Source organism: Pectinophora gossypiella, chromosome 25 (genome assembly GCF_024362695.1).
Source record: "Pectinophora gossypiella chromosome 25, ilPecGoss1.1, whole genome shotgun sequence".
NCBI classification, from domain to species: Eukaryota; Metazoa; Arthropoda; class Insecta; order Lepidoptera; family Gelechiidae; genus Pectinophora; species Pectinophora gossypiella.
This window is the reverse complement of record NC_065428.1, coordinates 901,183-1,015,864: the sequence shown is the minus strand read 5'-3', so window position 1 is coordinate 1,015,864 and position 114,682 is coordinate 901,183. Positions and strand designations below refer to the sequence as shown.

Genomic DNA, 114,682 nt, shown 5'->3' with positions numbered 1-114,682 from the left:
TAATGGCAATAAAATTAATATCAAATGGATCGCTAGATGAATTCTTAAATGTAACTATTGGCGATTTACTGTTTTATCTGTTACATTCAATAACAAGTAGATATAATAAAAAGGGTACAAAGTTAATAGTAATTTGGTCACGATCGTTCAAATATTGAAAGTTCAACATTGTACTAAATATGGTGTAAATAAAGAAACGTGCAAAGTACTTTAAGGTGTGACCATTTTTCTACTTAATTAAAATTGTATCCAAACTATTGAATGAAAGTAGGGTGAGTTCAAAAATTGTAAAATTCTTGTAAAATAAAACAAAATTTTCTGCTGGCCAGAATTTTTACCGCGATTCGAAACGTGGTTTTCTAACATTTAACTTCCATACGAAGTTTTCCGACCAATTTAAGGTCTTTTTAATATTAAGGTAGTTTTTATCGACACATTGTATTGACCCCACAAAGTTTGGCCGAAAAAGTAAAAAACATTTTATTGTTTTCGGTCAACCTGAAAAAGCCCCAAGTGCTTCAAATATCTACTTAATAATACGTAAGTAAATTAATAATTTTAAGAACACAAGATAGAAATAAATCTGATTTTCATAAAATCTTGACATTTCGAACGTTACATATTAAAATGAAATTGAGGCTTTAGCAAATAAAATATCGTAATAATAAAAAAAACTTTGCTTGTGAGTACTAACCAATTCGGTCAAAACACGAAAACATAATTAAAAGATGTTTTTTGTTGGTGCGAAAGTTCCTCAATTTCATTTCTCGTTTTCTATCTTGTAGTTAAGTATCCAGATAATTAATGACTTTTGTATATGACCAATATCATTTTGACAACTAAGTTGTAGCCTTCACTTATAATATTAACGACATTTTTACGTAGAACTGTAATAAAATAACTCGTAAACAAGGTAGATTTTGTCATTTTTCAAATATCCATCAATTACCTACCTTTATAATTATTATTTACTTACCATGACATTTAATTTGTTAATTTAGCACTCATATTATTCTTTAAATAATTAATAATCACAATTATAATAATTATTCGGTTGTGAAGTTACATTACATTACTCGAGTATATTGGAAAAATATTAAAAAAATATATTTTATCGATCATCCGAAAGCTAAACTTAAAGTTTAAAGTAATAAAGATTGGAAAAAAGAAATTATGGGTTATTAATTAAATAGTAACTATTAATTTATTTAACTGTCCAGTTCTTCCAGTACAATTTATGATTATTATTGTTAATTAATTGATGATCCAATAATGTTATATTAAGTTTGAATTTATTGTAATTCTATAATTAATAATTATTATTATAGTTGCTTGTACAACGAGAATAATCAATAAAGAATTTACTTTCAATTCTACTTTTTAATTTATATTTTAATTTAAACAAAACTAATCATTCTTAAAAATAAACATGTGTTCGATACTTAATGTTCCCCGCGCATTTACAATTCCCGCCCCTTCACTTTGACATTTGACAATCAAACGACCGCCATATTTAAAAAGAAAACACTTCTTCAGATTCCCGCGCGGACAGACGACGCAAGTACCTCCCATCGTATACTACAGAAAATACCCAAAAAACTGTGAAATCCTATGTAAAAAGTAAATGAAATGCATTCCCGACGATTGTAAATGTTTGTGAAGTGAAAACAATATTGGATTGTTCATTGGCGAAATAATCTGTAAGTTTTCCCTAATTTCTTCCACTGTTAACCTTTCTGTATATTTCATACTATATGTCTTATTTGTTTTGTTATAAAACTGAATAATAATCGAATATGAGTATAACAGTCATTAAAGTTTTAGTAGGTATCACAAACATCATCATCATAAACAGCCTATATACGTCCCACTGCTGGGCACAGGCCTCCCCTCAATCAACCGAAGGGTGTATGGAGCATACTCCACCACGCTGCTCCACTGCGGGTTGGTGGAGGTGTTTTTACCCCTTCTTCCCCACCGCACTACCAAGCCGCACTACCAGTTGTGCCGTGGGGAATATTTATTCCCTTCTGCACTACCAGCCAGTAGTGTCGTAGGGAATTTAGAATTTCAAAACACCCTTATTACGGCTAATAGCCGGGACCAACGGCTTAACGTGCCCTCCGAAACACGGAATCATCTTACTTTTTCGGACAATCAGGTGATTCAAGCCTGAAAAGTCCTTACCAAACAAAGGACAGTCTCACAAAGTGATTTCGACAATGTCCCCATCGGGAATCGAACCCGGACCTCCAGATCATGAGCCTAACGCTCTAACCACTAGACCACGGAGGCTGTTATATCACAAACAATACTATTTAATAGAAGGAAGCATAATAAAAGGGTAATATAATTTATCTTTGACTGACTCCAAAATGAAATATAAAGTACGACTATATTCTCAATTGAGCTAATCAGAGTATTATTGAATTAGAAATAGAAGCCAATCAAAGATGATGAATAATCAATCTTTTTTTAATTTACACTTATTTTCGAATTTTAATTATGAGTAAGTACGATGTTTGACCGCTTTTATTGACGATGTCACACGGACAGTATTTCCATACGTTTTCGTTTTGCCTTTTCGTGAAATTTATTTTATTTGACTAAATTGTCAAATTGTGATAGACTATCTTAGATCAATGAAAGACAAATATATTTTACAATATCACTTTATTACGGGTCCATAATTATTATAGATAGCAGTACTGTATTTAGATACAGACATGTATGTCGTAGTTAAATTAAAATGCTTCCTACTACCACTACAAATTATAGATAAATCGCAGAATATTACAGTTGTAAATAATATTCTATTTAATAAATTGATATATACGTATATTGTGAATGCTATAATTGTGACAACTATGAGTAATTTAGTTTGAGATCTAAAATTCTAAGTTATTGGTGATTTGACTTATAATTAGTTTAATTTTTAATAATTTTGATTAATATTAAATTAATTTATTAAGTTTAATTATGCCTGTTTTCAAATTTAGAATGTTTCTTTAATTATAAAAATAATGGGTATATTTATATTAATATAATTTATTAGTAATGATTATCATTAAATAAAATCTAGTGACAATAAAAAATATAAAAAGACAGACGTTGTGTGACTAGTTTTTCGATGTTTTAAAAGATATATTCTCGAAATTATTATTAATTTTTTTTATTATTTTTCACAATATATGTGTTTAAATGAATAAAGAAACAACGTCAAACCACCAATAACGTAACAACATTGTAATAGCGACATGAATCTACTTGTTCTAAACCGTTGGACACAAAAGTTATTGCAATTAACAGATTTACACTATAAGAATTATAACTGATTGTCTTCAAACTACCGGTTTTGGTACAAGGATATGATAGACAATAATTTAACACCGTGTCATTGCGATTGCTACAATAAAGTAATATCACTTGATTATTTTTAACGGATATATTTGAAGTGTTATGTATATTTACGAACGACGGCTATACTTCAACAGTTTGCTTTCGATAAAAACCGGTAAAATATCCATGTAAAAAATATTACTACATCGGTGCCTTCTCTAACGCTAAGTGCAAGAGAGAGAGACAGAACTTTTATTGGAACTGTGAAATACTGAAATTTAAGTTGGTGTCTGCCAGAATCGGCTCTATTAATCAAATCAATTTATAAGCGAGAACACATTAAATACAAATGGGTGGTAAAATAATTTTCATTACAGTGTTGTGACGTGTTCGGCCTGCACGCAGGCGTACAAATATTAAAATTGTACTTCACCAGTAACTGAGCGGATTAGTCCTTAAAAAAAAGAAAATAGAAAACAAAAATAGAATATAAAATGTATTTGATTTGATTAAAAGACCAGATGGCGGTCCATTCTGTAGGAAAAACCAGACCTGGCTAACTCAAGACTGATGGATTGTTTTACACAGTTTCAAAATAAATGTTTTTTACTCTTGTTCCAAATTATGTAAGCGGACCCCCGTATATACAGCCAAGGATTTTCTTGCAGCTTCTTTTCCCCGGCTATACAGGTTGTGAGAAGCTGCATAAGTTTTAGGCGGATGAGACGTTCGTTATGTAAAAAATGACGATTCAAAGTGTAACTTTGTTACCTACGGTATAAAGATATTTTTGAATTTGATATTCCGTTAATAATAACCAAGTAAGTCACTGTTTAAGCCTAAATATGTACAGTTATGTGAAGCGGTCGTCTACGTCTATGTATCTATATGTATGTATGAATAAGATTACATTGCACACCGATCAAGCTACACTTGATAGCACCTCGCCAATAGAGCCAATTATAATAAAAAAAAAAATAAATCATCGACCGATTAAAAATGTAGAGCTCCGTTTTTAAGTTGTCGACATTTTGATTAATAATTATCCAAACTAGATCACTTACTCTCCACTCCGTTAGGCATGCCGAGCGTGAGTTTATGTATGTATTTATATATCAAGAAAGCGAACCGATTCTGGTTACAATGACATTACTAATTGAAAATATGACCCATTAATCTATTTCTTTATTTTTCTTTCCCAAATAAAATACATTTTTTTTTACTCAAAATGTCCACAACTAGAATAAATAAAGACAAACCTATGCACCAATTTCACGGTATAAAAATAAAAACTAATTAAAAAAATATACAATTTTGCGAAGCACATTTATTATAATATTTTCATTATGATTCAAAACTTATTTGCACAAAAATAGTCCAATATTATTATATCCATAATATCATACATATACCAAGTTACATCTAAGGGGACGATTTTGATTTTAATTATTCATTTTTTACTATTATGTAAATATTATAAGAACGTTGATTTGAAAGGGTACGGAATCTGCTGAATTAATAAATATAATTTCATATCTTAATAAATGTCTATAATTTTGGTAGTGAAGGTCAGTATGGTACTTAAATAATAATAAAAATAAGTATGACCTATATTTTTTATAATAAAATAAAATAAATTCTAGCCAATGCTAGCTCACAAGGTAAGAAATAATTTTACATTTCATTAGAATTCAGCATTTTCCCCCTAAAGAGTAAGTTTAAATGTCTCGTACAGAGTAATTAGTAAAACGAGACATATAGAATAGTATCACGTCACTTAGCAATAGGATATTAAACCCGTAGACAATAAAACATTAATAGTATTAGTGGCGTCACAAACACATACAAATTACGCCTAGCGGGCAAAACTAGCAAGTTTTTACAGTTGCATGATGTGCGAACTCTTCTAAGTTATAGCTTGTTCACAATCACTATACAGTTCAATTTTATTTTAGTTTAAAAGTTTTATAAAACTATCCCTATCTTGCATTTAACATTTTGCTGTCGGGTGGAATACCAACCTGATCAACCCTGGTATCAGGGTTATTATTAAGCCACCAAAGGCCTCTGACATGGCTCATGTACCGACTACATCCTTACATCAGTAAATAGTAACTGGGACCAGCAGTTTAACGTGCCTTCCGAAGCACAGATTATCTTGCTTTCGGACAATCGGGTGATCAGCGTGTCCTAACCAAACTATAGAACACAAAATCATCTTTGTGATATGTCCCCACTGGGATTCAAACCCAGGCCTTCCGGGTCGTAAGTTCACTGGACCACAGAGTCTTACTCCTCACATATCAAATTCCCTAGTAATTACTCGTTTCGACGTTTCGTAATAAGTACCTTATTTGACTGGGTTGTCATCTAGCCTAATAGTGCCACTAATATTGTTTTATTATTTAAAAGATTTAAATCCATTTATAAAAGTCGATAAAAAGGTTTAATGCATACTTGAAGCTCTGAAAACTTAAGTGACGTAAACCGAGCGTATGTAGACTTATATTATTTTAGCGTAGTTTATATATTTATACAATTTATTAAGAGTGCACCGACAGATAGCGCCACTGCAAGTGATAAAACCTCTTTCTTGAGTGTTATGAATATCATTTTTTAAAGTTTAGGTTAGGAATAATATTGGTGATTCTAGCACATACAAAATTATTTTGATTTTTATTTAAGTTTGATACGTCTAAACTGACTCCATCTCTTTCTTTGACTCATCGTAAATTCGTAAGTAAACGACGGCCCTAACTTTAGAGTTGTAAAACAAAAATAAATAAATTGTAAATTACTTTTTTATCGCTAGAATCGGCCGCCATTGAATGAAAGTTACGTTTACATTTCGTTTACGTTTTTTTTTTTTTAAATACAAAAGCAATTATATTTTTTATTACTCTCTTTGTGAACTATTCTTATTTATTATAACGTAAAATATTTTGTGTTTTATCAAAGAGTTCTTATGATCAATACTGGGACACATAAAGTGTTCGATTATTAAAAATCATTTACGTATATATTATTTCAGTAACTAAGGAACCGTGAGAGTGCGTGATTCAAATCGCAGTGTTACGGGTTAGTATCCCGGGTTGGACTCTAAACCACTGAATTTGACTTTAGTTTGCTTTCATGTTTGGATAATAGATAATTGATATTAGGGCAGAAAACGTGATGATCTGAAAGCCCGACCACCTGCGGCAATCACCTATAATTACGTAGGGGGTGTGCAAAATGTGGGCGCACGTTTTCACATAAAATTGGCTATACGAGCCACCACAGAGCACACCAGAGAGCAGACTTTCCAAGCTCTTGAATGACAACCGTCAATGAATCCACCAGCTGCTGTCGCTGTAGTCGAAATCGACTGTGAAGCATCATCACCCCTTCGAGAATGCAGGCGTGACGCTATTTTATATTAAGAACAATTTCTCAAAAAAGTATTCCTTGCAGTGGCTTATCAAGTAACTTTTTACATTTTCTCCTCGTAAAGGCAAGATTTGAACAAGCCGCAATAAATATCGATTTAAAACTAAATATTTACATTAAAAAAAAATCCGTTGATCGCATTAAAAAAGTGTCTACTTACAAAAATAAATCACTACTCAATGCAGCGTTATATAACATCCACTATGGCAAATTGTACTTATGTATCACCATTTATAATAAACATTGAATCGCGGACGATACACAGAATACGCTTCCAAACAACAGGCAGCCACATTTTTTAATCAACTCGCAAAAAATATATATCTGTCTCATCTTGCAAATGACAAATTCTGATGCTACGTGAAATGGGTATATATTTTTTTCGACCGTTAGTTGAAAGCGAGCGATTCAAAAATAAAGACCAAGGTATTCACTGGGCCAAAGATAAATTATAAAAATGCTAATAAAGCTTCTATGTCTAAAGCCAGTAAGGTGATCAAAAATCAATCGCATTTTTCTTTTAGAATTTTAGTTTAGAATTAATCAATAATGAGGTCGGCGCCGGATACGAATGGGAGACTTTGTTTGTTAGAATTAAAAAAATAGTTCTCAAGAACAAGTGAGGTTTTTCTTGCAGCTTCTTTTCTCCGGCTATACAGGTTGTGAGAAGCTGCAGTAGTTTTAGGCGGATGAGGCGTTCGTTATGTAAAAATTGACGATTTAAAGTGTAACTATGTTACCTTCTTAATAAAGATATTTTTGAATTTGAATTTGAAGTCGTTAGATGGCGCTTAACCAACTACGTTACTGGGCCACTGTCTTAATTTAAGAAATAAATAAACAAGACAAATAATTCTTTTCTTATTTTCATTCTCTCGGGACATTCTGATAAGATTCCGTTTTCTTTCTTCATTATTTTTTTTTCATTGCGCATAATACGTTTCGTTGTATGATTTCAAAAAGAAAATCACAAATAATATAACGTTCCGTTCCATAGTAACCTACAAAGTTCAACGCCATCTATTCAGCAGCTAGGATAAAAAATTAAAAAATAAAAAGAACGTCCCTCATTGGGGCGAAGAGGTACCGTTCTATACGTTGTATTATTATTAATAATATCATCATCGCAGAGAATACATAAACAAATAATTACATGTGTTGCATGTAATGTTATCTACCGTTGTTAAAGAATATTGGTTGATACAAAATGTAAAAAAAAAAAAACAATTTTGAACTTTTTTAACTGATGTTTGGAAACGTTTCTGAACGCACCGGACGCAGTTATGTAGTTTTAAAAATAAATATATAAGTTTTAAAAAACCTTACATAGATTATATTTAAGGTATCTTTGGTAAACCTATACCAAAACTAAAATTTAAGACACAGATTAAATAAAATACCAGAGTGTACATTATTGTGCATAAATATAACTTATGAATTTAAATGTGTTAAGAACAAAAAGATTGGCAGTAGCTTTTGCATTGTCTGATAGATTTTTCTTTTAGTAACATTACTGTACTTTTCTAAAAGGTCATACAAAAAATAAAAAATATAATCGAAGCTGATAATGCACCACTAGTATTTTAGGAAATCGAAACTACTAAGCCGAAATTTAAATAATACAAACTAATGGACCCGATTCCTGCAGACACCTCCTAATTTTATTTTAAGTTATATCCGTCATTTTCTTATCCGCCGAAAAGAACTGTTAATTTTACAATGTATGGGTGAATTAATGAAAAACCCGGGCGTATAAAATAGGCATCTCGCTGATATGCAACCCGTTTGACGTATGCTGTCAACTTATTTCTGTCGGATTATTGGCCAATAAAAGAAATTGGGAGGGCTTTCAAGTTTCTGTCTAAAAATGACGTGTGTTCCATATATTTTACGCCTGTCGATTACCCGTCCCTTTCCTTTTCGGCGGATAAGAATATGACAGGTATAGCTTAAAATAAAATTAGATGGTGTTTACTGGAGTCAGCACCAATATACGAAGCTAGATACGCGAAGTAACATAGGACACAACTGAGTATTATCCGTCACACAACAGGCGGCCTACCATCAACAATTTTTCTATCGTGGGTTGAGGTCAACGACCGACCACACCAACCAATGATGTCAAGGTTACCCTTGACATAAAGCTACTCAAAGTTACTCAAGCGTTTCAACAAAGCGATTTAGTTAGAGAAGGCTATGGCGGTTCAATATTTCTAATATCATATCACATGTGTAAAATACTTTTTTTACCATTCAACAGTTTTAAGACAGCGATTAAACAGAAACTTTGTAAAAAAACCGAAATGCACGAGAATAACCGCGAACCTTATCGAATATTAGGCAGCCAGATTACTGAAATTGTATTAAATAATTCTTTTTTTTTTTTTCTAATATTTTCGGTCCTGGGTGATTTCTTGCAGCTACTTTGCCCAGGTTGTGAGAAGCTGCAGTAGTTTTAGGCGGATGAGACTTTCAACAAAATTTAATATACATTCATGTAAAAATTGACGTTTCAAAGTGTACCTAACGAATAAATATATTTTTTGAGTTTGAGTTTACTATTGAGCCGCCAAAGGCCACTTGTATCATATAAAGCCACTCTGGCTTTTAAATCGCTCTGTTGAAAACAGAGAAATACAAACTTCACATAAGTTGTTCTTGCTTACTCACGTCGACGTTTTATCGTCCTAAAATGAATCACAATAAGACGTCACGGTAGACCTCCAGTTCATTTAATATTTTCCAAAAACAATTTAAAATATTACAAAACACTCTCCATTTTAATTGTAAAGTCAAATTTTAGACCGCCTCTTTGTAAAACACACTGTTACATGAAATACATTTCTAATTGTAAATTACGTTTCGTCCATTTGTAAAATACAGTGACAATTTAATTCCATCGTCACTTTTCCGTTAATTTATTTAAAACCTAATGGACTGTGAAGCATTACAAAATGTTCACACGACGTTAAAATTATGACTTTTGTTAAATCGTTACAATAAGTGTGACTGACCGCGAGAGTTGAACCTTATTTACTGCAGTATACAGTTGTTTTTTCTTTGAATTTCTACTTGCGATAGGTTATGCTCGATTTCAGCGTCATCCGCGATTCTGTAAAAGATAAAGATTATCCTTTCTTACTTCTGAAATTAAAAAAACGCATAACGTGACAGTTAATATAGTATTTTTTTCTTTCTTTGTTTTGTACACACAGAGCAAAACGTTCTTTTTTCCGTCGAGTTATATAAAATATAAACATCTTACGTATATATACGTCCCACTGTTGGGTACAGGCCTCCTATCTTTTTTTTTGACGTGACTTATTGTAGATTTGCCGCAGATGGCATTAACTACTTGGCCGGACAAACGGCCTCATGTCAATCAACTGGAGGGGGTACAGAAAATACTCCACCACGCTGCTCCACTGCGGGTTGGTGGAGATGTTAATAACCAGGACCAACGTCTTTGCTTTTTTATCTATGCTTTGTCATCTAATTATCTCACTTTTTCGGACAATCAGGTGCCCCTACCAAACAAAGGACAGTCTCCCAAAGTGATTTGACAATTGAACCTGGACCTTATTATTAAGTTATTAAAGTTGAAATGGCAGAAATAAACTTACGCTCTCTCTTGTTCATCCATTTCCTGCACCAATCTATCTCTTTCGTTGACCGCAGACAAGAGTTCCTGTCGACAAACACATTATCTAAATGGTCTTCTATCGTGTGGATTGTGAGACCTCATCAACCAGGTTATCAGGGCTATTATTAAGTCGCCAAAGGCCCCTGTGCATACTTTGGACGGACCAACGGCTTAACGTGCCTAAAGCATGGATCATATTACTTTCGGACAATCGTCTGATCAGTCCTGTAAATTCTAACCAAACTAAGGATAAAAAACCTTATTTAGGTTATATTTAAGGTATCTTTGGTAAACCAAAACTAAAATTTAAGACACAGATTAAACAAAATAATAGAGCCATGAGTACAATCATGAGCAATATCATGTACCCACTTTAGAACCCTGTCGCACTATCATATTTGACATTTAATGAGTCTTGCGGTTTAATTTGTTAAACAAGTTAATGTGACATGGTTTCAAAGTTTATACATATTAGTACTCGTTATTGTGCATAAAAATATAACTTATAAATTTAAAATTTAAGAACAAAAAGATTGATATTGGTGCTAATTCCTGTAAATACCATCTAATTTAATTTTAAGTTATATCTGTCATTTTCTTATCCGCCGAAAAGGAAAGGGACGGGTAATCGAACACACGTCAATTTTAAGCACAAATCTTAACCAACCGTCTAAAAATTTTACATCAGTCAATAACCCGACACAGTTAAATAGACAGCACGTCAAACGGATTCCATACCAGCGACGTACCTTTTTGATTCGCCCGGGTTATTCATTCATTTACTCATTCTTCCTAAAATTAAAGAGCTGTGAATCATCCGTCCCTTTCCTTTTCGACGGATATGAAAATGACGGATATAACTTAAAATAAAATTAGGCGGTGTCTGCAGGAATCGGGGCCATTGTACGATAGTTTTTTTTTATTAGTAACAATACTGTAATATTTTTTAAAGTTCATTAAAGGTACTTACAAAAAGTAAAAAGTTGGAAGTCGAAGTTGTGATAACGGGAATTTTTATGATATACCCCACCGGGACGCGAACCGGTGCCTCAACCACTGGGCCACGGAGGCCGTCAACATACCTGCAGTAGGAGTCTCTCCCTTCGCTTCTGTCCGGGCGTCTTCCGCCACTCCTCGACTCCGAGAGATAGGCGTAACTCCCGCGCAAGAAGCTCGCAACGACGACTCAGATCTTCTTCTTGCTCCCTAATGCAACAAACGAACGCACCAAATCTTTAAATACCGGGCATACCACCACCATCACCAGCCATTAACGTCCCCACTGCTGGGGCACGGGCCTTCCCTATGGATGGATAGGGAGATCGGGCCTTAAACCACCACGCGGACCCAGTGCGGATTGATGGTTATTAACGACTGCTAATGCAGCCGGGACCAACGGCTTAACGTGCCTTCCGAAGCACGGAGAAGGCAAAGTTATACAGAGACATCTACATTTTTTACGAGGAACGTGGTCCGAAAAGTTTCTCATTGAACATTTGCGCATAAAAAAGGAAGTGACGCCAAACTCACAATATGTTAAGCTGCATCTGCCTGCGTAGTAACGCGTTCTTCTTGTTAACCAGGTTGAACCACTGCGACATCAGTCTGTCCTCCTCCTGTACATACATATACATTACAATGACTGTTGTGCGAAAGAGATAGGTTATGGTTTTTAGGCAAGCGGTCAACACCACTATTCAAAAGTATGTTAAACATTTGAAATTACTTTCTATTCTTTAACTAAGTCTATAACTTGTTTACATCTAATAAGGAAACAGGGTGCAATAAATTATAGAATAAGGAATATGAACAGTAAACAAGGGAAAGAAAATAGATAGGAAGTAAGGAATAGGAACGGGACAGGAAATAAGGTATAAGAACAGGATAGGAAATAAGGTACCGGATCATAGGGAGGAGTCACACAAGCTAGGAGGAGGGAGAATCGACGCCAATGCTTCTGAAATAAAAAAAATCAAGAACATAAAATAAATCGGTGAACGTAATAGCATTTATGCGGGTGTAGTTATGTACGAATTGGACTTTTGCGTACACGTTCGAACACGCAGGAACAATGACAAACTCCCAAGAGTGGAGGGGGCGCGCACACTGGGTGCGAGTTGGTCGTCAGAGACGTGTTCATACGTGTACCCACGAGACAAATTGGTACGGACCCGCGACCAAAGTGCGACCAGTCTTATTATGCTATATGGGCGTTTATTTCCAAAAATATTTTTAACATCTGTGATGAAGTTTCGTACACACGGTGTTATCTGCGGTACCGCACTTGCACCAACAGTTGGCTCGACCATTATAGACGGCGATACGGCTCACCATCTACCACGTTGGTCTAACAGAAAGCTCGGTGAAGTGTGGGTACTTAGTTCATCTTGCGATGGATGTACCTCTGACTGCCCCATTGGGATATAGTCGTGAGCTTATGTTATGTCATAGAATAAGGAAAAATACTACGTACAGAACGGCAACTCTTCGCTCCCCACCAGCGGCTGAGCTAGGTTTACCTCACCCCCTCGGTCTTACTTCAGTCTTCAATCGTATGGCGTCAGACGTTACACACACAGATACGCGTGTACGATAACGTCAATGTGTAGTAACCTTGTAAAACGAGGTTTTTTGTATGAAGTATTCGGAGTGTGTTATTAGTTGAGAGTTGCCGTTCTATACGTAGTATTATTCCTTATTCTATGGTTATATTACTATGTAGCACTGACCTCTGTGTTATCAGCAGACTCCATGACTCTACGCAGTTGTTTCTCTAGTGCGGCCGCCCGCTCGTCGATCGCCTTCTGTTCGCGTTCTAACGCCTCTAACTCGCTTTGGATGTACGAGCCCTTCTCTTGACCCTGGGGGGAAAGATTTTCTTTTTATTTCTGTTCTATCCAAATTCATATTAACTCAGAATCATGAGTTGAATCATCTCCCTTTGTATTCGATGCAGTGTCACTAACACCCTATATTAAGTACGAATTAGGAATGAAAATACCTTTCATAATCATAACGAATTTATTTATACTTACTCGTGTTTTGTTCATCAAAAATTCGTAATTAAAATATAGAACACATAATAACGGGTTCTTACCGCGTTTAAATGAACTCGTAAGAACCCGTTATTATGTGCTTTAATTATAATAATAACCGCGTAAACTTAAAACAATGTATTAAAATATAGAACCTAAAATAATGAAAAAAAAGAACATTAAAACTGTAATGAATTTTGCGACGTTAACTTCCACTTGATATCAACTCAGAATCATGGTCCGAATCTTCAAATCTTGAAAGGGATATGAGACTCCCGATATTTCAACACTGTTGCAAGTGATCACGGGATGACTGATGAAATTGGAGTGGAGTTGGTAGATTGATTTTCTGACGGCATACATACTCGTTATGATGTCACTAACACGCCAAAAGGCTAGTTTCCAACTAGTCAAATCAGTTACTTTTTACTAAACGTCAAAACACGAAATTACTATGGAATTTGTATGAAAAAGCACTCTGTGACGTCATAGAAAAACGTGACAAAATGTCGGACTTATTATTACGTTTTTCTTGATTAAAATTCATAAATAAGTTTAATAGAAAAAAGAAAATGTTTTTCGTTAGTTTTAGATGTGTCTTTATTTAGTAATCAGAATTTCATAATTTATCTTGAACCCTAGTACACGACCCTAATATAGATACCCATACAGACCTCGTCAATATTCTCCTTGTCGGGCGTGAGTCGCTCCAACATGGCCGAGAAGGATTGTAGCGGCGAGCGCCGCGGGTCGGACCCTATCGAGCCGCTTCGGCCACTCTTCGTGTCGTCGCTGTTGCGCTCCTCTGGAAAACGCATAAAGCTCACAACCACATTCCCTATGAGGAACCTTCCAGGCTACGTTCATCAAAAACAATATAGATAGCGCTGTACAGCTTTGACGTGATAATTACCTATTTACTCATTACGCGGGTAGATATAGAAATCAGAAATCAGAATCATTTATTCGACGTAATTATCATGGATAAACTTGTTGAAGGTCAATGTAACATTTTTGAATTTACGTCATTTCGCAAGGTGTTATGGCTGAGGAGAAGAAATGACAAGAAACTGCAACAGCAACACATCTTTTAAAAACCAATGAGGATATACATTACAAGTTATTTAATAACTAGAGGAACACATTCAATACCAGACGTTTTTATCATTTAGGAAATCATTAATCTTATAATAACCTTTTTTACGTAAAGTAAACTGCACATGAGCTTTAAATTTATTTTCTGACAAATTTAAAATATTATATAATTTATTGTAAAAACTTATACATAACCCCAAAAAAGATGAATTTAATTTACTTAATCTAGAGTTTTGAATAGCAATTTTATGTTTATTTCTTGTATTGTAAGTATGCCTTTCACAGTTTCTCGGAAGGAGAGATACATTTTTACGTACATAATGTTTTCATATATATATTGACTTGCGACTTGCGAAGATATAAAAATAATTGTTGCTTGATATTTGGATCATATTATGCATAAAATTATGTTGCTACATTGCTTCTCTTTGTTTTGATCAGAATAATAATGGATGGAAGAAGTTATTGTGCCTGGGTGTAATAAAAAGGGTCCCAAAAACAAAGATAAAAGATGCATATGTCTGTTATCCATGAAATTAGAAGGTTAAACGAAGGAAAATCTGCACAGCGCCATCTGTATTGTTTTTGAGGAAAGTCCCTCATTAAGGTAAATAAAAAAGTGGTGTTTTTGTTTTTTTTTTTCGGTCTCTGCAATAATGTCAAAGGCGGAATAACCAGTGCTTCGTTTCAATAACTTCGTGTTTAATTGTAATCGCCGGCCCCACAGTAGCACTACTCTATACACAAAGGAAACAGGCGTACGTTGCTACAAAAGACGGAGTGGAGCGGAGTAGAGCGGAGGGGCGGAACGGAAAGGACATGAGATAATGCTCTATCGCACCCTCCCTCGCGGTGACTCATCCATTCCGCATACACAAGGAAAACAGGCACTTTTCGCTACATAAGACGGAATGGAGCGGAGCGGAGCGGATGGGTGCGAAGCGGAGGGGCGAAACGGAAAGGACAGGAGATAGTGCTCTATCACACTCTCCCTCGCGATGACTGTTCCATTCCGCACAGCTTCGTTTCTCTCCACTCCTCACCGCTTTAGTGGAAATCTTTATTTAAAACCATGTCTCTTGTCCTTTAATAAAACCAAAATATTTACCTGATCTATCTGGACTGACGGAACTCTTCCTTGACCCAGGGCTCGAGTTGACGGAGTCGGCGCGCCCGAGGATCGCGTCCAGGCCCTCCATGCCCCCCGCTACACAAGTGAGTAGAACAACATAACAGTTTATTGCAAATAAGAAGAACATATATGAAGAAATAGGCAAAAAAATATATTTTCCTCCACAAACAAAACAGTGAAGATTATAAGTAGACCCTGTTCTCTAGTCGCATTAAAGTTATCCATGTTTGTACGGTGTGTCCTGGACACATCGTACAAAAATGTCATAGTCAGAGGTACATCTATCGCAAGATGAACTGAGTACCCACACCTCACCGAGCTTTCTGTTAGACCAACGTGATAAGTGCTGAGCCGTATCGCCGTCTATAATGGTTGAGACAACTGTTAGTGGAAACTGCATCATCAGGCCATTAACGTTCCCACTGCTGGGGCACGGGCCTTCCCTATGGATGGATAGGGAGATCGGGCCTTAAACCATCACGCGGGCCGAAGCTCGGAGGAGCTCGAGATGAAAACTTTTTTTTTTTGTGGTCACCCATCCTATGACCGGCCTTTGCGAAAGTTGCTTAACTTCAAAAATCGCAGACCGAGCGCGTTTACCGCTGCGCCACCGATCTCCTGAGTGGAAACTGCACTTGAGATAAATTAATAACTCATTGGTGTAAGTCCGGTAGCGAGGTTTGAACCGGCGCTCCCTGTTTGAAAAGCAAGCCGGTGAAGCACCGGGTCACAGTGACTATACTTTATTGTATTGTAGTGTATATTATATTGTAGGGAATCGTGGTGCGTCACGGGTTAACACGTAGATAGTACTCATACAAAATGTTTTGACTTCCTTGTAAGTTCTGCATATTACTTCAATTATTTTACGTCCTGTTAGAAACATAAATAATACGAGGCATGCCTTTTAAGTTCTGTCGTTTGCATATTTGGCGCCAATTTTGAATTTAGAACTGTTCAAAAATCAAATTTTGTTGGAATTTCGGATTTTAAAACAATTGAAAGCATTAGATAAATGAGTAATTTTCTTTAAATAGTCGGCGGGAGCGCGAACCGCGGCCAGCGATAGTTTATTCTAAGCTGAAGGTGGCGAAGCGTTGCGGCGGATTTGAGAACCGCGCGGCTCCCGCGTCATGTGCGCGCGAAATTTAAGTGGTAGTTTCACGCGTTGAAAGGGTGGAGGAACTTGTAGTTACATTATTAGCCTAACACCTAACACCATATCTCTTACAATGATGAAAAAAATAGAATTTTCAAGGGCCGTACTCAGAGCTCAAATGGGTGATGGACGTATGGAGCTAGTCCGTCACGACCCATATATGGATCACTGAACTGTCAACGTGTTAAATAGAATAATGATATGATACGAACCGGCAGCAATTTCCTCCATAACTGACTGTTTGCTGATGATCTCGACTGTCCCGCCGCGGTTCACGCGGTTTGGAGACAGCGGCGACGTCGGACTGTTGAAAAAGGAGACATGTTTAGAAAATAAAACGTATATTGTCTCATTACAAAACGAAAACTAAAGACAATGGTGCTAATTCCTGTAAATACCATCAAATTTTAAGTTATACCCGTACGGATGATTGACAGTTGTCAACTTTAAAATGAATGAGTGAATGAATGAATAATATGCAACCCGTTTGACGGGTTATTGGTTATGTTAAAATTGCCTGCCTAAAATTGGCGTGTGTTCCATAAATTTTACGCCTGTCGATTATCCGTCCCTTTACTTTTCGGCGGATAAGAAAATGACAAATAACAATTATGACTTAGAATAAAACTAGATGGTGTCTGCAAGAATTAGCGCCAATACCAGGTGTAGCGATTAAAAAAGAAGTCTCTAACAAAAAAATAAATTTAATGGGAAAATACTAAAAAAGGGAAATAGTTATAATTTAACATATAGTAATATAATAAAATAACACAACAGTTACAATATAATTTAACATCATCAAATAAAGAATATTGATTATGGAAGGTAAAAAAACGGTATCAAGCCTCACCTACCTCCGTTGATCAACGAAAGTTTTAAAGGTTATGCCAAAAGGAATACTTGATAAGCAAAGAGATTGCGCTGCAGCAAAATTACGCTGCACAGGGTAAAAACACATACGTACTTGTAATTTTATAGTATGACCTGTGAATAGTTCCGTTTCAAACCGGACGTTTTAAAAAAGAAATTGACTAAATATATTGTCAAGTAACAACATAACATGACATCATGCCTATATTACCCCCGAAGAGGTAGGCAGAGATGTATAGTACATCCACACTTTCGTTTTTTTTTTTTAAAGAACATCTAGGGCCCTGTGCCGAGGTTTTTCTTGCAGCTTCTTTTCCCCGGCTATACAGGTTGTGAGAAGCTGCAGTAGTTTTAGGCGGATGAGACGTTCGTTATGTAAAAATTGACGATTCAAAGTGTAACTATGTTACCTACTGAATAAAGATATTTTTGAATTAGAAAACTCCAGTTAAAAAAAACAAGTTTAAAAAATTGGGGGTGAAAAACGCCACATCAAAGCAATTCATCTGAAAAGCAATATTGCAATTTACGCATATAAAAGTAAGTGCGCAATGTCAACAAATGTCAAATAGCAATATTGCTTTTTAGATGAATAACTTCGATATGGCATTTTTATTCCCCTCTGTGGGTATTATAATAATTACCTGACTATCCCCGCCCGAGCGTCTGCGATCAGTTTTCTCGCTCGCTCTCGTAGGATCGCCTGTCTCTCTTCTTCTGTCTGTGGCTGTATGTATAAAAACATTTGTTATATATGATGGATGCAAAATTCCGACACAAACAGTGATATAGTAAATCATCATCATCATCTCCCTAGCGTTATTCCGTTTCTCACGGGGTCCGTTTATCTGACCTGAAGATTTAACAGGTCCGATTTACACAAGCGACTGTCTGACCTTCCAACCCGCGATGAAAACAACCAGACCAATACAGGTTAGGTTACATTTTCAATCCATACATTGTGCTTTTACGTCCATTTGTAACTAACTGTTCTATTTATTCGTTATGTAAATTAATGTTAATTTGTTAACAATAATAAATACCCGCAGTGGAGTATTGTGGTGGAGTATGCACCATACTCCCTCCGGTTGTTTGAGGGGAGGCCTGTGCCCAGCAGTGGGACGTATATAGACTATTTATGTATGTATAATATATAATGTCAAGAAATTAAAAAATATATTTAGATTTCTTTCCGGGCAGGAATTGTCCCCAGTTGTAAGCCTAACTCACATAAACGCCCCGGTAATATCAAAGCAAACATTGCACTTTAAACTTACCTTTTTAGACGGACTCAACTCTCCATTTTTCAACCCATTCATGGCCTCACTCTTAATAAGATCTTCCTTCTCTTTCTGTCGTCTCGCCTTCTCTTTCGCTTCCTTCTTCGTTTGTTCTAGCAGTAGTCTAGCTCTCTCTTTAAGCTCGTCATGACGTGATAACAATTGCTGGCATATCGACCAATGACAAGCGTCGGCGAATCACAGCGAAGCCGATCGACCAATCGCAAGCGTTGGCGGATAGTATCGTCCAATCAGAAGCGAGGGTTTCGCCACACGCACACACACGTTTTCAAAGCGATGTCGATGAACAGATGGAACAAATGATAAAATTACTTGAATGAACTATTAGCGGAAAACAAAAATAAATATGTATAGTAGCAAATATTTGAGTTACTTTTAAAAGTATCAAAAATACATGATGCGTTTAAAATATGTTATAATAATACGCGGCGTATAAGTGGAACAAAAATGGCGGTCGTTTGCGCTGGTAGCGTCGCTGGTTGTCATGGTTACGCGCTGCCCCCCCCCCCCCCTCATACTGCACTTCGATTGAGACCCAACAATCTGTCATTCAAGGTCCTTGTTTTTATACGCCGCGGATTATATTAGTTTTGAATATAGACTTAGGATGAAATCGAAATTCAAATGTTTATAACACTACAACTTGTGCACTTGAAACTATTATAGTTTAGGCAAGTTTGTCTTGTTTATTGCTCATTTATAAACCCAGTCATGATTTGGATATATTGACCTTAAATTCTACAGACACCTAATTTTATTTTAAGTTACACCTGTAATTTTCACTCTGTTTAAAATTAACAGCCATCAATCATCCCGTCCCCTTCCTTTTCGCCGGATAAGAAAATGACAGGTATATTTTTTTTTAAATTGATGGTGTCTGCAGGAATCGGGGCCATTGCCAACCCAAAAACAGAAATTAAAAATATTGTAAAAATTCGCTCGCCACACAACAAATATTAAGTATTTTTTACACCTTAGAAATTGGTCTGTATAATGGTATATTCCCAAAAGTTGTCAATTTATCCCAATTGGGAATTAGCTTATGTTTATGTTGTTATATGTGTTTCAATTTCATCCCAAATACGACTTGAAATCTGGCTTCATAGCTAGCACATTATCCCTGAAAAATGCTTAAGCAACACTCTAAATAAAAATTTCAAACATACCGGCGTAGGTTTAGGCAATTCTGGTGTAGGCAACTTTGGTTTCTCCGCTGGTTGCTGTGGTTGCTTGGTTTCTGGTTGCGGTTCCGGTTGCGGCTGGTTGACGCCCAGCGGGTCTGCTATTGTCGGTGACGTGACTGGGGTGGTTTCTGGTTGCGGGGGTTTGGCTGTGAAAGTAATGCTGTATGGTTTTATTCATATAAATGTAATTTAGGATAAGCTAGTTGACAATACCATAATACCTCACGAAATGGCGTGGAATCTATAATAATTGTAACAAAGATCTTAAACGAGGCCGTTGATAATAATTCTGCGCTCCCTAACTCTTTAAGGCTTACGACCATTTAGATTAAAGTGAACTCCAGAAGAGGTGAGGTAGATCTAGATCTGCACCGATAATAGTTGGTTTATCACATATCATTATTTATTTATTTATTTATTTATTATTATTAAGGCCCTAAATAACATTGGTATAAATGTAATGTCCCGCAAAATTGCATAAGCAATTTGACTGCAGGATCAGAGTCTCACTAAGACATGGTTAAATTACAAAAACTAAGAAATAGGTACCTGCTAAATTAAATCGAATAAATATCTTTTTAACTTATTTATGATAATCTCTCATCTGTTTCTTACTAAACTGTATACTGTTAGTGCGAAAGAGACGAAGTGACATATCGCTCGTCTCTTTCGCGCTAGGCGACGAACTATATCTCTGTCCTGCTGTCATTTTAATTATTTGGGGACGAGAGTTTGCTGCTGCTAAGGGATGTTCTTCAGGATACTGAACTGAGCATAGTACCCCATAACCCTGACGCCAGGGTTGAGGTTGGTAATTCACCTCACAACCCACACGATAGAAGAAGATAGTACCCCATTAGCCATAAGTTGGCAGTATAACTAGGGATCGACGATCCAACGGTGTCATGTTAGAAAATTTATAAGTATAGGCGTCGCGCTACGCAAACTTCGTTATCGCGTTTCAAGCCTGCATTGTTGAATGGTGGCGCCATCTGTTGCATGTGGGTGGAACTAGCTGGTCAACTAGTTGAGTCCGCCACAATCGTGTTATTTCTTATTTTTCAGACGTGACTTGTAGGTATGCCGTATAAGGTATAACTAAAACACATAATAACGGGTTCTTACCGAGTTTAAATCAAACAATCCAATCTCATCAGTCATCCCGGGATCATGGCACTTGCAACAGTGTCGAAATACCAGGAGTCTCATATCCCTGATTTAAACGCGGTAAGAACCCGTTATTATGTGTTTTAATTATGATAATAACCTCGTCAACTTGAGGTATAACTACTTGGCCGGAGGCAATCATGTTAAGTTTTACAGGGTATAGACACTCACATCCCGCAAACAAATAGACTTACATTCGCTAAAGAGTATTCTTTTTCTAAATTGAAGATTGGTTGTCTATTTGTTATACAAGGTCTATGGGTATAGACTATAAATTACTTACCGCTATCACCATTGTGAGCGCCGTTACTGTTGGTTACGGCCGCCGGCTGCGTGACAGGCTCATCCTCGTCATCGGAGCCGAACGGGTCCGTCAGCTCTTTACGGGTCATCAACTTCTCCGGCCTCGCCGGCAGGGTCTGTCATCACAAACATTAAAGACCCGGTTACATCTCATCAATCATGTCATGACTCATGCTTCAACGAAAAATCGACCTTATTATTACTGTTCTGTGATTATTATTTGTATGGGTCGTACATAACCATAAAAAAACATAAACATAAAACTCCAAATTCGGAAATTGGTTGACTCATAAAAGACATCGTCCTTTTTATCTCTCTCCCCTCGACGTGAAGACAACTAGATATCTCTCTCTCACTTTTGTTCACAACAGTAACCTCCTAACGCACAGTGATACGGTATACTGTATATTGTGATACTGTATACTGAGATACTGTATACTGTGATATCAGTATCAGTATACAGATACTGAGATACTGTATACAGTGATACTGTATACAGTGATACTGTATACAGTGATACTGTATACAGTGATACTGTATACTGTGATACTGTATACTGTGATACTGTATACTGTGATACTGGCTGGGAGGAGTGCTGACGTGCATTGAATGCGGTCGTACATTTAATGCTAAGATCGGATATGTCAGTCACTTGAGAGCACACGAACGACGCTCTCATTAATTGTCGAGTCGCTGTGGCCGAATACGGTCAGGAAAGGATTGATTGATTGATACTGTATACTGTGATACTGTATGTGCCCGATTACATCAATCAATTTAAAATTCAGTAGGTAACATAGCTACGAAACGAACGTCTCATCCGCCTAAAACTACTGCAGCTTCTCACAGCCTGTATAGCCGGGGAAAAGAAATATCTTTAAAGAAAACCATAAAACATTTAGTAATTTGGCTGCCTAATACCTGTTCCCAGACAGTTATTAGGCAGCCATATCTTCTAAATAATCACTAACCTTATAATAACCTTAACATTAACACTTTCAAGGACAGAACGTCTAATGACGTTCCGATTCCAAGGTGTCATACTACCTATTATGAACCATAAATGACCCATGGTATCTGCTCGTGAGATAAGATAAGATAAGATTCTTTATTTGCCATAAATGCAGGAAAGGGTTAATAAGGAGGACCACATGTGTAATGTATACATACCTCGTTAAGCTTAGTGTCAGCGAACCACTTGGCCGTAGGCTTCTCCCTGGTGTTGGGCGGCGACAGCATCTTGTTGAGTATCGTCTTTGACTGCTGGAGGAACATGTCGCGGACGTCTTTCATGGCTGTGGGGGACTGAGGCTTGTCTGGGGTCTGGCGGTCTGAGTGGCGGGACTCCTGCGAGTCTTGGGATCTGTGAAGGCAGAAAAAAACTTCATCATCATCAATTTAAGAGCCACGCTCTTGTCGGTGTAGCATTTTCCATTCCAGTCTATCAAAGGCCAATTCCTTGACTTCCCTATAAGACACGACGTTAACCTTTTCTTTAATCTGTTCCATGTAAGCTCTTCTTGGTCTTCCCCTTCCTCTCTTAAAAAAAACTTAAAGAACTTAAAATTTGAAATCAGAATCATTTATTTAATGTAATTGGGTAGTTTCCTAGGCCACAGATAAATTATATAATTCTGAATACTAAATGAAGACAGATAGAGGACAACTTATAGCTTCTATGTTGGACTGGGAGCGAATAAAAAACATAGAACATGGGGCATGTCGTAGAATCCGACAGAGGGATTGTGTCCATTCGAACATGGAAGACAAAAAAGAGGAAATTGGGTAGTTTCCTAGGACAAATATAAATTATGAAATTCTGATTACTAAATAACGACACTTTTAAAGTTGACATAAAACTCTTCTTTCTTCTATTTAACTTATTTATGAATTTTAATAAAAAAAATCTAATAATAAGTGCGACATTTTGTCACTTTCCTATGACGTCACAGGTTGCTTTTTCATACAAATCCCTTAGTAATTTCGTGTTTTGACGTTTAGTAAAAAGTAACCGATTTGACTAGTTGGAAACTAGAGTATTCGCGTTTGGATCGTAGATAATTGACATCAGGAGTTTCCAGGACTTGTACTCGATTAACGACAATAGGTGTGGGTGTATATACCATATTCCTCTGCCTACCCTTTTGGGGTTACAGGCGTGATGCTATGTTATGTCATATACTACTCAATATTAATGATAAGTAGTCTATGCACGTATTTAGTAATATTAGTAATAAGTATACAATTTAGTTTACTTATAACTCATAGTTATCAACTCATTTATTGCGTGTTAACACCGGCCCACTGAGTTTCCTTCAGGCTGTCCAAGGTTATCTGGAAGAAATCCCAATAAGGGATAAGCTCGCCTATGCTTTATCTAACGATAAATTATATGTAAATTTCGTTTGTATTTTAAAGCAATAAAGAGCATACAAACAAACTAACACAGGACGTGGTCTGTTCTCCAAATTCCTGGACCTTCTTGTGCTGACTTCTCTGCTAAACAGCTCCGGGGGCAACGACCCGTCCGTGTCGTGGCGCCCCACCAGGTACGAGGACTCTGTCTCGTCGTTGCCTGCAACCATTGAATAAAAAATAATACCATGGTATAAAAAAAACCAGTAGGCTCTGCACGGTAACCGCGAATTATATCGAGGCCTTCGACCAATAGCCGTTTGATGTCCATATAAGTAGATAGCATTCGTGTCGTTTATTGGTCGAAGCGCTCAATATAATTAGCGTCGCGCGCGGCGCGGTTGTCTTACAGACCCGGCAGGTATGCAATCTTATGACAAGCCGCCATTGCTAGCCCTTTGATGACGTAAGTGTTACTACTGTGTTACCATTAAATTGGTATCTCCAACATTCCAAGGACGTAAATCTTATTATTGAATATTAAGTGAATTACTGACTAATATATTTAATTGCTATATTATGTACTACCATCAAGTTTAGGTAAATATAGCACCGTTTAGACGTACAGACATAACGCAGAAGGTATGTAAAACTGTCTATAAACAATTTAATTTTGATAATTACATCGAGGAAGACTTGACTCACCTAATTGTTCCACTTGCAACTCGTTACCAGTGAAATGAGCGCGCAGTTGAAACAAATACGTCATAATCTGAAACATAATAGGTAACAGTTGAATGCTATAGTAACATAAGGCAACTGGGGCCAGTCACTACAACAATCGACAGTGCCATGACAGCGATAGTGCTGTAGCTGCAGTAGTTTTAGGCGGATGAGGCGTTCGTTATGTAAAAATTGACGATTCAAAGTGTAACTATGTTACCTACTGAATAAAGATATTTTTGAATTTGAATTTGATAAAAATGTTTGGGATTGACACAAGGAGACATAAGATGTCAATCTATCTATCTACTCAGCCTGTATCCACCCACAGCTGGGTAAAGGCCTCCTCCCTTTCACGCCATCTTTCCGGTCCTGTGCGAGTCTCATCCATTGCTTTCCGACGTACCTCACAATGTCATCCGACCATCGGGCTCGTGGTCTGCCTCGATATTGCATAAGATGTGAAACCCATACATTTTATCACGGTCATAGCACTGCCGATTGTGCATACCGGATGAGAGCCCTCAGCGCTCCCCATTTTTCCGGCCAAGTAGTCAGAATCGTTTGCAACTTGGTTATCCCTACTGTCCTTTGTTTGGCTAGGACATTGCAAGCTGAATCACCTGATTGCCCGTAAAATTGATATTATTCCGTGCTTTGGAACGGCACGTTACTCCGTTGGTCCCGGCATACTAGCCCAAACACATCCACCAACCCGCAGTGGTGCAGTATTCTCCATACCTTTGTTGGTTGAAGCGAGGTCTGTCTCCAACAGTAGGACGTGAAATTCCCCCTCAGTATTCGATACGGTGTCACTAACACCCTTTTTATATTATGTGGAACTCACCGCCAATCGATCAGGCGTGGGCCTGGAGCAGACGTCGGCCGCAGTCAGCACTTGTGATATCCCGAGCCTGGCGCTGGCGTCCAGCGCTACCCGCACGTTGCGCTCCGCGTCGTCCGGCTGCAGGCCTGAGAAGTCACTGAGGAGACGAAATTTCTGATCAGTATCAGAACCTAGTTATTTCCAGATCTCAATTTGAAACTTTAGGAACAAGAGACTGTAAGATACTTATCAGTCTTTCCTTCTATCGTGGGGGTTATGAAGTGAATTACCAGCCTCATCACCCCTGGTCCTTTGGCAGCTCAATAATAACCCGGATCTCCAGATCGTGAGCCCGATTTCGTAAGACGATTCGAACCAGCGGCCTCACAGCGAGAGTCAAGTGTTCTTCCAAGTAGATGACCATGGCTCCCCGGCTCGGGAATACCCAGTCATTAAACAAAACTAGAACACAACTTACATGAGGTCCGGGCGGTACCGGTGTATGATGGCGCAGAAGGCGAGTCCAGAGCGGAAGCTGGTGGTGAGGTTGGTGACGCGCACGCTGCGGTACTCGCGGGTCACTTGCTGGCACCACTCCAGCAGGTCTTGCACCTGGAGGAGACATACATACATCAACACACGCCCGTAATCCCCAATGCGCAGAGCAACAAGAAATCGACAACTTGCAGCCACTGTTGATTTCAAGTCCTAAGATAGATATGTGGCGGACCCAACTAGTTGACCAGCTAGTTCCGCCCATATGCAACAGATGGCGCCAGCATTCAATAATACAGGCCTGAAACGCGCTATCGAAGTTTACACAGCGCAACGTATATATACAACTGTCAATATGACACTAGCGGATCGTTGATCCTTAGTCACGCTACCAACTTGTGGGGTACTTTGCTTTGTTCGGTACCCCGAAAACATCCTCTAGCGGCAACACACCCTCGCCGCCAAAAATATGATGGTTATGGTGACAAAACCTTATGATGGCTGAAGGATATAACTTAACACAGCACACCTGTGCCTCCTAAGAGGTAAGCAGTGGTGTATAGTACATCCACTCCTCGCCAGCAATGTTTAAATCCCACGTACTATGTTTGAATACAGGGGGAGGCTATCCACGTGATATAAATTATTTAAGATCAAAACATGACTTCAAATTCTTAAAGTGGAATTCAGTGGTTTAGAACTCGAACCGAAAGTCAACGCGTGGTACTATTATACGAAAGACTCCTACGAAAATAGGAAGTTTTCAAAATAATCATCATAAAAGTGCTATTACTGTACCTTAATTCAAAGCAAAAAAAACTTTTAGTAATATATCTTCTTTTTCATTTTTAATCCAATCCTTTAGCGGCACAATATCGTTACACAAAAATATCGTCACTTCACATTATAACGAAAGAGGATTTAACAACGAAACATCCCTCACACTTTATGAATTCCAAAGTGAATGAGTTTAATATGCGAGAGGCTAAATACTTTTAAGTGTGGTGATCCAATTGAGGTCAACGAGTTCTCAATAATTCGCTGCCCAATGATGCAAATTACATTAACATGAGTGTTAATAGTTCATAACGGAATCAAATTTGGAACTTGCTAATGTAGAATGTATTATGTTCATTCACCTTTATGACGAGTTTATAGGATAGTTGTACAGAGCCATAGAACAAAGTATAAATCGGTAACTCTCCGCCCCCCACCAATTAACTTTTGCTCTTTGATTGTACGTCCCACTGCTGGGTACATGCCTCCCCTCAACAAACTGGAGGGGATATGGAGCATGCTCCACCACGCTGCCCCACTACATGTTGGTACATACATAGCATTATTTTTTGTTCTATGGTCTTGCTTCCGATTTTTTTGACTTGCGCACAGGGTTCAGGGTTTTTATCGAACCGCTAAAGGCCCCATGGAACCTCTGAGAAATTTTGTCTTGTTGGAGTTTGTTTGTATTATCATTACTGCTACTATCTAAATATTCTGGTGTATAACCAACCGGAGTCTTATCCTTGTCCAACCGTGCCGACAGTATCTTCTCCCCTCCATCAGCTGTCGGGGTCTTGTCATCGTCCTCCTCACGCTCGTTGTCGTTCTTGTCCAAGCTGATGCTGTTCAGATTCGTCTTCAGCTCCAGGGGTTTTAGGTTTCTGGGGGAAGGTAATATGGCTATGACAATTAGTGGAAAGGAATCTCTAAAACGAATGCAGGCTTCGGCCTTTTTGAATTTGTAGTATTTTGATGACACTGCTGGGCACAGGCCTCTGCTCGCCGATTTACGGTTGTTGGATGTGCTCGAAACAATGAAGAATAGCTTGTTTCTTAAAATTAAGCTCTCCAGCCGGGCATCGAGCCCAGATCTAAAGTGATAGAACTACTATACTCGTACCAAAGAAATCGTCCGTGGTCGTTGTCTAACTATGCAAAATCTCAAAAAAATATTACAAATGACTTAATACATTGTTATAAATATTTTCCTAAAACGTACCTCTTAACAACAGTACTGGTCTTAAACGCGATGCCTTTGATCCCGCACTCGTTGTTCGTCGCAACAGCAGACATCTTCGGCGTCGACGCAAACTTCGGCGTCTCTTTCATCGCCAGCTTGGTCAAATTCGACAGAAACTCTGGCCTTGATTTCTTTTCTTCCGTGATCTTTAGTTCAATTTTTGGGAGTGTTTCCTCGGGGGGGTTGACAGGAGTTGTGGGGGAGTTTAGGGAGTAGTCTGCGGGATAGTCCGGGGGAGCGGCGGTGGGGGTGCGGCCGTCAAAGTTCAGGCTTTGGACGCTGTTGGGGGTCGCTGCGATGTCGCTGTTTGTGAGGGATTGCGTCATCTCTTCCATCTGCTGGCGAAGATCGCTCATCTAGGGGAGTAGATAATGGATTAACATTATTGTTGTAAATAAATTGTCTAATCTACACGCCTCTACCAACCCATTGTGGAGCAGTGTGGTGGAATATGCTCCGGTTGGTTAAGGGGTTACATTATGTTATACGTGAAATAGAAACCCATATTACCTGTCTAGTAGAGTTATCAGAGAGCGTATAATCATCCTCATCGAGATCTTCTAACACGGCGATATCGGAGTTGTTGTTCACTGACAGCAGTGACGCTAGAGACTGCATGTCTTCATCCCTGGAAGAGATAATTTTCAACGTGATTGGTGGTTTTCAATTACAATCGATATAGACCGAAATCCAGGGAAATAATATTACCTGTGAACCCGCTATTGGGTCTACTCTCCGGGTTCACGGGTAAATGGGGGATAACTATCACATAACATAACATAATACAGCATCACGCTTGTATCCCCAAAGGGGTGAACATAAGTATACAGTATATGCACCCACACCTCGCCAGCTATGTTTAAATCCCATATAATAGGAAGCGAACCTATTGCCATTAATGTGGCACAAAATATCCTGGAAACCACATCATACACAAACACTACACCGGTGCAAAAACCGACGCGCTACTGTATGCGAGCGAGATAGTCTGCACGCACTCCCTTACTCCTTACGTTTTTTGGACTGAAGTGGGCACGCAAGTCGGGGGGTGGAGTAATCAAGATCATATCGGTGTGGGACGGAGTGTCTTCCTGTATGCAAAATAGCTGTAGCCCCCACTCTTCAAGCTTTCGTTCGTAAATAGCTGTACTTTATTGTGTTCATCATGTTTCGTATTAATTTATAACCATTGTAGGAGCTAAGTGCTGGACTTGATTATGTCAAAACGTGCCGCAAATTTCTACAACTGTCAACTTTCAACTCTGCAAAGGAGAATGGGCGAATCTGGTCCAAGAACCTCCACTGATGAGACTTATATGTAATGAAAGCTTATGCTTTCTCTATGAATCTGGCAAAGTTCTATCAGATTCTGTCCCGGGGTTCTTTTTTTACGGCCATGTTTGTCCTGGCTAAAAATGTGATAAAATACAGTGGGAGCTAAAATCGACTCAAGATTTGTTGCTGGACAACTAAGTCTACATAAATAATTATGTATCATATTGTATATCATTTTAAAGAGGATCTTTTCCAGAATCCGAAACATAAAAAAAAACAAAAAAAAATCTTTTTGTAAGCGAATTTTAGTCAATTTATATCTGCAGCGCCATTGTTTCTCGGTAGCTAAGTTCAAGTTTCATGCCTTTTACCCCTTCCAAAAGTATCTTACCGATTTTTTTTATATTGCTTCCGGAATTTGATCTGAGTGATAATAACAAGAAAAATAAATAAACACCTCTCCGATAGAGACCGGCTAAGCTATTGCCTATTGCAAGAAATCGTCATCATTAGCAAGTCATTACGGTATTGCATATTATAAGCTTATCAGCAACTTGGAACTTGGTCCAAGAACCTCCACTGGTGAGACTTGCATGTAATGATAGCTTATACTTGTCCTATGATTCTGGCAAAGTTCTATCAAACTCTGTCCTAGGGATTTTTTACGGCCATGTTTGTCCTGAGTGTACAGTAGTGGACTGCAAAATCACCTCAGGATTTGTTGTCGAAAAACTATTTAACAAATCTATATACATAATTATATATCATAATGTATATCAATTTTAAAGGGGAAGGTTATCAGAATCAGAAACACAAATAAAAAAAATGCATTATGTAAACGACTTTTAGCCAACTCACGTTCGTAGCACCATTTTTCTCAGCAGCTACGTACGAGTTTCGCGCCTTCCAACCTTTCCAAAGGAGCCTAATCATTTTTTTCCTTCTTCTGATATTGCATTCTTAACCTGACAAGTGACAACAAAGAAAAAAAAAATTAAAAAAAAAATAGATACCATTCCGATAGAGGCCGCGTAAGCTATGGACCTATTGCAAGATAACGTACTCAAAGGCTAGTCATTATAATCCAACAGACGTAACATGATTAGAATGCGGCGGGACGGAAATGTAGTACATCGCCTTATGCGAAAGAGACGAAATATGTGTCTCTTTAACACTAACATTTTTTTTTTTTTTTTTTTTTTTTTTTTTTTTTTTTTTTTTTTTTTTTTTTTTTGACGTGACTTATTGTAGATTTGCCGCAGATGGCATTAACTACTTGGCCGGACAAATGGGGAGCGCTGAAGGCTCTCACCCGGTACAACGTTTAAGACAACAGGCCTGAGGGTGCCCAGTTGGGCGCGAACCTCGGCTCAGGGCGTCGTCTGAGAGGAAAAATATTTGAAAGAATTAATCGACCCTAGTGGGTCGATAGCGATAAGCGCTGAATGAGGGAAATCGTCGACCACGCCGGCGGGGTCGGTATCGGGGTCCTGAAGTGTTTGGTGTCGCGAGCTGATTGGCTGCCTCTATGGCTAGGGTAATCGGGTCGTCGGGATCGTATATTACGTCCTTCGGACGCCGATACTTTTCAGTCCTTCGGACGCCGATACTTTTCTTTTAACACTAACAGCAATACAACTATACAGCTTAGTACGAGAGAAACAAGAAATAAGTCATTCTAATCAAGATGCAATACAATGACTCTATTCATTGTTTTAAGTTTACGCGGTTATTATCATAATTAAAGCACATAATAACGGGTTCTTACCGCGTTTAAATGGGGATATGAGACTCCCGATATTTCGACACTGTTGCAAGTGCCATGATCACGGGATGACTGATGAGATTGGAGTGGAGTAGGTAGATCCATAATTTTCTACGGGCAGACATATCTGTCTACCCTCTTTCTCTGCCGCTTGTTTATGTTTTTGATACCGGAATGTTCGGAACCATCTGAACTCGCACGAAACTCACTACGACAAACCGCACTCACTGTGTCCTCACGTTTCGGGAGTCTCATATCCCCATTTAAACGCGGTAAGAACCCGTTATTATGTGCTTTAATAATGACTCTATTGTATACAAAAGAAACACATTTATTAAACAAGTTCAGGCAATAACTGGTGCAAAAGGCGGCTTTATTGCCAAGGTAGCAATTACTACCAGGCAACCTTACGTTTACGATACGTTTGTTGTACCATTCGGCATTGTTTATAAGACAAGATATAAGCCTGGATTAATAAAACAAGATTGTGGTGAAAGAAAACATACTACATTTGCGTCCTCCCGCATTCTAATCATGTTACGTCTGTTGGATTATAATGACTAGCCTTTGAGTACGTTATCTTGCAATAGGTCCATAGCTTACGCGGCCTCTATCGGAATGGTATCTATTTTATTTCTTGTTGTTGTCACTTAGTCTTGTCAGGTTAAGAATGCAATATCAGAAGAAGGAAAAAATGATTGGGCTTCTTTGGAAAGGTTGGAAGGCGCGAAACTCGTACGTAGCTGCTGAGAAAAATGGTGCTACGGACGTGAGTTGGCTAAAAGTCGTTTACATAATGCATTTTTTTTATTTGTGTTTCTGATTCTGATAACCTTCCCCTTTAAAATTGATATACATTATGATATATAATTATGTATATAGATTTGTTAAATAGTTTTTCGACAACAAATCCTGAGGTGATTTTGCAGTCCACTACTGTACACTCAGGACAAACATGGCCGTAAAAAATCCCTAGGACAGAGTTTGATAGAACTTTGCCAGAATCATAGGACAAGTATAAGCTATCATTACATGCAAGTCTCACCAGTGGAGGTTCTTGGACCAAGTTCCAAGTTGCTGATAAGCTTATAATATGCAATACCGTAATGACTTGCTAATGATGACGATTTCTTGCAATAGGCAATAGCTTAGCCGGTCTCTATCGGAGAGGTGTTTATTTATTTTTCTTGTTATTATCACTCAGATCAAATTCCGGAAGCAATATAAAAAAAATCGGTAAGATACTTTTGGAAGGGGTAAAAGGCATGAAACTTGAACTTAGCTACCGAGAAACAATGGCGCTGCAGATATAAATTGACTAAAATTCGCTTACAAAAAGATTTTTTTTTGTTTTTTTTTTATGTTTCGGATTCTGGAAAAGATCCTCTTTAAAATGATATACAATATGATACATAATTATTTATGTAGACTTAGTTGTCCAGCAACAAATCTTGAGTCGATTTTAGCTCCCACTGTATTTTATCACATTTTTAGCCAGGACAAACATGGCCGTAAAAAAAGAACCCCGGGACAGAATCTGATAGGACTTTGCCAGAATCATAGGGAAAGCATAAGCTTTCATTACATATAAGTCTCATCAGTGGAGGTTCTTGGACCAAGTTTCATACAAAAGTGCCCATTGTCATTTGCTTCCAGAACGGTGAATATTCTATACTCACGTGGCCTGCCCCTCGCGTAGCAGCACAGCATGCAGCGTGAGATGCAGCGACGCAGCCACAATTTTGTGAGTTGTAGGCTCCAAGGTGAGTAGTAGCGAGCGCTGTGACGGCTCCAAGCTGGCGTACTTACGCATGTTGATGGAACATACTGCGAGGCGGCGGCGCTTGCCGGTTGATGACACCTGCAGGTAAGTAATGGTGTGTTTGAGGCTGAGTGGGCTTCAGGCTAGGCACAGCGCTCCTGATATGCCAAGAATTCCTGGCTAACTATCCGCGGGGAGGCAAAGCAGCAAACTTTGCCTTTCCATTTTGGCTTAGGAGCCTATTTAATAACTGGACCTTCAGGTCTTTGGACGTATCGTAACCTGACCTGACCTGTAATGATACTTCCTAAATTATTTGAGACGTGAAATATCGCAAAGCCCTAGATATGATAGATAATTGGGGAAGGTACCAAATTTAAGACGGGCAAAGACAAACTCACATCTTCTAGAACGAACGTCCAGTCCTTATCTTCAAGCTCGTTGGTGCGAGAATCCTTGAACAGCGTCACCGCTACTGTGTGGTTCTCCGGTACTGTGAACTGGACTGAACCCCTGCAAATTATGAACGATATTGTGAATTAATCACCGTTATTTAGTTGCGTTTATCGATGGTCAAAAAATGTTGACCTTTATATTAATTTAGACATAGAAAACAGTGTACTGGTAAGCTTATCTCCAAGAAAGAAATGTCGTTCAGCTAACCTTTCTTGGAAACACACATATAGGTGGTATTAATAAAGTAATCTCAGCTTTGAGACTGCCCCCAAAATCATGTCAATGTGACAGTTCTTATATAAAAACATAGACTTGAGCATGGTCTTGAGGGCAGTATCAGCTGAGATTTTTTTATTTATGTAATCGTTAACAATTTTTACATTGTGTTCGACATTATATATAATAATAATAATCCATTTAACATATTTAAACATTTCATGACAAGAGCATAACAATTTTACTTATACAAAAATAATTAATAACATAAAATTTATAGCAATTAATAATAATTTAAATAGCAAAAACAAAGTAACAATGTCAATGAATTGAATTGAATTAAGCAATAATGTCAAAATTTCAAAGGTATTTAGATTTAAAGATGTCAAGTTCAATAAAAAAGAAATATATATATAAAAAATAAATAAATAAATTAATACAATAGTGTCATGTTAATTTCATAATCAATTTTCATTGTCATTATAAAATTCATCAACTGTGTAGTAACACTTCTTCAAAAGATATGACTTAAGTTCTACTTTAAATTTTCTAAGATCAGTTATGCTTTTTAGATATATAGGAAGTTTATTGTATAGCTTTACTGCTTGATACTGAGGACAATGCTTAACTATAGTTAAACGTGGATTAAATATGTATGGAAGGTCTTTCCTCCGGGTTTTCAAGCGTGCTTCCATCTCTGTTTCTGTCTCAAAATGCCTCCTATTTTTTACTAAAGCCGTTAATGTTACAAGAATATAAAGGCATGGGAGAGTAAGAATTCCTAGTGTCATAAAATGTTGCTTACAAGATTCCCATGGAGGAATACGTACAATAGTGCGTATTGCTCTTTTTTGTAATTTAAAAGCCTTTTCAAAATTGTAATTGTAGCTTTGTCCCCAGAAGGCGATACTGTACCGAAACTTTGACTCGATCAGGGCGTAATAGACCATTTTTAGATGATTTGTGGTTAAAACATCTCTTATACAGCATAGTGCATAGCACGCGGAACTAAGTACATTTTCGATAGCATTTAATTCTGGTTTCCAATTTAAGAATGAATCAATTTTAATACCCAGAAATTTTACATCGTTTACCATAGCATAGATTAGTTTATTAATACCACCCATAGTATCACACCTGTATCCTCAAAGGGGTAGGGGAGGATGGGTGGTTGTATACTGCATATTCTTCTTGTTCCTTTCCAAAACTACTTCTCAAGTTCCGGACGTTTCACTATATATCCCCGTTAATTGGTTCTTCAGATAAATTGCTTCGATTCGGGCTTTTTAACCCCACTGGATCTTCTAACAGTTCTTACTTGAGAGGGTCCTTGAGCGACGGCTCCCACTCCTGAGGTTCCGTGATGACGCGACGAGACCGCCGCGTCCACACGATGCTTAACTTGTTGGGCTTCCTGCAAGAATTACATAATAACTTCAAAACTATATCCCAATGGGGGAGGCAGAAGTAGATAACTCAGTACCCACACCTCACCGAGGTTCCTGTTAGACCAACATGATTGGTGGTGAGCCGTATCGCCGTCTATAATGGTCAATTACATAGATATAATGATACAGTACCAGGAATAGAAGGTATAGAAGGGAGAAAGAAGAGCGCATTGAGACAAGTCAGGGTCGGTTTGCCTATACTGCTATCTACCATGAAGCGAATGACAGTAGGACATGAAGTTAGAGTACAGCTTAGAAGGAACATATGAAGAAAATTGTTTACTTTAACAGCTGTGCTAAGGTATATGCTATAACGAAATTACATCCCCTATTCCTAGTAGTCTTACCAATTGAACTACTGGGAATTTCCTTCCCAATAGACTTACTGGTAGGACCACTGGGAATATCAGCTTCTACAGCTGCCGTCGCTTACAAACACGTAGCTGGCAAAGAGTAAAAAACATAAAAGATGTTCAGCTGCTTAACAGCCTAGGTATTTCTTTTGTCAAATGTCTGCAAGTTGTCTTCTGGTGAGGTGTGGATTCTGATATTAGGATTCTGGTCTTAGGGTTTGACGGAGTCAAAGATAAATTATAAAATGCTAATCTAGAAGTCAAGTCCTAGTACGGCTTTGAAGTATACTACTCTGGGCGCCATCCTACTCGCGTCAGACAGAGTACTGCGGGGCGGAAGGCAAGAGGGAAACCACTGCCTTATTTTTCCCTAAAAAGTAGCATGGAGAATGCTACACCGACAAGAGCGTGGCTCTTAAATTAGTGATGATCAATCTAGAAATAGAAGCCAGTCTAAAATTAATCTCATTTTTGACTTATTTCTAGTCACGAATTAAGTAATAATGAATACGACGGTTGTCTGTTTTTTTAAAGACGCGACTAGGGCAGTATTTCCCTAGAAAATTTTCGTTCCGTAAAAGTGAGAAGTTAATAGCATGAAAAGTCAAAAATATTTCATTTAATCCCACATACATAAACTCACGCCTATTTCCCACCGGGGTAAGCAGAGACTATAGAATTCCATTTGCTTCGATCCTGACATACTTCTCTTGCTTCCTCCACATATAAACATACTTTTATTGATCATACTTTGCTTCCGTTCTTATCAACTTTGATGATTAATCGAACTTCTAACCCAACGGGACAGAACTTGGATATCAATCTGACCTTTTTGTCTTATCTGCCTTATTGCAACCTAGCATCAGCGCTCTGAATAACGTGTTAAGGTTTAGAGTTGTAAACACCTTATAAGCGCGCACTTCATATTAATAATGAATGAGAACCGTGTGAAATAATTTTCTTCTACAAACCAATCAATATTTCTATAAATGGCACCAGAGTTTTTATGTGATCAGCTCATTGTTCCATAAAATGGTCCATCAAGTTACAAAGCACGCAATCTTTCTGTCGGATTTTAAGACATGCCCGAGCAGTCAAGCAGCAACGTGTATTATGTTTTTATTTACTTTGACTTAATGTAAATTTTCCAAGGATTTACAAATGGGGACCGTTGACAGAATAAAGTGACATCATTAAAACAAAATAACGGGTTCTTACCGCATTTAAAGTAGGGATATGAGACTCCCGATATTTCGACACTGTTGCAAGTGCCATGATCACGGGATGACTGATGAGATTGGAGTGGTGGTGGTGTTTTAATTATGATAATAACCGCGTAAACTTAAAACAATGTATAAAGTGACACGTTTTAAAATGTATTAACAAAATAAGGAATGAGCAGTAGTACGGATTCTTAGCTAATAATAACAATACAAATTCCAAGTACAACAAAGACCATCAGAGGTCAAGGTGACGGCCTTCACCTGGCACTGACGAGCAAACTGTCTATCTACTAGTATATCGTCACCTTGTATCAAGTCAACAACTAACGGTAACCCTCCGCCCCAAACCAATTCGTATCGGGCGCTGACTTCATCCTAGTTTAGTCTTTGAGGGATCATCACCAGCCCATTAACGTCCCCACTGCTGGGGCACGGGCCTTCCCTATGGATGGATAGGGAGACCGGGCCTTAAACCATCACGCGGGCCCAGTGCGGATTGATGGTTATTAACGAGTGCTAATGCAGCCGGGACCAACGGCTTAACGTGCCTTCCGAAGCACGGAGGAGCTCGAGATGAAAACTTTTTTTTTGTGGTCACCCATCCTATGACCGGCCTTTGCGAAAGTTGCTTAACTTCAACAATCGCAGACCGAGCGCGTTAACCGCTGCGCCACCGAGCTCCTTGAGGGATATTACATCTATATTCAATATTATTTATTTGCATACTGTGATGGTGTACAAGTTTGTAAGTTACATATGAGTTTCACATCATAGACCCTTTCGGGCACAACAAAATAGAAGTTTAAAAGAGAGAAGGAAGCTTTTCAAATTGTAACATCAGTATCATTAGGGTATTCACTAGTGCTGTAGCTATCCAACATTCGTCAATCATGATTTAGGATTAAAACACAAATCGATTCAAAAAAATTCAAAAAAAATTATTAATTTTTCAAAATTAGCTTACAAAGTTAGCGCTTTTTGAACGTCAAACAAAATTAAATTACATATTATGTATACGTATATATTTTACATATATGCTGTAAAACTACTACCACATCGGAATCTGTAACGCTGAGGGAAAGACGTGGCCAGAAAACCTCCCAGCACAGGGCCCTAGTCCTACTGTTTCATGTTTTCTTATTATAGATCTTATTATAACCAAACTATGATCGTTATTTGTAGAGTCGTATGATGATTGACGGAATACTGATATTACTGTAGTAATAATAAGGTCGATTTTGTTTGAATAAAATTATAACCCTGACACCATGGTTGATGAGGTTGGTAATTCACCTCAAAACCCACACGATAAAAGAAGTATTGATCAACATAATGCTGTCACTAAGTGCAGCAACGGTATGCAAGCGTTGCATTTAAATGAGGTTGTGTTCCGAGTCACTTACTTCAGTGCGTAACATACACAAACAGACGCCAGCTATCCGTACTGCTATAGACAGACAGAATAAAAAAATAAAAACTTAAAAAACCCCCGACCAAAAAAATTTACTCAATTATTATGACAAAAGGTTAAAAATGCTAAACCCTATAAAAAGCCAAAAATTAACTCATCCTACATATACTTGCAAGCAAACTGAGCGTGTAATATTCCTATCACACTTAACAAACAACCTGATGACCTTGAAGACCTGAACCGATTTCCACTAAACATAGCTAAGAACACTCTCGACTGATATACCTTTCAAACAAAAAAAAACCGTTTTAAAATCGGATCATCCGTTTGGGAGCTACGATGCCACAGACAGACATATACACATTTACACAGACACGTCAAACTTATAGGGTTAAAAAATAATACTATGCATAGAACGGTACCAACATGCAGAGGGACAGCGTGGTAGAGTATGCTTCATATCTCCACCGGTTTATTAAGGCGAGGCCCAGCTATGCCCAGCGCTGGGACGTACAATCAAAGAGCAAAAGTTCAGTCACTGAGCCCAGCGAATTATTGTAAACAGTGGTAAAATTTTGAACCATTAGTTGTCATAATTATAAAATGTATGTTTTTGTAGGTCTATTACAGAAACGACAAGTACCTAACCAGGAGGTATTAAGTGCAACCAGTTAATTTATTACTTTGCAAGAAACTGATTGGACTTTTGCACCTTATCGTACCTATGAGCACGCTCTATATTATTTGGGGGCACGGCAGTGTCCCCGCCAAGTCGAGCATGGCGCAGCGCAAGGACAGGGCACTACTACCTACCATTTATTAAAACGTTTCATCGTAGGCCAATTGATAAGTTGGATAGTGCCATCTACTATAATATTTTTGGGGACAGGAACAGTCATTGTCTCATTGGGGGCAGGCCTTGGCGAACAGTGAATAACACATGATTCGTTGTCCAGTAGAATATTTATGTGTTGTCAGTACAACTTACCATTTAGGCGAGGTGTCGAGATCGATGCGGTGGTAGGACGCGGTGTACTGGAACTTGGCGGCGCGTTTGTTGACGCGCTGCAGCCGCTTCCACACCGACGCCATCTTGAAAGCGCGCTGTGGACAAAATGGCCGATCAAACAAAAGGGCTTATTACAACCTGATTGTCAAGACAGTTTTTTATTTAGTGTACGATTATTTTGCTACGGTGAGTGTGTTTTGTTTTTGAGTGAGTTTTGGCGTCAATACTCAACTGCAGCTAGTATAGACTGCTTCCATTTTTATTTCCGTTCACCGAGCACGATGGACAGGGTAGTGTAATAAGCGCTATACATAACATAACATAAACAGCCTATACACGTCCCACTGCTGGGCACAGGCCTCCCATCAATCAACCGGAGGGGGTATGGAGCATACTCCACAACGCTGCTCCACTGCGGGTTGGTAGAGGTATTTTTACGGCTAATAGCCGGGACCAACGGCTTAACGTGCCCTCCGAAGCACGGAATCAATTTATTTAGACAATCAGGTGAATCAAGCCTGTAAAGTCCTTACCAAAATATGGACAGTCTCACAAAGTGATTCGAACTCGGACCTCCAGATCGAGACCCTAACGCTCTAACCATTAGACCACTGAGGCTGTTAAGCGCTATGCAATCGCAAATTAAATATGCCTGTATTTATCATAGAATGAGCACCAGGAATGGCGGCGGGTTACTTCATTGATGACTTGCGGTTTGGCCCCACCCGATAGTCATAGTCATTTATTGATAATAATAATTACACGTCACAGATATTACAAAATTCAATGAAATTAAATATTATTACGGATTCCAATTACATTAAAATATATTATCAATTACAGGTCGTCAAAACTATAGAATGCCTGCTCAATAAGCCATTTTTTTAAGTTTAATTTTAAATATAGTACAATTCTTTGCTTGTATGATATGGATAGGCAAACAACATAATGTAATGTGACGTATATGTGGGATACTTGGGTGGACTGATGACGAAAAAAAATCAATTAGGCCCTGCGCAGACGACAGACTATCCGTGACGCACTTTTTAGTCTGTGAAAATATAACCTATGCAATTATATGCAGTAACGCACACGACGCGCAAAAAGTCCGGCGCGTTACTGCATATAATTGCATAGGTTATATTTTCACAGACTAAAAAGTGCGTCACGGATAGTCTGTCGTCTGCGCAGGGCCTTAGAGACATAACGTGCGATTTGACATTTAAAAAGGAATTATTTACGTTTCTGGTCAACAACACCTTCTATTCAGTTGACGAATTTTATGTCCTAGAAATGAACTGACTTAATCTTTTATATTTTAACTTTTATATTATTGGGACAATTATTAATAATAAATGTATATCTTTAGGTAATAATGTAAAAAATATAATAGGGCATACATAATCAGTAGAGAATTCTAATGTTTAATTCGTTTTATTAGATTTATATTTGTACACCGACTGGCAGATCACAGCGCTCTAACTTATATTATGTATAACACCCTACTCTACCTGTGTTTCACAAATAAATCATTTTATATTTTTTTTTTATTTATTTATTTATTTATAAGAAGCAAAGTTGTACAAATTAATTGTTGAACTCTGATAAACCAAACTAAGCACACAGGCCTGTGACTTGGTAATCAGGGTTCGGCCACATAAGTTAAGCTATAAGAGTAAACTTATATAATGTAAATTAAGAACCAATACTGTAAAATGACAAAAGTAGTGGAAAACAAAAATGAGCGATTTCATTAGAGACAGCATGCAGTAGTATCTTATACAGGGTGGCCCAGAAGTTCAGGTTCAAAATGAAAAACTAGAAAGAGGGGCTCATTAGCCACCAGAAACACCCCCATGCATGTTCAGCAATCACTTACGGTTTAGGAGACATGACCCATTTTGTACCCCTTTCTAGATTTTCCACCCTACTTCAGAAATAATCACCTATTTGTATTTGAAATACAGGACGATTTTCTTGTAAAATTGTAACCACGTCATTTGTCATCCATAAGACAGACATTCAATCGAATCTATAATTGGCTTCAATTTAGCTTGTCTGTCAAATCATTAATTTAAGAGGCACGCTCTTGTCGGTGTAGCATTCTCCATGCTATTTTTTAGGGAAAAATAGGGCAGTGGTTACCCTCTTGCCTTCCGCAGTACTCTATCTGATACGAGTGGGATGGCGCTGAGAGTAGTCTATTTCAAAGTCGTACTAGGACTCCTGTCCTCCGCCTCTAAGTAGTACAGTTACTGAAGCCTTTTGTCAGGTTCCAGGTTAAAGTCTCTGTGACTTGCCCCTTCCTGCATTGCCGTACCGATGGCTCCCATGTTATTAATAAACCAGGAAAATTCTATCACATCCGCACTCGACTCCACATACATTTAGTATGTATAATTATGCCTATACTGGGACAAGGTTAGGTCAACAGATTAATATTAATCACCAAGTCATTAATACATGAGGTAAATATATTTTTTTTGTCCTCATGTATAGCCCAGACACTCCATACAGAAATATCGTACCTTTACTTACTGTCTGTCTTCCTTGCACGCACGTGGTAAGCCTCTTCAGCCTTACTACTTACGTGCTAGCGAGACAGTAAGTAAAAGAACGAAATTTATGTAAGAGAGCGTGCGAACTGTCTGTCTTACCAGGAAGAGACTTACCAAATGCGTGCGAGGGAGACGATTAAAGACTTACATAGGCTAATTAAAACACATAATATCGGGTTCTTACCGCGTTAAAATCAGTGGGAGCCTCCCTGGTTTTAACGCGGTAAGAACCCGGTATTATGTGTTTTAATTATCATAATAACCGTGTAAACCTCAAACAATGTTTAAATAAGCTATACCCTATTTAACGCAACATGGAATGAATGAGGAGCTCGGTGGCGCAGCGGTAAACGCGATTGTTGAAGTTAAGCAACTTTCGCAAAGGCCGGTCATAGGATGGGTGACCACAAAAAAAAAAGTTTTCATCTCGAGCTCCTCCGTGCTTCGGAAGGCACGTTAAGCCGTTGGTCCCGGCTGCATTAGCAGTCGTTAATAACCACCAATCCGCACTGGGCCCGCGTGATGGTTTAAGGTCCGATCTCCCTATCGATCCATAGGGAAGGCCCGTGCCCCTGCAGTGGGGACGTTAATGGGCTGGTGATGATGATGGTTACAATGACATATCTCTTGTTTCTTTCGCACTAGGCAATGTACAATATAGGTTGCCTGGAAGAGATTGCTACTTAGCAATAAGGCCGCCTATTGTACTAATTCTATTTCTCTTTTGTTTTGTATTTTGTTTGTTTTTTTTTTTTTTTTTCCTGTTTGTGCAATAAAGTATTTGTTATGTTGTTATGTTATGTTAATATGTCTGACCTGTTGTCATTTTAATCATGCTTTGTTAAATAGGGTATAAGGTGACTTACATATTTACGTCAGTAAGTAGGAAGCGAGACGAACGGAATCATTTTATTTTTCGGACAATCAGATGATTTCAACTTACAATATCCTGGCCAAACTAGGGACAGTCTCTCCAGTGATTTTTTATTAGACTTGTCCCCATCAGCAGGGGGCTAACATGCGCAACGTGATAAATTTATCGATCGATTCAATAAATTTTGTCGACATCGATAAGTTTGTTTTTTTCCCTAACATGCGTGGCACGTGATTGTGTTCATATTTTGACAGAACGACACGACTTATTTGGGTTCACATATAAGCACCAATCGACAAAACGACATAATTATACCATCAGAAGCGATAAAATGACCGTGAAAAATTTTATCACTTTGCACATGTTAGCCCTACAGGAATCAAACACGGGACCTCCGGATCATGAGCCCAACGCTCAAACATTGCACCATGGAGGCCGTTATATATAACTATAGAAACCATAAACTGTTTTTGATGGTGTTTACATTGTTAATACAAAGAGACTTCGCAAATTATCATGTAACATTCTAGAGGTCATGGTCGCAACACTTTGCCTAATAATAATCGTAATAATTCCTTTATTTCATTCTACTACACCTATATAAAACACGTCACAAGTACTAATATACACTTTGAAACCATGTCACATTAACTTTTTTGACAAATTAAACCGTAAGTCTCATTAAATGTCCAATATGATAGTGCGACAGGGTTCTAAAGTGGGTACATACATGATATTGCTCATTTTTATTTTTTATTTTATTTTTTAATTCTGATGTGATCTTCAACAAAACCTTGATTTCTTTCAATTCATTTCAATCCGAGTAAAACATTCGAACACATTTTTTACCTGGATTGAAAAAATGAGAAATTGACGAGTAACAGGTTAGCATGGCATAGCCATGTAATCTTCTTCTATCGTGTGGGTTGTGAGGTGGATTACCAACCCCATCGACCCTGGTGTCAGGGTTACTATTGTGCCGCCAAAGACCCCTGACATGGCTCATGTAACGACTACGTACTTACATCAGTAAGTAGTAACCGGAACCAACGGCTTTAATGTGCCGTCCGAAGCACGGATCATCTTTCTTTCGGACAATCAGGTGATCAGCCTGTAATGTCCTGTAACCAAACTAGGGATCACAAAGTGATATTCGTGATGTGTCATTGGATTTGAACCCGGGAGCTCCGGATCGTGAGCCCAACGCTCAAACCACTGGACCACGGAGGCCGTTACGAATATCAAATACTGAATATAAACAATAACACACCACATAGGTAATATCAGCGTCGTGGTTCACGCCGCGACTTGTGCTGAGTGAGGCCCTTTTATCTCAGGACGTCCACCACCACCTTACGACCATTTTGAAAAACATCCGTCTTGCTTGTTTTGTAATTGTTTAGTGGAAATTTGATATGATGTTGTCTTTTGTGTGTGGCGCCCTTTTATAATAAACTAACACAAACAGCCTATATACGTCCCACTGCTGGGCACAGGCTTCCCCTCAATCAACCGGAGGGGGTATGGAGCATACTCCACCACGCTGCTCCTGCTGGGTTGGTGGAGGTTTTTTTACGGCTAATAGCCGGGACCAACGGCTTAACGTGCCCTCCGAAGCACGGAATCATCTTACTTTTTCAGACAATCAGGTGATTCAAGTCTGAAAAGTCCTTACCAAACAAAGGAGAGTCTCACAATGTGATTTCGACAATGTCCCCATCGGGAATCGAACCCGGCCCTCCAGATCGTGAGCCTAACGCTCTAACCACTAGACCACGGAGGCTGTTAATAAACTATTTCTATTCTATTCAATAGCAATGACAAATACTCACTTGGCTGGGGGCGGTCGATTATCGGGCTCGCTGCATTATCACCAGCTCCTGAAACGGAAGCCGACATGTACACACAGATAAAGTCCTATTTATAATCGTAACTTGGTTTACTGTAATACCATAGAATAAAGAATAATACTACGTATAGAACGGCAACTCTCCGCTCCCCACCGGCGTTTAAGCTAGGTTTACTTCACCCCTCCTCGAACAGTTTAGACTTGAATCCTATGGCGTCAGACGTCACACACACAGATGCGCAGGTACGATAACGTCAATATGTGGTGTCTGTGTAAAACGAGGTTCTTTGTACGAAGTGTCATTGGTGTGTGGCGGTCTTCTTCTTTGCGAGTCGATGGCGATCGATACAAAATTTTTGCTGACCAATAATTGGCCACGCTTACGGCATTGTCAGTGGCTTCGTAAAGGTCTTTAATAGTGCAGGTGTTAGGGCACTTAGGACAGCACAAAAGGTGAGCCATAGTTTGTGGTGATACTCCACACTCGCAATCATCGCAACCATCAACCAGTTGGCGGTGGTCATTGGTTAGTGTGGATGGATTGTGTAAAGAAGGATATGTGTGTGAAAGGTGTGTGTACTGAGATGACGACTGACAGAAATGAATGGAAGAGGAATACATGTTGTGCCGACCACACCTGGAGTGGGATAAGGGCAGGAGGATGATGAATAACTCCTTGGTAAACATTTTCCTCGTCCAGTAACCAGCGTATTGATGTTATCGATGTTACCAGACCCCGGATACTTCGTACAGTCATGAGCAATATCATGTACCCACTTTAGGACTCTGTCGCACTAACATATTTGACATTTAGTGAGACTTACAGTTCAGTTTGTCAAAAAAGTTAATGTGACATGGTACAAACAAACAACCTCGTTTTACACAGACACCACACATTGATGTTATCGTACACGCGCATCTGTGTGTGTGACGTCTGACGCAGTACGATTCAAGTCTAAACTGTGTTCGAGGGGTGAGGTAAACCTCAGACGCCGGTGGGGAGCGGAGAGTTGCCGTTCTATACGTAGTATTATTCCTTATTCTATGCGTGTGGCACTACCCACCTCATTAGGGATAGCGGGCGTGAATTTATTATATAAAACAATTCCCTATCCTAATCGTTACCTACCATACTCATCTCACCCACATGCTACATAGTTAAAACGCCCAAACGAAATCCTGATGATCTCATTCTATTAACATTAAACAAACACAGTAAAACAAGACTTTATTGCCAGCGAGTACAAAGTCGCATTTACTTTGTAGCGCATAGGTGTGAAAATTCCATCTGCTATGGTGCAGTCAAGTATTTAATTTTGATGATGAGTACTTGGTACTTGAGTTTTATTTTGGGTGTACTTGTAGAAGTGAGTTTACCTTATGGGGAGGATACCTACTGACTCCAGAGGCGCTCAAACATCACACCCCTAAACAAATACTACACTATGTAATATGTAAGTGACTACTGTGGATTCAGACCATGATTCTCAGTTGATATCAAATGGAATTACATGTGTATGTATGTAACAAATATTTCTGGTGCCACATAATTGAGTACTTTCCTAGGTCAAAGATAAATTACGAAATTCTGATTACTAAATAAAGACAGATCTAAAGTTGACAAAAAACGTTTTCTTTTTTCTACTTAAGTTATTTACGAATTTTAATTAAGAAAAGCGTAATAATAAGTGCGACTTTTTGTCACGTTTTTCTATGATGTCAGTGTGCTTTTTCATACAAATTACGTGTTTTTAAGTTTAGTAAAAAGTAAATGATTTGACTAGTTAGAAAATAGCCTATTGTCCCGACTAGCTGGCCGACTATCTCTGGCTAATCGATAGGCGTGAAGGAGAGGAGGCTTATATCCGTGGGTGGATACAGATTGGGTAGATAGATAGTAGAATGGGTCACAGATTATGAAACGCTATAGATGTCAACAAAACTTATCCGAAGTATTACAAAACAAAGACAAACATAATACCAGGTTTAAAATATGTTCGCGCCACGAAACCCGATTTTAATGCAACTAATTGACAAGTCATAGTAATTCTATGCAGAATCGGCGACACTAGCGCCGCAGCCGCGGGACTTCTTTCGTGCAATGGACTATATTTCAACCGATCTGCATGGCAACCGCGACGCGCACGACGGGAATTATATCGTGGACTTCGACAAATAGAAAGGTATTACATCTATCCAGTAATTTTTCGTCAATCACGACTTTTTATTCATACCACCACCACGGTAAAACCACGATCACCAATAGACAAAATTATTGCTGACGAAGTTTAGAAAAATCGACCTTATTAATATTCTTCTTATAGTTTCGATGGCATTCACCGGGCACCCTCAGGCTGTTGTCTTAAACGTTGTACCGGGTGAGAGCCTTCAGCGCACCCCATTTGTCCGGCCAAGTAGTCAGATTTTTTCAGCCCCGTATTTTGCCACTCGGACAGCATTTTCGGAAATGCTTATTAATATTACATTGTGATTATTATTTGTAGAGTCGTATGCTATGGGTGATCGTGGTTTTACCACGGTATTCCGTCAATCAGCATACGACCCTACAAATCGACGATCATAGTTAAGTAATGATAAGGTAGATTTGTGTTTAATCCTAAATCACGATTGACGAATATTGGATATAGTAGATGTAATATCCCTCATAAACGCAGTGAATGCTATCTACAGAGATAGAGATCAAACGGATATTAGTCGAAACACTAGACATAACTCGCGCGGCGCGCGGCGCAGTTGCCGTGCCGCGAGGGCTGGTATTATCTTTAGCCTTTGCTTTGTAAGCAGCAAAATATTTTTTCATCGTTATTAGGACCGGTACAGCCACAAGTCAGCATAAAACATTTTAACTTTAAACAATAAAAATCTAAATGCAATAAAAAAAAAAATGAAAAAAGAATAAGCATTTAGACATGTTGCATGCAGATTAGGTAAATTATTATTCATATTAACTTTTCGGCAAAGCAGCTAAGCTAAAACAGTAGTTTAAATGCAATAAAAACTTTTAAAAAAACCTGACAAAGTTATGACTCATGCAAAACTTTGCAAAAAAACTGTTCACTTTTATAGATCGGCCATGGTTAAAGTGTTTTGACCTCAGTTATTTAAGTTTTAAGTTTTTATTACATTTAATTCTTTGTTTCCTGTGTTATGTATTGCAATAATTTACATCATACAGTAATTATCAAGAGCAAGCTTGATTTATAAACTTATGCTTAATTTATGAACTTTTGCTTGATTTATATTTGTGCATAAATAAATAAAATTATAAATGAAAGCACCAGTCAGTAGTTCATATAGACAAATACGTAGATATATCTTATTACTACGTAATTAGTACTTATTGAAGCTGCATTAATAACTTTATGAACCTATACAGGAAAAACACAAAGGTAAAAAAAAGTTATGCACATATACCTATAATTAGCTCTAGCACTACTGTAATTGGTACTAGTTCATAAGAATGCATATTATATTTGAGAAAAACCAAACTTGGTTTCGGCCTAGTAAGAGTATTATAATTAAAAAAAAAACAATAAAATATGATCTGGCTGTATGGTCTATGTTCCCTTTGCCTGTCCTATGGACAAATTAACCAAAAAAGATAATGTAATAATAATATGTTTGAAAACAGAAATTTTATAAAAAATCTATTTATGTTCTATTTAAGTAATTAAATAAGTACATTTTATTAAAACTGTGAAAAACATTTAAAAAAATTACTAACTCCTAACAGAAATCTCTTCCAGGCAACCTTCATAGAGAGGAAATAAAATGTTTTCAATGATATGCAATTTAAATAAGTGGATATGAATAAAAAATAAGATGAGGCAGGAAGCAAAATAACCCATATGTAGCATAGTGAATCATTTTGGATAGAATTAACATAAATTTGCAACTATGCGATGTCATGTTATAATATTGAATAGCTCTATTTTTTTTATTTCATTCATTCTACAGTGCACTGAAGCATAGAATGTAGGTATTGATGATAAGAAAGTACCCAGTGATAATACCTTATAACTGAAGATAAGAATAACATTAATTTATAGTAAGAAATATCAAGTGGTTATGTTCAACATTTTAATGACATAAAGTTATGTTTTCATATTGAGTTTTCTTGAGCATTTAGTTTAATATCTATTAGTTCTTTATTTATACTTCATTGGTATGAAAACAAAGTATGTTTTCATTGATCACATGCAAAATTATGTATTGCTACTTTCTCTATGATAAGAAGTCATAAATTAATTAACAAGTCACAGAACGTGAATTCGCTTTAGTATCATAAAAACTAGCTACAAAAGGTAGACTATGCTGTACCGTGCTAAACCCGTTAGAGTTACGCCAGACATTTAAATATGTAAAGCGCAGGGACCGCATTGTAAACAGAACATAAAAATGGACAAATAAACAGACGAGGCGCGTAGTACTAAGAGCTATAAATAACTCGTATAAAGGGAAACCTTACGCTACCACTACTTGTACGCTGTATCACTGCAGAGGTCAAAGAACTGAACGTGATATCATCGCTTCCTGGTCCAATATGACAATTAACACTGAACATACTTAACCAAATAGCCTTCATGACCCGTAAAAGCGAATTACCAAAGGACAACTTACAAGAGAAATATCGACGTTTCTTGCATCAAAAACACAGTCTTTAATCAACACTCCATACTTGTTATTTATCACTAAACACTAGACCAGTCTTTATATTACACTGTCCCGTTAGAAAAATGACGAAATCCTTTTTGTTGGGGCTTAATTTTTTCACGTAAATTGGTAGCACACACAGCAAAAATTTCAGTCCATTTTTGACGTTTTGATTTGACAGCAAAGATTTGAGTTTGCCAATTTTGTTAAAAATACCTACTGAAAAGAAACTACCAAAGTATTATTATTATTATTATTACCACTGGAAAAAACTTGTGTGGGTAGTGGGTGGGGTGGTTTTAGTAATTTGTTGAAGGAACGAATGAATAAACTAAAACTACCTAATCATTCATCTGAAAACGAATGAACGATATAGAAAATAGCCTTGGGCGCTATCACTCATTAAAAAGAAAAGATTGATATATATCTTTTGCATCAGAAGATATATATCACTCTTTCGGCTCAGTAGCTCATTTAGCTCGGTGCATAAATCCTATCAATATCTCCCAACTGAATGATGCATTTGTATTGTTGAGCGAGATTTAATTTTGAAGACAGAAATAAAACAGAGATAACTTTAGTTAGCGACAACTGTTTTCATGTTATTCACCATAATTTAATTAAAATTTAAAATAATTTTGAGTGCGTTCCATAATCGCCGGCCAACCAGCCTAAAACAGGAGATACAACGCCATAATCTATCTCTGTCTTTCCAATAGTATACGCATAACAACGTCTCGCTTACTTTCGTATATCATCTACTATCTCTGTCTTTCCAATAGTATACGCATAACAACGTCTCGCTTAATTTCATATATCATCTACTATCTCTGTCTTTCCGATAGTAAACGCATAACAACGTCTCGCTTACTTTCTTATATCATCTACTATCTCTGTCTTTCGAATAGTTTATACATCTCAGGATCTCGCTTACTTTCGTATATCTTCTCGGCTCAGTGTTACGGTATTTCAGTCGCTCAAAAATGATTCCTAAAACTAGTGAGCTAGAGTGAGCTAGAGATATAATTAGAAATGAGGTGATATGGTGATATATTATATCTCTTGTACGGATATATATCATTTTTATCACTCTCTCTTGAGCTACCAAGGCTAATAGAAAATGAAATCTGTCAATCGAAAAATGGTCTCGAAGATTATAAATTTTGAAAATATGAAGTGATTTATAATGATTTTACAAGCTGATTGTGTAATATTTACTCAATATCGTTAATTTATATACCAATCTATTGGTTTACGTGATTGTTTTTTGTTTTATCTACCGGTAGAGGTTATGAAATAAGTTTTTTTTCTTTACTCACATCTTTATTGGTTATGTATATGAAGAGCTCTTTACGCGAAAACTGAAGAAATTACGTAAACAATGTCGAGGATACTGCACAATCGTATGAGGTAATTACCAGTCACTTCCCTAGTATCATACTACCTTCAAAGAACCAAGTCGGTATTTACATCCAAATTCCAAGGACTTTGGAGTAGGTAGGTACTAATAAGAAGTTCGTCAGTCTGTCCGTCTACATGGGCTCATTAACAATGTGCTGATAAAAACACGAATTTCTTTTAAAAAATCATGTGTTTCCTAACCAAGAACAACTGTCATAACATTTCTACCACATGACATCAATCAAATAAAAATAACTATTACATTATAATACACTATATTATATCTTTAAAATTACATTGAGTAAATAGATAAATTATCAACAAGACTGTTTTTATACTTTAGTTATGTTTATAATGTTATAAATTTTCCATAATATCTGTATTGAACTTGCCAAAGCAATTGGTTTTATTTCATCATTTCATAGATTGCAGAAATTATAATTTATAATCTAAGACATATTTTAACTACAAGACAAGCATCCCTTTCTACCATTTTCAATTAACGAACTGTAAATTCAACCTGACAATATTATTCGTTAATTTGACTCACTTCCTTCTTGTATACTTTCGACAATAAATTGTTTTGTCTACATCCCTAACTACGACTTATTGTACTACTCTACAATATCGTAAAAGCATGTAACAACTGGAATACTTCGTTGTAATGTTAGTATTTATATTTGGATTTGTACAAAAATGTGTTGTGGCTTTGCCTATACAATGCAATATAGTCGTAAGACCGAATGTTCTTTTAAAATCCAAAACCTATTGTTTAACTATTGTGTCTGGAAATTTCGGCGTTAAGAGGTTATAAAAATTTCCTAATTAAGAATCTTTGAAACTTTCCAGATCAACCTTAACTAAACCAGCATGGACAGTGGTAGACAAACGGGCGGTGGCCTTCTCTGTCTGGTCAGGCCGCAGTCTTTTGCTCCGCAAGCCCATAGACACAAGTCTTGTGCAAAAACGTCGGTACGGGATGTTAGTGGTCCGTGCTGTGCGCGGGATGCTCAAGATCCGATACCTCCTGCTCGGTGGAGCTGTTGGTGGAGGCATGACTTTAAATAAGGTAAAAAAAATTGTGACTAGATTAAATAAACTAGTCTATATTGTGATGAGAAAAATGTTTCAGTAGTTTTTTGTTGCTGATATATTTTTGTCATACATTTTAGCACTTACGATGCAATAGGAAAACCAGTCTTGTCTTGAGTCCTCATATAAGACACACAGATGCTGGGGCAATGTCTGCGGTCAGTTGTATGTCTAAAAAACTGAACATCTCATCACTCTAGTTTTGAAAAATTATATTTGTGCTTGCCAGAATTGGCACCAATAGAGTTTATAATTTCTCCTTAATTAAATAGTATCTCTCAACTTACAAGTCACTAGAAATGCTAATAATGATAATCATATATTTAATAATGTATGTATATTATTCAACATTGCAGAAATACTCAGAATGGAAGGACGGACTCCCGGACATGGGTTGGCTGAATGATATGTTGCCGGACAACGAACAGTGGGACCGTTTCACTACCACACTTATCTCAGCCAAAGACAAGATTGGGGACAACCTGCAGATAGGTATGGCAACATTTTATATCTATTTTTTAACACAAAAATGTAGTGGATTTTTGTGATATTTTCCCATTTGTCACAAGATATTTATTACATTTATCATCCATAGCAAGAATGTTGCACATTATAGGCTAGTTTCTAAAGCATATTAGTTTTACTGATATGCTCATAATATATTATTCTATAAGTGCCTGTTCCTTGTCAAATGGATCAGTGGATGAAGTCTCTGAATATGCCATGTATGCGAGAAAGAAAGAAAAAAAACATATTTATTTGTTACCTAATTATTAGCATGCATGCTCTATGTATCTACATGACAGGAACAAGTTCGAAGGAGTAACTAATTTTAAAAATGCTTAGTTTGCTCTACACCATGTTTTTACCCTAATAGATATTCCAACTCATGAAACTCATAATTAAATAGATATCAAAATTTTATTCATAAGAGTGAATCCAAAGTTACAAAACTTCCCAAAAAAAACACCTAAATACACACACACACACACACACACACACACTTAAATAGCACTTTCTTTAATTATTTAGTGAAGCTCCACATTTCTGAATAAATGTTACTTATCCCTTATAAATCCGACGACGTTTATAAAAAATAATATCGTGCCGGAAAAAGGGGGTGTTTTGAAAAGTTGCGGCGTGCGCTAGGTATCCCACTGACGCTGTCGGTGACCTCAGATCCGCGGCTGCGCGAGGCGGGCCGCGCGCGGGCGCTGGAGCTGCGCGAGTGGCTGGCGCAGCGCTACGAGGACGCCGTGGCCGCCGCCGCCGCCAACAACGCGGCCAATGCCGCGCTCGCGGGTGAGTCGCGACACGACAACTTGACAAAAAGACACATCAGCGCCTTTTTGAAAAATCACATTGTGATGTGATTCTACTTAACAAAACCTCAATTTCCTTAAATCACAAAGAGAACTCAGACGGGACTTGAACCCGCATATCTTGTCAAGCTGGGATGAGCATGTTAACCACTAAATGTTTTAAATATTGACATCCGTTTACGATAGGGAAGAAATAACTTTGCTACTTTTCTGCAGAAAATACCATCGAATAATTTGACGACAAATTCACGGTAAACTTTTCATACATTTTTTTCATGAGTCCCTGTAGTAATTGTTTTTTTTTTTTTTTATTGAAAGAATAAGCTATTATCATTTGTAAAAATAGAATGAATGTTCTTTCCGTAAAATAGATTGGAAGAAATCTCTTTCTTAGAGATACGCTTACCTGTATTGTCTGTTTTCTTTGTGAGTTTTTTTCTGTGTTCTATTGTGTACAAATAAATAAATAAATAGATGTGAATGCAGCATTGTGAATTATGATCCATACTTCCATCTGGGTTTATTGGGCTTCGATCAATAGACGCAGCGAATGCCACCTACGTAGATAGACGTCGTACGACCATTGGCCGAAACCCTCGATACAGATCGCACCGCGCGCTGCGCGGTTCCTGTGCCACGAAGGCTGTGATTTATAGGCGCCTGCGCCCAGCAGTGAGATGCAATAGACTGTTTATTAATAAAGGACGCTATACTCAGTTTGTTTATCTGAGAACAGGGGGGTTATTCATATTCATTTATTTCGTAATAGTTATCTTACATAGTTAAAAATATATATATACGGTCGAATTCAGAACCTCCTCCTTTTTTGAAGTCGGTAAAAATGGCCACATCGAAGCAATTCATCTGAAAAGCAATATTGCAATTCGACATTTGCGCATATAAAAGTAAGTGCGCAATGCAAACAAATGTCAAATAGCAATATTGCTTTCTTAGATGAATTGCTTCGATGTGGCCGTTTTAATCCCCCCCAGAACAGTTAATTATGTTATGTATTAATTATATTGTACAGAACCGGCGCCGAAGCTAGTCAATAACCTGCAGAGTCGACCGCCGCCGCAGGCTGCGCGCGGCTCGGGGGACGATGCCGGTACTTATGGTAAGTGCGTTTCTAGAGGATTTCTCGACCAGTGATCCGTGTACCAGGGGCATATAATAAGGAATAATACTACGTATAGAACGGCAACTCTCCGCTCCCCACCAGCGTTTGAACTAGGTTTACCTCACCCCCCTCGAACATAGTTTAGACTTGAATCGTATGGTGTCAGACGTACACACACAGATGCGCGTGTTAGATAACGTCAATGTGTAGTGTCTGTGTAAAACGAGGTTGTTTGTATGACGTGTCCGGGGTGTGCCAGGGGTCTGCTGACCTAACCTAACTTTTTTTTTACTCTCCTCTTTTTCATCTCTGTCTGTCGTCAAAGACATTCAGCAATATTCTTGATTCTCCATACTATTAAGCCCATAGCACACGGCGTATTTTAAACGCGCGACGACGTGCAAATTACTCGCGTATACGCGATTCAAACGCAATCGATCGCAGCCTGGTATTTTCTGGTAACCTAAGACCATACCACAGAGTAATTTGATTACTTTCGGACAATCAGGTGAAGCCTGTAATGTCCTAACCAAACTTTGGATCACAAAGTAATTTTTGTATGTCCCCACCGGGATTCGACCCCCGGGGCCTCCGGATCGTGAATCCAATGCTCAACCACTGGACAAGAGGCCGTTACGATGTCACTCATCATCATCATCAATTTAAGAGCCACGCTCTTGTCGGTGCAGCATTTTCCATGCTACTCTTTTAGGGAAAAATTGGGCAGTGGTTTCCCTCTTGCCTTCCGCCAATTCCGCCCCACGATAACGATGTCATTAAAATCCTGTATAACCCACAGAGAAGCGTGTGCACGCGCTCCAAGAGGAGGTCCTAGCGCTGCAAGCCCGCTACCAGCGCGAGTTGCAGCGGCTGGAGCAAGAGAACCGCGAGCTGAGGCAACAGAACATGTTGCTGCGCCAGGGACGGCAGCCGCAGCAGAGGAAGATGAAGGTAAGACCTTCAAGCGACAAGGCCGCCATTAGGCTCATTTCCAACTAGCCAAATCAGTTACTTTTTACTAAACGTCAAAACACGAAATTACTATGGGATTTGTAAGAAAAAGCACACTGTCGCGTCATAGAAAAACGTAATATTTCGGACTTATTCTTACGAGCGTGGTAGAGCATGCTCCATACCCCCTCCGGTTGATTGAGGGGAGGCCTGTGCAGCAGTGGGACGTATACAGGGTGTTAGTGACATCGTAACGAAAACTTTGAGGGATGATTCAGGCCATGATACTGAGTTGATATCATGTGGAATTTTTCGTCGCAAAAGTTATGGAACTGAAAATAATTTAAAAAAACACAAAAATTTCATGAATTTTCCGACAGGAAATTCCACTTGATATCAACTCAGAATCATGGTGTGAATCATCCCCCTTAGTATTCGTTACGATGTCACTAACACACATTATAGGCTATTTATGTGTTATGTTATTATTTATGAATTAAGTAACAATGAGCACGACGTTTGACCACTTTTATTGATGACGTCACAGGACTGTATTTCCATACAAACTGCAAAGAAAACTTTCGTTATGACGTTTCGTAAAAAATATCTCACTTTGTAGTGTGTACGTCCACACCTATGTTATATGCAAGTGCTCTATAGGTCTCTATATAACCACATTAACAGACAGACAATAAACGTCTCAGAAGTGACACGTCTCTTATCTAACTCCACAACTCCGGCATCCCACAGTGCATGGCGACCCTGCCAGTATTCGAACCTGGAATCTTCTGCAACTTGACTGCGTTCTCAAATAGCCTATTGTGATCTTTTTTCTTGTGTATATAAACAGCCTACATACGTCCCACTGCTGGGCACAGGCCTCCCCTCAATCAACCGGAGGGGGTATGGAGCATACTCCACCACGCTGCTCCACTGCGGGTTGGTGGAGGTGTTTTTACGGCTAATAGCCGGGACCAACCGCTTAACGTGCCCTCCGAAGCACGGAATCATCTTACTTTTTCGGACAATCAGGTGAATCAAGCCTGAAAAGTCCTTACCAAACAAAGGACAGTTTCACAAAGTGATTTCGACAATGTCCCCATCGGGAATCGAACCCGGACCTCCAGATCGTGAGCCTAACGCTCTAACCACTAGACCAAAGAGGCTGTTTTTTTTCTTGTGTATGGTGTTGTTTTTTAATACTATGAAGCATACAATAAATCATACAATTTCATCCCCCGCAGCGTTCCCTGATAGACATGTACAGCGCGGTGCTGGACGAGCTGTCGGGCTGGGACGCGGGCGAGACAGACCGGCTGCCGCGGGTGGTGGTGGTGGGGGACCAGTCCGCGGGCAAGACCTCCGTGCTCGAGATGATCGCGCAGGCAAGGATCTTCCCGCGCGGCGCCGGCGAAATGTGCACCAGGTACACATTCTTCTACACACACACACACACACATCACTAACATCTTATCTTATCGTACGATCATCAGTAGGCTCTTCACGGCAGCCGCACTGCGCGCAACGCGAATTATATCGACGCCTTCGACCAATAGCCGTTTGACGTCCATCTACGTAGATAGCATTCGTATCGTTTATTGGTCGAAGCGTTCAATGTAATTCGAGTAGCGCGGCGCGGTTGCCATGCAGACCCGGCTGAGAACGTTTGTAGATGATTAACAGTGATCGCGATCACTGAAGCACCCCCCTTAGTATTCGTTACGATGTTACTTACACCCTGTATGCAGCCGTTGAAGGCGTCTCGCATAGGGCGGTTCGCTAAGGATCTGGGCATAATGGTTTACATGGTGTGTGATTCTATCTTTGTGTACCATATCTAATGTAAATAAATAATTCCACAGAGCTCCAGTAAAAGTTACGCTGTCAGAGGGACCGTACCACGTCGCGCAGTTCCGTGACTCGGCGCGGGAGTTTGACCTGAACAAGGAGTCAGACCTCGCGGATTTGAGGAAGTGAGTATTCTGTTGCGTACGGCGTCCACCGGGTGGGTCCACCTCACAACCCACACGAGAGAAGGAGAAGAGTGAAGACTGAAGACGATTCAACATGTTTACCGCCTCACTGATCTAGTTTAAGCGTTAGACTCACATAGGAGGTCCCGGGTCCGAATCCCGGTGGGGACATATCACAAAAATGTCTTTGTTTAGGACTTTAGAGACTGATCACCCGAATGTCCTAAAGTAAAGTGCTTCGGAAGGCACGTTGAGCCGTTGGTCCCGGTTACTACTAGTCATATGAGCCATGTCAGTGGCCTTTGGCGGCTCAATAACAACCCTGACACCAGGTTTGTTAAGGTTGGTAATCCACCTCATAACCCATACGATAGAAGAGAACATATTTATTGTTCATTTTTTTATTATTACAACATATTAAATATAATTTCATGGATAACAGACCGGTTGTTTTTGAGTATAAATAATGACCCTTGTTATTACACCCAGGCACAACACATCTTCCACCCATTATTATTCTGATCAAAATAAAGAGAAGCAATATGGTTACCAACATAATACTATACCATATTTGATTCAAATATCAAGCAACAATTATTCTATATATGCCTCTGCCATTATATTTTTGAAAAATTATGTACGGTCACGAGAACTAATATGTATATACATTTGAAACCATGTCACATTAACTTTTTTGACAAATAAAACCGTAAGTCTCATTAAATGTCAAATATGATACTGCGATAGGGTGCTTCTATGCTGTTCTGGGAGCATATAAAAAACATAGAACACGTTCAGCTGCTTCTCTTCCCGGGCATGTCGTAAAAACCGACAGAGGGATTGTGTCCTCTAACATGATGGACTAATGTTATGGGCGATAGGCTGATCCCTTATCACCATAAGGTTCATCATATCCATCTTTGGACTTCGTATCAACAGTGGCTGCAAGTTGTCTTTGATTACTTGTGGCTCTGCCCACCCCATTAGGGATTAGAAAGAAAGAAAGAAACATTTATTATTTAGGACACCACAGACACGGATTACATATATATACATTATAATGATATCACATCAGAAGTCAACGCACACACGAAATATTTTCTATATAGAAACATGGAAAACGAACACAGAAACTTATACCTAAATTAAAATGTGACGTCATGTCGGCTTACCCATGTGTAGTGGATGGTGTCCCGTATAAAAGGTCCTCACTCAGCTTATGCCGCGGCATGAGCCGCGACCCTGGTATTCTGTGAGACCTGAGTATTGAGTGAAGTACGGACATCGGATTACGGTACGGATTACGGGCGTGAGTTTATGTATGTGGGTCGTTCTTCTTTTTTATCGACAATGATCTGTCCTTCGCTCTGCTATAACATAGCATGTTTTAGAATTTTATTTAATCTTTCCATTGTCCAAAAATATAGTTATCTTATTATACTTAAAATACTAGCGAAATACTAATCGGTTCCTCGATTAGTGATTAACGTAGCTTGGTTGTTTTTCACAAAATTCTGTGACAGAGTGGTAAATCGAAATACTGTCTCCGATGAAAAGGGCCACTCTGTCACAATATATTTTGCAATGCGCCTGCAAGGAACAGTATATTACCAAGATAAAGAAAACCACTAAATAGTCCTTTACGGACAGATCTTTATATGATGTTTTAAAATATTTATTGCCGTTATAATTTTAAAGATGTTAAGTCCGATTAATTGGGAAAATGTCTTTTTATTGTCGATAAAAAAGAAGAACGACCCATATATGCCTCTGCCATTACATTCTATTTTTGAATAATTATGTAACCGAGCTATGAGAAAATAGGTAATTATCACGATACAACGCCATCTATCTTGTTTTTGGGGAACGTAGCCTGGAGAGTCCCTGTTTTTATTTTTCTATTTTTCATAAAGGCCCTTACATGGTTTTCACTGTAAGTCGACAAAATACACTTCATTGCACCAAAAGAAGGTAACAGTTACAATAACAAACAACGATTCCACGTGTTTGCAGAGAGGTAGAGCTCAGGATGCGCAACAGCGTTCGCGGCGGACGCACCGTATCCACTGAAGTGATATCCATGTCCGTGAAGGGCCCCGGCATACACCGCATGGTGCTGGTGGACCTCCCTGGAGTTATATCGGTGAGTTAGATACTAGGCTGGTGGTGCTAATTCCTGTTGATCATCCCCCTAGCATTATCCCGTTTTTTTCTCAGGGTCCTCTTACCTAACCTGAAAATTTGGCAGGTCCGGTTTTTTACAGAAGCGACTGCCTGTCTGATCTTCCAAACCGCAAAGGCAAAACCAGCCCAATACAGGTTAGGTCACATACCTCCGAGAATGCATTTCTCGGGAATCTCGGTTTCCTAACGATGTTTTCCTTGACCGCTGTGCTCAGCGCTAAAACGGTGATGATCATTTATGATCCAAACATGTATTCGAAAACACATTCGACAATCATAGGCCTTTGCTGGATTCGAACCTGCGACCTCAAAGTGAGAGGCAAGCGTTCTACCAACTGAGCTACGACATGTGCCAATTCCTGTAGATACCATCTCATTTTATTTTAATTTATACCTGTAATTTTCTTATCCGCCGAAAAGAATAGGGACAGGGAATTCGCTACTGTGCTGCTGTCATTCCAATCAAACTATGTTCAGAAGTCTATATGATAAAATGTTAATAAAATCTTATTCAAATTCCTGTAATTGTTGTTTCCAGACCCAAACAGTGGACATGGCATCGGACACCAGGGACGCCATCAAACAGATGTCCAAACAGTACATGGAGAATCCCAACGCCATCATATTATGTATACAGGTGCCTAGTATAACTGTATAGGGGAACCAACCTCAGCCGCTGGTGGGGAGCAGAGAGTTGCCGTTCTATACGTATTTTTATTCCTTACTAGCTTATGCTCGCGACTTCGTCCGCGTGGCGTGTTATAAAAGAGAGATCTTTGTGTGTGTGGGAGTGCATGTCAAATTTCATGCATCTAACTTAGGCTGTTTAGATTTTTTCACACAACATTCTTTTCCCGCTAACTCCCATTTTTTTAAATACTACTATAACTAAACTTTATATTTACTAAGGTATGCATGCATGCTAGATTGAAAACATCTACTCGTATCTTAAGCGGTTTAGATTTCTCATACAAAAGGATTTTCCCGCTAATTCCCGTTCCCGTGAGAATTTCGGGAATTCCTACGGTACCTAAGCTACGTCCCTTCCAAATTTCAAGTGCCTACGTTTAGCCGTTTAGGCTGTGCGTTCATATGTCAATCAGTGAGTCAGTCAGTTTCTCCTTTTATATATTTAGATTCTATGACTGAAGGTAACCACACTGTGTTTACTCCCAGGACGGATCGGTAGACGCGGAACGCAGCAACGTAACAGATCTGGTATCGTCGTGCGACCCGAGCGGCAAGCGGACCATCTTCGTGCTCACCAAGGTGGACCTCGCTGAGGAGAATCTCGCCAACCCCAACAGGGTGAGTAAAGAGAAGAGAAAACTTTGTTAGGAGACTATAAGAGTCTTATCTATCTATCTACTCAGCCAGTATCCACACTTTCCGGTCCTGTGCAAGTCTCATCCATTGCTTTCCGGCGTACCTCACAATGTCATCCGACCACCGGACTGGTGGTTTGCCAATATCGCATACCATCTCTTGGCCACCATTCAGTAACAGTTGTAGTCCATCTATTGTCTTCCCGTCTTGCCAAGTGTCCTGTCCATCTCCAGTTACGCCTAGCGATTCAGATACCTACATCTACCAGAAGATATATGTATATCTTCATCCTATAAAAGTACTGACGATAAAAAAACAGTAAAAAAAAAACATTGTAAAAAGTCACTGTGGTCCTGTGTTACACCGGCTTGCTTCTCAATCGTTTGGCGCCGGTACGAACTCTGTTACTAAATTTGCACCAATGAGTTATTAATTTATCTTAAGTGTAGTTTTCACCAACACAGTTGGCTTGACCATTATAGACGGCAATGCGGCTCACCACCTATCACGTTGGTGTAATAGAAAGTTTGGTGAGGTGTGGGTACTTAGTTCATCTTGTGATAGATGTACCTCTGACTATCCCAACAGACGGCAGCACATCCTCGCGGCTATAGAAAGCATCATGAGGATAACCACATATCCTAGAAATGCCTTTCGTAGGTATTTGACCAAACCTGTATTGGGCTGTTTTTCCCTTCGCGGGTTGGAAGGTTAGAGAGGCAGTTTTAAGGCTTCTGTAAAAAACCCGGTACCTGTGAAATCTTCAGGTTAGGTAAGCGGTCCCTGTGAAAAACGGGATAACGGATAGGGAGATGTTGATGATCTTTGACCTAGGGTACAACTCAATTGGCATATAGTCGTGAGCTCATGTTATGTTTTTCAGATCCGTCGCATCCTAGAAGGAAAGTTGTTTCCAATGAAGGCTCTGGGCTACTACGCGGTGGTCACCGGCCGCAGTCGCAAGGACGACTCCATACAAAGCATCAGAGAATACGAGGAGAGGTTCTTCCGATCATCTAAGTTGTTCAAGTGAGTACATAAATAATACACATATAGAACGGCAACTCTCCGCTGCCCACCAGCGGCTGAGCTAGGTTAACTTATTTTAGTCTTCAATCGTATGGGCGTCCGACGTCACACACACACAGATGCGCGTCTATGATAACGTCAATGTGTAGTCTTCTTCTAAAAAAAGAATGAAAGAAGAAGAATGTGTAGTGTCTGTGTAAAACAAAGGTTTATGAGTGTAGTTTACGGGGTGTGACCCTATTTTCCATCACACTGGCAGGTGGACTGCCCACAGAAAACATAGTCCTGTTGCCTTTGCCTACCCCAGTTTATCTTTTTATTCCTGGAAATACTGCTAAATTTTATAGGTAGTATCGGTATTAACAGTTATCGACCTCTTGTGGTCTACCAAACTCAAAATTATCTTTATTTATTAGGTTAATTTTATACATATATTTATTTCTTGAGCGTCTCATCCGCCTAAAACTACTGCAACTTCTCACAACCTGTAGCCAAGGAAAAGTAACTACAAGAAAAACCTCGACACAGGTCCCTAGACGTTCTGAAATAAGAAAAAACAAGAAATGTTGAATATAATTTGGCTGTCTAATATTGGTTCCCAGGCTATCGATCTGCAACATCATTTCTTGCTGATGAAACGCACCGAACTATGTATTTTTTGCACAAAGAACTCTTTATGATAATGTACTTGTTTCAGGGACGGACTAGTGACTCCATCACAAGTGACAACCCGCAACCTGTCTCTAGCAGTGGCTGACTGCTTCTGGCGCATGGTGCGAGCTTCGGTGGAGCAGCAGGCGGACGCCTTCAAGGCCATGAGGTTCAACCTCGAGACCGAGTGGAAGAACACCTTTCCCAGGTAATATTAGTAAAACGCGAGAAACATGCCCCGAATAATCCGTGTATTGCATCCAAAATTACCATGTAGTACCGTACCGTGCATCGAACTATTCGTATATTTCATCCAAAATGTCCGTATATTTCATCCGAACTATCCCTTGTTTCATTCAAACTATCCGCTTATTTCCACCGAAATGTTCTTTTCTTTCAACCCAACTATACTACACTGCATACGATAATTTATCCGATTTGCACTTTGTGCAACGTACAGACCAATGATGCTGCGATAAATAATAAAAAATTGTCGTTGTTCCCCATAGACAGCGTGAGCTGGACCGCGACGAACTGTTCGAGCGCGCGCGAGCCGAGCTGCTGGACCAGTCGGCCGAGCTGTCGGCCGTGGCGGCGCCGCAGTGGGAGCAGCGCCTGCAGCGGGCGCTGTGGGGCAACGCGCACGACAAGGTGCTGGCCGGCATCTACCTGCCCGCCGCCGCCAGCGCCGGGGACGACGTCGGTCAGTCCGCTGCACTTTATAATGTGTAGGATCTCATCATCATCATCACGTCGTCCAAACCGTATCCGGCGACGGCGACTCCTAAATATCTATCCCGGGTCGTTGTTGTGGTGGGCTCTGATGTGGCTAGCGGAAACGAACTACGACTTGCAGAATCTAGGACAACAATGGAGGGGCATCTCTAGTAGAGTTTCTGGAAAGATCTGCTTTGTTAGTCAACCAATCGTTTCTCCACCATTGTAGGATTTCACCGCTAAATAATGGAGATATTTTGAAATCTAGAGTTGCTTTAGTCGGGTAACATGCTGGATCCGTCGACCGAACTATCTCATTGAAAAAACTGCGAATATTTACCAATTCGAAGATTACGGGCGTTTCTATTTGCATAGATCTTTCTTTGAGTGAATTACTCGAGCATTCAACCAAGCTCGCAACAGCTAACAGAATGTGGAACATTCGAGAAGAGTTAGTAAACCAATCAGCCATTGAACTGTCAGCTCTTTTATTTGGAATTAATGTGGTCTGACAAATGTTGAGCGCTGTGGGCTCTCACTTGGCTGAACTGTCACCGTTGCCGCGCTGCTGTAGGAGCAGCGAAGAGGTACTTGGCGTGCGTCCGAGACGCAGGATCATTACCAAAGACCGAATGACTGGACCAATAGAGGGACATTCCATCGAGCTTTTCGTTAATAACCTGCGAAGTTGCACCACCAACCTAAATAAAGAGAAATGCTCGGCTGTTCATCTGAGTTCAATCAGTCTGGCTCCCAAAGTTATCGCTTATCAACCCTATTTTATTTTTATTTGTTATTGAACCTTACTTTGTGGTCCCTAGTTTGGTTAGGACATTACAGGCTGATCACCTGATTGTCCGAAAGTAAGACGATCCGTGCTTCGGAAGGCACGTTAAGCCGTTGGTCCCGGTTACTACTTACTGTGTAAGTACGTAGTCGTTATAAATGAGTCATGTCAGGGGCCTTTGGCGGCTCAATAGTAACCCTGACACCAGGGTTGATGAGGTTAGTAATTCGCCTCAAAACCCACACGATAGAAGAAGAAGATTGAAACCTTGACTAAAGGAACTTGACAATAAGATTAAACATCTGGGGGCTTAAAAAGGCCACATTGCAATACATCTAAAACAGCAATATTGCGATTTGACATTTGCACAAATAAAAAGTACTTACTTTTATGTGCAATGTCAACAAATGCCAATGGCTGATCATCTGATTGTCCAAAAAGTAAGATGATCCGTGCTTCGGAAGGCACGATGAGCCGTTGGTCCCGGTCACTACTTACTGATGTAAATTAGTAGTCGTTACATGAGCCATGTTATGGGCCTTTGGCAGCTCAATAATAACCCTGACACCAGGGTTGATGAGGTTGGTAATTCACCTCACAACCCACACGATAGAAGAAGAACAACAAATGCCAAGAAGAATTACTTCAATGTGACTTTTTAACCCCCCCCAGATGATTCCTTTCCTTTCCTTTCCTCATCCTTAATTCCTCTCCTCCAGTGTCCGCGTCGCTGGCGGTCCGTCACGTGAAATTCAAACAGAACAACACCACCTCCCTAGTGTGGCTCGACCCTTATGATATTGATACCAGTAAGATTATCACTTGCAATATTCATATTCGTGTAGTCATGTTTTTGTAGATGAGCGACAGGGGCAAGTAATTGCTGCATGTTACTATTTTACTTACTTATTGTATTAAGCCCCTCTAAAGGGTAGGCTAAGTTTTATAATATATACAGGGTGTTAGTGACATCGTAACGAAAACTTTGAGGGATGATTCAGGCCATGATTCTGAGTTGATATCAAGTGGAATTTTCCGTCGCAAAAGTATGGAACGGAAAATAAAAAAAACACAAAATTTTAAACTAGAATCGTGGTCTGAATCATCCCCCTCAGTATTAGTTACGATGTCACTAACACCCTGTATACACCACTCCTCGCCACCTATGTTATTATACCCTATTGCCATTAACCGGCCACAAATCCTGGAAACCCCATGATAACAATTATATATTACCCAAGAATAATTTTAAACTCATAAAGTTGAAGGGGAATTTAGTGGTTCAGAGCCTGGGATTTAAACCCGTGACTCTACAAAGTATGTCTCGCCTCCGAACAGATCTATCACGGGTTCAAGACTTAAAATACCTTTTTTTTTTTCAAATTCAATCATTTATTTAGTTAGTACCAATTAACAACTTATCCTCTGTTATTATTGTAATAACATAAACAAATTTCAAAATAAAAATGTTATGAGCAGGGTTAATGAAAGAAAAAGTTTCAGATACCTTCTATCTCCTCCTAACAAAACGCTTTACCAACCAACCCATTACTTCCCCAGACAAATTCAACACATCAGTAGACATCAAACTCCGCGAATGGGCCGAGTCGGAGCTCCCGACGCAGTCCATCCGGGCCGGCAGGGAAGCCCTGCGCGAGGAGTTCACGGAGCTCATGTCTCGCGGGGCGGAGGCCGACCCCGTGTACGAGCCTGTGAAAAAAGAGGCCGTGGAGGAGGCGCTGAGGCGACACCAGTGGGAAGATCGGGCACAAGATGTAAGTAATATATACAACAAACATACACAACGGCCTCTGAAGGCACGTTAAACCGTTGGTCCTGGTTACTATTTACTGATGCCAGTATGTAGTCGTTACGTCCTCCGAGGTCCAGTACGGCACCCGTGGTCCAATGGTTTGAGCGTTGGGCTCACGATCCGGAGGTGCTGATTTCAAATCCCGACATATCACAAAAATCACTTTGTGATCCCTAGTTTGGTTAGGAAATTACAGGCTGATCACCTGATTGTCCGAAAGTAAGATGATCCGTATTTCGGAAGGCACGTTAAGCCGTCGGTCCCGGTTACTACTTACTGATGTAAGTAGTCGTTACATGAGCCATGTCAGGGGCCTTTGGCGGCTCAATAGTACCCTGACGCCAGGGTTGATGGGGTTGGTAATCCACCTCACAGCCCACACGACAGAAGACGTAGTCGTTACAAGAGCAGTACGTGGCCTAGTAGTGGTAACATAGTATGGGTCCGTGTGCGCAGGTGCTGCGCGTGCTGCAGCTGAACGCGCTGCAGGACCGCTGCGTGGGGTCGCGGGCCGACTGGGACGCCGCCGTGGCGCTCATGGACTCCGCGCTCAAGCAGAAGCTCAACGCCGTCGACGCAGAGCTCAAGGAACTCACTGGTACGGAACATTTTCTATTGTAGCGAGATTTCCGACATAACAATTAAACAATACAACATATAGGCAAAGAAATAAGTTAGTGACGCCGTAACGAAAAAATATACAGGGTGTTATTGACATCGTAACGAATACTCAGACCATGATTCTGAGTTAGTATCAAGTGGAATTTTCCGTCGCAAAATTCATGTTATTTTTTTAGTTTTTTTTTTTATTTTCAATTCTATACTTTTCCCGATGGAAAATTCCACTTGATATTAACTCAGAATAATCAGCTGAATCGTCCCTCTCAGTATTCGTTACGATGTCACTTACACCCCATACAAGTACATACAGTAGCCATACAAGTGGGTATGGGTGTTAGTAACATCGTAACAAATACTGAGGGGGATGGTTCAGACCATGATTCTGAGTTGATATCAAGCGGAATTTCCTGTCGGAATATTCATGTTTTTTTTGTGTTTTTTTTAATTATTTTCTGTTCCATACATTTGCTACGGAAAATTCTACTTGATATTAACTCAGAATCATGGTCTGAATCATCCCTCAAAGTTTTCGTTACGATGTCACTAACACCCTGTATGTCTACTTGATTGTACTAAAAAATATGTTTAATTAAGTTTTTGAGTTTTTCATGCATCGCAATGAAAATCGTGTAACGCGAACAATCGCTAGACTACTGTAGACGACAGGTCGACATGGCAATTCTCTAGTGACGTGACGTTTTCAATATCGATATATTTTTATTATGTATGTAACAAAATGTGAATAAAATAATACCACGTTTTCATTTAAGTTAATATTTATTCATCTGAATCATCTAACGTATCGCTACAAAAACTTAAAGAATCTTCGTCACTGGTATCTTCGACTTTTATAATAAAATCTTCCATTTCATTTTCCATTCAGTCTTTTTCCCAATATTCATTATCAAGGTTCTGGACATGTTTTTCGAAATTGCTCCAGTTTTCTGCCGTGACTGACAAAATTGCATTCGTTGTTATCTCTTTAAGCTTTGTCAAACACAAATCGAAGTCAAACACGCGACGAAGATGCAACCGTAGCCATTTTTAAAACACAATAGTAATAAATTATGTGAGCGAGATTATAATCGATAAACGCGGTCGATACGGACTCGTGCGACACTAAGACTAAGACGCCGCGGGGACTGTGCGGGTGTGCGGGGCGACCCCGCCTGCGCGGCTCACCTCATGCCCCGATTGCCATGTCGACCTGTCGTCAACAGTACGTACGTACCTACCTACCTACATGCAATGATGTTGTACCTTGATTTTATTATACAGGGTGTTAGTGACATCGTAACGAATACCGAAGGAGATGATTCGGACCATGATTCCGAGTTAATATCAAGTGTAGTATTTGCCTCGATTCCTGCACACTTGCTAATTTTATTTCAAGTTATACCATGCGCATATAAAAGTAAGTGCGCAGTATCAACAAATGTCAAATAATAATATTGCTTTTATAGATGAATTGCTTCGATGTGGTCTTTTTAACCCCCCTGTTCATTTTCTTATCCGCCGAAAAGGAAAGAGACGAATGCCATTTCCTTTTCTTGGGATAAGATAAGGAAATTGTGTCCTGGGAGGTTAAAATGGCCACATCGAAGCAATTCATCTAAGAAAGCAATATTGCAATTTGACAATTGCGCATATAAAAGTAAGTGCGCAATGCAAACAAATCGCACATTTAGTTCTTTAAGGTCATAAATGTATTTTTTTAAATTTTACAGTAGAGCGCTTTAACGATTTTTGTTTTGCCATATCTACGTTAATTATTAAGTTAAATCAATTTCAGATTTTTTGACATTTATGACTTTTAAGTGTCGCGTTCTTATCACGCGAATCAAATAGGTTGTACTTACTAGGGAAAATAAAACGGTATATAGAAATTAAACCAAGTTTATTTCATTAAATCCCTAGCAAGTACATAGATCGGATCTCTGGGTCGCAGGTAATTTGATACTGGCTGAGCAACCTTGGTGCAGTAGGAAAACTACCACTTCCCTGTAACTCTTCCCACGACGACACGGGGTACACCGGCGCGCGCAGCAGGGCAGCAGAAGCGGTTTTGACATTTATGACTTTTAAGAACTAGATGTGCGAAATGTTAAATAGCAATATCGCTTTCTTAGATGAATTGCTTTGATGTGGCCATTTTAGCCCCCCTGGAAGCAGCACCATTATTCAAAACCAATGTTTATATTCCAGGTCCCGGGCTAAAGGAACGCTGGCTATACTGGCAGTATACGACAGAGGAACAGACCAGGCGCGGCGAGGTGCGCTCCGAGCTGGACAAACTGGGCTCTGCCCGCCCTTCATTGACTTACGACGAGGTGAGTCAAGCTGTTCGAAACACCATATTTACATAACGTAATCCTGAAACTTAATCGTGTAACTTTAATTATGACAACTATTAACCAGGATACAATTTGTATTTGTCAAGATATAAACTGAAATTCAAGATTTGAATTGATTTGCGATTTGAGATTTGAGGAGCTCGGTGGCGCAGCGGTTAACGCGCTCGGTCTACGATTGTTGAAGTTAAGCAACTTTCGCAAAGGCCGGTCATATAATGGATGACCACAAAAAAAATTCATCTCGAGCTCCTCCGTGCTTCGGAAGGCACATTAAGCCGTTGGTCCCGTCTGCATTAGCAGTCGTTAATAACCACCAATCCGCACTGGGCCCGCGTGGTAGTTTAAGGCCCGATCTCCCTATCCATCCATAGGGAAGGCCCGTGCCCCAGCAGTGGGGACGTTAATGGGCTGGTGATGATGATGAAACTGAGATAAACGCGTAAGTGCCAACGAGACAGACAGTTCGGGCGCGCTCTCCCTTACTCCTTAGTGGTTTACAGCCATTTAAGACTGAAGTAAGACAAGGAGGGGGTAAAATCGGCGCCCGATACGAATTGGTGCGAGGCGGAGCATTACCGTTCTACACCTAGTATTATTATTTTTTCTATGCCCGTTAATAGTATTTTATGCAACAGTTGTATAAGAAGGGTCAAAAAATGCGAGTGGCGTGAGTTGCGATGTGAGCCTTGGCGAACATCGCAATAAGAGACGCCACGAGCATTTTTTGACCTAGTTATACAACGTTGCATACAATACTTTTTCTACGACGACGTAATTTTAAATGAAACAAAAATTATACAAAGAAAAATTTTATTTATAAAAATTATTTTCCAACGCGCGGGAAAATGGCGGCAAATGTATACTTTTTTTTTATAGTATATCTATGGCACCAAACAAAGTAAGTGCCAGTTTCCAGGTCAAAAAAAAAAAAAAAAAACAACAACAATGCTTTTTTGGCGACATTATAGTACAGTTACACTTTGTAAACAATGCTTTTATAGGCCATAGAGCGTACACTTTTTCAAAGAGTTTAATTATGTATGTACTTATATTAGACATTTTGGTTATTTAAATGCCAGATTAAAGTAGAGGAGTAGAAAAAAATCTTTTTAACACAGTAAGCCCTTATATGTTGATTGCAGTGCCCGTGTACAATATGCTTGTCACATATACAGGGTGTTAATGACACCGTAACGAAAACCTTGAACGATAATTCAGACTACGATTCTCAGTTACTTATGAATTATTAGTTATTGTAAATTTTTTTTTGTCTAATGTGTGAGAGCCGTGATAGCCCAGTTGGTAGAACGCTTGCCTCTCACTTTGAGGTCGCAGGTTCGAATCCAGCACAGGCCTAAACCAATGATTGTCGAATTTATTTTCGAATTCATGTTTGGATCGTAAATGTTATCACGTGCTCAACGGTGAAGGAAAACATCATGAGGAAACCCACATTCCTGAAAAATTCATTTTCGGAGGTGACCTAAACAGTATTGGTCTGGTTTTCCCTTCGCGGGTTGGAAGGTAAGACAGTCACTTCTGTAAAAAAGCGGATCTGTCAAATCTTCAGGTTAGGTATGCGGACCTTGTGAAAAACGGGATGGTGCTAGGAAGATGATCTACAGGAATTAGCACCACCAGCCTAGTATCTAACTCACCGATATAACTCCAGGGAGGTCCACCAGCACCATGCGGTGTATGCCGGGGCCCTTCACGGACATGGATATCACTTCAGTGGATACGGTGCGTCCGCCGCGAACGCTGTTGCGCATCCTGAGCTCTACCTCTCTGCAAACACGTGGAATCGTTGTTTGTTATTGTAACTGTGGCCTTGTTTTTGGGATGGGATGATGCTAGGGAGATGATGATGATGTGTGTCGCGAACATTCCAGGTGGTGGCCGTGCGGGACAACCTGCGGCGCCGCGGCATCGAGGTCGACAACGACTACATACGGGAGACCTGGCGGCCCGTCTACTTGAAGTGAGTCTCTAATATACCTAGCTATCTCGCTTTAAGAGAGAGACAACGTCACTCAACACAAACTCAAAAATATCCATATTCAGTTGGTAATATCAACGTCTTTTGTCGAACGTCTCATTCGCATAAAACTACTGCAGCTTCTCACAAATGATCATGTCTATTTCTTTGTCTGTCTACAAAAAAGGAACTGACATGTGCGTCCAAATACTCCGAATCCACCAAGTTTGGTGGCGAACTTTCATATTATTTTTTCGTGAAAAATTGGGTTCCGACATGAAAAAGGATTGTTCTAGCTACGAGGTAACTTGTTCCTCGAGGAACAAGAATATCCTTTTTCATGTCCGAACCCAATTTTTCACGAAAAAATAATATGAAAGTTCGCCACCAAACTTGACATTTTGATATTCACCCTAATGAGGTGTGGCGGATCCAACTAGTTGACCAGCTAGTTCTACCCACATGCAACAGATGGCGCCACATTCAATAATGCAGTCGTGAAACTCGACATCATAGCATATAAAATAAAGTGCGCAATGCAAATAAATGTCAAATAACAATATTGCTATCTTAAATGAATTGCTTTGGTGTGGCCATTTTAACCCCCCAGGTATGCTCACTCGTATGACTAGCCCCCATTGATAACCATTGATAAGTGTTAACATTAAATTGGTATCTCCAACATTCCAAGGACGTACATTTTATTATTGAAAATTAAGTGAATTACTGACAAAAAAAACTGACTAATGTATTTAATAACTATTACTTGTCACATATATAAAAATCATCAAAACTGTACGTAAATCTTTTACTAAAAAGATCAAAATTTTCTTGCAAGGGTAATTATTTTTTTTTACATAATGCTAACCTCTCTAAATGCTAGCTGTCAGTTTTGAGCATAGCTGGCTTTCTTATACCATGGAAGTTTACACAGCGAGACGCATATATATACAACTTCCAACATAACACTGAAAAAAAAGAAAGAAAGAATGAAACGTTTATTATAAAGGGACACCACAGTAACAAATACAAAACAAATAACAAATATATAATATAAAACACGGAGTAACACACAACTTACAATCAAACAAAACACATAATAAAAACAACATACACGAGAAATACAAATAATTGAGTGTATGGACTGGTCAACGATGGTGGTGGTGTCCTTTATAAAAGGGCCCCACTCAGCATAAGCCGCGGCGCGAGCCACGACGCTGGTATTCTGTGGACCCTGCTAAATGAGGCACGGAAGCCGTGTCTCCCACAAATACTTGAATGAATACATAATAATATTTACTTACATACATACATAAACTCACGCCTATTTCCCACCGGGGTAAGTAGAGACTATAGAATTCCATTTGCTTCGATCCTGACACACTTCTCTTGCTTCCTCCACATTCATCAATCGCTTCATACACGCACGCCGGTTCAGAGTAGATCGTATTGAACCTAATAATAAAAATAAATATAACAAAAAAAAACTAAATAATATACTAATAATAATATATTAATATTTACTTATACTATGAAAACAGTTTACAAAAACATATATTAAAAGCGTGTGTGTGTGCAGTGTATCTACAAATACATGAAAGAAATACAATAATACTTACAAAACAATGCATATAAAACGATAAAATAAACAAATAAATAAAGTTAGAAATGTTAGAATGTGTTTCAAGTTAGTGTGCGTGCGGATTTGAACGAAAGAACGTAGTGTACGTTGCAACTCAAACTGGTTTGGCCGGAGTAAAACTACCGTTAGCGGGCTTGCTACGTCAACATTTTTATCAAACGCATTACGTCAGTTTCAACCGTCACTGCCGTCCGAACTGTTGGATCGTCGATCCCTAGTCACACTACCAACTTGTGGCTAGCGGGGTACTATGCTCTGTTCGGTATCCTCTAGCGGCAATACATCCTCGCCGCCAAATGAGGCATTTGACTAGATCAAAGACAAATTGTAACATGCCAATCTAGAAATAGACGCCAATCTACGATGACCAAAAGTATTTTTTCTTAAATTATTTTCGAATTTTATTTATAAATTATGTAACAATAGCCCCGATTCCTGTAGACATATCCTAATTTTGTTTTAAGTTATACCTGTCATTGTCTTATTCGCCGAAAAGGAAAGGGACGGATGATTGATTTTAAAATGAATGAATAACCCGGGCGAATAAAATAGGCATCTCGCTCATATGCAACCCGTTTGACATGTGCTGTCAACTTAATTCTGTTGGGTTATATGCCAATATAAAGTTTTCGAGGGTTTTTTAATTTCTCTTAAAATTTACGGGTGTTCCATAAATTTTATGCCTGCCGATTACCCGTCCCTTTCTTTTTCAGCAGATAAGAAAATGACAGGTATAACTTAAAATAAAATTAGGAATTAGCACCTTTGAGTATGGCCGCAGTCATTGATGATGTGACTCGGATAGTGTTTTCATACAAATTGAACAAAAAAAAAACGTTTTGTTTCAGGAATTTCCTACAGAGAGCACAGACAAGAGCGCGAGATTGCAAAAAGAGCTTTTATTTGTACAGCCAACAGAATGGAAATGGAGTAAGTGTATTCAAACTATTTTTTTTATTTATCTGTGGTATCCTTGTTCGCATGCAAAAGTAGCATGGAAAATGCTGCACCGAAAAGAGCGTGGCTCTTAAATTGATGATGATGATGATCCTTGTTCGAAGAATTCCCTCATTCAGCGCTTATCGCTATCGACCCACAAGAGTCGATTAATTCTTTCAAACATTTTTTTCCTCTCAGACGACGCCCTGACCCGAGGTTCGCGCCCAACTGGGCACCCTCAAACGTTGTACCGGGTGAGAGCCTTCAGCGCTCCCCATTTGTCCGGCCAAGTAGTTAATGCCACCTGCGGCAAATGTATAATAAGCCACGTCAAAAAAGAAAATGTTCGAAGAACGCATGACTTACATCATAGTATCACTGCTTTGATCCCGGCACGGGATCTAACCAACTGAATTCAATTTTATGAATTTGAATTCACGTTTGGATCATAGATAATTGATATCACGTGGTTTCCAGGATTTGTGCCCAGTTATGGCAATGGGCTCTCCCCCTATTACACTGGACTTAAATATAGCTGGCGAAGAGTTGGTGTATATACTATACTGGGTGTTAGTGACATCGTAACGAATACTAAGGGGGTTGATTCAGACCATGATTCTGAGTTAAAATCAAGTGGAGTTTTCCGTCGCAAAATTCATGATTTTTTTTTAGTTTTTTTTTTAAATATTTTCAATTCTCAGTATTCGTTACGATGACACTTACACCCCGTACAAGTACATACGGTAGCCGTATAAGTAGGTATGGGTGTTAGTGACACCGTAACGAATACTGAGGGGGATGATTCAGACCATGATTCTGAGTTGATATCAAGTGGAATTTCGTGTCAAAAAATTCATGAAAATTTTTCTTTTCTTTTTAATTATTTTCCAATCCATACTTTTGCGACGGGAATTTCTACTTGATATCAACTCAGAATCATGGCCTGAACCACCCCTCAAAGTTTTCGTTACGATGTCACTAACACCCTGTATAACTCTGCCTGCCCTTTCGGGGATAAAGGCGTGATGCTTAGTTATGATTTTATTTATTCCCTGTAACGATAGAAACTCAGTGGTGCTAATTCCTACAGATGCCACCTAATTTTATTTTAAGTTATACCTGTCATTTTCTTATCCGCTGAAAAAGAAAGGGACGTGTAATCGACAGACTTAAAATTTATGGAGCACACGTCAATTTTAAGCAGAAATCTAAAACAACCGTCTAAAAATTTTACATCGGCCAATAACCCGACAAAGTAGACAGCACGTCAAACTGATTGCATACCAGCGAGATGCCTATTTAATTCGCCCTGGTTATTCATTCGTTTTAAAATTAAATTGTTGACAATCATCCGTCCCTTTCCTTTTCGGCGGATAAGAAAATGACATGTATAACTTAAAATAAAATCAGGAGGTGTCCGCAGGAATCGGGACCACTATCAGTATATTTTGCGGTTTCGTAGCTTACATTCTCCAACTCATGAAAAATGTATACATACATACATAACCTATATACGTCCCACTGCTGGGCACAGGCCTCCCCTCAATCAACCGGAGGGGGTATGGAGCAAACTGCTGCTCCGCACTGGAGCAGCGTGGTGGAAAAATGTATATATTTATTTAATTTAGAATACTTAGTTTTATTTTTATTGTTTTTATGATTTTGGTTTGTTTTTCTTTTTGTTTTGGTTTTTTTTTTTCTGTGTACTTATTGATTTCCGTGTGGTTTCTGTTCTGTGTTAAATGTAATGTACCTGTCTGTAGTGTCCGGAAGTAATAAATGTTTCTTTCTTTCTTTAAAACCGCATTGGTAATTGATTTGATTTCCGTGCAGAAGGAGTGCTGCGAGGTGGTGATGTTCTGGCGCGTGCAGCAGACGCTGCGCACCACGGCCAACGCGCTGCGGCAGCAGATCGGCAACCGCGAGGCCGCGCGCCTCGACCGCGAGCTGCGGGAGGTGCTGGACGAGGTGAGAGGTCACAACAGTCGGATTGGAAATATCAATCCCGCCAGATCCCCAAGTTTTAGGGATCTCGTCCAGTTCATAAAAAATATAAAGTTAGGATGGCTGAAAACCATGAAAATAACTTGCTTGTGATAGTGAGGTTAATTAAAACGAAATATTTTTTGGAAATAAAACAAAATCCTTTATTCTTCAATATTACTAACTAAATAATTAAGTTGTCTTTGGAAATCAGCACAATCAAAACAAAAAAGTATATACATATATCCAATCCCATCAATCTCGAATGGGATCTCGTCATATTATGCTTCGGGATTGGTCCCGAAAAATTTGACGAGATCTCGGGATTACATTCCCTACTTCCGACTGACATACGTACTGGCATTGTCAACATTCAAATATAATTTATTGCACCGCTATATCCCAATTAGGATACCCAAATGTATATCGCATGATGAACTATGTCCCACACCTCAACAAGCTTTCGGTTAGACCAACGTGATAGGTGGTGAGCCGTATCGCCGTCTATAATGGTCGAGCCAACTGTGTTAAACAAAATAAATTTTAATCATTTTATAGGGTTGTTTGATTTTTAGGAACAGTTTGTCAAAATTGATATCATTGTAAAACTGTTTACAAATAACATTTATTTTATTGTCCTTAGATGGCGGCTGATCCGGAATTAAAGAAGAAACTATTATCAGGCAGACGAGTAGAACTTGCAGAAGAACTCAGTAAGTCTTTTACTTCTTTTTACCCGACTGCGCAACTGGAGGAGAGTAGTGTGTTTATTTCCTAATCTACGTATATATAAAAGCGAAAAGTCACTGACTGACTGACTCACTCATCACAATATCTCAGGAACTATAAGTGCTGGAAAGTTAAAATTTTGCATGGGGGTTTATTTTAGGAGGTAGGTGCTCGTTAAGATGTGATTTTTGGAAATTCATCCCCTAAGGTGTTAAAAATGGGGATGACAGTTTGTATGAAACTCGTATTTTTTAAAGTTAGAAGCATAAAAATAGATCGCGGGTGGGCAGCTAGATATCTTATAAAGACTGCTAAGCCTGGATTAAATAAAAACATATAATGCGTTAACTGCTTGTCAGCCCAAATATATCGTAAAAGCCGATTAATATATAACAAATATTTATATAATATAAATATTCAAATATATATAAATAAATATTTAAAGAACGTCAAGGCTCTGTGCCGAGGTGTTTCTTGCAGCTTCATTCCCCCGGCTATACAGGTTGTGAGAAGCTACAGTAGTTTTAAACGGATGAGACGTTCTTAATGTAAAAAATACGATTCATAGTGTAGCTCTGTTATCTACTGAATAAAGATATTTTTGAATTTTAATAGGATGAGTAGTGTTTGTATTAATGCGTAACAATAAAAAAACACAAATTGATAGTTTTCAAAACAAAATATTTATTGCAGAATAAAACAGTAAAGCTTAGTAATATCACAATACGTAAATGCAAATCTAATAAACGTTATACAGTTTTTAAAATAATACTCAATTACTTATTATTATCAATTTACTCATACAATTATTATTCTCAGATAAAACTTATTATATACTATTACATCATCATAACAGATCACAAGCAATAAAGTTAATATTATAATATATTTAATTGTATTGTTTAATAACTTATTTATTCAGAAACAATTAAATACATTAACTAAACACGAAATTACATAAATAATTAACAAAAATAATGCTATTTACATACTCATTTATTTATATACTCAATTTAGTTTCTTAATACTTTATAATAACACTTACGTAGGTAGTTATTTGATCGTTTTTTATTATAATATACTTAATACAAAATACTGGCGAGCATGCATGAAGACTTTGATGAGAGTGGATGAAGCGAAAGTGTATGTCAGGATCCGTAGTAAGTGGGATCCCGTGGTCTCTGCCTACCCCTACAGGAAATAGGCGTGATCTAATATATGTGTACGTAAATATAGAACATTATAATTATTTTTGTTCTACATCCATGTTGGGTAATCCTAATATTGTTCAACGTTTCATTGAGTCAAAATAATAAGAGGCAGTGAAAAATGTGAAATGAAAATAAACAATTTACTGATGTAAGTGAGTAATCGTTACGTGAGCCATGTCAGGGGCCTTTGGCGGCTCAATCATAACCCTGACACCAGGGTTCATAAGGCTGGTATTCCACCTCACAACACACACGATAAGAAGATACATACATCATAAACTCACGCCTATTTCCCACCGCGAAAGCAGAGACTATAGAATTTCATTTGCAAACGTGCCAGGTTCGTTTACGACGTGACATTTATGACGTTTCCCACACAACCCACACGATAAGAAGAAGACAGACGCTTAGAACAAAGGGACAATGCTTAGTTTTATGATTGTCAAATTGAACCAAAATTAATTTTTTTTGTTTTTCCCCGAAGGGTAAGGCAAAGGGAACTATGCCCATACAGCCATGTCTTACGTATTTTTTTTCTTGATGATTAATGAAATGATGAAAGGTGATGATGATGAAACCTAAGCCCCCACCCTCGGAGTAGACTCCTACTCCGAACCCCAAACGAATTAACTCAAAAGTCCGCATAAACGTTTGAGTTATGAAGCGGCTTCCCAGCACGAAGCGAAAATAGGCAGATACACTTTGTTTATTGAATACTCCAATATAATAACACTCGCGAATGTCTTCCGACTAACTTAATGCGATCATTAACCACAAAACACCACTTCGTATTAATTATTTAGATTACTCAATGAAGAAAGCAACTGTCCCGTTCCCGTTTCCCGCCGAAAAAGCCTGAACCAAAATTAAGTTGGATCTGTCAAAATCGATTGGTAGTATTTGTTTGTTCATTCGAGAAAATTCAGGCTAAGATCATAAGGCCATGCTGCCAAGAATTAGTATTTTGTTTTATTATATTTTGTGTCGCCTTCCAGTAAATATTTAGAGTATGTTTCTTGAGAAATTGAAGGGCAACAGGGTAGCGTGGTGTGGACGTGTAATGAGTGGAGGCATATTACGAGAAAATATAGAAGGGATATAGGGGTAGGGACCGACCCAAGAAAGTGTGGGGTGGATTGTGTGAAGAAGGAAATGTGTGTGAAAGGTGTGAGTACTGAGATAACGACTAGAGATACATGGAAGAGTACTTAGAGTGGGATAAGGGCAAGAGGATGATGAGTTTAAATAATTGAACTGACTTTTTTTTTCAGAACGCGTTAGACAAGTCCAAGAGCGGCTAGAGGAATTCATCGAAGCGCTAAACAAAGAGAAATAAATAGTTGTACATTGTAGCTTATACTTAACTAATTATATTTATGTATAGATGCACTGGCGCGATGTATCATTTTGTTATTTAACTGCTTGATCTAAGTTATCTTTTAATAAAACGTTACCCTACACGGCCCATTTAATTTATAAAAATATTGAGATGCTATTCATTCCGTGATGATTCCGTGCTTCGGAGGGCACGTTAAACCGTTGATCCCGGTTATTAGCTGTTAAAACACCTCCACCAACCCGCAGTGGAGCAGCGTGGTAGAGTATGCTCCATACTCCTTCTGGTTGTTTGAGGGGAGGCCTGTGCCCAGCAGTGGGACATATATAGGATGTTTATGTTTTGTGTATGTATACGTATTCATTAAGTATGACACCCTTATTCTAAGATGTTCACTCGGTTCTTCCTCCACTCGACTCTGCCTCAGCAGAATTTTAAGTTGACATTGACGCGCTTTACTCGATTAAAGTCGAGGTAAGGTTGAGTCATAATGCCGATTTTGAGCTGAATTCGTGGAAGACTGAAGTCGACTCGACTGAGGACGGGTCGAGAAAGGTTGGAGTTAACATCGCTTAGAATACGGGCTTCGAGACTGCTCTCAATATCATGTCAATGTGACAGTTCTTAATACAAAAACAGAGACTTGAGCATGGTCTTGAAGACAGTCTCGGCTGAGATTAATTTATTAATACTACCCTAAGTGTTTCAAGAGGCGAAGTTGCAGTTTCAGATGCCCTAGGCTATGAGGTACCAGCCGCCGCCGTCTCAGCTTATCGTTTACCGAGACATTGTACGCAGTCTAATGGGTCGTCTACATCGAGATAAGAGCCGCGCTCTTGTCGGTGTAGCTTTCTCCATGCTACTTTTTTTAGGGAAAAATAAGGCAGTGGTGTCCCTCTTGCCTTCTGCCCAAAGTAGTCTATTGCAAAGCACTCCTGTCCTCCGTCTCTAAATAGAGATATATGTCTACATAAATGCTTTTATGTACTGTAATTTAGTGCCGTTTCATGTTCGCCTCTTTTATGCCATGATTGATTAGCCATTCCTAATATTTGATCGCCCAAGGCCCGCGAAACGTTATTTCTTAATTTAAAGTAGTAATTGGTTACATACGGAAGTCTAGTTACTAAATACTTACTGCAAGAGAACGTTATACGTGTTACTTTGAAAATACAAGTCTACATTAGAGGGTACGCGGAATTATAGGATTAGGAGTGTTATGCGCGTTGATAAAGAACTGAACTTCGATACTTGTGTCCTTTTCCAACAATCCAAAGACATCGTCTTTAATATTTTTCGGAAACAGCCGTGATTCACTGTCATACAAGTACTCTGCAACCAAATGTGACCTGGGATTTTCGCAGTCTAGAATGCCCTTTATAACATTCGCGATGAACAAAGACCTGTTGTCCCCGTATTCAAAATATTTTCGAATATATTCAACAAAGTCCCTCTTGTACAACTCCCTCATTGACTCAAAATGCGTATCCATCAACTCGATAACTTCGTGTGCAATGTACTTGCCGAATATTTTTCCCACTATTTCCGTTGCAGCATCTAAATTTTTTGGCAAATCTTCAAACACTATCGGGTTATTTTTCTTAGCTTGCCTCAAAGTTTTGAAATAGAGCATCGTCAAATGCAAATGTATATAAATGTTGTAAAATTTGTGTAGAGGCAAGATCGTTTGCAGTTTATTTATGACTTTCTCGATCATTGGCAAGCACGACACGTACTGAGTGTCCAAGAAAACTTTGGTGAATTTCAAAGATTGTATGAATTCATTGAAATATTCAGTGAGATCGTTTTTGTCTTGCCAACCGGTCCATATCTTGCCACAGTGGTCAATGACTGGCTCGCCTAGGCTTTTCCATCGCTTCTCTTGCTCAGCCTCGCTTTTGCAAAGCAGAAGATATTTCGCGACTACTCTCAAGTGCAATGTTATGACCATGTCATAATAATAGTCTTTATTGGGCATCTTTGCTAGAACAAAGTCCTTAGACATAAATTCTTTAGTGACTTTGTCTATAAATTCTTCGTCTACGTCCCACAAGATGTTTTCAGCATGAGAAAGCATTGGTACCGCCGCATATTCAGACCCTTTCTGCAAAACCTTATAAACCATTTGACAGTATTTTGCTTTTTTACTTGCAGGAACTATGTTCAAATTGTACAACACTTTTTTAGTACGACTGTTAAGTTTATCGGAAGCGTGCAGCTTTTCTATAATAGTTATAATAACATCCCATACTCTTTCGTCAAGTTTCTTTGTTCTTGAATGTAAAAGGAGTGTCTTAAGTATCATCGTAGGTCTTTTGTCACCTATAGCAGTCAAAATATCCATTTCTTTTCCTGACCGCATCGATAACACTAATGCCAATCTCAATGTTCTACTCCAGGACAATAACGTCTGTATGTTCTGATCTATATCGTTACCTCTGCAGATCAATATTCGATTGGCTACTGCTTTTGCACCCAACTTTTGCCAGCCTACGTTCTTTAACTCTAATGAAGGTCTAGCCAAATGCATATTTGCTCTTAAAGCTCCCGAAAACCGTTTGAGTTCGCTCTGTTTAGGTGCAGCGTCGTATTCAAGAATCATATCCAGTATTTCGTTTCCTGAAAGGATAGCAATTGAATGAGCAACTTTAATTTTAGGTGATTTCTCAACATTTTTCTTTAGCAGCGTTAAATATCTTTGTGCCAAACCGTTTTCTTCATTAAAATATAAACTCAGAGCTCTAAGAAATCTATCATGATCTAACTTGTTCGTTTTTATCAACTCTTCAAAAGTTTCCCCGGACGAAATAATATCGGTATTGTGTTTCAGAGCATTTAGATATGATTCGTCAGTTTGAAATATCGCGAAATTCTCTCTGAAAAGTTGTTTGCGTGCGACACGAGATGTGTACAGACGACGCAACAGATGCTCTGCTTTGTCGTCCTTTCTTGCTGCAGATGCTATAGAAGAGACCAAGTGTGGACATGTATCAGCCCGCAATTTGTACGCGTCAAGAACATCCAACGTTTTATCGAGCAGTTCTATCGCTTGTGTCGAGTCGTTCTTTGCTCGGTCTAGCAGCAAAGCAGGCAATTTAGAGTACACCTTTTTCTTTTCTTCATAATTTAAAGAATATTCTTTCAGAGTAGAGAAATTGTTCAAAAATGCCTTCCAAACCGGTGCTTCAATTGTACAATCAAGCAGAATACTTCTTAGTATAACGGCGTGAAGACCTTCACTGCAAGCCACTGGCGATGGTTGGCCGTCTAAACCCAAGCCGTGACCGAATTTCACCATCGCCTCCCATACATTTTGGGGCAGCCTCCAGGCACAGCTGCGACGAACTAAACTACGTATTATGGTAGCTCTGAGATTATCAGGCTCGTTATGATGTTGCGTGGCGAACAACGTTAGTAACTCTTCCACAAACTGAGCGTGCCCTCCGGTCTTGCTAATCAACAACAACATTATATTTTGTCGGTGCTGTGTAGTTTCTACCTTCATCTGTTTTCGTAACTCGTATAAAGCAGCTCCGAAACTAATGAAACGGTACTTATCGAAGAGAATATCAAAGGATGATTTACGTACTGAAATCATCTCGCAAGCCAATGCCTGACATGCAGATCGTTTCATACATTTCCGTTTCTTTAAGCAGCTCCTAAAACTTATAGGAGCGTTTCCAATCAGACTTTCGTACTCCTCTGGATCATGTTGTTTATCTTGGAAGATATTGCTACCGGGTCCTCGTCCTTGAGGCGGAGTAGGTTTGTCATACGGCCAAGTGTCTACCAATTCACCCACATCCTTATCGACAAATACTTTCTTCTTAAACGTCTTCCTTTCTTCAACACTCAACGCTTTTATCAAGGGTTCTACATTTTTATAATTAAACCAAAACTGAATGTATTGCGCGCGTGCTAATTTTAAAACCACTTCTTTAATTTCTTCCGACGATAAGCATGTAGCTAAAGTTTTCATGTCGAGAAAAGAAGTTGCATAAAGTTCAGTCTTCTTGTTAAACCTATCCTTGTAATGTTTCATAATGAATTTTGTAGCATCAGCACTGAAGCGACTGAAGTGAACGTATTTCTCTGCGATGTCCAAGAAAATGTCGCCGTTAATTTTTAATAGAAATTTCAAGTTACTGTAGTACTTTCTTTCGTCTCTCCTGTAGATCGATGCAAGTTTGTCGTCGTTTTGAAAACTATCAAAGAATATTTTTGCTACCTCCGGGCATTTTTCCGATAAAAATTTCAAAAGTTTTGGTGACAATTTTTCCATGAAATTAGGAACTTCTCTCAGAATGAAGTCACTGGTACAATTCCGAAGAAACTTAATAGCAGTATCAAAATTTTTGATTTTATAATATTCATAAAACTCTTGTGATCTTTGAGAGTCTTTTAGGTTCAGATATATCCAATGTTTCACTTTCGATACCGCCGGTGTTGTCATCTCTGGGTACAACACATCTTCTAAATGAGCACTATTAAAAATGTGGCTGTATTCTTTATCCAAAAGCCACTTGCTTTTAAGTGCCCTACTAACATATAGCAAATCTTCATCTTTGAAAGTTTCTAGTATGTATTCCACGTTTTTATATCTCGATGCGAGATCGATTTTGAATAGACGATCTAAAGGAGAATATTCTTCAACATTCTTGATGGATGAAAAGGGGATGTTTTGTTCATAACTGTTGTTTACAAGGGAATTAAACTGATGGTGTCGTGTTCCCAGATTATCGCCCGCCAACGTTACCGGAAGGAAAGACGCCATCGCCAACTGTTACAGAGAACAAATTTATTAAATACTCATCCAAACTTCAATAAGTTCATAATCCGAATAAATATTTGGCTAGATGACTGGGCCAAAAATAAATTATAAAATGCTAAGCTAGAAATAGAAGCCAGTCTAAGATGATTGAAAATCAATCTCATTTTTCTTTTGGACTAATGTACGAATTTTAATAAGAATTACATAACAAAGAGTACGACGTTTGACCACGTTAATCGATGACTTCACCACGTAGCATAACCCCTGTATTCCCAACGGGGTTGGCAGTGGTGTATAGTATTTTACAGTAACACCAAGTCCTCGCGAGCTGTTTATTGACTTCATATTTGTATTTCCGTACACATTCATAATTTGTTTCGTAAAAGTCCCTAACTCATTTGTAAAGGTTGTCTTCTAGCCTATTAGATTAGGTGGTGGGTACAAGCCAAAAAAAAATGGTAGGTAGATCTGGTTTTTTTTTATTACCTTCGTAGGTAATTTGACTTCGTAAGTAATCAAAAGCGTATGCCAGTTATTTTTAAATTTCTTGCCTGATATCTAGATAGTTGTGAAAAAATAATAATGAGAAACTTTCCACGCTACGTTCCTCAATAGCAATATAGATGGCGATGTAAGATTGTCCTTCGCTTAACCTCCTAATTTCATGGATAACAGACATTCTTTTATCTTTGTTTTTGGATATAAATGATGACCCTTTTTATTACATGCAGGTACAACCTACGGTACAACTCATTTTCTGAGAGGTACAATCACATCTTCCACAAAGAAAATGGTGTAAGTGATCCTTTTATTTATTAGTTTCCCGCCTTTTTAATCTATGTCGAATCTCCCGACTTTCCTCGGTAGCAACATTAATTTTGTACATGATGTGATCCAAATATCAAGCAACAATTATTTTTGTATATGCTTCTGCAATTACATTGTATTTTTGAATAATTATGTACCTGAGCAATGAGAAAATAGGTAATTATCACGTTAAATCACGACAGCGCCATCTATACTGTTTTTGGGGAACGTGGCCAGGAAGTCCCTCATTTAGTTAATAATTAATTAATAAAAATAATATATAATATATATTTATATTTCTTTTTGTAATTATTTCTTTTTATTTTGGTGCAATAAAGTGTATTTGTATTGTATTGTATTTGTGGCGGCGTTCAGTTTATGAACGCACCCCTACTGACAGATAGCTGTCACTGCTGTCAGTGAGCTGTCAAGAGACTACTCTCGCTCGACTGTTGTAACGCACACGCACGCTGTTGTTTTGTACTGACCGATTTGATAAAGTATTGTGATCCGTGATACTGTGACTGTGTCTTATTAACTCTAATAAACTATTCGTCCAAGTGGAGTTGTTCTATTATTGAGAAGGGGATCTACGTGTATCCTGCACCCGTCCCCTCAATGGTGACCTTGTCCGAACGCGCTTCTGAAGATTGGACGAAAGTGTGAAGATTCCACAGCTTATCAGTATCTGTGAGGAGAGAAGCATCCGAATATTGAGCATAGTAAGCGATATCTCGAAATTTCTTAAGATTTTCGCTCGATTTCTACAATCAATATACGCCTGGGCAAGTCTATTACGGAAAATTGGAAGAGTCCATTTCACAGATCGCTACATCGATTTGATTGGAGGATCCCAACCCAACAGCTAATTCTGCTTCCCGTTCACTTACACATCACTGCTACCGGTTCGACGTACATTGCTGCACATCAAAACCACTTCGACGTACATTGCTGCACCTTCAAAATCACTTCGACGTACATTGCGTAACCTCGCGAATCTGTTTCGAAGTACATTGCTGCATAAAAAACTTCGTGCAACCAACTTTCGAAGTTTCGAAGACTGTTTTTGGAAAACATAACACAGTGTTTTAGTGAGATCTATAAACATTACTTAACATTGCTTGTTACTTCCAGCCAAACAAGTGGTATTTTGTACATAGGTGTTAATACAATAACTTTACTTAATTTAAGTCATAGGTTTAAGAAGTTGAACAATTTACTTTACTAATTAACATTTTTTTTTTTTTTCTGGTTGCGCGCGTTGCATACTAAACTAAATAATCAATTTAAGTTAAGGATATTGCTAAAATTTTGAACTTTTTGTTGTTTTAATATTTTTTTTTGGTTGTTGGTGTTATTTGTGGGTGTTTTCTTATGCTACTATTGAATATTGCACATTGTTTTGTTTTTTATAGCTATATGGTATACCGAATGCTGAATTTTTGGTTAAGGTGTATAGAATAATTTTTGTGTTGGGTATTGCGTTTATAAATTGGATGACGCCACTACTACTTACCTTACCGCATTGCATCTGCACCTTGCATCCTACACTATAAACACTAATTACACTAATCGACTAACACTATTCACAATTTTATTTCTGTTTGGTTTGTGTGTGCTTGTTCTCACATCTAGCTATCATGGCTGAAGGAGCGGATTCCACTCCAGCTGAACTTCAAGCTCTCAAGAGAGAACTGGCAACTCTTCGAGTGCAGTTAACCACAACTGCACAAGAGAATGCCGCCTTGCGTAGTCAGCTGCAGCCTAAAAGTGAACCTGTAAATCGGTCTGCTGTACCACCACAGGTATGTAAGGTAGCTCCTAAGATACCTCCTTTCTGGTACCAGAAACCGGCGATGTGGTTCGCTCATATCGAAACACAGTTCCGTGTCGCTGGTATAACGAGTGACCAGACTAAATACGATCACGTCATTGGTCAGCTCGATTTCAAGATTACAGCAGAAATTGAAGACATCGTCACAAACCCGCCAGAGACTGATAAATACATGCACCTGAAAAGTGAGATCATTCGTCGTTTGTCTCAATCCGAAGAGGAACGTGTGCGGCAATTGCTGACAGAGGAGGAGTTGGGGGACCGTAAGCCCTCCCAATTCTTACGACACTTACGTTCTTTGGCCGGTAAAACCCTCACCGATGAGAGCATACTTCGACAACTTTTCATGCGCCGTTTGCCACAACACCTTCAAGCAATCCTTGCTGCCAGCGCGGACCCGCTCGAGGACATCGCTATCCGTGCTGACAAAATATTAGAGGTGGCTCCTAACATCGCAGCGCCATCTCAGTTCGTGCATGCTGCTGCTGCTTCGGTTGACCCTGCCGCTTCAGGAAATGCTGATCCATTTGGTTTGCGTGCTTTTGCATTACAGATACAGCAGCTGACAGCGAGCGTCGCCGCACTTACCCACCAGCGCCAACGCAGTCGCAGCCGTTCTAGAGGTGAGTCGACGAACCGCAGCCAGTCGCCTGCCTCAGGTAAACTATGCTGGTACCACAAGACTTTTAAAACCAAGGCTAGCAAATGCGTTAGTCCTTGCTCTTGGAATCCGGAAAACCACCGAGCCAGTCAGTAGCGACGGCGACTGATTGTGCCTCACCGGGCCGTCGTTTGTTCATTTCGGATAAAACTAACAAGGTCAGATTTCTTATTGACACAGGGTCTGATCTTTGTTGTTATCCAAGGAGACTTCTGACTGGAAAAGTACCTCCAACAGACTACCAATTGAGCGCAGCTAACGGCAGCACTATTAAAACCTACGGTAGCGTATCACTTAACCTAAATTTTGGGCTTCGTCGCGAATTTCGCTGGCAATTCGTCGTAGCGGATGTAAGTACCCCTATTATAGGTTCAGATTTTCTTGCGCACTACCATCTGCTGCCTGACTGCCGCTACAAGCGTCTCCTGGACGGCATCACCGGTCTTTCTGTTCCTGCATCCATTGCTTCGGTTGAACAAGTTAGCGTGAAGACCATTGCGATCGCTACGGGATCTCAGTTTAGTGACCTACTCGCTGAATTCTCCGCTATCACTCGACCACCTGGGCTAGATAGGACAATCAAGCACGACACCGTGCACTATATAAAAACGACAGAAGGTCCTCCGGTCGCTTGTCGTCCTCGTCGTCTGGCGCCACAAAAACTTACGGTCGCTAAAAGATTATTCGACGAGATGGTCAAAAGTGGAACTGCTCGACCGTCCAAGAGTTCTTGGGCATCTCCACTGCAGATGGTTCCTAAAAAAGACCTCGAATGGCGTCCATGCGGCGACTATCGTGGTCTAAACGCTCGAACAATACCGGATCGCTATCCCGTGCGTCATATCGGGGATTTCAGCCACAACATAGCAGGTGCTACGGTCTTCAGCACTCTCGATTTGGTAAAAGCATACCAGCAAATACCAGTCAATAGTGAAGATGTGTGTAAGACCGCAATAATCACACCTTTTGGCTTATATGAATTTCCCTATATGACGTTCGGGCTGCGGAATGCCGGACAAACCTTCCAGAGGTTCATGGATGGGCTAGTGCGCGACTTAGACTTTTGTTTTCCCTACATAGACGACATTCTCGTGTTCTCCCGCGATGAAGATGAACATTCTCGTCATCTGCGCATTATTTTTCAGAGGCTGGCTGATTACGGCGTTGTCGTTAATCCAGCGAAATGTATTCTGGGAGTTAGCGAGGTCACGTTTTTAGGGTATCGTGTCTCTAAGGACGGCATTAGTCCACCAAAAGAGCGAATCGCCGCTTTACAAGATTTTCCTCTTCCCAAAACTGTCCAGGGCCTTCGTAGATTCCTGGGCATGGTTAATTATTATAGAAGATGTTTACCACGCGCGGCTGAACTACAGGCGCCGTTGATAAACGTTTTGGCTGATACGAAACTCAAGGGTGCCAATCCTGTACCTTGGACGCCGGAGCTGGAAGCTGCTTTCCATGCTTGCAAGGACAGTCTTGCAACAGCTACGCTATTAGCACATCCAATCCCTGACGCCCGATTAGGGTTATTCACAGATGCGTCCAGCACACAGGTAGGTGCTTGTCTACAGCAGTTGGTGGGTACAGGATGGCAACCCCTAGCTTTCTTTAGTAAAAAGTTAAACGCTCGTCAATCCTCCTGGCCCGCCTACTACAGAGAGTTGTTAGCTGTATATGAAGCAGTACAGCATTTCCGGTACGTACTGGAAGCTCAGCAGTGTACCATATACACTGATCATAAACCTCTTCTATACGCATTTACACAACGAAGAGAAAAGCTGCCTCCTGTACAGCTAAATCAACTCACATTCATCTCCCAATTCACGACTGATATCGTTCACGTCAAAGGTGTCGATAACGTCGTGGCGGATACAATGTCGAGGGTCGAAGCTATTTCTTTAGAGGATGATTACGCGTCTCTAGCTGAATCCCAAAGTGACGATGAGGAACTTCAAAATCTTATTCGTGACGGCACTGCTCTAAAACTAGAAAAAGTGACCTTACCTGGTACTGACGTTACGGTAACCTGTGACACATCTACCGGCAAGCCACGTCCGTTCCTCACCGTTCCTTTTCGCCGAAAATATTTCGAGAAGCTTCACAATTTGAGCCATCCTGGCATTCGTACCACAACCCGTCTTGTCACAGATAGATTTGTGTGGCCTTCTATAAGAAAAGACGTTCGTGAGTGGGCAAAATCCTGCCTATCATGTCAGCGTAACAAAGTTACTCGGCACACTACTTCTCCTCTCGGCAATTTTAATGTACCCGCTGGTCGTTTCAGGCAAGTGCACATTGACATCGTTGGTCCACTGCCCGTTTGCGAGGGATATCGTTACCTTCTGACGGCAGTGGACAGGTTCACACGCTGGCCTGAAGCGTGGCCTATGCGCTGTATCACTGCTGAGGAGACCGCTGATACATTTCTGAATGGTTGGATTTCTAGATTTGGCGTACCTTCCTGCGTAACTACGGATCAGGGGCGACAATTTGAGTCGGATCTGTTCCGTAGACTAACTGCATTTCTAGGGACTAAAAAGCTGCGCACTACTAGCTACCACCCTTGTGCAAATGGAATGGTTGAGCGCCTTCATAGGCAACTCAAAGCATCATTAATGTGTCATGACGAATCTTGGATACAATCCCTACCCGTTGTCTTGCTCGGCATGCGTTCCGCGCTGAAAGAGGACTTAAAGGCTTCGTCAGCCGAACTGGTTTATGGTGAACCTCTCCACTTACCTGGAGAGATGGTTGTTCCTTCGCCAACTTCACCAGCCGTTGATCCCACAGATTTCGTCACAAAACTTAGGACTACGATGTCGGAATTAAGACCTGTTCCCGCGTCACGTCATGGCCAGAAGAACATTTTCATTTTCAAAGATCTTGCGACTGCTTCGCATATTTTCCTACGAGCCGACCATGTGAAGCCACCACTGGAATCTCCTTATTCAGGACCATACCCAGTCATCAGTCGAACTGATAAGACTTTTACCATCGTTATTGGGAACAGAGAAGTCGTCGTTAGTATAGATCGTGTGAAACCAGCATACATAAACTCTCACACACATCCTTATACTCTCACTAACATACCTGACACACAATCATCTATCGTACCTACACCTACTGTTAATGTACCATCATCACAGACACCACTCTCACAGTCACACACAGACAAACCCATCACACAAAACACCACACTTACTCATCCTTCTCCACGTTCGCAACCGAAGTACACTACTCGTTCGGGCAGAAGAGTAAGGTTTAATCGTCCTTTTGACCTTTAACTTCCTTTCTCCGTGGGGGGGTGGTGTGGCGGCGTTCAGTTTATGAACGCACCCCTACTGACAGATAGCTGTCACTGCTGTCAGTGAGCTGTCAAGAGACTACTCTCGCTCGACTGTTGTAACGCACACGCACGCTGTTGTTTTGTACTGACCGATTTGATAAAGTATTGTGATCCGTGATACTGTGACTGTGTCTTATTAACTCTAATAAACTATTCGTCCAAGTGGAGTTGTTCTATTATTGAGAAGGGGATCTACGTGTATCCTGCACCCGTCCCCTCATATTGTTAGTTGGTAACTTGCAGTAACTTGGTTGGTAAGAGGAAGGAAAACACCTATCATAATACTTATCTACTCACCCAATTTCAATCACTGAGTTCGTAATCAACGGATACCTATTTATATAAAATCTAGAAAATAAATACACTAATGATTTACAGTGTACCTATATTACTCAAGAAAATAACACTGGTGCAACAATCAAATAGGAATCTTGCAGAAATTAAAATAAATCGAAATCTAATAACGTAAAAATAGCCCGACTATCAAACGATGACTAAACACGACGACCTCGACATATCGTACATAGAATACATATTTTATACCTTACCTACACACCACTCCGCGCAATGAAAACATAATTGTAATATACAAATCTGAATCCAAAAGTAACGTTCGTTTCATAGTTTTTGTGATTTGATTACGTTTTGTGTTACGTACAAAATAACACACACGACGAGGCAGAATGATGTAGTCTTTTATTGCATACAAAAAATGTTGACAAAAAAAAAACAAGCAAGCGTCAATGGAATGGAGATTTGTTGTTGATTGATTAATGTAGTTTTTTAAAGTAGACTATTGCTTTACGTTACTGTAATTTCACAATTATGGATGCTGAAAGTATTTCCACGCTGTCGGCCTTGAAGTTTATCTGTGGCGATAGCCCTCACATTTGTAGGTTATGTTTTGCATCTACAGAAAATGAAGAGGTGTCTATTCATGATACTATCAGGGTACAGAGATCGTACTTTGACGCTTCGGTGTGCTTTTTGGACATGTTCGAAGACCTGGGTGTAAGTGGTCCTTTTGTTTATTACTTTCCCGCCTTTTTAGTCTGTGTCGAATCTCTCCTAGTAATTCAATCAAATATGTTCTTTAAGAACTTTTGTATCAAGCAGATCTATTAAACTTTCAGGTTACCGTGGAGGATCTTCTACCGCAAGTTCTGTGTATGGACTGCGCTACCACCTTCATCAATAGTTATTTATTTAAAAAGTTGTGCCAATACTCCAATGAAAAATGGCAAGATGCCCTTCAACGGCTCGAGGAAAGCCTCACTCATTCTGAACTCATCAACCCCAACATGAAATCAGCTTACATTATAGTAAACAAAAATGAGAATCTTATATTTACAAGTCGCAAGAGTTACACAGCGAAGAGTAAAACTGCTGCTGTCACCAAAATTAAAAACATAATGAACAGTAAAAAATCCTATGCACTAAAGAAGAAAACTAAGAATAAGATCTGTGATGAATGTGGGGACAGTTTTCACTCTAATTTACGTTTAGCAAACCATATGAAGAGTCACAACAAGACTGTAGCTAGTAACACAAGAATCCCTTGTCCACAGTGTGCTAAATACTTTGCCACCAAGATGCAAGTAGATGACCACATGGAAAGAATCCATTACCCTAAAACAGTTCAGTGTAGTAAATGTCCTAAAATGTTTAGCACTGAGAGAATGCTAAGACGCCATGAAAAGTTTAGCCACATAGCTGCTATTTGTAAATTGTGTTTTGTACAATTCCCTTCTAAAGTCGCCCTCAAAGCTCATTTAGACAAACATGATGTGAACTCTTGTGAACGGTGCCATAAAACATTTTTGAACAAACACACATTTAAAATGCATTTGAAAATTTGTGGCAATCCCTATACAAGACAACCAATCTACTTTTGTGATATTTGTAGCAGGGGTTACGCAAGGAAGAACAGTTTGCGTACACATTTAAAGACTGACCACGGCTTTGGGAGTGTATTGACTTGTAGTTGGTGTAATAAGAAGTTTGATGCTATCAGTAGATTGAGGAATCACATAGTTAAACATACCAAAGAAAAGAATTTCAGCTGTGAGCAATGTGGTGGCAAGTTTGTGACCCAAGCTGCACTAATATACCACATTCGACTGCATACAGGGGAGAGACCGTTCCCATGTGACTTATGTGATGAAAGCTTCCTCTCAGCATCTAGAAGGATGGAGCATAAGAGAAGGAAACATTTTGAACCCAGCAAGGAGTGCCCACTGTGTCACGTGAAGTTTGTCACCGGCAATCAGTTGAAGAAACATGTGCAGAGACATTACAATCCACAAAGCAAACTGTATAGACCAAAAGAAGTTATGCCTCAGGTGGTTGATGATATTTTTAACTTATAATATGCAGTGTAATATTATCATAATTATGGAAGAGATAGTTACTCCAAGAACAATAAAACAATTTTAATAAAAATATTTATTTACAATAAAACACATACACAAGTATAAGGTCTGGTATGACTACCAATTCCATTTAAATTGTAAGTAATTTTCCTTTAATCACATGATTTCAACTTTAATCCTCATATTTTGTTCTCCAGGCATATTAGGAGGTATCATGCTCCTTCCAGAGTACAATTTGCTAGATGGGTCATGATGGCGGCTTATATGTTGTTTTAAGAAGTTGGCTGTAAAGAACTTCCGGTCACAAATCTCACAAGTCAGCGAAGGGCCGGAATGCTTGAACTTAATATGCTCCGCTCTAGCAGATGCATTCACAAACCTCTCATTGCATAGTTTGCAAGAATATGGCTTTTCCCCAGTGTGTCTTCTAGTGTGATACAACAGAGCTTCTTTAGAAACAAAATTGTTATTACAAATGCTACATTTAAACTTCTTCTCTCCTGTATGCTTCACCATGTGTATCTTAAGGTAACTTGGAGCTGTGAATTTCTTCCCACAATGCTCACAAACATGAGGTTTAGCATTCCCATGAACAAATCTTTCATGAACCCTCAGTCCTCCAGTTGTACTATATCCCTTCCCACATTTCTCACAGAAATATGTCTTCTGAATCTTGCCCCTAAATGGATGCCGATCAATTTGATCAGAAAGACACAATTTTACATGTTTCAAATAGAAATCCTTTGTCAGGTAAGTTTTCCCACATTTAGGACATTGACTCTTAGTGTTATGTTTCTCTTCATGAGCCTGTAATTTGTCTAATCCTTGGTATGATTTTCCACACTCTTTGCAGACGTATTCTGTGTGCTGCTTATTACAATGTTGCTCCAGACTTTCTTCAGTACTTTCATATTGGTCACACTCGGGGCATTTATAGCCATGGCCTGTCTTCATGTGCTCCTCTAAAGCAGTTTCACTAGTAAATGTCAGGTTGCATACATCACAGGATTGTATTATAGTGTCATGACATACTAAGGAATGAGCTTTGTAGTCCTGGATGTTGTCAATGTTAGTGTTACATGTTTCACAGGTGTAAACTAGTTCTTTGATATTGGTAGCAAACTTTTTGGGTTCCTCTTTATCTAACAAGACAACTTTAGACTCGTTTTCGCCGACGACAACGTACAACCGCTGGTCTTTGTTACTGAGCTCGATTTTAATATCCAAAGCTTCAGAGAGGTTATTAAAAATTTTATATATCAGTTCGGTCGTCCTTTTACATTTTTCAATGAATTTGTGGCATTCTACGGTTTTTTCGACACATTCAGCACAGACACCGTCTACGCCGGGTATGTCTTCAGACATCTGCAAAAGGTTAAGAAAGTATTCAAATATTGTTTATACTAAGGCACCAAGCAGTGGAGTAAAAAGCAAGCGTGCAAGCAATATTACATGTATGTATGTTGCATTACCTCATTGCCAACCAAGTTGCATAAAATTTCAGCCAGGGGCTGAAATACAGTTTGATCGTCACAAGAGACGCAGTCTTCTATTTTCACATAATTTTCCTCAAGATCTTTCAAACATAACCTGCAATGTTTGTAACGATTTTCACTCACGACATTAGACACTAGAATATTTAAATCTGCTTCATTGATCATATCGAAAAACTTAATGTACTTTTCGTCAAAAATAATCAAAAGATGTCAAAGGAACCGCGCGATTTCCAATTTTTCGTTCAAGAATTTACTGAACAACACAACGAGAAGCCATGAATGTGTGTGATATGGTAAGTAAGATGGCCGACGAACGAACGACCCATGCAACGACTGCGACAATAAACAGCAACTCAACTTGGTAGAAAAATTCAAAACTACACTTTGACACTCTCTTAAAAATATTTCACTACGAGGTATATTTTTTTGTATTTAATTTAGATTTATTTTATAGTAAATCTATTTTTCCATATTTTTCCTTTTCAGGTTTTCGGGTCGGAATTCGGAGCATGTTCATTTCACAAAAAAAAACAACGGATTTAATAAAAAAAATTTTAATAAGAATAATTTAAAAACATGTATCTATCTATAGCCTACATTCGCTATCATATCAAATAATTATTTCAACATTCAACAGCATTCTCGAAACAATGCAACCTACTTTTAGGATTAAAGTGTCTTTTTTTGTGCCTTGATAAGCATGAATGGTTTTCAAATTTCCTATGGCATATCTCACACTCCAGTGATGGACCCATGTGATGTCTTCTTACATGATCTGCTCTGCGTGAAGTTGATAAGAATCTTTGCTCACAAAGATGGCACTTGTATGGTTTCTCACCTGTGTGAATTCGGACATGATACATCAGAGATGCTTTCGTAACAAATTTCCCTCCGCATGTATCACAAGGAAACTTCTTTTCCTGTGTGTGCTTCACTACATGAGATTTTAACTGACTTGGAGCATGAAACTTTTTAGAACACCAAGGACAAACATGAGCTTTACCTTCCCCATGTTCAAATTTTATGTGAACCCTTAATGTTGGTTTATGGCAAAATTTCTTGTTGCAATAGTCACAGATATATTTAGCCTCCAGACTGGACTTTCTCTTTTTCTGTTGACATATTTTGAGAACTAAATGTTTATTAAATGTCCTACGGTTTTTATAACTTCTACCACAGTCAGGGCAGACTAGTTTACCCATGTGTCCAAACTCGTGGATTCTCAGTGAATGTCTGTTCTGGTATATTTTGCCACACTTACTGCACATAGTGGGAGAGTGACTTTCATCTTTATGCTGTTCCAGCAATGTTTCTGTTCCATAAGTCCTGGAGCAAACATTACATTTGAAATTTTTAGGAGCATGAACTTTAAAATAATGCTGCCTTAAATTTTGTGGAGAAGCATACAGTTTTAAACAAAATTTGCATTTCAAACTGTCTTTTTCTAACATCATATGACTTGTTGGTATTAATGTAGTGGGGGCTTTTGGCCTTTTCATTTTATCTTTTTTCTTTATATCTAATTGATGATATTCATTTTCAATATTATCATCTTCAGACTTTACATTTGGTGAAAAACATGATACGGCTGTATCAAATTCAAAAGATTGATTTTCTTGTTTTAGTCCTAGCATATTGAGCCTTTTCAGAGCTGAATTTTGTGACATTGGAGGTTTCTTCTCATCATAATATATTTCTTTTATAAAATCTTTTGTATTCAAACACACAAATATAGATTTGCAACAATTTATATGTGGTATGCTTAAATTTTCTAAAGTATCTACAGTCTTTCGTATCTGTTCACAACTCTCTTTGCACATTTTGATGAACGTGTAGCTTTTTGTAAGACAATCTTTACATTTCTCACATACGGCACTGTATCTTGATAATGTATCTAAACTCTGAAACAACAGCATTCAGTGTTTATTAATGAGATAAAGGATTAAAATAATAAAAACGCACAATATACTTACGTCGGCGTCTAATAGAAAAGCCAACATATCGATAATTTCTTCAGAATGTGCAGAATTTTCAAAAAATATTTCATCTTGGAGTAATATTGCAGGAGGTTCAATACTTTGCAAACATAAACAGCAATAGTTATTTTTACTATGAATAATACTATTTATAACATTGCGTAGTGTCATCGTTATCTCATAAACTAATTTAAGGAATCTTGAAATGCTTTTCGCATCTAATTTGCTCGACCCAATCGAGCTTTCAGACTTCAGACGGACGGAAAAAGAAAACAAACAAACTAGTGTTACCGGTCGACACTTGACCGATAGTAAGAATATCGATAGTTGTGATTGCTCGAAGAAACAAAACTGTCGATAGTTTTTTTTTTTTTGCTAACATGATATAGAACACTTATGCAAGAAAGTTTAAATAAAAACCAAAACAATTGTAAGTACACATTAGGGCATTTTCACCCTACATTATGATTCTTATCCGATTCCTAGTACGAGATTGACAGACAGTAAAATAGGTACACTGTGAGATATCGGACGGATTGATGTCGTGCGGAAGCAGTTATATGCAGTTCCTGGCAACTTTGGGAACTTTTCCGGCAGTAATAAGGTGCAAAACTTAAAAATTAGCTAACCTTAAGGCGAATATGACCAGAGTATAAGAAAGAACAATTTGAAAAACAAAAGCAGTCAGTGTAGGAGTGTTCTTACTATTAGTGTTCTTAAATTGTTACTGGATCTGTAAAGTGCCCAAATTTGCTGAGCAAGGTTAATTTTAGCGTACCGAAAAGAAATGTTAGGTCTTATACTGCAAAAAAGTTGTTCTCGCTTCCTAGATGTCGCACAAATCTTAAACAACACTATTCGTTGGTTCGGTTGTTTACTACTTACGAATTGTATGCAGATAAAATAGATATCTTCTTCACATCTGTTCCTCAAATCAAAAAGACTGTTTTATCTATAACAGATACTTTTTAATCATTGAAGTTGTCACTTTTTCTAGCTCTAATTTAATTTTGTAATTAAGTACCTAAAGTATTAGTGCATGTTGTGTCCACCTGTAAGTGGCGAGGCGCTTAGTTTTTTATATGTATTAACTGCTAACTGTAACCATGTATCAGTGTACTTGCCGTTGGTTGACCAAATAAATAAATAAAAAAATATTAGAGTTTTTAAAATGCGAACATTTCCACTCTGAGAATATCTCCTGGAACGGCACATCACTGTGCGTAAGCTACCATACAAATACTTCTATGGTCAGTGGACTTACAGTACAGAAATAGACTAATCAAACAAAACAAAAATAACATTTAATAAAACTAAAATCATTGAATAAAACTAAAAATAAAACAAATGATATACAATTAACAGTTAAACTAAACCTTACTCAAAAAGTCCGCCTCCAATCGTACCTGGCGCAAATGTACCTATAATGGTGGCTGCGTTACCGCGTTGAATAGCCAGCGATATGCGTTGCACCAGGTACGATTCGCGGGGAACCGCACCACTATCCCTGAGGCGCCGCTCCAACTTGCGCACAAAGCTCCTGGCTTCAGCGCGCTATACACCACTCACCTCCACCGCGAAGGGAATTTACCTGCCTGCCATAAGAAAGATGCATAAACTATTTAATAAGTCCAGCAAATGCTGAACTAGCGTGAAAAGAATTGATAATATTGATAACGAGAATTTATTAAATGCAGCTTTAAAAACACAGTTTTAAACTAGTTTGTCTCGGATGTCACGCCATCTCGTCCGATGTCGACTATGTATAACGCCTATACTCATCATAAGGCATGAAATACATGATTATCTGTGAATTGTGATAGATGAAAACTATCGATAGATCACCAAGACAAAATAAACTACTTACTTCACTGTCCACTTTGACAGCTCTAATATTCTGCCAGTAAATATGAAACGAACATACCCCTGCGTGCAAAGACCAAGTATCACAGAGATAGGAAATTATATGGAGGCGCCCTGTTCTACTATATAAACATCATCTTATACAAATATGAGTAGTTTATGAAACAGGTCGTCAATAATCGTTTTGTCTTTTTTTTACTAGTACAAAATTTCATTTGGTAAAAGAGATAAATATATATTTGTTATTTCTAGTTATGGCAACATTTTGTGGTGACGTCACAACAGCTGTAGGTACGTGCCATTTTTCGCCATTTTATGCGCTGTGTTTTGTGGTACTTCTGCTGTCAAGTAGCTGTTTATGAGATCGTATTTTGTGTTTTGCGGATAAATTACGAGGATTTGATTTGCTAAATCGAAGTTGAAGTTGAAAAAAGTGTTATTCAACATGTCCGTGTATTGTATTGTACAGTGTGGTGCCAGAAAGGACAGAAATCAACCGTATTTGTCACTTCATAGGTTAGTACCCCGTATTCATTGAATAATACAAACAATCCTATAGATTTTGATGTTACAACGCAACTGAGCCATGAATTTGCATTAAACCTTTATATATTTTGAGTAATTGTCATACTACAAACCGTATTTTTCTTTGTTTTCCAATATCTTTATTCGTCATAGTCAAATTAGTGTTGCGCCAATAATACTGGCTAAGAATACTAGTTATTATTTTTACGTTAACAGGTTTTCAAGAAATAAAAGCTTGAGAAGACGATGGTTAGAAAGAGGCTGTTGGTGTTTAAATTTATATTTAAATTTCAGCCCAGCTTGCATCATCTCACTACTGGCTAGATAGATAACATATTTGTATCATGTTATCACAACATGTTTATACTATCTATCATTCAACTACATATTATTATGTACTTAATATACTTAGTCTGTAACTATTATATGTCGAAACAATTATGAGTTGTACAAATTTTATATAAATAAATGAATGTTATCTTTCATTTCAGGCCATCTTTCAATCCAAAATTGTCGACTGGATTTACTGAAACAGGTGATATTGGAAAAATAATCCACAGCTGCAACGTCGTCTGTGCTGCCATTGCCCGTACGTCTGTCTCATAAGTCAGTACATGAAAAGGTATTTATCAAATAATTTTATATTTTTAACATGATATAGTATAATTCAACCAGGTACACAATGCACTTAAATCAGATATATTTTAGTACATACACTGTTTTAACATTATTATTAAATTTTATTTCAGTCTGTTCAAGAAGACGCGATGAAAAAATTAAAAGATAGCCAATTTGAAGAATATTATGGAAGATCTGCAGAATAAAAATCAAATAATAAAGGGCAAAGTGTATTGATGGAAGAATTGGCAGGACCGCAAGACTTTTTGAAAAGGCAGGTAAACAAATTTCAAGGTTTACCTTTGCCAAAGAAGTATTCCCAAGAAATAAGAAAGTTTGCTTTTACTTTACATTTTCTTTCTCGGAAAGCGTATAATAATTATATATGCAATGTGACAGGGTGTCACAAAGACAATTTCTAAACAAATTGACACTGTTTAGATTTGTATTTATTGTAAATACGTATATAATGTAGTTACATAATAAATAATGTGTGAAATGAATACTTGCTAATAAACAGATTTACGTTATAATTTATGTTTCATTATACACTCCAGGTGGATTCGAATTGTGCGCAATAAAGAATGTAATCAATGTTATAGAGTTGTTAAGGGAACTACTTAGATAAATCTTGACTAAACCCTTTACAAATATGTACAAATATACTTTATTGCACACAACATACCAAAAAGAACAAGTTTTACACAAAACATACACGAAAAATACAGTACACCACCTAATTACCCTTTACCTTCCCTTTCTGTTCTCTTATGAATACTTATTATTATAATGCTATACCTATTATTGGTCAGCAAAAATTTAGTATCGACTCGCAAAGAAGATGCTACACCTAGTAGGTACGAGTATGGTAATCCTAGTATTGAAACAGCTTGCAGCCCTAGTAAAGGCCGCCATTTTATGCGACGAAGTGGCACGTTTTTTTTGTAGGTATTTCCAGTCCATACTCTTATATGTCTATGCCAAGTATAGACTTTTATACTTGGTCTAGAAGTATGTATAGACTTCTATACTTGGTCTTTGCCTGCGTGAGACGCGTCTCGACGCGACGTCATATATTTTTTTTGAATTTCGAAAAATAAAATAAATAACTAAAGTCAAGGCTGTGTGGTACTCAGATCTTTGCCTGGCCAGCCTTAAAAATAAGAACAACAACAATCGAAAATATTGTCTTGTCAAACGTTCATTCGTTGCATTCTTGGTTTTATTTTTATTTAAATAGATGCCTACTAAATTCAAAAAGAATTAGAAATGTCAGTTACCGATGTTTTGTCTAAAGTTCTTTACGGAAAATCTAATTTCTGTTGTTTGTGTTTCCAAAATGTTGGAGAAAACCCAGTTTATATTGATGATGTACTTTTCATTGCCTCCGAAGAAAGTGAAACAATGTATCAAATATTAGAAACACTATTTCGTGATGAAGTATGTATGATTGTCTATTTATAATAATAATATTTCATATAATACCTACCTCTTTGTAACATTTATTTACTATTTTCTAACCTCAATTTTTTTCAGATACCAGACTCAATATCTACATTTGGTGTTTTTTGTGATGAATGCAAGACGTCCTCGGTAAACAGCTACAAATTCATGAAATTATGCAAACAGAATTCTGAGAAACTATCCTGGGCTATTCAAAGTGTTAAAGAATCTCTAGAACACACTATACCAGATTTCGATGATTATAAAACATTATTTGTTTCTCTTCACCTCAATGATTTTACTACCAGGCAGTTTTATGATGACAATAAGAGGCTGAATACTCCGTCAAATGCTCTCAAGAGATTTTCAGCAATTATTAATAAAAGTGCTCAGGAAAGTAATGATCTAAAAAACATATTTAAATATGAAGACTTCATCAAAACAGTGCAAAAAGAACCAAAGTCAAGCAAAATAGCAATTTCTTACGATATTCCATCTATACCTACAAGTGATATTGTTGTTGACTCCACTAATCCCACAGACTATAAATGCAAAATATGCCTCAAAAAATTCTTAGTACCAGAACCTTTAAGGAGTCACTACTTCAAAAGACATTACCCAAAAACTGTTAAATGTTCAAATTGTCCACGTAAGTTCATTTCAAAAGAAATGCTAGAAATCCATATCAAGCAGAACCACACTGCTGGAGCGTGCATGGAGTGCGGCAAATATTTCACCAGTAAATATGTTCTACGTAAACATGAGATGAACCACTACTTCACAGTAATATGTCCAGACTGTGGCAGAACATATCGCAGTAAAGAAGCATTCAAAAAACACATAACTGATAACATATGCCAGCAAAAAATGAAGAAATCTTCTGAACAAGGGATGTACCAGTGTGATTTTTGTAAGAAACATTATTGTCACAAACCATACCTTGCTAAACATATAAAGTATGAGCATGGAAACGCTATAGGCTTCCGGTGTGAGTTCTGTAGTAAACAATTTTATACAAAAAGCAGGTTAGAGACACATCTTGTGAAACATACAAGGGAAAAGAATTTTGTGTGTAGTGTTTGTGATGGCAGGTTTGTGACAAAGGCGTCTCTATTGTATCATACAAGGCTGCACACTGGAGAGAAACCGTACCAATGTGAATATTGTGAAAAAGCATTTCTGTCTGCATCACGAAGGCTGGATCATGTAAGAAGGCACCACTTGGCTCCTTCGCTGGAATGTGATATTTGCCATGCTAAGTTCAAAGCTACTGGATCCTTACTGAAGCATCGAAAGCGTCATTTAAACCCAAACAGTAGGTTGAGCAACCCTCGTCTGTACGCTATAACTAAAGGCAGTATAACTGAAGGACCTGAATCAAAACCATTGATGAAATCTGGAGCTAGCTGAAGGGGCATAAATGCATCTGTATTGCCCTATTAATTATGTGGATATGTAAATAAATGTTGAGAATCCTTTTTAATGTAAATTTGTAATTGTTTGCACTCATAATCAGTTGTGTTGTAAGGAATATTCCTTCTTGCACCTGAGACACATAGCCTCTTCTTTTTAGTCTGTGTGCCCAAGTGGACTTGTTTGTTTGGAAGTGGTTATCGCGGTATAAATAAATCCTTCCCAGAGAATAGAGTCCGCCGCGCCACGAAAATTGTCCTCTAGTTTACATAGGCAAAGTCTCAATTTCAAACTTTTAAACTGTCTACATACTACATCTATGTGTCAATTTTTATTCGAAACAGAATCACTTGTATAAATCTCACTAATGAAGAGATCCTTAGGACGTTAATAACTTTAAGAATAAAAGAAGTTTTTGTACATTTCTATACTCAAACTCTCTAGAAGTTAAAATGCTGTGCGTTTGTGGCGATTAATAATTACATTACAGAAAGATTATAGGGCTACGAGGCCAGAGCCTTAAAAAAAAACTAATAATGACATTCAATCTGTGTTGCCAACGGAGTGGATTTTCCACTAAACCTGGTGGTTATTTTTAAATGTGCCGACCATTTACTGGCGTGAAATACACTTCTCATCAAAAAAATCGAAACACTTCCGTTTTCATTGTTTCTGTCCGAATTTAACACAAAAAAGAAGTCATACGATGAAAAAAAATACATAAATGTATAGCTGGCAGTTTGGCCATTACAGTAATAAGCGAAAATTCTAAATTCAAAATTAGAATTTCATTTGTTTATCTTATAAACGAAATGAATCACTGTTTTGAGACAAATGTGTGTTTAGGGTTGGAGTACATTTAGCGTTTAAAAACTAAAAATTGGCGCCTATCCTTAAACTTTTTGTTTTTTATTTCAATACTGTGACTTTGGGACGTCTGAAAAAAGGTTTTTTTTCTAAAACGTATGGATACTTCGCCCACAGAAGCCGCCCAAGTTGTGGCATTGCTGGATTCTGGCCTTAGTCAGCGTGTTGTGGCTGCAAGACTGCATCTAAGCCTGTCATCTGTTCATAGAGTCTATAAACGTTATCGGGAGACTGGTTTGTTCACGCGCCGTTCAGGATCTGGCAGGAATCGGGTCACTTCTGAGCGAGATGATCGATTTATTGTAACAACTTCTTTAAGAAATCGACGCCTTAACGCTTTTCAACTGCAGCAGCGGCTTCGTGTTGTACGAAGGGTGGCTGTAAGTGACTCTACAATTAGAAGAAGGTTGAAGGATCGTGGACTGGTACCGCATAAGCCAGCAAATGGGCCGAAATTAACTGCAGACCATCGAAGAGCGCGCCTTAACTTTGCACGTGAGCACCTAAATTGGTCATACCTACAGTGGAGCAAAGTTCTCTTTTCTGATGAGTGTAAAATTATGCTGTATGGTAACGACGGAAGGAACAAGGTCTACAGAAGAGACGGAGAACGCTATGCACAATGCTGCATTGAAGAAAAGGTCAGCTATGGTGGCGGTTCGTGGACGGTTTGGGGAGGAATCAGCGCCGACGGTAAGACAGAGCTTGCTTTCGTGTCTGGGCCACGTCTGCCTGCACTAAACTGTCATCGGTACGTCGAAGAGTGTCTCGAGCCTCATGTGATGCCCTATGCACATTTTATTGGCAACGGCTTCATATTCATGCACGACAATGCTAGGGCTCACACCGCGGGCGTCGTACGAGATTATCTTAACGAAGTCGATATCTCTATTATGGAATGGCCAGCAAGAAGCCCGGACATGAATCCCATTGAACATCTGTGGGATGAATTAAAGAGACGAATTCGAGCAAGAGATCCTGCCCCAGAAACACTTAGCCAGCTGCAAGATGCAATCCAAGAGGAATGGGACAATATACCACAGCGTGATCGTGACTCTCATCCGATCGATGAAGAACCGTATGGAAGCAGTAATTAGAGCTCGGGGAGGGAATACAAGTTATTAAATAAACGTTTTTTAGCTTTTTTTTTCATTTACGTGTGTTGTTTTATCCATTTCCTTTATACTCCATACGGAATAAAAATGACTCATTTAACAAAATACGAAACCTATGAAAAATTCATTTAAATTTAGAACATTAACATTAAGATTTGATAAGCTCATATTACTCACTATTAAACGACATTTAACATTTATTCCTAAATGTACACATTTTTCTGATAATCCTGACAAAACGTAAACTTGCAAGGTGTTTCGATTTTTTTGATGAGAAGTGTATTTATTTATTTGTACACAATAAAACAAACATAAGGAACATACAAAGAAAACAGATAGTACAGGTAAGCTTATCTCTAAACAAAGAGATTTCTTCCAGCTGACCTAATATTGTTTTTAAATCATTTCTTAAAACCTGGTATTTTGTATTACGAACTTTTATTTATTACTTTCGTCGTAGGTACGTAGTTTTGAATTGAAAAATATTCTGAAATATCGCTGGGGGATTTTTTGTAAAAAATGGGCGAATTCCAAAATATGTGTCTGGCAACCCTGCGCCTTGGCGCCATTTTGAATTATCAAACGTCAAGCCAACAGTTGTATAGTTGATGCTTCTAGTTGTGACGAAAAATCTCAAAAGTATTCTCTTCATAATCCGTATTATAAAAGTTTATATAAATTCTTAAAGATGTCGGAGGTGTATAAGGCTGTGTGTGAAAAACTACTACTTAAGGAAGGCAAGTCAAACGACTTGTGTTGTTTGTGCTTAACAGTAGTCGATGAGCACGCCATTTCTGTGAACGATGAAGTCATGGTGTTCCCAGAGAATGCCGATGAAGATTTGAAACTTATGGGCAGGATATTGGTGGAAATTCTGGGTGAAAATGTAAGTAGTAAACGCTACCAACATATTTATTTTTTTGACTTAACTGTGACAGAAGCGTTTTTCTTTGCACACAAGATGACGCAATCAATATCATACCTCTTACATTTAAGTTTGCTTAATTTTTGTAAAATATTTTCAAATTGCGTTCCTTTTCACGTAATAACTTTTAGTAGGCAAGAATTATCAAGCGATAATAGGTTTTAACATTTTATTTTTGTTTTGTACCTATTTTTAAATTCTTATTAATTTTCAGATTACCCAGTGCATGTCTGTATTTGAGTCAGTATGCAAGCAGTGTGCGCAATCAGCAATTGACAGTTACAAATTCATTAAAAAATCTAAGGAGACCATGGAGAACCTGATATGTGCCACAGATGATCTTGGAAATTGTTTTGAGAATGTTTCTGAAGAAACAGACACCTACCAAACCCTGTACGTATCAATAGTTCCCAAGGATAAAACAATGCAACAATTCTATGATGGAAAAAAGCAAACAAATCCCAGTGAAACAGCATTAGCACGATTCCATTTTATTGCTTACGGATCTACTAAACCCGTAAAGGGCAATGATGGTTACAAGAAACCCAGGGATTACTCTACTATTTTTATTAAGACTCATGAACTAGTAGCTGACCCGAGCAAGCCAAAGGAATACAAGTGTAAGATGTGTCTTAAAATGTACCCAACTTCAGGTAATCTACGACAGCACTTCTTTTCAGCTCATTTTAAAAAGGAGTTCCCTTGTTCCGAATGTTCAAAAAGTTTTGGCACTGCTGGCCTGTTGCAAACACACATGTCTATTAGCCATTGCACTGTAGAATGTAGTGAGTGTGGTAAAGTGCTGCTCAACAGAACTAGTACTTTAAAACGCCATGCTAAGATACATTCCAAGTCTCGTAAGATCTGCTATAGATGCGGAAGAATGTATAAGAAAGTTACAGACTTTAACAAGCATATGGCTCAGGATACTTGTCAGATGCCTTCTAGGATTCCAGGTGACTACACATGTGACACCTGTGGCTATCATTGCAACTACAAACACCAGCTTCTAAACCACATCAAGTATGAGCATACAGATGCAGAGGGACATGTTTGCCAGTGGTGCAATAGGAAGTGCTACAGTGCTTCTGCCTTAAAGACACACATTCTCAAGCATACTAAGGAAAAAAATTATGTCTGCTCTGTATGTGGTGGCAAATTTGTTACAAAGCAGTCTTTAATAAACCACACAAGGCTCCATACAGGAGAGAGACCTTATCCATGTAATCAATGTGACCAGAGTTTCCTATCTGCTTCAAGAAGGAATGATCATATAGAACGGTACCATGTAAGCAAAACTTTTGATTGTGATCTATGTGATGCCAAATACAGTGCAAGAAGATCCCTAGTCAAACACAGGAAGAGGCACTTTACTATGGATCATGAATATTAGAACTTTAAAGATATGTTATGTACATAATGTATGTATATTAATGGAATAGATTTTTAGTTTTAAAATATAAATTGAGCTTGAATCTAAAGCAATAAATAACATCATGGATTAACGCTTATTTTATTATTAAATTGTAATGGATGTAAGGTATCAATTGAAGTTGTGTGTTATATTTGGCTATGTACTTCTTATTTAGTGTGGAAATATGTATGTCATTGTGGAATAATATAGAATATGATGACAATAATAAGGGTTTCACTCAATGGTTTTACTAGTTTATGTTCGGTATAAAAAGCTACACCAGGTTTATTTATTTGTAAGGCCATCAACTCTCAAATAAAACTAAGCCAGAATCAGGCCAGATCATGCACTTCCATGGGCTAGAATAGAGTTTATCTTTGTCTTGGACATAAAAAATCTTCGATTATTAATATTGCGTTTCATTTCACGCTACACTGAAAGAAAGTTATTCCTGCCTTTGCTGTCCAAAAAAACGAAACATCGGAAACATGTCAGTGTGGTTGAGTGAGGTGAGTTTGATTGAGTAGAATTGTGGATGTCAAATTGAAATATCTATTAGCTTTTTACATCCGTAATTTATTTATTTACTAATTATTTTTGTACATAAAATAAGTTTAATTGTAGCAGAAGATTATATTTCTTAAAAAAGGAAAATGGCACCATTAACCTGTGTTGTTTCAAAAATATTATCAGGAAAAGACGATTTTTGTCGATTATGTTTCAATTCTGTCCCTGAAGGCTCCAATCGCCTACAAGATGAAGTCTTTCTGAGCTCGGATGACACCGCAAATACTGAAGAAATTATAAAAATACTGAGCGATATTTTGGGTAAACAAGTTAGTATAACCTCACTTTTTCATAATCAAAATATTTTGGTGGTGTTCTTGTAGTCAGTAAATATAACCCAACGTATGATACTCTGGAATTGCTAAGCGCGCGCGTTCCATCCTGCCGAAATACATGAACTATTGGTTTGTGTTTTCTTATTGGTGTGATGGTATTCTTTTGGTACTTATTTGTTTGTAGACACTTTTTTTCTTAGTGCAGTAGTGAGTGACTCCTGTCTATAATTTATGACACAATAAATAGAGAACTAATTAAAGTATTAACTATTTTCCAGTACCACACAGGCAAGTTGTGTGTGAGAATGAAAGTCAGTACCTAGTTTACAAGTTTCTTTACCATAGGTATAACATAATGAGTCTTGGTAAATGGTTATACTTATCTACCTGTACAAACACTTTTTATGCCAATTAATTCAAGATCTTTTTCCAGTATACTTGCAGTATGTCTACATATGATTGCATTTGCACCAGCTGCTTAGAAACTGCAAGAAGCAGCTATACATTCATAAAGAAATGTCAACAAAACACTGAACTGTTAACCAGTGCTGTTGATTCGCTCAAAGACTGCATTGAAAATACGACTACCGATTTGAGCTCATTTAAATCTTTATTTGTGTCTATTGACACAAAAGACTTTTCAAATAAACAGTACTATGATAATCAACGGCCAGTGAATACTTGCACTGCAGCACTTGTAAGATTTCGTTCATTGTCTTATGGTAAATATATACGATGGAAAGATTCTACTCCAGGAGTACGAAAGAGAAGACTTCACATGTACAGTGAGGAAATGCGAAAAATATGTGACATTATTAGAGATAAAAACAAAACAATGTTTAAATGTAAAGTATGCGATGGAATATTCAATAAATCATTTAATTTCAAGAAGCATTATTACAGTCAACATTCTGCAAAATTATTGAAATGTGAAGAGTGTGGGAAGAGTTATGGCTCAGAGGCTTTACTGAAACAACATAAGTATGATAGCCATGCAAGTATTATCTGTAGTGAATGTGGCAAAACATACAAAAACAGGTATTTGTGTACTATTTTAGATACATATTCATTTTATTATTATTTTTTAAGTCAATATGGTCAGATAATAAGAAAGAAAATATCTTTGCTGAATTTCTTCATGTTACATTAAAAGAGGCTGCAAGTTGACGAGTAATGTCGTAAAACCAGCTATGGTTTTAAAAAACCTTACTTCATATTCTATTTTTTATAAAGTATAATTTTTTTTTTAGATACTCATTACTATATCACATGCGGCAACACTCAGGAGAACAACCATATGAGTGCAAATACTGTGGAATGAAATTCCAATGGTCTTCACGTCGCGCAGAGCACATCAGAAGGTTTCATTTAGAGCCAAGTGTTGAATGTAACATTTGCCACATAAAATTCAGGGCTTTAGGGTCATTGTATGAACACAGGAAGAGGCATTTTAATCCAAATAGCCGGCTTCATGTCACTCAGCAAACACTTCCTGTAGCTGAGGAAGAAGAATTGTAATATGGTATGTTCCTTTATTTGTGGGTACAAACATACTTATTGATATATGGTTGTTGGTTGAGTCTAATATAATATTGCACAAATTTTTGCATACCTTTTTCTTAATTTCCTGCTTCTGAGAAAAATTAAATGTAAACCCTGAAGAAAGTATCATACGGTTTAGCGCATAGAATGAGTGACTTTCCAGGCTATGTTCCCCAAGAAAATATTAGTGGGGAATTGTGGGTAAACCAAAACCCACCCAGGGGTATAGGTACATACCAACCAGTCCCGCCTTAAATCAAGGACAAAGGAGTAGGTAAAATCGGTATCCTGTATTTTGTGTCCATTGTGCTCAATAAAGTATTTTATCTATCTATCCCATAGAGATAGATCTATCCTAGCATGATTGAATACATAAATTGAAAAAGGTTCACACACGCTTGAAACTAGGCCAGCAGATTCCTAAAAAAAAAGTCAACTGTCAAATCTAAGTTGTTGTGGCTTTTTGGCGGGAGACGGGAACGGGACAGTTGCTTTCTTCATTGAATAATCAAAATAATTAATACGAAGTGGTGTTTTGTGGTTAATGATCGCATTAAGTTAGTCGGAAGACATTCGCGAGTGTTATTATATTGGAGTATTCAATAAACAAAGTGTATCTGCCTATTTTCGCTTCGTGTCAGGAAGCCGCTTCATAACTCAAAAGTTTATGCGGACTTTTGAGTTAATTCGTTCGGGGTTCGGAGTAGGAGTCTACTCCGAGGGTGGGGGCTTAGGTTTCATCATCATCACCTTTCATCATTTCATTAATCATCAAGAAAAAAAATACGTCAGACATGGCTGTATGGGCATAGTTCCCTTTGCCTTACCCTTCGGGGAAAACCAAAAAAAAAAAAAAACTAAGTTGTTGTTGTTGACGCACCGCATTATTTCGCATAAGATTGTTCTTTATTTTAAATTGATATTTATTTTTATGAAATAGTTTAGTTTCTAAGTTTCAATTATGACGTCTCTAAATAATGCTTTGTGTAACGTAATATACGATAAAGATGAGTTTTGCCGCTTATGTTTGGGCATAGTCACTGAAGAAACGTTAAGAATACAGGATGAAGTTGTACTAACAGAAGAGGAAAATGCTGAAGAGTTGGGAAACATTTTAAGTTTGATTTTAGGAAGTGAGGTTTGTAGAGTTCTTTTCAACAATTGTACAGCTATCAAATGAGCTTGAGACAATCTTGAGAAAATTTTTTTGGCAAAACAGAAGGCAAGTAACATTGCCCATTGGTTTGTTTATAAACCTAGTTATAGTTAAATGCCCCAGTTATATTGTTTAAAACATTACTAAATACAAGTTAATAAAACTTGGGAGATGATTAAAGTATGTATTATTGAATTTAGATCAGTGAACTAGACTGTATAGCCACGATAAATGTCCCAGGAATTTCGTAAAAAAAATGTTTTTATTCCAGATTACCACAAACCTTTCGGGAATGGATAGAGTATGTGATGAATGTGTAAAGTCAGCACTCAACTGCTACACATTTATGGCCAAGTGTCGAGATAACTTCTACAAACTTTACAATGTCATTGAAAGTGTTACAATATCTTTAGAGGAGAACATTGTAGACACCTATAACTTCCAAAGTCTTTTTTTAACTCTGGACACTAGTAATTCAACAAATAACTTGTATTACGATGATGAAATATGTCCAAAAGACCCATCTAAAATTATAAAACGGCTTAAGTTTCTAATGAAGCCTAAACCACAGAGAACAGCACTAAAAAAGGAAGCTTATGAACCCAATTCAGACTTTACTGATTTGGATGTTTCACTTGCAGCAGGAGAAGTGAGAACAGAAGACGAAATGTTCTTGGTCTTGGAAACAATTAATGGCAACAAAATCTACTATTGTAAATTATGTCCCAAGAAATGCAAGCGGTTATATAACCTCAAGTTACATTTCAGACATGTACATGAGAAAATGTCACCCCATAAATCACGGTTTTTGCCAGACCATAATGGACTTGTATGCAGTTGCTGTGGTAAAACATTTAAGGATAAAAAGAGCTTACAAGTGCATGAACACAATCATACATTATTATTCACTTGTAGAAAGTGTGATAAGGTTTATAAGAGTAAAAATGCATTTACAAATCATATGTGTAGACCGGACAGAGAAAGACCACCTTTAGAAAAAAACTACATCTGTGACAACTGTGGTGCTAAGTTTGTAAGGAAAGCTAGTTTACTTTTGCATATAAAATATGAACATGGAGACGGAATTGCACATGTTTGTTCATATTGTGATAAAAGATTTTATTCCCAAAGCGGTCTAAAGCTTCATGTAGTGAAACATACAAAAGAAAAAAAATACAAATGTGAAATGTGCGGTGGCAACTTTGTTACTAAAGCTTCACTTGTTTATCATGTCCGTACTCATACTGGGGAGAAACCGTTTAAATGTAAATATTGTGATATGAGGTTCTTATCCACTTCTCGACGGGCTGACCATACCCGGCGACACCACATGGAGCCCTCCTTGTCTTGTAATATATGTTCCAAGAAATTCAAAGGCTATCCAAGCTTAAATAGGCACCGAAAAAGGCACTTAGATCCAAGTAGTAGTTTGTATGTTGTAGAGGATGAACTGAATATGTAAGCAAAGTACCTAATTGTGATTAAAAGACTAAACAATACTACTAAGAGTTTATTTTTTTTATTAACGAAAGTTTTAAAGGCTTGATAGTAAAGCATGTATAATTTCAGTATTCAGAGGCGGAGGACGGAGGAGTCCTAGTACGATTGAAACAGATACTCTGGGCGCCATCCCACTCGCAGACAGAGTACTGTCGGGCGGAAGGCAAGAGGGAAACCACTGCCTGCCCTATTTTGACCTTGCAGATACCTGGCTAATGTAAATTTTTGAGGCTTGTTAAGATTTCTGCGTGTATTCTAGGTAGGCGTGAAATAACTACCATGAATAAGTGGCATCCAGAAAGTGGCAACATTATGTAATGTCATAAATTATTTTTGGCCCAAAGGACTTGAATCCAGGCCATAACCCTTATAAAAAAAAAAAAATATTTTCATAGCTAGCTTTATAAACGCTAATCATTTTAGTGCAATAGTTCCTCAATAGATGGCGCAAGAGAAAAGAAACGTCAATCGGTGATTGGTCAGTGGAAGAAAAAGAACTGTCTTCTCGTTCGCTGGCTCGCTCACTCCCTATTCACTCGCAAAATGGCCGAAAATTGTTGGACAACGACAGACGTCTCGCGATAATAATTTTGTAATGTCGAATGTCCTACGTTGTATAAACGTTACAGTGCAAGTGCTCGACACCCCGTAGTGCCCAGTGCTAGTGTGCATGCTGTGTTAACCAAAGTGCTTACGTTGTGATCCACGTTTTGTATGAAAAGGTGTTTTGACAGTGTTCAGTGTCTTGTTTTCACCAATAACTTTACCCTGACTCGTGTATTGGATTTATGTTGACTTGACTACGGTTTGTATGCATTGTTAATACATTATCTACCTGAAAACATAGTTTGTAAGTTTTGTGGAGCGTGTAAATACTTTTTATTTCGTAAAGTTTTGACAAGTCTTTCTGTCCCTTTTTGTTTTGATCGGCGAGTGGTAAGTGTGAGGGAGAGAGCCGGGAGTGGTATGGTAGATGTGTGAGTCCACTCCCAATCCCTAATGGAAAGTGTGCCGCTGTATTATTGTTTTGGTGGCGACCTATTACGAAATTTTCGGTTCGTAGAGTAGTTAGTTGGTGCGGAGGTCGCCGGAATCAATTACGATTGACCCTCTAAGATTATGCATGACATAAGAAGCGTAGGCAGCGTGGCGCGGCGCCGCCTGTGACATCATTTTAGTGTATTTTAAAAATAATTAGACTGTTTCTAGTACGTATTCAACGCGTACGAAAGTTGGCGCTACGCTGGCTCCTGTAGGTGACTAACAAGAGTATAGTAAACACTGCAGTGTAGCATTATGACTGTTATCAGAGGATGTAGATTAGGTCAGCATTATTATACGGATGGACACAATAAAAGTTGTCCTCACCACTTTATTGTCATTTCTTGAGTCATATCATGTTGGTCATTTAAAAAAAAATTGTTGCATCTGTTTGAGTCCCAAGTGGGTACTATTCTCATAAACTTCATAGCTATATCCTCACTAATGCACAGTGAATCAAGTTCAATTATGCCTTATAAAGTACTTTATAATTCAGACTCAATTGGTGATAAGTTTACTCAATGATGTTCTAATAATAATTAAAACTTATGTGGCAACACCAGGTAGGTATTTCATTATAATTTAGAAGGTTAGTTTGTTACACATTCATATTCCAATATGACTATGTCTAGGGAAACCCCATTAGGTATTTTATGTGTTCCAATAGTAGCTAGTATTTTGATGAGTTTTCTCTCTGTTTACCTCTAAAGTGATATATCCTGCTTGTATTTTTTTTGTCGATAGTAAATAATTAAATATACAATATTATTTTGTACAATATATAACTTAAAATGTCTGGGACTATGCCCTCATCCATCTATAACTAAAAAAAAGAAAAATAAATGAATTAAGTTGAAACATAATATTATTTCTCTTATGAGTAAGTTACTTCATTTAAGGAAGTGAGACTACAACGAATAGGCTAGTTTTCAACTACTCCTTTTACTTTTTACTAAATGTCAACACACAAAATTAATATGGAATTTGTTTGAAAAAGCATATTGACTTCATAGGAAAACATAATGAAATGTCAGACTTATTATACATACTTTTTCTTGAAAGAAAATGTTTTTCGTCAGTTTTAGACCTGTCTTTATTTAGTAATCAGAATTTATCTTTGACCTAGGAAACTACCCAATTACCTAGATATTATAAACATAGAGACTTATGTAACACTTTGTACCTGTGTGAGTGTTGAACATACATACTTTGTATAGTTATAGGATCTAGGTAACATTGTATCTAGTTATTTAGATCACCTAGGGTTTGTTTTACAATATTTGTTCGGCTCTTGGTGTGTGTGGACTGTAGATGTAGTAGATGGTGAGAGGTCGAGGGTTTTAGTTCCAATTGCAGCGAAACACCAGATTGTTACTTGTCACTATTTAATTAAATTGTTATCAAAATACATTTATACACTTTCGCGGGAGGCGTTGGCCGTTCATTCGTACAATATTGCCATACAAAAAATATTGTTATTTTATACTTTTGTTGCCAGCAACAATATTTACATAACATAACAAATACTACTTAGTAATATACTTTATTAGAAAATGCAAAACAAAAGAGAAATAGAAAGAGCAAAACACCTACAAATAAATAAAAAACATATAAATAAAATGTTAATAAACAACTGACAAATAAATAAATAAATAAAACAGCAAAAAATTCTCCATTTTCCACTTATTAAGTAAATAATGTTTTGGATATAAAAAAGTCAAGGCATGATGTCTTCTAACTAATATGGCTCTGCTTATACCCAATACCAATTACAATTATATAGTTTGTATACATATAGCAAGCATTGCAACCGTCAGCCCACTCTTTACTCACAAAGAGAATTAAAATGATATTGAAGGTGTACATAAACAAAGAATTGAATTGAAACTAACAAAGGGCAATTAAGAGAAACCTACGTCCAAGGAGGGAATTGTAATTACTCTACTCAGATCCCACTATTGACTGGACATAATTACTATGATTATAAATAATTGCCAAATCATTTTGTGATATAATCTTAAGTTTTGCAACATTTCTAGTGGAATGTAAGACTTAAGCGTTTATAATTTGATTAGGATATAGTCTTCTTAGTAATCTGAATAGTTTTTATTACATTAGGTATTTCATTTCTTCTCCTATCATGTGGGTTGTGAAGTTGATTACCAACCTCATCTACCCTGGTCTCAGGGTTACTATTGAGCCGCCAAAGGCCCCTGAGATCACTCATACAACAGCTACTTACTTACATCAGTAAGTAGTAACCGGGACCAACGGCTTAACGTGCCTTCCGAAGCACGGATCGGACAATTGGACAATCAGGTGATCAGCCTGTAATGTCCTAACCAAACTAGGGATTACAAAGTGATTTTTGTGATATGTCCCCACTGGGTTTCAACCCAGGACCTCCGGATTGTGGGCTTATGTTATGTGTGTAACACATACATAAATCCCACGCCTATTTCCCATTGGGGTAAGCAGAGACTATGGAATTCCATTTATTTCGATCGTGAAATACTTCTCCTCTGTTTCTTTTGTAAACAGTTCATTTACGTTAGTCATTTCTTTATTATTGCTCGTATTACAATACCAGGTAACAGGTGACAGTAGAATTAATAGACAGACCCAGTCGACGAACACCTACGGCATTCCAGTCGTGTCATGTTATTTTTATGTTGATGTTATGAATGTTTTTCTATGTCAGTTTCTTTCTGTCCAGAAGTTTTTTGTCCTAAGTCCTAAGGTGGATATGATTAATCGTGTGGTGAGTTGATCAGCACATCGTCCACATATTGGGTCCATGATAGAAGGGACAAAATTACCCGGGAAGCGAGTACGCCGCGCGCTCCCTGCACTGTTTAAACATAGTAACATCCCGGACACTCCATACAAAAATCTCATCGGTGTCATAGAATAAAGAATAGAATAAACAGTAGTTTTAGGCGGATGAGACGTTCGTTATGTAAAAATTGACGATTCAAAGTGTAACTATGTTACCTACTGAATAAAGATATTTTTGAATTTGAATTTTGAATAATAATGTGCAGAAC

The 114,682-nt window shown here is 38.4% G+C and overlaps 10 protein-coding genes and 1 long non-coding RNA gene across 14 annotated transcripts; 7 read left to right on the top strand and 4 right to left on the bottom strand.

Annotated features, from left to right (window-relative positions):
- Nucleotides 1-2,656: 2,656 nt before the first annotated feature.
- Nucleotides 2,657-49,157, bottom strand: LOC126378038 (EH domain-binding protein 1). 3 transcript variants are annotated; one of them, XM_050026124.1, is made up of 26 exons: nt 48,917-49,157; nt 44,259-44,306; nt 38,974-39,089; nt 34,869-34,964; nt 33,280-33,391; nt 32,796-32,977; nt 28,587-28,704; nt 28,056-28,432; nt 27,567-27,717; nt 26,040-26,173; nt 25,583-25,718; nt 24,718-24,784; nt 24,103-24,232; nt 22,828-23,020; nt 21,638-21,773; nt 20,170-20,333; nt 18,980-19,147; nt 18,347-18,429; nt 17,045-17,136; nt 15,650-15,748; nt 14,121-14,251; nt 13,141-13,272; nt 11,942-12,027; nt 11,494-11,617; nt 10,392-10,456; nt 2,657-9,880 (listed from the first exon to the last, which is right to left on the bottom strand). In XM_050026124.1, exons 3-26 carry the CDS (start codon nt 39,075-39,077, stop codon nt 9,802-9,804), a joined length of 3,159 nt encoding a protein of 1,052 aa, XP_049882081.1. In that variant the 5' UTR covers nt 39,078-39,089; nt 44,259-44,306; nt 48,917-49,157; the 3' UTR covers nt 2,657-9,801. The 3 variants fall into 3 exon arrangements, with proteins under 3 accessions (XP_049882081.1, XP_049882083.1, XP_049882082.1); XM_050026126.1 differs by lacking the exon at nt 18,980-19,147; XM_050026125.1 differs by lacking the exons at nt 38,974-39,089; nt 44,259-44,306; nt 48,917-49,157 and adding an exon at nt 36,570-36,623.
- A 900-nt stretch (nt 49,158-50,057) lies between these two features.
- Nucleotides 50,058-78,232, top strand: LOC126378050 (dynamin-like 120 kDa protein, mitochondrial). 2 transcript variants are annotated; one of them, XM_050026152.1, is made up of 22 exons: nt 50,058-50,359; nt 51,200-51,419; nt 51,799-51,934; nt 52,592-52,744; nt 53,795-53,881; nt 54,684-54,835; nt 56,080-56,261; nt 56,698-56,808; nt 58,822-58,951; nt 59,531-59,629; nt 60,169-60,300; nt 61,202-61,347; nt 62,045-62,206; nt 62,508-62,701; nt 65,063-65,277; nt 65,772-65,913; nt 68,142-68,266; nt 70,183-70,271; nt 72,759-72,840; nt 74,683-74,817; nt 75,476-75,545; nt 78,044-78,232. In XM_050026152.1, the coding sequence occupies exons 1-22, from the start codon at nt 50,331-50,333 to the stop codon at nt 78,106-78,108; spliced, it is 2,856 nt and encodes a 951-aa protein (XP_049882109.1). In that variant the 5' UTR covers nt 50,058-50,330; the 3' UTR covers nt 78,109-78,232. The 2 variants fall into 2 exon arrangements, with proteins under 2 accessions (XP_049882109.1, XP_049882110.1); XM_050026153.1 differs by having other exon boundaries at nt 50,059-50,359; nt 52,622-52,744.
- A 147-nt stretch (nt 78,233-78,379) lies between these two features.
- LOC126378033 (uncharacterized) lies at nt 78,380-90,068 on the bottom strand. The gene is made up of 2 exons (XM_050026107.1): nt 89,825-90,068; nt 78,380-82,888 (listed from the first exon to the last, which is right to left on the bottom strand). Exon 2 carries the CDS (start codon nt 82,880-82,882, stop codon nt 79,292-79,294), a length of 3,591 nt encoding a protein of 1,196 aa, XP_049882064.1. The 5' UTR covers nt 82,883-82,888; nt 89,825-90,068; the 3' UTR covers nt 78,380-79,291.
- Nucleotides 90,069-90,146: 78 nt separating this feature from the next.
- LOC126378114 (gastrula zinc finger protein XlCGF57.1-like) lies at nt 90,147-91,997 on the top strand. Its single transcript, XM_050026293.1, has 2 exons — nt 90,147-90,538; nt 90,661-91,997. Exons 1-2 carry the CDS (start codon nt 90,353-90,355, stop codon nt 91,894-91,896), a joined length of 1,422 nt encoding a protein of 473 aa, XP_049882250.1. The 5' UTR covers nt 90,147-90,352; the 3' UTR covers nt 91,897-91,997.
- Nucleotides 91,958-93,720, bottom strand: LOC126378117 (zinc finger protein 664-like). Its single transcript, XM_050026298.1, has 2 exons — nt 93,372-93,720; nt 91,958-93,264 (listed from the first exon to the last, which is right to left on the bottom strand). Exons 1-2 carry the CDS (start codon nt 93,558-93,560, stop codon nt 92,056-92,058), a joined length of 1,398 nt encoding a protein of 465 aa, XP_049882255.1. The 5' UTR covers nt 93,561-93,720; the 3' UTR covers nt 91,958-92,055.
- A 219-nt stretch (nt 93,721-93,939) lies between these two features.
- Nucleotides 93,940-95,668, bottom strand: LOC126378113 (zinc finger protein 2-like). Its single transcript, XM_050026292.1, has 2 exons — nt 95,369-95,668; nt 93,940-95,296 (listed from the first exon to the last, which is right to left on the bottom strand). The coding sequence occupies exons 1-2, from the start codon at nt 95,540-95,542 to the stop codon at nt 94,019-94,021; spliced, it is 1,452 nt and encodes a 483-aa protein (XP_049882249.1). The 5' UTR covers nt 95,543-95,668; the 3' UTR covers nt 93,940-94,018.
- Nucleotides 95,669-97,517: 1,849 nt separating this feature from the next.
- On the top strand, nt 97,518-98,702 carry LOC126378240 (uncharacterized). The gene is made up of 3 exons (XR_007568055.1): nt 97,518-97,750; nt 98,251-98,381; nt 98,509-98,702. It is a non-coding gene; the product is annotated as an uncharacterized LOC126378240 (long non-coding RNA).
- Nucleotides 98,703-99,553: 851 nt separating this feature from the next.
- Nucleotides 99,554-101,309, top strand: LOC126378109 (zinc finger protein 84-like). The gene is made up of 2 exons (XM_050026281.1): nt 99,554-99,817; nt 99,914-101,309. The coding sequence occupies exons 1-2, from the start codon at nt 99,647-99,649 to the stop codon at nt 101,228-101,230; spliced, it is 1,488 nt and encodes a 495-aa protein (XP_049882238.1). The 5' UTR covers nt 99,554-99,646; the 3' UTR covers nt 101,231-101,309.
- A 2,434-nt stretch (nt 101,310-103,743) lies between these two features.
- On the top strand, nt 103,744-105,783 carry LOC126378120 (gastrula zinc finger protein XlCGF57.1-like). Its single transcript, XM_050026302.1, has 2 exons — nt 103,744-104,101; nt 104,355-105,783. The coding sequence occupies exons 1-2, from the start codon at nt 103,904-103,906 to the stop codon at nt 105,531-105,533; spliced, it is 1,377 nt and encodes a 458-aa protein (XP_049882259.1). The 5' UTR covers nt 103,744-103,903; the 3' UTR covers nt 105,534-105,783.
- Nucleotides 105,784-106,058: 275 nt separating this feature from the next.
- LOC126378145 (zinc finger protein 879-like) lies at nt 106,059-107,997 on the top strand. Its single transcript, XM_050026334.1, has 3 exons — nt 106,059-106,390; nt 106,830-107,434; nt 107,647-107,997. Exons 1-3 carry the CDS (start codon nt 106,208-106,210, stop codon nt 107,912-107,914), a joined length of 1,056 nt encoding a protein of 351 aa, XP_049882291.1. The 5' UTR covers nt 106,059-106,207; the 3' UTR covers nt 107,915-107,997.
- Nucleotides 107,998-108,801: 804 nt separating this feature from the next.
- LOC126378121 (zinc finger protein 175-like) lies at nt 108,802-110,593 on the top strand. The gene is made up of 2 exons (XM_050026303.1): nt 108,802-109,076; nt 109,366-110,593. Exons 1-2 carry the CDS (start codon nt 108,900-108,902, stop codon nt 110,554-110,556), a joined length of 1,368 nt encoding a protein of 455 aa, XP_049882260.1. The 5' UTR covers nt 108,802-108,899; the 3' UTR covers nt 110,557-110,593.
- Nucleotides 110,594-114,682: the final 4,089 nt, after the last annotated feature.

Bases quoted from the DNA above. Each gene is read 5' to 3' on its own strand.
- LOC126378038 (XM_050026124.1), bottom strand. From the start codon at position 39,077: ATGGCGTCGGTGTGGAAGCGGCTGCAGCGCGTCAACAAACGCGCCGCC. The intron at 28,433-28,586 runs GTAATATGGGTT...CTACTCCCCTAG, and splicing joins CTGATAACTCTACTAGACAG to ATGAGCGATCTTCGCCAGCA. The intron at 27,718-28,055 runs GTACGTTTTAGG...ACCTTCCCCCAG, and splicing joins ACCAGTACTGTTGTTAAGAG to AAACCTAAAACCCCTGGAGC.
- LOC126378050 (XM_050026152.1), top strand. From the start codon at position 50,331: ATGTCGAGGATACTGCACAATCGTATGAG. The intron at 61,348-62,044 runs GTGAGTACATAA...TACTTGTTTCAG, and splicing joins CGATCATCTAAGTTGTTCAA to GGACGGACTAGTGACTCCAT. The intron at 74,818-75,475 runs GTGAGAGGTCAC...TATTGTCCTTAG, and splicing joins TGCGGGAGGTGCTGGACGAG to ATGGCGGCTGATCCGGAATT.
- LOC126378033 (XM_050026107.1), bottom strand. From the start codon at position 82,882: ATGGCGTCTTTCCTTCCGGTAACGTTGGCGGGCGATAATCTGGGAACA.
- LOC126378114 (XM_050026293.1), top strand. From the start codon at position 90,353: ATGGATGCTGAAAGTATTTCCACGCTGTCGGCCTTGAAGTTTATCTGT. The intron at 90,539-90,660 runs GTAAGTGGTCCT...TTAAACTTTCAG, and splicing joins ACATGTTCGAAGACCTGGGT to GTTACCGTGGAGGATCTTCT.
- LOC126378117 (XM_050026298.1), bottom strand. From the start codon at position 93,560: ATGATCAATGAAGCAGATTTAAATATTCTAGTGTCTAATGTCGTGAGT. The intron at 93,265-93,371 runs GTAATGCAACAT...AACCTTTTGCAG, and splicing joins GCAACTTGGTTGGCAATGAG to ATGTCTGAAGACATACCCGG.
- LOC126378113 (XM_050026292.1), bottom strand. From the start codon at position 95,542: ATGACACTACGCAATGTTATAAATAGTATTATTCATAGTAAAAATAAC. The intron at 95,297-95,368 runs GTAAGTATATTG...CTGTTGTTTCAG, and splicing joins CTTTTCTATTAGACGCCGAC to AGTTTAGATACATTATCAAG.
- LOC126378109 (XM_050026281.1), top strand. From the start codon at position 99,647: ATGTCAGTTACCGATGTTTTGTCTAAAGTTCTTTACGGAAAATCTAAT. The intron at 99,818-99,913 runs GTATGTATGATT...AATTTTTTTCAG, and splicing joins AAACACTATTTCGTGATGAA to ATACCAGACTCAATATCTAC.
- LOC126378120 (XM_050026302.1), top strand. From the start codon at position 103,904: ATGTCGGAGGTGTATAAGGCTGTGTGTGAAAAACTACTACTTAAGGAA. The intron at 104,102-104,354 runs GTAAGTAGTAAA...ATTAATTTTCAG, and splicing joins TGGAAATTCTGGGTGAAAAT to ATTACCCAGTGCATGTCTGT.
- LOC126378145 (XM_050026334.1), top strand. From the start codon at position 106,208: ATGGCACCATTAACCTGTGTTGTTTCAAAAATATTATCAGGAAAAGAC. The intron at 106,391-106,829 runs GTTAGTATAACC...ATCTTTTTCCAG, and splicing joins GCGATATTTTGGGTAAACAA to TATACTTGCAGTATGTCTAC. The intron at 107,435-107,646 runs GTATTTGTGTAC...TTTTTTTTTTAG, and splicing joins GGCAAAACATACAAAAACAG to ATACTCATTACTATATCACA.
- LOC126378121 (XM_050026303.1), top strand. From the start codon at position 108,900: ATGACGTCTCTAAATAATGCTTTGTGTAACGTAATATACGATAAAGAT. The intron at 109,077-109,365 runs GTTTGTAGAGTT...TTTTTATTCCAG, and splicing joins GTTTGATTTTAGGAAGTGAG to ATTACCACAAACCTTTCGGG.